This window comes from Rousettus aegyptiacus, unplaced genomic scaffold (assembly GCF_014176215.1).
Source record: "Rousettus aegyptiacus isolate mRouAeg1 unplaced genomic scaffold, mRouAeg1.p scaffold_m13_p_1, whole genome shotgun sequence".
In the NCBI taxonomy this organism is placed as follows: domain Eukaryota; kingdom Metazoa; phylum Chordata; class Mammalia; order Chiroptera; family Pteropodidae; genus Rousettus; species Rousettus aegyptiacus.
The window spans coordinates 14,317,655-14,442,528 of NW_023416284.1; the positions used below are offsets into that span (position 1 = coordinate 14,317,655).

Below are 124,874 nucleotides of genomic sequence, written 5' to 3' on the forward strand. Positions count from 1 at the left end.
CTATGCTCAGGTCATGTAGTCAGGGGGAAGGGGCAGGACTGTCCCCCAACTCCAATGGGTGAGCTCGGGATCCTGGATGAGACAGTAAGAGTGACAGTGACTGATTCAGAGTGGCATACGACTCAGGCCAGTCCATCCAGCATCAGGCCCAAGACCCGGAAACGGAAGCTCCCTTCCCAGTGGGGTTGCTGAGCTGGGATCACGAAAGCTGCTTTGCCACCAGGAGGAGGGAGCCCACCTGGGAACGGTCAGCACAGTGAGAGATGGAGAGCCGTAACGTGAGCTGCCACGTCCAGCTTTGCCCGCAATCTCCATGCCTTCCCCCTGGACTTGTCACTGAGTTACCCTCTTCTCCCCTCACTTAAGCCAGTTGAATTTGTCTTTCTGTCACTTGTAACCATGTGTTCTGATACTCGGCCTTCCCACCTGTCTCTTCTCTACCAAATACCTGCAGCTTAAGCCCCGACTGACTACACACACGCCGTTCCAGCATGCACCCAGGTCTCTAGGCCTGCGCTCATGCAGCGGCCCCTGCCTACACCCCAACTTCACCTGGCAAAAATATTCTCCAGTAATATTGAGGTAAGTTTGCACAGTGAGAGATGATTACTAGACTTAGTGTGGTGATCACATTGTAAGGTATTTAATTATTGAATCGTTATAGTGTACACCTGAAACTAATATAAGATTGTATATACCAACTAAACTTAAATAATAAAAAATTTAAAAATTAAAGACTTAATTGCAAAAAAAAAAAGAAAAAAATTCTATTCATTCTTTAGGACCCAGTTTAATGGTTACCACCTGTGCATTCTTCCTCTACCTCTCCTTTCTCTGGGTCCTCAAAGTACATTTTCAGTTTATAGATCACAGCATCACTGCTTGCCTGAGCTCCTCCAAGGTGGGGGCAGGGCCTTATTTATCTTAATGTTCTTCCATTAAATAAATTTCTTGAGCCCTTATCAGGCTCTGGGCTGCGGTTACCGCACGGGTGGAATGTACTTTTGTGGAGTTTACACTCAAACAGATGAAGCGGAACCTAAATAAGTACCAAGAGGTCCTGGCGAACAGAGGTTAAGCGTGGTGGAAACGCACAGGGGGCTGTGCAGTCCAGGGGTGATCAGGAAAGGCTTCCTTGAGGAAGCCATGTTTGCATGGAGACCTGTAGGACGAATCGCAGTAGACCAAGCTGAGAGAGAGGGGGAAGCGCATTTCGGCTGGAGGGAAGAGCAGTGTGGTCTTACACTGAGACACCTCGGTGTGGTGGGGAACCCGCAGGCAGGTCGGTGTGGCTGAAGCAAAGACAGGCGACGGGGGCAGCATGCGGGAAGAGGCTGGCAAGGGGAGAGCACAGAGGGCCTTGTCGGGAGCATTAAAGATTTCGCTTTTTAAACTAGGAGAGCACGGTTAGCATGAAAAGATTATTGTGCGTACTAACACCGCTGGGTGTGGGCACACGTGTGCCTCTGTGCAGGAATGCAGGGACTGGTGGGACGTAGAAAGAAACCAGGAACAGAGGTTTTCTCAGGCCAGAACTTATTGCCCTTTCCAGCTTCTGCCATTTCTGCCCCAGCTCGGAGACCACTGATCTTGCTGTGGGTACCAGCATAGGGCTGGGGAGCTTGGGGCTGAGCAGAGCTGCCCGGGACCCTCCTAACCCTGTTCTCCACCAAACGCTTCCCCTCTCACCTCGCTGCTGTCGGGCACTTCCAGTCTTGTCTGTGGAGGGGCCTTGACAGCGATCACCGTCTGCTCCTTAAAGTTGCTGACGGCACGGATGTCCTGGTAAGTCACATAGGCCAGTGTAGGGGCAGGAGAGTCAAGAGAAGTGACTGGTCAAAATTCACACCCCCAGCCAGCCGGGCAGGGATCCAACCCTCCTCGCCTAGGCCTCTAAACATCTTTTACTCTCTCCTTATATAGCTTAGAAATAACCAAAATCTGTAACCCATTCTTTCATATAAGCTTGCTTGGATCCCTTTAGAAAGCAAATGGGGGTATAAATCATTTTTTAAAATGCTGCCTTTTATCAGTTTTTTACATAAAGGCTTTCTCTCTCAACTAGATTATTAGTTTTGAGAAGACAGGAAGACGTTTCTTATTTCTCTAAATTTCTCACAATGCCTAACATCCTTCCAAAAATACAAGGGTATATCCAAAAAACGATCAGACATTACTAACTGATCAGTGCACTTAGGAAAAATGTATGAAAAGCCTTAGCAAAGTCTATGTTCTGTGACTTCGCTGTTTCTATTCTAGGAATCTGACCTAGAGAAATAAGTAAAAAAAAAAAAAAAAAAAGGAAAATATCCTATATGCAAAGGCATTCATCATTTTGTTGTTTTATAAAAGCAGAAATCTAGAAATCCATCTCCATGTCAATTCTAGGCCTTATCAGCAAACCAGAGGGTAGTCTGAGTAGGATATTCTCAAACTATTTTAAATATTAAATTAAACCATGATATTGCAGATGAAAAGCGGTCCAATATCAATAATTTCATGTGAATCAACCATATAGTTAGGAATGACATAACATAAAAAATGTCTATGATAATACGCTGACTAGAGAAAAGCAGGATATAAAATGTTATGCACGGCAGTTACACACTATGTTTAAGTGATACACACCCTGTGCATAAAGGACGATGGCTTTGTTAAGGTGGCAGCTATTTCTTTTCTCCATTTTCAAGATTTAAACAAACGTACTTGTCTTACTTTTATAATGAGAAAGTAACTTTGATAGACTCAAGTAGAAAAGCCGAGAAAGTAAAAAATAGACATGCCAGACTCAGAGGGGGAGTTAGTCCCTGTGCGGAGGTACTGCATGGGCTCTGGGTAGATATGAGTATGTAACAGGCCCCTGCTCCCTGACCCCTTCTCCCAACCAAAGAGGATATCTCTTGTTGGCCTTGTCCTCGGTCAGTTGTGTGAAGTTCAGAGAGCAGCTCTGGATGAGCTCGTCCAAGGCCTGCTCCATGCTCATCAGCTCCTTCAGCTCCTGCCCCAGCTGCTGCTGCTTCCCAGGCCGGGTGGGGTCTTCAAACATTCCCCTGCTTCTGGGAACAGAGCAGCCCCCCAGTGTCGGTCTCAGTCCACACCTAGGCACTCCACCCCCAGGGCTGCTGTGCAGAATGGCACAGATGGTGCAAAACCCCAGGAAGAGGCCACTTGCATGGTCTATGTGGTCCTCCTGGGTTGTGCAAATCAGAGGTTCCTGTCTAGCTCCCACGGAGCTGCCAGGGGCTGGGACTTGAGGTTTGGGGGTTACTAGAAAAAAGAAACAAGTCAGGCCATGACCTCACTTTGGGAGGCTTTCGGCTCTTTCCGCACTATGCCCGAGCCTCCCCCACGCGGCAGAGCTGAGGTGACCTCAGTCCTGACCCCTGCCTGGGTTCTCTTAAGAGTTCATGCCTGGGGCTCAAGGTCTGCTCTTTAAGACCTTGTAGTAGTGAGGAGAGGAGTCTGAAGTACTCATATCTCAGAGCTGGATGGAGTCTGGGTTATTACCACTCAACTTTCAGGGGACTTTCCTAAACTATAAGAGGGGAATCTTTGGACCCTGGCTCAAGAGGATGGAGTCCTTCTAGGACTTTACACATCCTAGAAATCATTCTCCGCCTTGCTGGGGGCCACGCTCTCCTAATGTTACCCAAACATATACACCTGCTCTTCCGCCCTGCTCTTAAATACATTGGCTCCGCCCCCAGCGTGTAAGCCTATTAGATGTTGCTCTTGGTCCACCGCCAGCACTTGTGCCCATTGGATGTTGCTCTCGGCTCCACCCCTGACATTCACATCCACTAGATACTGTTCCAGGGTCTGGCCCCCAGCACTTGCACCCATTGGTGCCATCCGCCCCAGCCCAGGCACTTACACCCACTGGATGTTGTTCTTGGCCTTCTTCCGGATGAGCTGGATGCCCTCCAGCACATTGGTGATGTCATAGATGCGCCGCTTCTGCACATCCAGCACTTCGGCAGCCCAGTTCAGGTCCAGGACCCCATCCTTGGACTCTCTCAGGAGGTAAATGAACTTCTTGGTGAGCAGTCCCAGTGACGTATCATACCGAGTCTTCTCCCCAGGGGATTTGGGGGCTGAGGAGGAAAGGGGCCCCGTTCACTGGTCAGAGAGGGCCAGCCTGGGGAGCCTCCTCCACTGACCTGGACCCATTAAGTACCACCCTGCACCTGAGCACCCGCTTTCCAGTTACAGAGCACTGTGAGGCAGGGGTCATTCACCACCACTGTCCAAACAGGAATGTGACTTGCTTAAGGTCTCATAGTCAAAGGCCAGTGTCAGGACTGAAAACCAAGTGTCCTGACTCCTGGTTTAGAGCACCTTTCCACCACAGCTTAGGGCAGCCGTATCACCACCACCAATAATAAAAGCTTCCTGTGTGTACGTCACTGTTCTAAACACTTTTCCATATACAACAAAACTAATCTTTACAATACCCTGTAAGTTTGGTATATAACCATCCTCACTTTATAGATGAGAATACTGAGGCACAGACAGGTTCATTTGCTCAGCTCACTTGGCTAGAAAGTGGCAAATCTGGGATTTAAACCAAGACAGTCTGGTTCCAGAGTCTTCTTTCTTAACCATTACCCCGTCCTACCAGTTATGTCAGGAATCTGGAGTTGAGGCTGGGAGGGAATGAAGAGCTTGGATTTAAGAACATTTTTATAGACTTGCCTTTTCTTTCCATCTGTAGCCCAATGGTTATCAGAGAGGAATCAGTTCTACAATATCAAATAAGGCAGGTTCATGAAAACAGCCCCTTTCTTAATGAAGCTGATGTCACAAGACCACATCTCAGCTGCAACATCTTAAACCACAAGTGGACTTTTGCAATCAAGTGACTTGCAAGTCCTATAGCATGTTGTGGCCAAACTAGTTCAGAAAACTTAAGTTTTAGAGAGCCTCAGATTTCTCTAGAACGGGGACTTTAAAATCCACTAACATGTGGATGACAAGTACTTGGCACACAGACTGATTTTTCAACTCTTGCACCCACGGCACACATTACTAACTGATCAGTGCACTTAGGATCCTTCGATAAAGAGCTCTGGGCAGTCTCTCTCAAACAACTGGAAAGGAAATTTTCTTGCTATTCCCGACCTAGTTCTACCCCGTTTTGAAGATGAGATAAGTAAGGTTCAAAGAAGAATGAGTCAGGTCAAGGTACAGCCCTGCCTGGACCCCCAAATTCCTGATTGTCATGCTTCCAACCCAGTCACATACCTTCTTCATTAGGTCTCTGATCCCCAGAATTAGCTTTTCTCCCTAACACAGGTGCTGAAACTCCCACTCTAACCAGAATATTGACTGAAAATATCAAGAAGCAGAAATTTCCTCCAACTTAGCTTTAGAAAGTCACCACGTGGGCAGCCTCTGGATCTTAAAGAACTCTGAGGTGGCATGGGTTGGATGAATCTAAGCTTCACTTCTCTTTGTATCTTTTATTTAACCTTCTGTCTGCATGTAGGAGAAAGACCCTGCTTCTCTCTGAGCTGGATTCTCTCTTTTAGAAAAGGTTATACTGAACTCAATATAAAAACTTTTTTCAAATAGTACGCTCCCAAATAAATTGTTGGTCATCACACCTAGATCACAAGAGTGGTGTATGGTGTAAGAAAAGCAGGACAAGACTAGATTCTGGTCCTGACTCTGCTTACTAGCAGTGTGATCCTGGGCAAGCCACTCAAGCTGAGTCTTAAGTTGCCTCATCAGTAAAAGATGGGCAATCCTACCTACCTGGCGGGATCCAGTGAGAGAACACACAGGAAACTGTTCTATAAACCAGGAAGTGTACTACAAATATTACTCCTGATAATTTGGGCAGGGCTGCTGCCCTCTGCCCCTGCCTACCCCACCCTCAGTTTCCTGAGCCCTCCCCAGATGTCCCATCAGCACGGCTTACTTTGGGGGCTGGGGAGGCCATCCACTCTAATGCACTTCCCCTTGGGAGTCCGAAATTCCAGGACCGCAGGCCTCCCGATCCCCTCCAGGTCCAGCTTCCTTTTGGCCTTAGAGAGAGAGGGAAGAGAGGCAGAGTTTGAGAATCATTCCTCCTCCAGCCTTTCTGCAACCTGGGGCCAAAGCACTGAAGCCACCAGCAGCTACCTCCTGCCTCAGTTTATCACCAGTCCTGGCAAAACATCATTATACTTGGTAAGGAAATATCAATAACCTGAAAAGTGAGCTTTCAGGGAAAGGAAGTCCTATTTTCTGAGGGGCACACAACACTTCCATCCTGAGGCACAGGCACTTGAGACCCTACCAAAGCCAGTCGAGCTAAAAGCTCAGGATTCCTTAATAACAGGCCCCAAGGTCACTTCTACATCTGCACCGCCCCCCCTCACTCCCATGCAGAGGATGATGCAGGCAGGAAGGATTGGGTGGGGCCTAAACCACATCAGGCTGGGGAGAGCTGCCCCCCCCCCAGAAGCAGCTGGCCCAGCCAGACTGGGTGCCCATCACAACTCCACAGCTGGCCCTTATCAGGGTGGGTCTGGGCATCCGCCCAGGCCCAGGGGACTTCCTGGATCGGTGCCACACCCCAGGGAGGTGCCCACATCGGGAAGCAATACAAACATCCCCCATCCCCCGTATTCGGGTTCCAGCTCAAGGGCCCCAGGGCCTCCCGAACAGACTCCATTTGCCATTCTTTCTTTGCTGAGAGGGGCAAACAATGAATCCTTCCCCTGTGTCTTAAGGACAAGCAGCTGAGGTCCCCCTGCTCCCCCTCCTCGTTCCCGCCAAGCTTGGGAAACACCTGCTGGGGAAATCAAACCACAGACCCATCTGTTCCTCTCCACCCCATTGCCACCCGGCCCCAATTAGGCCCAGAAGCTGTACTAGCCCGGAAGGGGCCTCTCTCCTGGTTAGGGCTGGGCAGGGCTGGGGCACTGGGGCACTGGGGTCAGAGACCCGGGCCTGCGTCTCCCAGCTCCTTCACAGGCTCACTGTGTGACTTGGCGAAATGCTCCACATCTAGGAGCCTTAGTTTCCTCTTCTGTAAAATGGGGCAGAAAATATCTCCATCAAGGATTCAAGGAGGTAACTTCTGTAAAAAGCTCAGCACACAGTGGTATTCAGGAAGTGCAGAGTCCCTTCCCTAGAATCCAATCTCAGCCTCTTCTTTGACGCACCATTCTGGGGGGCACTGAGCCCATTTTCTTCCTTTCCCCTTCCCCCAGTCACCCCAGCATGGTCGTGACAGAGAGACCTATTTTAACCTTTGGTGGTGAGGTCATGCTCGGCAGGGCTGAGACTTCTAACCGCTGCTGAGCACAGCTGGGCTGACAGGTGTAGGAGGTGATGACAGTTCTTCCTGCTGTCAGCTCTCCTGTGCACTGTCCCCCCAACCTCCTCCAGGAAGTCTTCCTGGACTGATTTGAGGGGCCCTGCTCCTTGGTTTAAGGAGCCTGGATATGATATGTCTCTCCACACCTACCCAGACCTGGATGTGATCCAAACAACTCCCTGCTCATTCCTCTTGAAGTCGCTCTGGAATATTTCTTCTCTAACCTCCCAACAGAATCTAGGTGACTTTCTAGATTCTAGGGAAGGTGACCTGCTCTAGCCCCGTCTTATCGTTAGAGAAAGACCCAATCATTTGCTGAGACTTTCCACATGCCCTGGGACAAGCCCTAATATTCATCACTTCACTGAATCATCCCAATACTACTAAGCCCCATTTTACAGCCGAATTAATGGAGGCTTAGTGAGCTCCAAGGCCTTTATCAAGCCTGATTGAGGTTACTGATCCCAGAATCCTTCATTCCTCAAAAGGACTGCCAAGGGCAGGGAGAAGGGGAGTCAGGCTAAGGCAGCCCAGAATTTCCCCAGTCCCATTTACCTCCCCCACCCCATAGAAGCCAGCCCCTGCTGAGTTCACAGAACACACCAGGAAGAACCTCACTACCTGAAGAATGGGGAGGAGGGTAGGACCTTGAACCGAGCACCTGTGCTGGGCCTCTCGTGCTCATCAGACCTGGAATACCAGTACTGGCACTCTCTCTTGGCAAATGAGAAGTAGAGCCTCAGAGAAGTTAAGCCATGTGCCCAAGGTCACACAGACAAATAGCAGAGCCATAATTTGAACTTGGGTCTGTCTGATTCCCAAGCCACATACAAGGCTTACTCAGCTCCGTCCCACACACATTCCCCCAGGATTTACTAGAATTCGGGCCAAGGCCTGGCTACACCTACCTGCCCCCATCACTTCAGGCACACGTACCAGCCCCCTCCCTTCTCTCACTCTCCCTCACCTTCATCCTGCACTCTCAGAGGCCCTAAGCAGCCAAGTGCCGCCATCCCCCATCAAGAACATCTGACACCTTTGGGCACTGCCCAGAGAAAGGTCAGCTTGTGGATGGGCCTGAGCCTGCTGAACAGAAGCGACAAAGGACAAGCACAGGAGGATGAAGACCAAAGAGAGGCTGAGCACAGGCCTTGGAATCAGACCCATCTGGGTTCCTCTAGCCTTCCCACCCCACTTCTTAGCTGGGTGAGCTGGGCAAGTCAGTTGACCTCTTGAGCCCTACCTGTAAAATGGGGGTAGTCTGCTAAACTTCTGCTGAAGATTCGGTGAGACAGTAAGGCAAAGGACTTTGATCATGCAAGGAAGCTGCTATCACTAAAGTGCCAGGGGCACCAGCAAGGGGGAAGCTCAGAGGCAAGCAGAAAAGATGGGGATGTGTCAGAGCAAAGGTCTGGGACCACACCCAGAGGCCAGCTTGGCTCTAACCTGGACCATCTTACACAGCCCCTTTGGCTGTTTCTTAAAGACCTGGTTAAAATTTGAGGCCACCCAGCCAATCCTGAGGTAGAAGAGCTTAGCCCAGGGCATATGGAAGGTCTAAGCAAATGATCGGGCCCTTCTTATTTCCTCAGGCAGCCCCAGAAGGGAGAGGGCCAGAGCCCACCAGACACAATCCCTCCATGGGCAACAAGGTGAGGAAGAAGGGGAAGTGACTTGCCCAAGGTCGCACAGGGAGTGGAGCCAGGCCTCCTAAGCCCCAAGTCCTAAATTAAGTGGTGGAACAAGTGTCAGGTGCTAAGAGCCTCGCTTCCAGACCCTCGCTGTGCCACTGGGTCACCTGGGATTCGCTGCCTTGCCTCTCTGAGTCTACATTTCCTTATCCGACCCACCTTGTTGAGTTGTTCATTAAAATGTTCATTTTCTTTCATGGTTCTCAGAGGAAATTTGGAAAATAAAGATAAATTAAAAGGAAAGGAGAACTGTGCAGAATCTCACCCTTTTTACAGGCTCCTGCAGGGATGAAAGACAATGATGCAGTGTGCCTGGCTGGAGTAGAAACTCAAAAAAGAGTGCCCAAGCCTTCTCCAGAGAGTGGTAGAAACAGTACTAGACAAGGGGTGAGGAGAACTGGGCTCTGGCCTTCATTCTACCATTGAACTTAGTTGCCATCCCCGGGCAGTGCCTGAGGTCCCTTTAAACAGCAGTATGTTGACAAATCCTGCTCACTCTGCACTTTGCAGCCTGGCCACAAAGTGAGCGGCCACACCCAGGGTTGGGTTTGGAACTGCTCCAGGTCACACCCTGGTAAAATGAGTAAGCAGGGGGCCAAGGCCTGCCCATGGGGATGGGAGACTGGGCATCTGGGGACTGACAGGAGAAGGGGCTCTGGGCTTGCTAGGCCTTTATGGTGATCTGATGCAGGGAGACTCTTCCACCTTTTGGGTTGTGACTTGGACAAGTGACTTCACGTCTCTGCTCAGTTACCTCATCTGTAAGATGCATCATCCCAGGCTTTTTGACCAAGATAACGAATGTGAAGCATGCCAAGCAGTGCCTGGCACATGAGAGGCGTTTAGTAAAAAAAGAGCCATTCTTGCTGTGAGCACTGAGCCCCTCTGGGAAGGAGGTCCAAACAGATGCACTTGGGCTCCTCTGGGAGGGAAGCAGTTCAAAGCCACAGCTGTTACTGAAACTCCGCCTGGGTGCCTGAAAGCAGCTGGCCAGAGGAGACGGGCCAGCCACTGAGCCCCTTCTAGAGGGGCGGGAGGGGCACCCAGCTCCTAAGTCAGGCAGTTCGGGGGAAAGTCAAAGTTGCAGAGAAGAGACTAAGAATCATATGCCTATGGGTCATACATCTCCCTGTATGACCTTGGACAGGTCATGGTCCATCTCTGAGCCTCAGTTTCCCCCTGCAACACGGAGCTACTAATGCCATCTACTTCACAGGGTTCAAACAGTTTTAGGCTGTAAAATGCTGACCACAAGATGGATGGATACTCAGTCTGTTATCCTTGGCTGCTTGACCTGTAAAATGGGACTAGCTCTCCTGCATCCTTCCTCCTAGCTAGAAATAACATGCAGAAAAGGGCTCTGGGAAGGTTAAAGCCTTGGACATGGGCAAACATGATTCCAGGAGCAGGGAGTTGGGGCTCTGCCCGCATCCAGAAATGGCTGGTGGTCTGTACCTGTTGACTGACACAGGTCTGACCAGATACCTCTAGTGGGGTAGTCTTATCCCTGTACCTGAATTTATTCACCACTCATGACTACACAAACCTCAAACACCTCTGTCACCTGTCCCTGGAGCTGGAAGTGATCTGAAATAAGTTAGCCCCACAAATACTCCACGCACACATGCAGACAGCTAAAAGCAGGAAAATGAAGAAAATGAAACTGAAGCCCAGACTGGGGCCAAGACTTGTCCAAGGACACAGTGAATTAGTGGCAGTTTAGACCAGAAACCAGGCTCTCCAGCCACCCCCCCCCCACAACCCCCTAGGGCTTTTCCCACTCCAGCCCCACAGAACGGTTATTTAGATTCTCATGGGCTCCATCCAGGAATTCCACTCCCACGAAACATACCCACTAGTGCCACTACACTTGAGGAGGGACTTGAGGAGGAAAACAGTCAATCTGAACAGGAACTCCAGGGAGCTGCCCCCAACTTACACCTGCTACTGGCTGTCTGGGAGGGATGACTGGGCCTGGGGGAGGACCCAGGGAAGAGAATTGGGAAGGAGCTGGCTGGATAGAAAATTTGGAGTCTGTCCAAGCCAGACCGGACCTGAGACCCTCTTCCATTTTAAAGTCCCCACACTATCTCTGTGCCAGCACAATAGCAGGTCCCAGTAGCTGGGCCAAACAATGAATGAAGAATGAATGAATGACAGCAAAGTTGGCTCCCTGGACTTCCCCAAGGTCACAGGGTGCACTGGGGGTAGGGAGTTGGATCTCCATACTCCCAATCCAGTGCTCATTCCACTCCATTCCAATGGCTGAGGTTATTTCATCCCAAGTCTGAAAATGAAGGGCTTTTCTACTCAGATATTGGGGCAGTGGGTTGTTCTGGAAGCTGAAAGCTTCCCTTTTTCTTCCCCAAACTCGACCTGCTTCACTCACACTGGGTCCAAGGCACCCCTCCCTCCTTTCTCACACTCAGAAAGCACAGGGGGAAGCAGTGGGCGGGGGGGGGGGGGTCCCCAGAATTACCGGCAGCCGGCCAGCCGGCACGCATCGCACAGCTTGGCCCTCCGGTCCGTGGGGGGTGGCGTCCAGGCAGGTGCCAGGCGCTGCAGCGGGAGGCACAATCTGCGGGTACAGCGGGGTGTAGTAGGTAGTGGTGACCGGGTAGAGCTGGGGGCTGCCGAGGCCAGGAGACCACAGCTCGGTGGGGCTCATCGCAGGTAGCCCCTTCAGGGGTGGTCCAGCGGCCGGAGCCAGGGCTCGGGGCCCTCGCAGCATGGCGAATGCTGAGCCCCCTCCCCTAGAGCGCCCGCTGGCACCTGCGCGCTCCGGAGCCCGCGGCGGCTCACACGGCGGGCGGCATGGCGCGGAGGCCTGGGGAAGCCGCCAATGGACGCCTGCGGGAAAAGGCCGGACCCTCCCCTCCTGGCCTGCCGCCGAGCGGAGCAGCGCTTGAAGATTCTCGCTTTGAGATCGCACGGCAGCGGCGGCGGCAGTGCCAGGGGCTGCCCCGCCCCAAGGGCGGCCGCGACCCGGGAGGACCCCACGCCCCTGAAGGCCTCTGAGCTTGGGGTCCGGCCCGCTCCGGGCAGGGGGGTCTCTGGGGGTGACCGCAGGCTCGACGGAGAAGCGATGCGCTCGGACGAGGGTGAGGGGCCGATTGCACCGACTGCCTCTCGCCTTGCTCTTTAGTTCCTGAGCCTTTCTCTGCCTCTTTTTTTTTTTTACCTTTTTTTTTTTTTTAGCGCCAAACTGCGTGCCGCGAAATTCGGATCTCCCGCGGAAAATGCTGCGCATCCGTTGGTCGCTGCAACATGCATAGGCTCCACCCCACGGAAAGGACACCTCCCCCTGGCGGCGATTGCAACACAAGCTTTGAGCTTTGCCGCTTAAAGGGGCCGCCACACCCGCTGTCACCCGCCACCCGCGAAACGGATTGATAGGGTGGTTCCCGTACAGAGCAGAGGCAGCCGCGTAGTGCGGAGCGCTCTGGGGAATGGGTCCGAATTCCTTAGGGGTGAGGGGAAACATTTTGGCGCAGAGTCCTGACCTGAGTCCGCATCCAGCAGTACATTATCCAGGCTTCGGGGTCTTTTGTTAGTTGGCATGGTTGCTTAGGTAACATATATGCATATCTATCCCTTTTCCCACAAAAATGAAAGCCAGAAACCTATTCTATTCCTTGGCAGGTGGGCGAAGGGTGGAGCCTACCATTTATACCTCTTACTAGAGGGATCCTAATATCTATTGAGTGCCGATAATATGCCAAGCACCATGCTAGATGATTACTTGTGTTGTTTTATTTAATTTAATCCAACAATCTTAGGAAGAGGAATGAAGATCGTCGTGGTGAAGATAGAGAGTCAGAGAAGCTAGGTAACCTGCTCCAGGTCACACAGAGAGATCTGCTGATTCGAGAACTGGCAATCCAACCTGGGACAGGCCAGCTCCTGAGCCCTTGTTTGTTCCAGTAAAAGGTTCCTCCCCAATTCTCCCAAGCTGTGCCCTACCCATTGCAGGCATGGGTGGGTAATGGGTGGGGGTCCAGAGTGCAGAGCTCTGTCTTGTTCACAGTTGTATTCCCAGAGCCCAACACTCAGTAAATATTTAAATATCTCCAGGTTTGTCCTAAACAATCCTTTTGTCATAAGAGTCTCCCTCCTGTATTCAAAATCTTCATCATCATTGACATTGACATTCTTCTTTCCAGTTTACAGATGCCAAGGCTCAGAGAAGTGACCTTGGCTAGTGAATGGCAGAACTGCTAGAAGCCGCTGCTAAATTCTGAGTCTGCTGATTCCTGCCTGGTGCTGTGTGATTTTTTGCATGTCTGAGCCTGTCATTTAAAGCCCTGCAAAGCCAGTCTCCAGCTTAATATCTGGTCCTCATCCTCAGATAGTGAGGCTGAGGTGGCAATAATATGTGGTGATTAAAAGCCTAGGTTTTGTAACAGACAGCCTTGGGTTTAAACCCAGGCCCTATCACTTTACTAGCTGTGTGACCCCAGGCAAGTTTTGTAAACTCTCTGAGCCCAGGTTTTCTCATCCCTAATAACACCTACCTCATAGGATTCTGGGGAAATCTCAGGAGGTAATACACGTAAAGCTCTCAGCATAGAGCCTGGTTCATGAGGAACCTCAAGAAATGGCAGCCATGGTTACATTTCTGGCCTTATCATCAGTATACAGACCTATTCATCATTCCAATCGTCATATTTCACTGGTCCTTCATGGCCCAGCTTAAATCTCACCTCCTCCGTGAAGTCTTCCAAGCCTGCCTTCCCTTTACCAAAGTGCCTCTTACATTCTTTGGACCCTTAGTGTGTTCTGCTTCAATAAACAAGGCTTTATTTTCATGCCTTGTTTATCAGTTAGGTTCTAAGCTCCCCCAAAGGATTGGGTGGTATCTCTTTCTGAATGCCCCTTAGCATCTAGGACCTGGCTTTGCATGCAAAAGGTGGGTAATAAATATTCATTGTATAATTCACTCATCTTTCCAGCCAAGAGTGGCAAGGAAGCCCCGATTCAAGTCCCACTCTCCAGTTCCTAGTTGAGTGATCCTGGAGGAACTGCTCCTCCACCTCTCAATCAAATAAGGATAATGCTTCCACTCAGCCTATTTCACAGGACTTCATAGACATTATTGAAATGGTGGTGGTGATAAGGATAGTTAACATATATGAGAACCTTCTGTGTACTGGGCTCCGATCTCTTGGGCATCTCCCCTGATCTTCACAGCACCCCCTTGAGACAGACACTCTTTTCATCCCCATTTTACAGAAGTGGGAACCTGGAAGGAGCTGTGGCAGAGCAGGTTTGGGTAAGGAGCAGGGCCCCAGGGCCAGGAAGGGAAATGGGGGTGGCAGGGTGGGGCTGAGAGGAAAGAAGGGAGCCAGCAAGGGGGTGGGAGCCAGCTCTCTGTGGTTGAGTTTCGGGCAGCTGTGGCTGGCTTTAGAGTTTCACTGCCTGGGAACTAATTCCTATAAAAGGTGTGGGGCACAGATCTGCAGTCTGTCTTCTTGAACTTGAATTCCTGCCTCATCCACCCTTAGCACTGTACTCTTGATCAGGCCACCGGACCTACTGGAGCCTCAATTTCCTCGCCTTTGAAATGGGAATGGCAAAAGTGGCCTTTCCATTTACTGTGTGGATCAATAAGGTGTTGGATATAAAATCTTATAAGGAGCATGCATAATGGGTACTTAGGCTGAAGTCTGTGAGATGAACCAGATGGGGCTCTCACATAGAACCAAACTGAAATACTTGCAGTTTTTCATTCATGCCTGTGGATTGAAAAAAAGGAGTAACCTCACAGGGTGATCTGATCATAGATTCCTACTGGGCAGGTCATAGTGGAAGCCACGCCCCAGGCATACAACTTCTTTAGTGAAGGGTTTTAAGCCAGCCTTGTCTATTGTCCTTGTGTATTTAAGTTAATATACCTTTGAAATACCAGAAGCAGGACCCAGGCTCTCTCTTCATCTTTGTGCCCTCCTCCTTGAGAGTGCCAGGCACATAGTAGGGCTGTAGTCAGTGAAGATGGTGATAACAGCTCATATTTCCCAAGCACTTTCTCGGTGTAAAGCACCTAGCCAGGCACTTTACATGCATTATTATGTTGAAACCTCCAACTACCCTATAACATAAGTATGATTTGGACAAATGTGGAAACCGAGGTTCAAACATATAAAGGGACTTAGATAAGAGTTGATTAAAAATGAAACCAGGATCAGAACTCAGCTGTCTGTCTCCCAAGGCACCGAGCCATTTTGAACAAAGAACTAAGCCCCAGTACCCCATGTAAAGGAGAGTATGTCCTGCCAATGAACCAGGGCCCTAGTGTTGCAGGAAGTGACACCCAATGGAGGAAAATGGATACTCAGACAACTTTGTTAGAGGAAGGAGAATTTAATGCTGGTGGAGAGTGTGGGGCTTTCAACAGACCCAAAGCATGATCTCTCCTTGGTTAGATTTCTTACAGCTTATATACCTTTGCAGCGTCCATGTAAGGGGCGCATAATTCCTTTGTGTGAGGTTTCACGTTTGCTTCATGACTCCGGATGGGAAGGGGAGCTTCGGGTGGGGGGCTGTAAGAAGGGAGGAATTTCCAGGCCACTGGTCTTACAGGTCATTTGTTTTGCAACCTTGGCATTATCAGTACTGTTATAGGATTCTCAAACAGAGAGACGGGACATTTGAGGCTATAAGTAGGAAGCAACACTTATTAATGCCAGCACCTGCTCAGCGAATTCCCGTCAAAAGGCTGAGCCCTGATTGTAACATAACAAGCAGTGTCAAACAGTCTTGTTATTCCTACACAGCTACAGAGATAAAGAAGGATAGTAGTTGGTTGGCGAGCCATGAATCAACAGATGAGAGCTGGAGAGTCCTGGAAGGAGGAGAGAGGGCAGTTAGGAATGGGCTTTAACTGGCTGAGTTGGTCATTTCCGCAAGCCCTTTTCCCTGCATCCTATCAGACGCCTCCTCTCCTCTCTCAGTAGTGCTGCAGGCATTGTTGGGCATGGAAAGAGTGCGCCCCACAACTAGATAAGCTATGAAGACATAGTCCCATATCCCAGATGAGGGAGTGAGGCATGGGGGACATTAAGCGACTTGCCTGAGGTTGCACATCTGGTAAAGGAAGAAGCCCCTGTTCCAGCAAGACCTAAAAGCCCTGGAAAAGCACCCCAAAGCAAACTTCCATTCCAGAGCGAGACTTCTCCAAAGAAGACATAGAGAGATCAGATAAGCACATTAAAAGATGCTCAATGTCATTAGTCATTAAGAAAATGAAAATCAAAACCACAAGATTCACACCCACCGGGATGGCTAGAATCAAAAAGTGCTGGCCAGGGTGTGGAGAAATTGAAACCCTCACGTATCGCGAGTGGGAATGTAAACTGGTGCAGCTGCTTTGGAAAACAGTTTGGCAGTTCCTCTAACGTTACACACAGAGTTACTGTATGATCCAGGAACTGCACTCCTAGATAGAGACCCAAGAAAACTGACAACAAACGTTCACACGAAAACACGTACGCGAATGTTCCTAGTAGCACTATTCATAAAAACCAAAAAGTAGAAATAACCCAAATGTCCATTAGCGGATGAATGGGTAAACATGTGGTGTAACCATACGGTGGGATATTATTCAACCATAAAAAGAAATGAAGCACTGATACATGCTACGACATGGATGAACCCTGAAAACACTACGCTGAGTGAAAGGAACCAGACACAAAATGTCACTTGTATGATTACATTTATGAGAAATGTCCAGAATAGGCAAATTTATAGAGATGGAAAGCAGATTAATGTTGCGAGGGGTGGGTCAGTTTCATTTCACAGATAAGGAAACTGAGGTCAGAGAAGCGGAGTTCCACTGTGCCTGCCTATCTATGTGACTTTGGACAGGTGGCTTCACCCTTCAGAGACTCAGGTTTCTCAACCGGAAAATAGAGATAAAGAGGCTCACCTGAGAGAGTGCGGATGCATCCTTATTATTTCCTTTTCCCTTCTCTCTGGCCTTTTGATGGAAGCTGATGGAGTTTAAGGGTTAAGGCTGCCCTCTAGAGGTGAACTCCGGCACCTGCCAAAAGCCAGCCAGGCTGTCTATTTTAGTCAACAAGTTAACCCCCTATAAGGTTGGGGAGGAGAAAAAGGATGTGAAAGATGCAGCCCTGCTGGGAAGGCCAGGGCTACTAGATTGACCAGATTCTTCCCAGATGTTTCCAGAACCTGGAGATGTTTTTCACAGATGTTGGTCCTGTAGTGGTGGCCTCATATTGCAGGAGGGCAATCGGTCGGATTCAAGTTCCAACAGAGGTGCCCAAAGTAGCTTGGGGAAGCACCAGCTACAATTCCTGTGACTATTGATGTATTCCTTCTTTTGCCAGCTGGAACTCTTTAAAACCCACATCTGACCTGTTAATCTCTAGCTTAAGGTCTGGCAAGTAGTTCCCCACTGTGGCCTGGCCGCCCCGCCCCCAGCCCCTCTGACCTGCAGCCCTCTTCACATGGGGACCCTAGGGTCTGATTACACACACAGTTTTTCTGGCCTCTCTGCTCTCCTTGTTTGCCATGCTATTCTCTCTGCCTGGGGTGATTCTCTCCACTTCTTCCACCAGGAAAAAAAAGGCCTGCCCTCAAACACAAGTTTCTCAGATACCCAAGTCACTGACAATGCTGTGCACTACACCCCCCTCCCCCCAACATACACACACACACGATCTCAAACGACATCAATAAGAATGACTATAGTTTAACTCTTCAGACTAACAGAATTGAAACCTGGGGCAGTGAAATCAAGAATCCAGATCAAGTTCTAATGTTGAAAAGTAAGACTCAGACTTCTTTTGACATAAACAAGACACTCAGCCTTTGAAGTCCAGGTGGTGTAGACGGCTCATACCAGCCATTGCTCAGAAGCCGATTCTGACCCTGCTCCCTACTTCCTGTTAGGAATTTCAATCTGTCGTCGTCATTTCTCATTATAATAACTGTGTTGTTTTTCTGTTCTATCCTCTGTGCCAGATTTAAGATGCTCCTTTTTCTTCTTTATCTTCACACCCAACACCCATAGCAGAGTAGAAGCACAAGAATTGATTATTGAATTGGAAAGGTTTTCAGAATAGTTAAAAGACTACTTCCAATCTCTCTCTTTCCAGGAAAGTTTCTGGCCACTGTCAGTCTTTGTGATTCTGCATGGGGGAGAACGGGGAGGAGTGGGGCTGAATTCCCAGGTCCCTCCTCCTGGCCTGTGGAGAATAATTTTTCACTTTCTAACCTCATCCATCTCCCTGCCCCATATTTCTACCCGCAAAGGCAAATCCAAAAAATGATGTTAATAGTAGCAAAGCAAGCACATTCACACCCCAAATCCACTTAAATTATCACCACGGTCCTTTGAGGAAGTCATAATTAGCCCCATTTTACAGGCAAAAGAATGGAGGCCAGGAGTAGTTCAATGATATGCCTGAAGGCACACAGCTTGAATGTCAGGATCTGGACTTTTATTTATTTACTATGCCAGTCTCAGTTTTGAAGGCTTCTAAATCTTACCTCATAATCCCTATAACATCCCTATGAGGTCTGTATTGTTATCATTTCCACTTTACAGATGAAGAAACTGAGACTCAGAGAGTTTAGGTAATTTGCTCAAGGTCACGGGGCTAGTGATGGTGGAGCAGGTTCTGAGCCAGGGCAGTCTGAGTTTTCACCCTCTTGATCCCTCTGCTCTTTATCCTTCCTTCTGGATATCTTCTGAAAGCCTTGGCTTCAGCATGTCTGAGCAGGATAAGAACACTCAACCTCACAGGTGGTTGTAATGCTTAGATCTGATATGCATGAGCATCTGGAACACAGTAGATGCTCAGGAAGAAGAGGTAATAATTTTTGTTCCTCTCCGGAGCCTCAGCTGGCAATTGCAACAATTGGCCACCAGAGGGAAGTCACGCACTAAAGACCTCAGCCCTTCCCAGGAGCCTGGTAAAAGGTTCAATGGTTAAGAATTCTGCCTAGCCCTTTTTTTTACCCCCCCCCCCCCTGTGCAAAGCCCTGCAATCAAGGGCGTATCTCACTAGTACAGAACCTCTTGGAACTGATCTTCTTGCAAAAGAAATAAGGTTTAGGCCTTAACGCATCCAAGGCCACTTTACCAACACCAGTTCTGGGACTGGGTGGTGGTGGTGGGAGGATGTATGTAGAAGAAAGCCCAGCTGTATCCCATTTGGTGGTGGTAATGGTGGGGGGTGGCAATTATCAGCCATGCCCCTTCTGCTGGAGGCTGGGTTCCTGGAGCCACAGCTGCAGGGTGGAGGGTGGCAGGGAGGGCTTTGGAATTGTCTCCCTAGGGGTTTCCATGGTTACAGATTGATGCAGGCAGCCCACTAGGCTGGGTCCTTTATCTGTATTGTCTCCTGAAGAGACAATGGGCTCTGAGGGGGGGGGGGAGGGGCACTTCATGCAGATCACTGCTGCAGCAGGGGTCTTGTGTGCCCTGCTATGTGAATCACCTGACCCCTGCTGCTGGGGCTGAGGCTGAGGCATGGGGGTCACTTCTTGCATTGGAGTACACACTACTGCAGCAGACACTCGGGAGAGGCCATCTTTCAGAGGCTCCAAAACAGCAAAGCTGCACATTTCGGAGTCAGCCCTGATGAAATCATGATGCTGTCTCTTACTGCTGTCTGACTTGGGCAAGTTATTTTACCTGTTCAAGTCTCAGTCTCCTCATCTGGAAAGTGTGGATACCTGCTTTATAAAATTGTGGTGAGGAACCCAAAGCAAAAAGCCTGGTACTTGGAGAGTAATTGGGCTCAGATAGGCTCATGGCATGATTTGGGTCACAGGATTGGTTCTGTCACTCACTCTGTGGCCTTAACAAGGCCCTCTTCTCTCTGTGCCTTACCTGCCTCATCTGTGACTTGGGGACTTTGAAAAGTGAAAAGAAATGATGATAAGCAAATGCTTGGAAGCAAACACAACTCTGCCTTCTTAGAACACGTAATACATGATCACAGGGGACAGGCATGTGGTATTTGGGTGAATTGAATCTTTGGTGCTATGGAAGACAAAGGAGATTTTCTGCAGGAAGTAGGACTTGAGGGTCTCAAAATCAGGGAATTGTTCCACCCTGTGCCAAAAAATAAACAAAAGCCCAGAGAGGTGAAGGGACTCAGTTCTCTGCTGCCCAGGTTAATTATCTTGCTCTGTCACCACATTTTTTCCAAGTGAAGGGTGAGGGAAGGAATGAGTAAGGGGAAGTTATTGTCATTTATGGGACACCTTTATATGAGGCAAGTTGATCATTAGCCCCATTTTACAGATAAGAAAACTAAAGATTGCCGTTGCTGTTATTCGACTTGATTGGCCAAACAATGTATAAGACCCAAGAAAAAATTAACTTGTCTACAGTATGGAAGACAGAACTTACCCCAAGAGAAAAAAATCCCTTCTTTTTTAAATAATCAGCAGAGGAAACCAAAAACTTTTAAATGTCTATCATTTATCCTTCCATTACAATGCACTTAGCGCAGAGCCCCACACAGTAAGAGTTCAAGAAATGAAAGTTCCTATCATCATCACCATTATTAAATTTATTACTTCGCATTCAATGTCGGAGATACAAGGGTAAATAAAACTCCTTTATGTCTTTGAGGAATTTAACCTAGTAAGAGGGAAGGGTCACTGCAAAAAAAAATTCTCTTGTACTTGTTCAACTTTTTAATTTACAAAGCGCTTTTACATATATCATCTCATTGAATTCTCAAAACAACCTTGTGAGGAAGGTATTTTCCCCATTTTAGAGATAAGGAAACTGAGGCTCAGTGGCCTTGTAAAATATGAATAAGATATGAAATAAAATAATTTTAGGAGAACGAACACCTTTCTCGGATTAACAGATGTGTTACAAAGCAATCAAGTAAGGCCCATAGACCATAACCTGTTTTACTAAAGAATATATAAAAGATAGCTTTTACAGAATTAATTACATTAATTAATTATGTAAGGCCCATAGACCATAACCTTACATTACATTAATTACATTAATTATGTAAGGCCCATAGACCATAACCTGTTTTACTAAAGAATATATAAAAGATAGCTTTTACAGAATTAAAAAAAGTCAGGCTTTTAAGAGCTCTCATATATGGAGCCATGACTACATGCCAGGTACTTTTTGTGCATTTCTCTAGTTCTCGCAACAACCCTGAAAGGTAGAAGTGGTCAGCTGCCTTTCACAGATGAGAAGCTGAGGCTCAGAGGGGTGAAGCTGTGTATCCAGGGTTGCACAGCAGGGAGGGGACAGAGCCAGGACTGGGATCCAGGTTCTGACATTCAGTTTAAATGCTAGAGCTGGGACTTCCTCCTCTCCCAGGTCGGTTTTGCCAAGGACTGTGCTTCTACTGAGAGGTGAGCACCCTTTCTTGCCTACTCCCCAGAGCATGATGAGAGGGAGGGAGAGTACAGGCCGTTCTCCATGGTAAGAGGGCTTGTTTCGGCCCATTTGGGAAGCAGCACAGCATAGCATGACCTTCTCGAAGCATGTGTGTATACGTGCACATATGGACTCACACGCACATGTGTGGCTGTGTCAGAAATTGGCTGAATATCAGGTCTCATAAAGCCATGTGATAAAAATCTGTACATCTTCCCAAAATGTCAATTTTACTAAAAGAAAATTGAGACGTTATGATTTTATATTAAAGCACAGATGGCTATAGAATGTATGAGAACACAGACTTCATGTGGTATGCTAAGATAATGAATGACAACTAGCGTTTGGAGGGTCCTATTATGTACCAAGCACTAGTCTAAGAGTTTTATATGTTAACTAATTTAATCCTCACGACAACTGTCTGTGGCAGGGGACTTTATTATCCCCATTTTATAGATGAGATATCGAAGACAAGAGAAGTTAACTAAGTTTTCCAAGTTTACACAGCTAATAAGTGGAGGAGTGTGGGCACACGTAGGCATTTCAATAGGCAAATATTAAAACATCTGTATGATCCATTGTTTGTTCAATTGAAAGTTTACAAAAAGTTGAGGATGATGTTGAGGAAGAAGCCGGCTCTCACTGGACTTCCTCTTGATAAAATTATGAGGGCTGCCAATTGCTAGCAACTCACCTGTGCCAGGTTCTCCACATCTTATTTATCTCATTTAATTCCTACAATGACTCTATGAAAGAAGTATTATTAGAAGTTTTGCAGATGAAAAACTGAGGCTCAGAGAGGTGGTGTCACTTAGCTGGTCACAAAGCTCAGAAGTGACAGAGACAGGATTTGAGCTCAGGTCCATCTGATCACAAAGCTGCTGCTTATGTCCATGATCACATCACCTCTGGTCTCCATGTCCTCTGCTGGGTCATGTCCTTCCTATCCCCACCCGAGCCTACATTCTCTTCTAAAGAGGGGTGATTTCATGAGTACGCTGGTTCTGTACCTGGGCAGGCTCGCAGGGTCTTAAGCTGTGTCCTTCCACCAGCTAATAACACATTTGCCATGAAATAATCACGAACCCCAACAATGAGAAAGTAGCAGCTGGGCCCTGACAGGGAGCATGAAGATCTGGCTTTTAATCCCCAGGTCTGTGAAGGGATCTTTTCACATGACATTGGATGAGTCACTTCTTCACTCTGTACTCAGGTTCTCCATCTGTGAAATAGGGATAATGCTTGCTGTGACTTAACTGAATGCCTGCCACGTGCTGCTGGCAAGCTTCTAGGTGCTTTATATCAGTTCCTCACTAAATCCTCACCATGAGTCTGTGGCTCCAGGGTCCCAGCACAAGGGGAGACTGAGGCTCAGAGAGGTGAAGAGCTTGCCCATGGTGCCAGAGCCTAGGAGTGGTGGCACTGGGCTGGAGCCCTCCTTTTAGTTCCTGAGCTATCCCTCAAGGCACCGGGCTGTCCTGGATGTGAGTGAAAGGGCTCTGAGGGGCACAGGTGCTGGACAGACAACGCTGAGGTGCCGTGACTGGATTATGCCAACACCGATGAAGGAATTATGTTAGGAATCTGACAATCATGCCCAGCTAGCTCCACGGTTGGGGTCATACAGTATCTCCTAAGTGCCAGGTGCTTTACACATGCCATCCGATTTAATTACATAGCAATCATGTGAGGCTCTGAAAGGACAAATAACTTACCTGTGATGATACAGCCGATACACGACAAAGGTAGGATTTCAATCGGCATCTCTTGGATTCTTAGATCCACAGAAAGTACTGGGCGGGCTGCGGTGGTTGGGAGAAACCCATTCTGTGTGACCCATTGGTTTGTACAAAGTTTTAAAAGAGCTACAGACATCAGCAGCACTGGATGTTCAGGCTATGTTGGAGACCTAGGCTCTGACACTTACTCCAGGGTGACCTTTGGTAGGTCCCTTAATATCTGTGAATCTTGTAGGGGTGAAATGGAGGCAGCCCCCGTCCCTGCCCCTGTCCCCCTATTACCATGGAGACTAAAATGCTGTGTACTAGTAAATGGACTCTTTTGAACACTTTCTGCCACTCTCTTTGTATATGGAGTCAAATCTGCAGTGAAAAATGCAATTGACAGAATGCAGGACTAACATCGAGGCCTTTGGGGGCCATATGGATGAACCCTTGATGGAAGCTGGGATCAATCCTTCATAAATCTGGAGCCACTGCAAGATCTGCCACCTTCTCCTGGTGTAAGTCAGGGTGTGTGTGTGTGTGTTGGGGGGAGAAGTTGTCTGTCCTGATGATCCCCGAGTCCTCATCTCCTCCCTGCATAATCTATAGTGTGACCCCATATCCCATATCCCGGTGTGTCTTGAAATCCTTTTTTTTCCTGAGGCTAGAAGTGGAATAGGCTGAAACAAAACTTAGTTTAGGAAGAACCTGGATCAGTGAGTGGGCAGGTTATTCTGGGCAGTCTGCCGTGCCGTGAGTACCCACACTGCCACACAAAACACAGTTTTAGCCCCAAACCAACCAACTGCCAGCTGGCCAGCGACCACCTCGACTTAGGGTAATGAGTTCCATATGCTTCCATAAGAACCCAGCTAAGCTTTTCCCCAGCAGTTCTTAAAAGTGTTTTCTCCCCCTCCCTGGCTTCCAACTCATGCTTGGCCACCCTTGTTTCATTTGCTCCTAATGAGGGTGGGAGGGAGAGGGCTGAGTGGCAATGACAAGGAGACAATGCTTTAGAGAATCAACAATCTCTGACTTCACATTTTCAGATCCTCAGGGTGAGGGGCTGTGCGGTCCACCAGCCCCTTGCAGCCCCTTGCAGCCCCTTGCAGCCCCTCTGTGAGACCTATAGGTGAGGCCTCGGCTGCCCCATTTCTAAAGTGGGAGTAACAATCTCTGCTCAGGGTAAACACAGTATCACAAAAAGAGGAATCTAGGAGGCTTAGGTTTGAGTCCTCTGCTAACTTGCTGTGTGTCCCTGAGCAGGCTCCTTCCCCATTCTGGGCCACACTTGTGACCTCTCTAAGAGCCCTTCTGTCCCTGACAGGCTTTTAGATTTATGAACAAATGACAGAAGGCACCGAAAAGAACATCAACTTAACCGTTAAATATGGATGGCACCAGGCTTGGGGCCCCAGGAGCCTAAGACCACCCTATACGGCCTGTGTTACTGCCAATCTGGGTTCCCCCTGACCACAATCTGGCCTGGTGAGGGCTTCTCCCTCCAGCTTCTGGCACAAAGTAAGAGCAAAGTGGTGTCCCCAGATGGCAAGTCAGCTTCACCACTTGGGTGGTGAAGAGGGAAGCTGTGGTCAGCCCTCAGACATGGAGGGAGGTGAATCTGAGCTCAGAGGGCTATAGGGCCCCCTCCTCTTATCCGGCTTGTCAAAGGCAGCCCAAAAATCCTGGTCTCAGGGTGACCCACTGCCCTGATCCCAACTGTCCACTGAACCTACCCAAAGACTGACTCACTCCCCTTGGCCACTGATGCTATTCAGACTAAGCCTCATACCCTATTAACCCAGACCACAGATTGCTGCCAGCATCTACCCACACTTCTCCCCAAACACTGCCACAGTCTGGATGAACCCCAACTCTGGCCACACTCTGACCCCTTACCCTATTTTCACACTTACTCCTGATTTGGGTCACAAAGCGACCCCCTGACCCTGCCACTGACTGACCTTTAACAGGAAAAATAATCCGAGAACAATTAAATGCTAAACTCAGTACGTGAAATAAGACATCAGAGAGGAGAGACTGAGGCGGGGTGGGGAGGTAGGCTGGCGTGGAGGGCAGAGGCTTGCCGGTGGGCCCGGGGCCACACTCATGAGGTCGGAGAGGCCTTGTGTGGGGCATGTCCCAGGCGCTCGAGGAATGTGAGTTGCCTGAAAGAATGAAGGAAGGAAGGAACCGGGTGCGATTTAGGGCGGCCGCCTGGCCAGGGCAAAGCTGCTGAGGCAGGAAGCGGGGTGGGGGCGCGCCGAGGCTGCAGCGGCGTGAGCGCAGCTGGGGGCAGCCGGAGAGCAGTCGGGTCAGCGACTCCGCTGGGTGGGGGGCCCCCCAGGCCGGGAGGCTGGGAACCAGGAGGCCACGCTGCTGGCAGAGCGGCGGGGGCGCCGCGAGACTCCGGATGGGCTGGGAGCCCCGCCCGCAGGCTGCGGAGGGAGCCGGAGCCAGAGTGGAGCCAGAGCTCAGACATCCGGGCGCCAGCGAACACCTGCGAGCGGCCCCCAGGGCCCGCGGGGGGAGTGCGGGTCGCCCGGCCGGGGCGGGACGGGGGGCGGGGCCGACCGGCTCCGCCCAGCTGGGCTCCGGGCCACGTGGGCGGAGGCTCCGCCCCTGCCCGGGCGCCAAGAAGCCGCCGGTGGGGAGCGTCTCTTTTCTTGTAGGGCCGGGAGCGGGCAGAGGGGGCCCCAAGAAGCAGCTCTGGAGAAAAAAGAGCGAAAAGAGGTTTCTAGGGTACAGCCTTGTGAAGGGAGAAGAGCGGAGGCATGAGAGGTGATCAGGCTGGGAAGACAAGTAGTTGAAGGTCGTCCGGAGCATCCATAGCAAGGGAGAGCTATAACTGGCCTTCCCGATAGGGCACCACCACCTCTGTTGCTTAGGAGCTATATGACCACAGGCAAGTTACTTGGCCTGTTTTGAACCTTAAAAGAAAAAGAAAAAGGAAAAATCCCTTTTAAATATTCCTATTTCAGAGTTGATGCAATAATGAACGTTAACCCACGCAGTTAATAGTGAATCTTGTGTTTCATAGAGCCTGGTAGATACTTTAGGCACGTTATCTTTAATCTCAACCACAAACCTGCAAGGGAAGTACTATCATCCTTTTACAAATGAAAGGGAGACCTCGAGTGGCCTTAGGTCTTTCGTTCAGCAAGCACCCGCTGGGGACCAAATATGTGCCAGGCGCAGGGAAGGGCGAGGGGAAAGAGCTGGCCTAGAGTAAAGGTGAGAATATGGACTTTGAAGCTAGATGGAGCTGGGTTTACTAATCCTTGCTGGGCTACTTTCTTGCCATGTGACCTGGATCAAGTTATTCAGCCTCTCTAGATATACATCCTCTGTAAAATGGGAATGATACTTTGCTGGGTTGTGGTGAGGATTAGAAAAAAAGATAAACTAGAGCCTAGCACTTGGTAGACACTCAATAAGTGATGACGACAAAAGACACTATCCTCTCTGAGAGTTTTCTGACCAAGGGCCAAATTGCTTTCACTCTCTAATGACTAATGAATTGGTGTGCTGCTTTCAGCTTTTGTCTCAGCCACCTGAGCAGCTCAGACTCCGCAGACCTAACAGGCAATCTCCTTGGAATTAGCTTAATAATACCTTGTAGGTGTGTGATGCATTTCAAAGAACTTTCCCATCATTATCTCTATCCAGGGAGGCAGCAACACAAGAGCCACCAGCTGCTGGGCGAAGGGGGGAGAGGTGAAGTGGCTTGCTTGCTCTTTTGAGTCTTCCACAGCCCCACAACTTCTGACTGAGCAAGCAGGAAGCAGCATGCTGTGGCAGAAAGGGTATATTGAGTTCAGTGCTTGGCTCTACTGTAATTAATGGTGTAATATGAGGCCAGGTGCCTCAGAACTGTACCTTAAAGATCAGCAGCTTTATACAGATGTGAAAACTGAGGTTCAGTTATATATATAGCTAGTATGTGGCAGAGCAAGGATTGGCACCCTTGTGTGGCTGTCTCTGGAGCCACACAACACACCTACCTAACTAATGATCCAAGGTAGACTCAGCCTGGGTCTTGTACTTATTTGGTTTGAGGCAAATGTTCCTCACATGGAGACTGAGTTTCCCAGGGGGTTAGAGGTCCGCTATTGCTCTGCAAAGATTGTGCGTGCGTGCGTGCGTGCGTGTGTGTGTGTGTGTATTTCCATCAGATCATCAGAGCAGACCAGGAAACAGGTTAAGAACCACTGGTCGGCTAGGAGGATGGTTGGCAAAGACATGCCCCTGTTCACTCCTGAAAGCTCACCGGGGTTAAGGTGTGAAGGGTGATGACATGAGCTGTTTGTTATGAAATACTGAAGTAACTCATGCCAAGGACCAACACAGATGAGATCATACCATAAACAGGAACCTAGTGAGGCCAGGAGCCTATAGAGCCCACCTGGGGAGCTGCCAGGTGGGGGGTAAAGTGGCATGGGTCCGGAGCCTAGCCGCATGAAACGGCCTGTCTCAGGCTCTCCTCCTGTACATTACAATGTTAGTCACTGTAGTTAAGGTTAAAATTCTATCTCTGCTTTTCAAGGGGTTGTGAGAACCTGGTTCATGCCCGTTATTCACCGAGCCTTAGTTTCTTCATTTCTGAAATAGGGATATAGATGCTTACAGAGTAGGCTCCCAGTAGAGATTTTTGGGAAGGAAATACAAGGAATGAGGCTGCAGGGCCTCTTCCTCAAATTCCCAGTCCAGGGAATATTTCCCAACCATCACCCAAATCCTTCTGATTATAGAGTGACTGAGGCTATGAGGAAGGAGACCCCTCTCCTGTTTCCTTCTCCAAACCAGAGTGTGAGGAAGGAAATGAAACCAGACCCAGTGATCTGTTTATTCATCTCTAAAATGGGTCTATGAACCACCACCCTTTTCTGGGCACCAGATGAGGCTCCTCTTCCACATCCGAGACACCATGAATAATTAATGGTTGAGGAAGACAGCCATCTGCTAGTACAGCACAAAAGCTCTCATGGGACTTAAGAACTGGGACTGAGACCTGATGTCTATCCTGAGTTCCGAACTTGCTGGGTGAGCTTCTGCCAGTCACTTCCGCCACCCAGCCCTCCCTCATCTGTAAAATGAGGGGACAGCGCCAGGATTTTTTCTGCACCCAACCCTCAGAAAGTAGGGCTCTCATCATGAGCCCTTTCCACTCCCTCTTCCCCCCACCAAGTCTTAGCTGGGCCTTTTCCCATCTCCTTTTTAAGGGAATATGCAAGTTTTCTTTTCCCCAAGCTCCAAGACATTTCCCCTAAATTCAGTCTTATGAGAATGTTAGTACTTAATCAAATTATATACACGAGTGTTTAAAAACTGTTTATTATGCAAAATGTTAACTTTTATAAAAAGTTTAATAACATACATCGCATGGTTACAGAAAGTCACCTTCCTGCAAAAAGGTACAAAAGCTATATACTCTATTATAGAGTTCATAATCAGGGCAACAGAGCCTTTTTCCGAGGAGACCAGAAGACCAGCTCTACCGCTGCCTTGGCAGAGTTTGGAGAGCAGCCACTCCCCCTCACACTCTAAAAGACAGTCTTTAAAACTTGGGGGTAGGGTAGGACTGGGTGACGTTGCCCAGCTGGTGCCCAGAGAGCTAGCTCTGGTTCTTTAGGCCACCCAAGTTCACAGTCCTTCGCTCCCGGGCACCAGGTCCAGCCTCGAGGCAGGGGCTTGGGGAAGTCAAGTGGTCAGGGAGAGGTTGGGGCCCATCCATGCCCTCGGGCTTCCGGGTGTAGAGGATCCTGGGGTCCCAGGCGGAACGGGCGCCAGCACCTGCGTTCTGGGCGGGGGAGGAAAGACCAGGGAGCAGTCAGTTTCCGCGGAACGGCGCCGAGGCGGAGGCCGTCCGCAGACTGGCCGGCGCCAGGGAGGAAACTTGGTCTCTACCTCCAGCTGATAACTCCGCGCCCCACGCTGCCCCCACCCAGTTGGCGCCAAAGGACCACGGGCGGGGCTTGCATCACCCCTCCCTCTTGGAATTGACACTAGTTGGGAGAGGGCTGAGGCATACACAGCTCCCTTTACGACTCCAAAACTACAAACAGAACAGCCTTTTTATTTAGTCAGACCAGCGCTTACTTTCTTGGATCTTTGGCCACTGGGGAAGGGAGGGGCAGCGTGCGTTTAAGGTTCAAACGCACATTATAGAAACTGGTTCCGTCATTCATTTGATATGACTACGGGTAAGTTACTTGCTCCTCTCTCTAGCCTTGCTTTCCCTAAACAAAGGGGGTGGTATTCCCTTAAAAGGTCTACCAACTCCAAGATTTACTGTTTAAGCACCACCGCGCCCCAACCCTCACCCCCCCAAGAAGGCGGAGATACTCACCTGGAGGCGCCAAGACCGCCAGGTCAGTGGCAGAAACTCCTCTTATCATTGGAGATCACAAGTTCCGGAGAAAGTTCGGCTGTCTAAGAGAGAAGGAAAAGAGGAGAGAGTTACGCATGGCACTTGGAAATTGAAGGGGTCCAGCAGCATCCCCGCCCTGGGGCTCAACCCCGCCCCAGCTCCCGCGCACTCCCACGCGTACCTGGATGGGAAGATGCGGGCCGTCTGGAGGTCCAGGGGCGGGCTCGGCCAGGACCACCTGCAGGTCGAGGATGTAGTCGATGACGCGCTGCAGGATTTCCACCTGGCTAAGCTGAGTGCCTCGCGGGACTCCGGGTACCAGTTCCCGCAGACGCGAGTAGCAGTGGTTCATGTCGTCGAGTAGGCTCAGCGGCTCCTCGGCTGCCGGGCCCTTGCCGCGGCCCCGTGCGATGGCCAGGCTGCGTTCCGACAAACAGCACACCGCCTCGTAGCAGCCGCGCACCGGGCTTAGAGCCTTCATGTTGAGGAATGAAGTTAAAGGTGCCGAAAGGGCGAAAAAAAGCCGAAAGAGACCCTAGAGAAGCTTGCAACGCGCGCACGCTCGCGGAGACCGGTACTTATAGAGCCCGCCTTGAAGACACGCCCCTTTATGCAAAACAGTCCTCCTTGGCCCGCCTCCGCCAACCCTGGGCGTTCACAACCCAGTAAAATTGCAAACAGGCTTTCTCCGGCCGGTCTGACGCCGAATACCGCGGAGTCGTGGATTCAAAGAATGAGGAAGCGCTGATAGTGGGGAGAGGCGGGCCTCTTTGCCAGCAAGGATTTTAAAAATCACTTAAAACCACTAACTTTAAGAATTTGCCTTTTCCTGGCAGTGCCTCAGATCTTTGAGCTCCCCTGCCCCCCCTGCCAGTCCATCCACAGTCCAACACTAGTTCGAACCCACAGCTCCTCCGAGGTCATAAATCCCTGAACAGCAAAGAAGTTTTTTTTTTTTTTTTTTTTTAAAGCAAAAGGTTTTTCAAGGGAAACTTGTAAGGAATTAGTGCCGCCTTGTTCCCCAATTTGCTGTTCGTCTGACCTCCAGACTCACTGGCGTCAGGAATTATCTTGTGACCAGAGGGGAAAAAAATTAATTGCGGTGAAGCTGAGGTTACAATGAAGAAAACAGATTTGGGCTAGGCGCTGAGATTGCAGAAGGAGGAGGGGAAGGGGGGTTTGAGCAAAGAACACTATTTGAGCAACAGAAGAAAATTAAAAAAAAAAAAAAGCCTGAATCTCTGCTTTTTGCACGAGGAAGGAAAAGGGCTCTCACCCTGTAGCCCCATGTGCTCCATAAGGAGCCAAATATATGGCCACTTATGTTTTGGAAGTGAGTTTGATTAGAATTTTGGACACGGTTTTGAATATGGAGGGGTGGTAAAAGAAGGGATGATTTCCATATAACCTTTTAAGGAGGACCCCATGGGGTCAGCAAATCTCTTAACTCTTCCTCCTTTCCCCCTACTCTCCACACACCTCTGTGCAGAAAACAATAGTTTGGTAATTCCATTGCTCTATTGTCTGTCCCTTTCTGCTGTGGAAGGGCAGGCCACCTGAATTTGATTATTCTTAGCCTTGCTTAAATAGCTCCAGCTCCATCTGAGAGCCCAGAAAAGGGACAAGAGGGCAGGCAAGTTAAGCCCTCTATTGCACTCAATATTCTTTGCTTGTCTTCTTATCACTTTCCAGAACTTTTCGGAATTTGCAGCCTTAAAATGCTGGTTTCCATCTTGAAACTGACCAAGTGGGATTTCCCAATAGTTGCTTCCTTAATCAATCAGTTGGTAAATATTTATGCAGTCGCTTCGCATAAAGCAGCAGCTTCTGTTCTCAAGAATCTCACAATTTGGGGAGACAAGATTAACACAGGAAACAATTAAGAGTTCTATATTATGCGGCACTGATTAACAAAACAATGGGATCTCAGAGCTAGGAGAGTCTCAAGACAGTCATAGTACAAAGGACTTAGGACTGGAAATCAGGAGCCCTAGGTTCAACATCTCAGGCCTGCCAATAATTTGTCATGTGATCTTGAACAAATCCAGCTACACTGGCTTTATTTGCCTTGTGAGTAAAATGCAAGAGATGGTGCTAAGTAATTATTTAAAATCTTTCCAACTCTGGAAGTCTAAGACTTTATGAAATTTGGACAGGCAGCTGCGAGATGGTAAAGGGAGCAAAGAGGGGCTATGTCATACCACAGGTAATGGCAGAGCCAGGCCCAAAGTCTTGTTTTTGCTGTCATACCACAGGGCTCTGTGTCCCAAATAACTTCTTTAAAAGACATGAATCTTTTCAAGGACAGCCTCCTTAGTATAAGAAACAGGAAGCGTGGACAAGTCAGTCTATATATACTACAGATGTCAAGTGAAGAGAGTGCTAGCTATTTGGTCATGGGAAGGGAAAATGGTGGCTATGGGGACTCCTGGATGATCAAATAGAAAGACCTTTCCTTTTCTATCATGCGGACTTCCATGATTTGTGCAAAATGTGAAACCCAGGAAGTTCTGGAAAAATCATGGCTTTCAGGGCCAGGCAGATTTATGTTCAAATACCCATTCTCTTTTACTAATGATGTGATCTTTGGGTTAGTCATCTCTCTGCCTCAATTTCTGAATTTATAAAATGGACCTTATTAGACCAACTTCATTCCTTCCACAAATAATTACTGAGTGTCTCTTCTCTGCAAGGCATTTGATATGCTGTCTCCATCGTATCTGTTAGTCTCTTTGGTGCCTGGGGATCTAGCATAGGCCAGGTGTGTGTGCAATCCACAGGTTTTCCTCTCTCCTTGCCCTCTGTTTCTACCACTGATGCCGCAGGCTTGTACAGCCACTTGCAAAGCGCCTTCATATTTATTATTTCCCAAAATGTTTTCAGACCGAAATGCGTTTGGGCTGTAAGACATATAGCAGGAGAGGGATGCAGGGGGATTAGCAAACAGAATGACCACACCAATAACTTGCAATGCGGCCCTGGATGAATTTTCTTCCTTCCTGTGCCTCATTTTCTGTAAATTGCGGGCGGGGGAAGCAAGTGACCTCTAAGAGTCCTATCCAATCTAAGATTCTAATTCTGAAAGAAGCAGGTTAAGGCTAGAACACTGAATGAAGTTTGAACCCAAAAGACTTCTTTCTCCCAGCAGTGGACTAGCTCAGGCCTTCTGCAACTTGTTTAGCGGTGGCGGGGCCTCAGCCTCTTATTCCAAATGCCTCTGAACTTTCTGTTCCCAGTTCTGCTCCTTTTACCAGCTTTTTCCCCCCTCTTGCATTTTTTATTTTTATGAAAGGATGTCATTAAGGCTTTTGTCTGCGCTGTTTTTGTTTCAGAACTTTTCTCACAATCCTATTTTTTGTTGAGGAATCCGCTCCTTTGCCCAGCTGTGGGTCCCGGTCCCACAGCTGTGTTGATCTAAGACTCAGCCCCAGACAGCCTGGCGCCAGGGTGGGACGTCATGCGTTCACACAGGGATGCGTGTCCCAGGCAACCTTTCCTCGGGCAGTCACCGGCCGGCGACGGCCGCCCCTACCAATGAGCGCCCGACACCCGAGAAAGGGGCGGAGTCTACACCGCCCCGACCCGCGAGTGGCTTGTGAATTGCAGATGCTGAGAACTTGATAACGTTCCTTGAATTGGGGCTTTTTAAAGTCTTTTTTTCGCCCCCTCTTTCTTTTCTTTCTTTTGTTAATTCTCTTTCTTTCCACCGTCTTCCTTTATCTATACGTGTATGTAGTTTCTCCTCGCTGTCTTCTTCCTTTTTTAAACTATCTCCTCCCAGTGTCAGGAATTATTTTGTAAGCATTTCCAGGAACTGAATCTTTCTTTGCCAAAATTAAAGAGAGAGAGAGAAAGAAAAGAAAAAACTCAGTGTTGTGCTCTCTGATTTTTTTGAAGAGTTGGCAGAACCATTAAGTTATACTGTTTTGTCTTTTAAAAAAATTTTTTAAGTGGTGGGGGGTCTCTGAGCTGTCGATTTCAAAGCCAAAGTAATGCTGATGAGAACTGCAGATGTCTTTTTGCCTAAATTGAGCTTCTATCTATCCACCTTTTTTTGTGTGTGTGTGTGCCATTTATGTTGAAAGTGGGGATCGAGGAAACTTCAGAAACTTGCCCAAGGTTAGTTGGGATGTCAGCTGGTGGTGTGTGGCCAGGACCCAGACTTCTCCCTCATTTGGCTCCCTGTCCACTCTGCTGCCTAACTCTAATTAGCATTGGGGTAGTCTGCTGTGGTCTCAGAACCCCTCCCCACCCCCATCCCCAGATACTGCATTTCCTACTATGTACCTGTTTGCTAACAAATTGCCTGTAAAGGTGTGCCGAGAACTTCTCAGCTATATACATAAAACATAGCCCTTCTCCTTCCCTCAGCAAGGCTAGACCTCAAAGTACTGCTTGAGACTTGCTTGATACAAGGAAAGCACAGGGAATTCAGAGGCAAGGCTGAGCTCAAATCCTTGCATGGACTACCTACCCTCACTTGGCCTCAGTTGTCTTTATAAAGTAGGAAGGAAAATAAAATTCACCTATCTCACGGCTGGGAGAGTCAAAGGGGACAAGGGATGAAAAGTGCTGTGGGATTCAATTAATGTGGTTCTTTTTATGTGCTGTGATGTAAAGTAGCCCCTGGTGAGTGGGATAGGTGGTGCCAGGTGAATTTAATGGTTCCTGCTGAGATGGTTTTCAGGAATAGGGGCAATGTTGAAAAGAGTAGTGTGAGGAGCATCTGGAGCTAATGCATGAGTCCTTGTAGGGGTGGGGATTTCAGGGACCCCCAAGATAGGCTCCTCTACAGTTCAGAAGTAATTAGAGCCAGCATCATCATGGTCATCCTTCAGTGAATCTTAACTATTTGCCAAGCCCTGTTTGCCTTTTCACAGGTTATCTCACTGACCCATTTCATAAACAAGGAGACTGAGGTTCCAAGAGGTTAATATGCTCGCCCATAGTCATATAGCTAGTAAGCAGCAGATCCAAGATTTGCAACCAGGCCTTTCTCAAAGCATGTGTCCTTCTATGCCTATGCTTTTTGTGCTCTTCCTTCAAGGGACCTGCTGGTAGCTTGGACTTAAAAGAATTTTATTCTGTTGGATACCAGAAAGCAAGGTGGGGAATGCGTTAGGTAGGAAGACAGACACTAAGGTACTGGGGATATTAGGGGAAAATGTTAATTTCTAAGGCAAGAGACTCAGAGAGCATTGAAGTTAACTAACCCCTTACTTCAGCCGGTAGGCAATGACCACGGGACATCCAGGAGCTAGCCTGACTTCTAGGAGTGGAGCGGGGGAGGGTAGACACAGAGAAGTAGGAAGGGAGTTTATTTCCTGAGAACCTATTCTGCACCGGTGCTTTATACATTATATCTTGTATAATCTTCTCTAGAGTCTTTTGGGGGTAGGTTTTATTATGACAAAGATACTGAAGTTCAAAGAGGTTTGTCCACACGGCTGGTAGGAAAAAGCTCCAACAATCAAGATTTGAACCCAGGCCAGTGGGTCAGACATTGACACACACAAGAATAGAGACATTCAAACTGCACACAGTGTCCAGGCACACAAAAGACTAGTTCCCTCAGCTTAGCATTTCTAGGCTAATAAGGACAGATAGGAACAACCTCGTTTCTCTGTTAGGGGAAACGTTTGGAACTCAGACTCTGGAAAGCATAAGTAGGTAATATGGGAGTTTAACTCCGACTTAACAAATAAAAGGAAAAGAGTATATTACAGTGGTTTTACCATTTCCAAAACACTTTCATTTATGATTTCACTGAGCACTACCAAGCACCATGTGGGGGGCGCATAGAGCTCACTTGCTTTGTAGTCAAGTCCTATTTGTCTCCCTGGTCTCAGTATCCCTCACAGTGTCTGAAACAGAATGGGCACTCAGTAAAGATGTACTGAATTAAGTTCCACTCTAGGAATTACTTTGGGGAGACTACTGAGAGGAGAATTTAAAACTCAAATGCAAGTTGTGCTGGATGACTCTGATTTTGTGACTCTCAGACATAATGTCATTTGCCGTAGACAGATGCTGACAGTTAGATTTGGGCTCCCACTAACAGGAGTTCAGGAAACCCTTTAGAAAGATTATAGAGTCCAAGGCAAGAAGAGATGAAGTTCCCGCCAAAAAAAAAAAAGCAGACTTTACCCTGCCTAAGTATTGTCTTCTGTCGGCCTAGGGCCCAGCAGCCCTTCAAAGGCTGTGAGGGTTGGTAGGAAGGTAGGGAGGGGAGGGATCCAGCCTGGGGACAGAGCTGACTCTGCTAGAGAGGAAAGGGCTTCTCCATCCCTAATCCGGGCAGAGCTCTGCAGTGAGCTGGAAATGCAGGGGTGCCAGAGAGCAGAGGCAGCTCGGAAAGAGTCTCCTGCCAGTCAAAGCTGCCCCCAAGTGTCACCATTTACAGTGGCCCAAGCATTAGCAGGCTTATAAAGGATAACTTTTGCTAAGTGCCAACAATGAGCCAGGCGTCTCCCTGTATTATTAATGTATTACATGTATTATCTCCCTCAATCCTCATATGAACTGAAGCTCAGAGGGGTGAGGTGACTTGCCCAAGGTCACACAGCTGTTGGGAGGCAGAACAGGGCTTCCTGAGTCCAGAACTTGTGCTTTTGAAGTATGAGCCAGGCTACCAACTGAGGGAGAAAGGAAGCAAATGCTGGAGAATGAGGCGCTGCTGTCTTAAGAACAAATTGCGGAACTCTTGTAAGGAGACATTGAGAATAGAAGAAGTAAATTCATATTTGAAATCCATTTTGCTCAACAGACCCGTATGGCATCAGGCAGAGTGTGTGTGTGTGTGTGTGTGTGTGTGTGTGTGTGTCTGAGTAAGTGGGTTCTTCCCTGAGTGTATGTGTTCCTCTGCCAGTGTTACTGGCCCCTCTCTGGGTGTGGGACCCTTATGAGGGTTGGATGTCTAGGCTTCTGGCGAGAGTGTGTCTCCCCCTGAGTGTTGCAGCCTGTCTTACATGTGCGGTGTGTCTCCCAGAGTGCCGTCGCGCCCTGCCTGCGCATGACCTCCTCTGGGTGTGCAGCCTCTCCCCCAGTGCCCGCTTCAGTATGTGTCCATCTTCCCCCAATTTCCCGGCCAGGTGCACAACAGGGCCAAGAGGACAATGGGCTTGTGCGCGCGGGTGGCCTTTTCTTCCACTCCCTCACCCCCCAAGGCCCTCCCCGCCGCACTCCACGCCCCGGCGGCCCCCACCGCGGCCTGTGTGACCCTCCCGGCCTTCCCCGCCCGTGCCCCACGCCCCACGCCCCGGGGGCCCCCACTCCGGCCCTGCCCGACCCTCCAGGCCCTCCCCGCCCGCGCCCCGCTCCCCGCGCCCCGCGCCCGGGCGACCCCCACCCCCGGCGGCCTCAGGCGCGCAGCTGCGGGACACACAATCGCCGGCGCCCCCTCCCCGCCCCCCGCGCAGCCCCTCGCCCAACAAAAGCTGCTTTCTTTCCGCACAACAGATTAAAGACCAGGAGGGGGTGAAAAATAGCTTCTCCAGCCCTGGCGGGGGAGGGGCGCGGGAAAAGCTGGGGCTTTGGGGACTCTTTGATGGAGAGTGTGTGGGAAACCCGGAGGAATGTGGCTGCCGGGACCGCCGCTGCCGGGCGAGGCGCCGGGAGGAGGGTCCGCCCCAGGGACCCCGCGTCCCCCGCGGCCCCGGCGCCGCCCGCCCCGGCTCTCCGAGCGTGTCCTCGCGCTCTCTCGGTCTCCGTCGGTCTCCCACCTCGCGCCCCCGCTCAATTCTAATTTCTCCAATTCTAATTTCTCTATTTTCTTCCTATTTCTCTTCTAACGTTCCTTTTTGCGAGGCCCCTTTCTTCCTCCCCCTTTTCTCGTTTCTATTCTCTTTGTCTCTCGCTCCTTGTCTTTATCTTAATCTAAACGTCCATCCTTTATCTTCTCTCTTTGTCTAGGACACACTCTGTGCCTCTTTGTGTCTGTTTCTCAGTGGCTCCTTCTCTGTGCCTGTGGCGATGGTTCTCGGTTGGCTCATAGAAATGCGGCTGGATTTAGCGCGGTCTCTGAGGCCTGGGAGGAGGGAACCTGGGATATGGACAGTTTGTTTAAACGTCCATCGCTCTGCACACGTGTGAGTGCAGATGAGAGCTGGCAGGGGAGGTCTGGGAGAGCCCAGAAAGCTTCAGGGAGGACACTTGGGGAGGCCTGGTCCTCCAGGCCAGGGTTGGGTATGAACTGGGGGACTTGGAGGCCTCCAAGGGTTCAGAATTATTTTTGGCTCAGTTTAATTCAGTCTCTGGAAGGAATTCCTGGCCCAGGACCGGATGGTGGCCTTGGGACCCTGATGGGAAATGGGTTGGGTCTCCTGGCCCCCTCCTCTCTAGTCCTTGGGACGAGCTTGGGAGAGGAAGGGGGCTGGTTCAAGACAAAGGGCTTCCAGGTGGATGGGGGCAGGGACCTTTCATGCAAAGACCGTGAGGTATATGCTGGGAAACTCAGCCTGGGATCTTGGAAACCCATCATTTATTTGCACTTGGCTCTGCCACTCACTGACAACCTTGGATACATCCTTTCTCCTCTTTGGACATCAATGTCCCTACCTGTAAAACGGGGTATTTGTTTAGATCAGTGGTCCTCAAGCTTTTATTCCATCCACAGATTCCAAGATCTGATTTATTCTACATGGCTCGCTTATATTAATTAATGTGCCTTCTCATTTTGTATTTATGAAAGACAAGCATTCAGTCAGACTTTCTGATTAGCATGATTTATTACTATGTGGAACCGTTCTAATTCCAGTCAAAGACACCCTAGGGAGACGCCCAAAGCCCTTGGTGCTTCAGTAGTCTGTGCGGCAAAATCCCATGGAAAACTATGGGCTTTAGAATCAGATGACTTGGGTTCGAATCCTGAATCCGCTAGTGTCCAGCTGTGTGACCTTACGAAGATCACCCCCTCCCTCTGTTTCTAATCTGTAAAAAAAAAAAAAAAAAAAGATATTTATAATATCTACCCCAAGAATTATGCTGAGCATTACATCAGATAATAGATATAAAAATGTAAGAAATGGGTGCTCAATAAATAACAACCTTTAGAACGTTGATGGTCTACACCAATGCTGGCCAATAGAACTCCAATAGAACTATAATGCAGGCACAAATGTGAGCTACATATGTGATTTCAAATTGTCTAGCAGCCACATTTTTCAAAAGAAATTAATTTCGGTAATGTATTTTACCTCACCCAACATACCCAAAATATTATGTGAGCACTCCTCCTTTAACGTAAAATTAAAACTATTAATTTTACATTGTGTTCATGCTAAGTCATCACAATCTCGTGTGTATTTTACAGTTCAGCACACCTCACTCAATTCAGACTGGCCACATTTCAAGTGCTCAGTTCAGCTTGGCCACATTTCAAGTGGTTACCAGTTGGGCAGTGCTCATCTACTTAGTCAGAAAGTCAAGATAGACCTTAGAGAGGAAAGGACATTTGAACCGAGTCTTGAGGGCTGGGTGGGATTTTGATACACAAAGAGAAGGGAGGAGGAAGACAGGAGGGAGAGGACAGAGGATGGTGTGAACAAAGGTGCTGATCAGCTCCATTGAGCAGAAGCTAGAGGATGGGGTGGATGCTAGCCAAGACTGGATAGACAAGTAGATGCAGGTAGGGTATTTGGAGAGCATTGAATGTCAGGCCAGGAGTATAAAGAATGTGGGCATTAATATTTCAGAATGACTGTCTCTGAGGTTCACTTTCTCTTCAGGGAAGGAGGCAGCATCCTTGTGGGTACTGTAACTACAGCTGATTCTTTAGTGCTAACGATCACTTATTGAAGATACACTATGACCAGGCGCTATGCTAAGCACTTTATATTATCGCATCTACTTTTCTCTAGAAGCCCTCATACACTGCTGAAGGGAATGTGAAACTTTGGAAAGCAGTTTGGCAGTTTCCTGAAAAGTTAAACATAAATTGATTATATGACCTAGCAATTCTTCTTCTAGGTAGCTACCCTAGATAAATGGAAACATGTCTCTCCAAAGATTTGTAGAGAGATATTCATTGCAGCATAATTCATTACAGCCAAAAAGTGAAAACGACCCAAAGATCAATCAATTGATGAATAGGTAAACAAAATGTGGTATGTTCATTCATACAATGGAATATGATTCAGCAACAAAAAGGAATGAACTGCTTATATATGCAACACATAGATGGACCTCAAAAATTATGCTAAGTGAAGAGAGAAAGAAACAAAGGAGCACATATTGTATCATTCCATTTATGTGAAATTTCCAGAAAAGGTAAATCTATAGAGACAGAAAGTAGGTTACTGGTTGCCTAAGGCTGGGAAGAAGAAGGGGAGTGATGGCTAATATGTAAAGAGTATTTTTTTGGGGGGGGAGGGGAATGGGGAATAAAAATATTCCAAAATTGATGTGACGATTGCATAACTCTAAATATGCTGAAAATCATTGAATTGTATACTTAAAAGAGGTGAATTTTATGATATGTAAATTATACCTCAATAAAGCTCTTTAAAAAGGGAAGAGAATTCTCCCAACAACTTTTATGATAGATACTATTATTATCCCACTTCACAGCTGCAGAAACCTCAGAAAGGTAAAGCCCAAAGCTACTGAACTAGAAGTGAAGAAGCCAGGTTTCAAACCTGCAAAACCGTGGTCTTTCTCTCTGGGCTCTCCAGCTCCCTTGAGGATGCTTGAGCAGTGACCTCTTTCTGGAGCGTTTAACTCACAAGTTTGATGCCAGACATATTTTCATGCTGCAACAACTGCTTCTTAGATGACAAGGGTCAGGGGGAGGCGGCAGAGAGCGTGGGGTAGATTCGGGATACTGGGAGAGGAGCCTCCTTCGTGAGAATGCTCAGGCAGCAGCTTGGCTGGGGTCATCCTCAGCTACCCTTGTGCACTGACACCCCCTCCCCAACCCTGTCTCCCTCCCAAGGGACAAAGGAACTTGGCTCTAAAGCTGAGGGCAGAATATGAGCCAGAGACCTGACCTGACCCCCACCTTGGAATCTACTGGATCTGGGGCCATGATGGGGGGAGGGACTGTCCCCAAACCAAACTAACAAACCAAAAAACACTGTCCCACTCAGCCCTGTTGTTTTATAATCACACTGTAGGACAAACTTGAGTTGAAAGTCATGAGAACTAGAACCTTGAAAACCTAGTTCAAGCCCCCGTCTTATCTTTAAACTCAGTGTGCTTGAGCAACTCGCTCACCTTCTCCAAGCCTCAGTTTCCTCATCTATGAAATGGAGACAATAATACGCCTCTCAGAGAGTGGTTGTAAGGATTTGGGTGACATCAGGCTAAATTCACTTCATTTTATACCATCTACCTTACATGTCTTAAGTTGTTAATGGTTTTAGTAATTCCCCACTCGAAAGAAACAAAGTTAAACAAGAATGGTAAAAATAGTTAATAATAAGAATCAGCATTTATGAACACTGATTTTGTGCCAGTTCAAGTGCTTTATATACATTAACTCATTAATCTTCATAACAACCCATAAAGTTGGTATTATCATTACCCTACTTTACAGGTATGAAAACTGAGGCTCAAAGAGTTTAAGTAAGTTGCTCAAGGTCACCCAGTGTGGAAAGGACAAGAGGATTGACTCTAGAACCTTAACTTTTTGCCATTAAGAATGGAATAGAATAGAACTTAAGAAGATACCAGCCTGGCCTATTTATGTATATGAGGATAAGGAAAAGCAGCAGTCAGTTAAGATGATAGATCCATAATAATTGGCCAAATTTATGAACGTTTCACCATTTCTAAACCATCCTGCCATGAGGCCCCATATACCATCTTCATGGAAATGCAAGAGTCACCATGACAACCTTTAATGTAAACTATTGTATTTTAAAATATTTTTAAACAAATAAAAAGATTTCAACTTAATGTTTCAAATATGTAACACTTTCACTTGGTTCAAAATTGAATAAAAACAAAAAGCCATAAGGTGAAAATTCTTCCCACCCCCACCCCTATCTCCCTTAGCCCGCCAGTCTCCTTAAAGCCAGGCAATATTGCCAGTTTTCTTTTCAGGGGGAAGGGAAGATCTGATACTTTATGAAATTAGAAAGTGTGTGCTTGGTTTGTTCTGAAGCCACCAGGCATAAAGTCTACCCTACTCTGGTTGATTTCTTCAGGCTGGCCTCTGCCTGATTTCCTGTACCCTTTGATGCACCACTGCTTTCTGCAGGTGATGGTTGGTCCCTTAGGGAAATGGTTGGTCCCTTCTCCCTCTAAACTTTCCCCCAGGAATCCCCTCCAATACCTACTGTGCTCCTGATCACATTCCCTCCCACCTCTAGGTCCAGCTGGTTCCTCATCCCCCAAGGCCTGCAGAGCCTATAAATGCCAGAGAATGTTTCATCATTTCACCGAGGCTGATGGGGTAGAGGTGGATCCAGAGGTCACACCTGGGCGGCCTCAGGCCAAATCTAGAGATTGAGAATTGTTTTATTTGTCAGAGGGAGGGGTTTGCCCAGTAATTTCAAAATTGGAAAAGCTCACCTGAACTTTTCTGATTTTCCGGCTTCCTTTAAAATATTGGCAGATCCAGCCACACTGGTCTTGCATTCGTGCATGATTAAATCAGGGGGACTGAGTGGCAGTTGTCCCCTTTAGAAGGCGTATGTACTCTCTGGATTGTCATGGTCCCCATCACTCCTTGTCGGTTAATGCGGTAGGCAGATTAATGGCTTCACCAAAGATGTCTGCCGTCCTGGAACCTGAGAATGTGAGGTTACAATGCAAAGATGAGTTAAGGTTGAGGGTGGTGTTAAGGTTGCTCATGGGCTGATCTTAAAATAGGGAGATGATCCAGATTATTTCGTTAGGTCCAATGTAATCACAAGGGTCCTTAACTGGGAAAGAGGGAGGAGGAAGAAGAATGTCAGAGAAAGAGATGCGACTATAGAAACAAGGTCATGGAGGTGCCATGTTGCCGGCTCGGAAAATGGAGAAAGAGGCCATGAACCGAGGAATGTCAGCAGCCTTTACCAGGTGGGAAAGGCAAAGAAATGGGACATAGTCCTGTCGATACCTTGACATTTTAGCTTAGTGAGATCTGAGGGTCAGGGAGCGGGACACAGCCGGTGAGAACTGTTGTAAGCATGTGAGACACTTAGCTTAAAATGCTCCATAAAAGGCACCTATTGTTACAAGGAATGGGTTCGTGAGGTGGGTCCCAGGCAGAGGAGAGTCATGAGTGACTCTCGCTTTGGCTTTTCTCCCTCCGCTCTCATAATACCTCTCTGCCTGGTTTCCTTCCCAGAGCCCAGTACTCACTGAGATAGCTGGGCTGAGCAATTAATTAGGCCTTGGGGGCTGCACATGGTCATCACTCAGAGAGGTGGCAGGTGTCAGCAGTCAGTGGAGGAATTTGATCCCTGATTGAGAACAGGATTAGGGAGTGAAAAAGGAAAAGAAGGGACTAGGCCTCAGGCTGGATAAAAGGGCCATCAGAGCTACAGGTAGAAGAGTTCAGGAGCAGTTCCTGAAGTGAGGTGCAAGGTGGGGTGGGGCGGGGGGGTTGGTGCAGTCTGGAGGCTTGTTTTGGGCGATGCTGGCTGGTGTGGGCATGACTGATGGTTTAGGATCGCTGAGGGGAAGCAGCAGGCTGACTTGCGGGGAGGGAGCTGACAGACTAATTTATCTTGATCGATTATTGATGACCGATCGTGGCTTACTATGTCAGACTTACCAAAGATATTCATGTTTAACAGTGCATATCACTTTAACATAAAAAGATGAAGTTGCATTTAAGGTAGCAGTGTCTGAGAAGGAAAATCACATGGCCAGGAAGATGTAGGATGCCACGTGGACAGCCACACGCCACATGTAGGGCCCTACACCCCAGAAAGTCTCCCGTTTCCCAGCCCCATGTCCTTAAATGTTTTGGGCTTTTATTACAATTCTTCCACTCCTTTTCTGAGTATTCTGGGCAAGTTTGTTTGTTTGTTTGTTTGTTTGTTTATTAGCAAATACACATATTTAATATATGCCAGGCAGTGTTCTAAGTGCTTTACAAATATTAATTTATTTAATCATCATCGTAACAACCATTGATAGAGGTATTGTTATCTCCATTTTATAGATGAGGAAACTGAGGCACAGAGAGGTTGAGTAATTTGCCCAGGACCACATGGGTAGGGAGTAGGTGTATTTTCTGAGCCTCAGCCTTCTCAGCTGTTAAACTGGGATAGATATACAAATACCCTCCGCATAGCAGGATTTCTCAGCTTTGGTACTTTCAAGGCAGATAATTCTTTATCATCGGGGCTGTCTTGCACATCATAGAATGTTCAGCAGAATCCCTGGCCTCTGCCCATGAGATGCCAGTAGCAAGCCTCCCTCCTAAACTGTGGCAAACAAAAAAATGTCTCCAAACCTTGCCAAATGTCCCCTGGAGGCAAGTTAACCCTGGTTGAGAACCACTGCTGTAATAGGATTTGGGGAGGATTAAATGAGGAAACGCATATAAGATACCTCCGTTCATTCCTTTCCCCACCCTTCTATACCTATACTCGGCGAATTTTGACTCCTCAGAACCCCTTTTCTCTTTCTGTTTCTTTACTGATCTCGAAGATGTGCCCAGCTAAATGTAGACTAGGTGACTGAGAGCTTCTTGGAAACCGGAAGCCGGCTCCAGGAGTAGGACCTGCATTTTGGTCCCACCACACCCACTAACTTGTTGCATGGCCTTGGCAAAACCTCTTTCCCTGCCTGAGCCTCAGTTTCCCCATGTGTACAGTGAGGGGATTGACCTAAAAACTTTCCAAAAGATCTCACTGCAAATATCAGTAACCGGGTGATTCATACCAAGAACAAATTCCCCCTCAAAGTACAAATTCTTTCAGAGACTTAGTCATTCCAGGGTTTGAACTTTCTCGCCAATCCACTTGAAAAATTCTTCCAGCTTAAAAAAAAAAAAAAAAGCTATTCGAAAGCTTTAAAAAAAAAACTATTAGAAGAAAGTAAAAGTTTCAAAACCAGATCCTAAGCAAACACCCCTGAAAACAATACACACAGGCGCGCGCGCTCACACACACGCGCGCGCAGCACCCAAGGTAACCCTGAGAACAGGATATGAAACCTTGCAGGCTGCCACTAAGAAATGATTCACAGGCCTTTTGAGATGCTTCTATTTCAAGGCATGATATGCCCACTGGATCTAGTGGCTCCAAAATCAAAATAAACCTTAAAGAAGCTGCCATTTCTTATCTCAACACGGAGTTAGCCCAGCCAACATCCTCAGGTCTGAAGATCTTCAGCCAGAAGACAAAGTTGAGTCCTGTGAATTCCCTTTCAGTTCTATTTCCAGTCGCAAGCTGCTGGCTTGTTTAAAGAAAGTCTTTTGCATCCACCTTTGGTTGGCTGACCCGAGTTTAAAGCAACAGAGCCTAATGGGTTTACAACACAGCCTGCGAGTTCATAAGTTTCATTTTGCAAGGCCCCTGTATGGTTCTGTCCTGCTGGGTCCTGGGCTGGTCATTCCCATAGCTGTCTCCAACTAAACAATCATACCTGGCTTGAGTATTGTGCATATCAATATTATACTTGCCCCAGGCCAGGAAACATAAATTTTAGCACATCGTTCAAAATTTCATGCTCTTATGTAACATAGAAATATAAAAGTAATTTATTCATTCAATGAAATGCTTATTGAACACTTACTATATGCCAACCATTGAGCTTGGCGCCAGGGATGTACTGGTGCTAAGATACTGCGCCCGCCTTCCAGGAAATAGGAACAAAAATTGAATAGGAAAAACAGACATGTTAAATATCATAGAAACATATGGACCAATTCCCTATAAGAAATGTCCTATATAAAAAGTGATAACAAAGTTGGAGCAAAATTTAAAGAAATGCAAGTGCTTATGATATGGTTAAGTATGTTCTCATCTGTGCTTACCCTTGATTTTTTGCTTTAGATTTAGAAAACTTCTAACTTTTACTGATGCTTTAGTTGCTCCCAAGAATCCTACAGAAAGGGTCATCATTTGGCCCAAACCTACTTTTCTTACCAACTAATTTCCTCAGCCCAATCTTATGTTTACACCACCACCGATTGCTACATGGAGTCTTCACTCCTCTCCTTCTTATCTTCCTTCAGGGTTTGCTCATTTTCCGCAGGAAGCATTTGCAGACCAGTCTGGCCACGTCCTCACTATTCCTAAACACACAGAACCCATGCTCCTTACTTGGCTTTTAGCCTGTTCCGACTTGTGACCTCTCTTATATTTCTGTCCTAAACTTTTGCCTAACTTGTGAATTAGGGGAAAGAGGATAAGAACTGGCATTTATTAAGTTTTTCTTGGTGCCAGGCATTTTGCTAGCCCCTTACTGTACCTTATGTACCTGGCACATAGAAAATGTTCAATAAATATTTGCTGACCGAATGCGTGGGTGATCTCACGTAAACCTAATAATGACTCTTTGAGGCAAATGCCATTACTATTCCCATTTTAGATATGAGGAAACTGAGGTACAGACAGGTTAAAGCCTGAATATGAGCTCTGTCTGCCTCCAAAGCTAAAGTTTAGGCTTTTTCTTCTACTCTGGGTTGCTTTGTTCGTAATTATTTATATACATGTATCCCTAAAGAGTCTTGCACATAGCAAGTGTTTAATAGCCATTGCTCGATAGGACATAGACCATGTTCCCTGCTTTACCCCATCCTAGACATTATTATTTGCTCTCTTCTGTGGGTTCATTTTCTTTATTTCTACACTTAGTTTAAAAACCACTCCACTGTTACCTGTGCCCTCTGCCCCTTCCACTAGACTGTGGGCAGCATTAATGCAATGTACCTACTGTGTCCCTGGCTGGCACATTGTTCATGCTCAATGAAGATTTGCTGAACAGGTTGTTGTTGGTGACATAGTGGTTTGAATTATGTCCCTAAAAAGACATGTTCAAGTTCGAACGTACCCCCAGTACCTGTGCGTGTGACCTAATTTGGAGATAGAGTATTTACAGATGTAATTAAGTTAAGGATCTCAGAATGAGCCCTAAATCCAAGAACTAGTGTTCTTATAAGAGAAAGGGAAGTGAGATTTGAGACACAGAGATAAGGCCAAATGAAGATGGAGGCAGAGATTGGAGGAGTCATGAAGCCTCAAGCCAAGGATCACTGGCAGCCACCACGAAGCCGAAGAGAGGCGTGGTACTGATTTCCTCTCAGAGCCTCCAGAGAGAACCAGTCCCTCGGACACTTTGATTTTGGACTGCTGGATTCCAGACCTGTGAGAGAATAAATTTCTGTTGTTTTAATTCACCGAGTTTGTTACAGCAGCCATAGGAGACTGATATGGGGATAGAGCCAGAGGACAATCCTGGCTAAGAAATTCAGGACTTAAAGACAATCAGCTTTGACTTTGGGGCCTCACCGACCTGGCTTTGGCATCTACCTGTTCTATGGTCTTGATTAATTGACTTTGCTCCTCTGAGCCTGGTTTCCTTCTTTGCAAAATGAGGAAAGTATTAGTAATAGCTAATATTTGTAGAGTGCCAGGCAGTGTACTAAGCCTTTCCCATGCATCCTAAGACTCAGCCTGGATAAGAGGCCAGGAATAACCATTAATAAAAAACAAACAAACAAAACAAAACAACAAACAAACAAACAAACTGGGTTTGGAATTTACAATACTACCTTGCCACGTTTGAAGAAATCTCCACCTGGCATGGTTTTGCTTTGAATCAGACAATGGGCTAATTCATGAAAAGAACACAGATGGAGTCAGTACCAGGGTCAAATCCCAGCTCTGGCATTTACCAGTTGGGTGAACTTGTGCAATCTGCCTTGCCCCTCTGAGCCTCAGTTTCATTGCCTGTAAAATGGGGGTGATACAGTTCCCACTTTGTAATGTCGACGTTATGAATTAATTAACTTATACAAAGGATTGCATGTAATTATGAGCTGTTCCGTAAAGAATAGTGGCGTTCTGGCACATAGTAGGTTGTTAATGAGAGAAAGTGTCTGCTGCTGCTGAAGATGGTGGCTTAGGAGGGGACAATCCAGAACAGCAAGCGAGTGAGAAGAAGACTACAACAGCTGGTGGCTGATTTTCCCAGAGAAGGACTGAGGGATAGCGAGGGCCTCTCGGGCAGCTGCTTCCTGGGGTTGTGATGTCACTGGTCCATCCAGGAGGCCACAGTACCAGCCCCTGTCACTGCCTCCCAGCTGGCCGGCTCCACTTCCTGCGCTCTGAGCCTGCCCTTGCCTTCTTTCTCATGACCCTTGGGAGGCAGCTGGACTACAGGTCAAGAAACAACTCCCATCTGGCAATTGGGAGAGCAGGGATCCCCCACTACTCCCCAGGACTCTTGCACCTTGGGAGGGACCCTAAAGAGTGACTCTTGTCCAGTGGTTTTCAAACTGGTTTCCTTTAAGCTCTGGGATTCTGTGGAAGGGCCTCAGGCACCACCGAGGGTGGGAATGGGAGAGCTTGGTTGAAGCAAGGGGTACACTAAGCAGGCCAGGTTCTTAAGCCACCCCCTCCACTCTCCAGAACAGTCCCACTTTTATCTGGTTTATGTACTGGATCTTCATATAAAATTTTAAAAAGGATTCTGTGACAAAAGAAAACCTTTGGTCTTTTATGGTATATGAATTATATCTCAATTAAACACAAACAAACGAACAAACAAACAAACAAACCTCCGATCTGTTCTAGCCCTTTCATTCTGTAGGCGAGAGACTGAGGCCAGGTAAGAAGGAGCAACCCATTGAAGGTCACCCAATGCATCAGTGATAATACTGGGAAGCAGGCCTCCTGCTCTGTAAGCGAGATGCTGTTTCTACACCACGTGGTACCAGGACTGTGGCGGGGGACAGACAGCTCTGACTGCCTCATGCCCTCGCTCTCTTGGGCACAGCTCAAATGCAAAGTAGAGCCAACTCAGTGACTAAAACAGGCAAGTTTAAGGCTCAACATCCAATCACCTTGCCTCTCTGAGCCTTAGTCACCTTCCTCTGCACAAGGAAGTACTGGTACCAAAAGAGGGAAGATTGAATGTATTAGTTGTTCTTTGAACAAAAATTTTTTTAAGCACCTACTGTATGCCAGGCATTGTACTTGGCTTTGAGAATTGAGGAGGGACCTGGATGTTAGTCTCCTGCTGTCATGGAAACTTACACTTTTATGGGAGAGGCCGATAATAAACAGGTGAACAAAGAAGGAGGGAAAATGTCAGAGAATGATCAATTCTATCACGAAAATAAAAAGGATGGTAAGGTGGAGACAGAGAGCACTTCCGATTAGATTGGGATTTGGAGAGGATCCTCTAAAGAGATATTTGAAGTGAGACCTTAAAGAGGTGAGGACCTAGCAAATTAATGCTAATGAGCAAAATGCGAAGGATAAAACTGATTACCACGGGTATCCATCTGTGTTACAACTGAATTATTATTATAAATACACAAATGCCATGTACTCATGTCACATGTTTGTTTCTCTGCTTGCATTTGATAATGGTAACTGTTTACATTTTTTCGTACATTCACAGTGTGCTGTATTCTCTTCTAACCATTTAGATATGTTGCTTTATTTAATCTTCATAGTAACCCTTTCAAGTAGGCACTATTATTTCCACTATCTTACAAATAAGGAAACTCATGCTCAGAGAAATTAATTGTCTGAAGCCACACAGCCAGAGAGTGGTAGAGCTGAAACTTGAATCCAGTCAATCCAGGGTCTATGAATTGCCTAATTGCCAGTTTCCTAGTCCACTGTCTACACATAGTAGGTGCTCAGCAAAATGGATGTCTGCATTTGTTTTGGGGGAGAGGGAGCTCTGGCCAGCTGTTCAGCCATTCCAGACCCTGGGCATAACAGATGACTACCCCTTGAGTGGAGCATGGGGTCCTTCTGCCTTGCCCCCACCAACCTTCCAATATAGATCCAAATCGGGGGGTAGGAATGACTATTAAGAATGTGCTGGCAGGAGACACAAGAGTGTCTGCAATCATCTATGTGGATTGTGAAACCTAGACAAGTTCTGAGACTGTGACTCACAAATTTTACGTCAAGAAGGAAATTACAAAAAAGTAACAACTAAGAGCATCACTTCACAGAGCATCTTTCCCTGGGCACCTGACCTTCTATTTTAGTCACTGCAGGCATCTGGAATACAGATGGGAGCCTTTTACATCCTCCTCCAAGCTCAGGGCATACTCCCCTCAGGTTTTCTTTCTCTGGAGAGCTGGGTTTAGCTCTTCCAAAGCCCCCTGATCTTCAAGTAGCTTTCTAAGATGATGGTCCCTGCTGGAAAGCCTAGGTTTGAATTCTGGCTCAGCCGCTTACCAGCTGAGTGCCCTTGGCAAGTTTCTGGACCTTGATATCTTTGTTCAGGGCTAACCAGGGCTACAGTTGCCCATCTTCTTGAGCTCTAACAGGGCAGACCCTTATCTGTGTGTTCATTTCTGTATCCCCAGGGTCTAAAATGGTGACCAACATAGTATACCTCTAGCAAATTTTTTGCTGAGTAAATGAAAGTTCTAGCACCTAGACACATAGTGGGTGCTCAGTGTCTGGTCACTGTTGTTATTACTACCAATTCCTGAAAGAGAATCTCCTGACCAGCTGACCTCAGGGTCCTGCTGCTTTAGCCTGTATCTCCTTCAGGGTCAAGGGTTGGCACAGCATAGATGATTGCAGACACTGTTGTGTCTCCACTGGTTTCAGTCGGTCCTGGATGGCTTTACTAGTGTGAGTCAGGGTCTCCCAGAGACTGGGCACTTGGGCTGGTGGCAGGAGGTTGGGCAGAGAAGACTCTGAGTTTGCAAAGTTCAGGAAGAAGTTTGGGGCGTCAAGGTGTCATTCGTGAGGCTCAGCTGGGCCTGCCAGCTCTGTAGATGCTCCTCTCCCAGGCCTCTCCTCTCAACTGAAATCTCATTCCACGCCTCTGGAGACTTCCCCAAGAATGGTCTATCCTTTGGGATATAGGGACCTTCCTTCTGCAGCCGGGGTGAGGGACAAACAGAAAGAACACCTTGATAAAAATAGGGAAATTGGCTGCTTGCTTTTGGTCAAAGTTCCAGCAGGAACCAGATGGCTCACTGGAAGGGCCAACTAGAGAGAGTTTAATGAAGGGTCTCTGTCTCTCAAGGGATTGGCAGAGTCAAGGAAGGGGTGGAGGGGCACCCAGGGACTAGCAAGGCAGGAAGCCCTGGCCACTGCTGGCCTGACAGGGTGAGGGGAAGGAGTGGTGAGAGCTGTGTGGTCGCAGGAAGGGGGCTGTGGCCTTGGGTAGAACTGCACATGGTCACCCTACCCCAGAGGGAAGGAGGGAGGCAGGGCAGCAGAGACCTGTCCCCTCTCTCTTCCTTTAGACATCGGTCTTTTGCCAATGTTTCCACTGAACAAACCCAAGTGGAAGCCAGAGAGCAGAGGAGCCCAGGTGCTTCCCTGGGCGGAGAAGGAGGGCCAGCCTGGAGGGCAAACGATAATGCACAGCAGGCTCTGTTTTTGTTTTCAGCACCTGTTTGTGTGAAGGGCTTTACGTACATTATCATATCATTATATGTATCGCATATATTCCGACAGTCGCTCTGGGAGGCGAGGAAACCAAGTCTCTCAGAGAGATGAAAGTGCTCGCCCCACGTCACACAGACAGGTCTTCTGACCCGCAGATCCATGCTCTTTCCCTGTAGCGTGACTCCGATGGAGCTCATGCTGACTTCCTGGCTGATATGTTCTAGTTTCCAGGGAAATCCCTCTTGACTGGGTGATACTGTCTTAACTGGGAGGAAATTCAAGGGACAGTGTGGACTGAGGACAGGGAAGATGTTGTGCACTATGGAGCCTTTCTGGTGCTTACCAAATTGTTCCATGGCCATCTCTGAGGATGAGTCTCAGTCATTCTGTCATTCAATTGCTGTGAAAATGGCAAAGCAAGGGGAGCATCGCCTGGGCTTGGGAGGAGCATCACCCATGGAGATCAATGAGTAACTAGGTACTTACCACCTGGCAGTTCTACCTCCTAGAGGAATACGTGCGCGCGCACACACACACACACACACACACACACACACACACACACACACACATACAAAGAGGCATATATGAAGATCATCACTGCAACTTTTTCTGTAACAGTGAAAAATGGAAAACTTCTAAATGTCCGTTGTTCAGTGTTTTGACTGGACCTAGAATTTGAATTACACAAGTGAGTGAGTAATGACACAGTGAGGTCGATGCCATTAAAAGTTTCATTACTTACAGTTCCCAAGAGGAGGGGTACATGAGCTACACAAGGTCACATGGGGAAGCACCGGGGTCCTTCAGGAAGCAGTAGGAGATGGGTGAGGTGGGGTAGGCAAGGTCGAATAAACTTAGAGTTGGATACTTTGAATAATGTCCGCAGGCTCTGGGCTCTAGGGGTGGTCTCTAGCCATCCAGTACCTGGCCGGGATGATTTAGGGCAGGGGTTATATTGACTTGGTGTGAGAGTTAGATAGAGGAGGTGGTTGGGGATAGGGCTTCGAATTGGTTGCTTTGCATATGAAAGGCAAGTTGTGGCCTCTAATTCTCTAGGAATTAGCTAGCCCTGAGAAGGACAGTCTTTCCAGGATTAGCAAGACCCTAGGATGTGAAAGCAACAGAAAATACAGAAAATTAAACCCGCGATTAATACATTTGGGGAATGACAAACGACAACAATAACAGTACATTCATACTTTGGAATATAATACAGCGGTCACAAATAGTAAGGTAAGTCTCCACGTTCCGGCACAGATGACCCCCAAGACATTGTTAAGTCAAGAAAATAAATTGTGAAACAATAATTACCTATATGAGTCCATTCACATGTGAAAAAAATAAACACGAAATGAATCTTAAACTTCTATGTACCTAAACGTATGTGTGCAATGCACCAAAAAAAATGTATGAATGGACACCAAATGAGCATCAATAAGAAGAAAGTCTTTTACTGTATCTGTTGTCTTGAAAAATTTATTGTGAGTATATATTCATGTATTACCTGTGTAATTAAATAGAAAAGAAATAATTTAAAAAACAGCCCAGGGGGAAAAGAAATTGGGTATAGGTGGTTAAAAGGTACAAACTTCCATTTGTAAGACAAATAAGTCTTGGGAATGTAATGTACAGCATGGTGACTATAGTTAATAATACTGTATTATATATTTGAAAACTGCTAAGAGAGTAGATCTTAGAAGTTCTCATCACAAGAAAAAGTAAATTTGTAACTATGTGAGGCTATGAATGTTTACAAAACTTATTGTGGTAATGACTTTGCAATATATACATATGTCAAATTGTTATGTTGTATACTTTACACAATGTTATATGTCAATTTCGATAAAACTACAAAAAAATAAAAATAAAAATATAAGAATAACCCTCCTTTCCCCTAGATAATGTCAAACCTATGTGATGAACAATGTGATGGGGAAGCTTTGGGGCTGGCTGGTGTGGAAGTAGAGAGGGGGGGTCTCTTACCCTGATTAGGCAATCAGGGAGGGCTTCCCCAAGGAGGTGAGTTCCGAGTTGTATTTTGAAGAAAGGATGAAAATTAGCCAAGTGAAGAAGTGGAGAAAGAGGATTCTAGACAGAGGACACAGTACGTCTGGAGGATTGGGGGAATAGCTTGCGTTTAGGAGTGTAAGATTTGAGAGGGAAAAGGGCGAGGAATGAAGCAGGAGAGGTGGGTGGGACCAGACCTTGAAGGGCCTCCTCAGCCCAGCCGAGAGGTTTGGATCTCACCCTGAAGGCAATGAGGAGCCTTGGAAGGGCTTTCAGCCTTGCCTTAAGTGGGCCAAGATGATGAGGCCAGGAAGGGGCAAGGCAGTGAGTGGGATGGGCTAGAATGAGCCTAAGGATTAGCGGTCAACCTCTCCCCCTCCCCACACTCCACCTGGGAGGCTTTGGTCCTGGGCTCTAACACAGTGACCCAAACTTTAAAGTGCTTCAGAATCACCTGGAGGACTTGTCGAAAACCTAGTTTGCTGGGTCCCCCTCTAGTAGGTCTGAGGTGAGTCCTGAGAATGTACGTTTCTAACCAGTTCCCAGATGCTGCTGCTGGTTGGGAGACCCCACTTTGAGACCCCTATTCTGACAGGCTTTTCCCTTCCCACCCCAATGCCTTTGCACTTGCTGTGTACCCTCTCCTTGGAATATTCTTCCCCAAATCTTTGTCAGCTCCTTAGAGGAGTCTTCCTTGACAACTGACTCTAAAATAGCTGCTCAGGCGCTACTGCCTCACCCTTTTTAATTTCCTTTAGAGTGTTGGTCACCGTTGGAAATGCCCTTGTTTCTGTATATGTTGACTTGTTTATTCATTGTCTATCTGCCTGTATTAAAATGCGAGCTCCAGGAAGGCAGAGTCTATCCCTGGGGGCCTAGGATGGTGCTTGGCAGGTAGCAGATGCTCATTCATCAAACTGAAAGTGGCCGCGGTGCGTTCCTGCAACCCGGGGGAGTCTGCGGGGCTAGGAGTTCTGGTGGTGGGGACACTGGTGGTGGCACCAGAAGAGAAAGCTGTGTGGATCCTGAACCGAGCTGTTGACACAGGGCAGTGGGGTGGGACAGGGTGGAGTGAGAACAAGTTTAAAATAGGCGACCTTTTCAAGCAGATGTGGGAGGAAGGAAGGGCCCCGACATCACAGCTGAGAGGCCTAGAGCTCGGTTGTGGCCCAGGGGCCAGGGTCACCAGGGCAAGCCCCCAGCCTGAGTCACTCCCACCTGTAAGTCAAGTGACCAGGCCAAGCCTGTGGGTGGGGGTGCGGTCCTGGGAGGGGTGGGTTGGGTGGGAAGACGGAGCAGCTGCTGTTCAACTGGCATCTTGTTGCTTCCCTCAGCCTTACTCCAGCCACCCGCCAGCCCACTGCATTGTAAAGGCCTGTCATCGGCACAGGTCCTCAGTTTCCCCACCCGGAAAGTGGGGGGAAGGGAGGAAGGCTAAAGTCCAGGCTTCACTGCTTGTCATGGATGACCTCACCCCAGCTCTTCACCTCTTGCTCATTGCACCCACATTTGCCTCAGGATCCAAAACCAGCCCTGCCTTAGGCCTCCATGCAAGCTCTTCGTCCTCTGTTCCCCCATCCAGTACCGCAGCCCCCCAAACCAGTGTCCTCCCTCCTCCAGGTTCGGGCGCCCTCGTTGTAAGCACGGAGAGAGCGTGGGCTTTGGAGCCTGACAGAGCTGGTCCCAGATCCGGCTCTCTCTTTGACACCCTAGTGAATCTTTACCCTTCTGACCTCAGTTTTCCTTTCTCTCCAGTGGGCCGATCTACCTTCTAGGTTGTGGTGAAGGTAAACATGAACCTATTATGAAAGTTGGTTTCCTTTGCCTTTTTTTTTTTTTTTTTCAGAATGTTTTCTATTGTGGTAAAACACACAAACATAAAATTTGCTGTCTTAACCATTTTTAGTTACGCGTACAGTTCGGTGGTAATAGATGCATTCGCAATGCATTTATTACTCTCACCTCCATCCATCGCCACAGCTCTTGTCATCTTGTAAAACTGAAACCGTGTACCCATAAACAATAACTCCTCATTGCCCCCTCCCCACCCCTAGCAACCACCATGCTACTTTCTGTCCCTATGAATCTAACTCCTCTAGGTGCCCCATGTAAGTGGAGTCATACGGCATTTGTCTTTTGGTGACGGGCTTATCTCACTTAGCATAATGTCCTGGGCTTATCTCACTTAGCATAATGTCCTCAGGGGTAAGCGTGCTGTAGCATGCATCAGAATTTCCTTCCTTTTTGAGGCTGAATAATATTCCATGATGTGGACATACCATACCATGTTTTATTTGTCAATCCGTTTGTCAGTGAACATTTGGGGGTGGTTCCACGTGTAGCTATTGTGAATAATGCTGCTATGAACGTGGGTGTACAAATATCTCTTTGAGACCCTGCTGTCAATTATTCTGGGTAAATACCCAGAAGTAGCACTGCCGGATCGTCTGGCGATTACATGTTTTTTTAAGTTTTCGAAGAATCGCCGTACTGTTTTCCATAGTGGTTGACCATTTCACGTTTTCGTCAGTGGTTCCTTTGCTTTTTTTTTTTTACCCCTTCAGTTCCAATTACTGCTTCCCTGAAGCCTTTCAGAATTTCTCAAAAAGATGAATTCTAATAGCACTGATCACCTCTGAGCTGGCCCGCCAGAAAGAAAGCCTTTGACCAGCCTGGCTGAAAGCAGAGACCATTTCACACATCACTGACTCTGCCCCAGCCTCTGGCTCGGAGCTGGTAGTGGGGCAGAAAGGTTTACTAAACGCCAACCATGCACAACGTACCCTCCTAGGTACTTCGCATGCATCACCCCCTTCATCCACATCACTGTACGGAGGTGTTATCATGCCTACGAGGAGAGCGAGCCTTGGGAGGTGTCCTGACTTGCCCAAGCAAATATTGCTGAGCCATGAGGCTGGAGAAGTGGGCAGAATCCAGCGTACCAAGGGCCTTGAGTATTCTTTATCTTGAGGGCAATGGGGTGCTACTGCCAGTTTTCGACAGGGAGGCAACATGATCAGACTTGGGCTGAAAAGCTGAGCAGGGTTGAGATAGGTAGGGAGGAAAGAAGAAGGATCATAGTTTGATTTCTGCTTCCCATAGTGGTAAGAAGGGAGGCCTTACCTTGGCACAGTGGGAAGGTGATATAAGCAGGGCAGGTGGGAAAAGAGCTGGCGTGTGCGGCCTGGAAGGAGCCATCTGAGCTGGGATTGGGCGGGGAGCTTGAGGTGGGCCCACGTTGCCTAGGCTGTGTGATCTCATGCAAGTTACTCTGTTTCTCTGAGTCTCAAGTTCCTCATCTGTAAAAGAGACTTAATCACATTACAATCTCCTGGGGAGCTGTGAGCATTCGATGTGATCATCAAGACATGCAAAGCACTTACTCAGGCCAGTCCCTGAAACACAGCAAGTGTTCGATAACCACTGAGCATTGTGGGAAGTGAGGCATCATCCTTATTTTTATTATAATAATCACGGCTCCTGGGACAGCCTTCCAGGTGGGCTGGGGTGTTCAACTCCCAGGAGCAGCCCCGAAGCCTAGCTGTTCTGCGTGGGCTCTGTTGGATGGCATTTCTCTGCTTCCTGGCTGGGAGGATGGGAAGGGCAGCCACCCGTGCAGGTGCCACCTCCGTGCCCTCCCCAGCTCCTGCTCTCTCCGCCTCCGGTCTATTTCCAGCAGCGGGGCTGCCTGAGGCCAGCACCAGGTGTGGGGTGGTGAGTCAGAGTCAAGCTGAGCGGACATGGTGGCCCTGGGGGCATGAAGCTGTCACAACCTCCCTCCTCAGCATTTCCCAGCAGCCCTATGGGCACTTTGATGGGTGGGGGGGAAGGCTGGACCAAAGCCAGAGGGTCCTCCATTAGTGGAAACAAGAAAACATGGGGACAGAGTCCCCGAATGCCCCAAATCTACCTCTTCGCTGGCTGGAAGTAGGGTCGGGGTCCACATCCTCTTCATCTCCACTCCCAATGTACCTAGGACCTGGCTTGGCACATGGAAGAATGTATGTAATAATGTTCACTGACTGAAGGAGACAACACTCGCACAGGCCTTTGGAGAACAGGCTTTGCTGTGTGGAGGGTGCTTGCGAGGAGAGCTTGGGTTCTGGAGACAGACAACGGTTACATGACCCCATGCAGGCGAATTTGCCGCTCTGTGCCTCAGTTTGCTCATCAGTGACCTGGGCATAACAATGTGAACCTTATACCATTGTATGATATAAACGAGGCCACCTCAGAGAACTGTCTCCTGTGCCACAGACAGCTTATCTCCAATAAGATCGATGACATTTTGTTGTGAGTATAGTACCATACCTGTTCCTCCCCTGACGGTGAGCAGCTCCTGGGGTGGGTCCGGGTCTCATTCATTGTTGCCGCCCCATGGGCTCTGAACCTGGCCCAGAGCCAGTGCTCTGTACGTGTCTGTCGCATGCCTGACTGACTCCATCCAAGACTGCAGCTTGCGAGAGTGAACGGGTGGGTGGTCACTGCGACAGCGAGCCTCGGGCTGTTTGAGCACACACCATTCCTCTCTAAAAGAGAGGCCAGCTTTTGGCTTAGCATTTTTTAAGCCAAGGACTTTGTAGCTTATTTCATCAAATTGTCCCAGCACCACATGAGCAGGTAACTGCTATTATCCCCATTTTACAGAGGAGGGAACCGAGGTTCAGAGGCGTTAAGCCACTTGCTTGCAGTCACATGTTGACCTAGAGGTGAAGCTGAGGCCAGACCCAGGTCTGTCCGGCCTCCTGCTGCTCTTAATGGTCCCTGAGACCCTGGTGCAGATGGAAGGGGAGTCGGGAAGGCACTGGCGGCAGATTTCCTTGCTGAGGTGCTGCCTGGAGGTGGCCAGGATCTCGGGACTGTAGAGTGCACCCCCCACCCCACCCAGTACTGAGGACTTTTAGGAATGGAACTAGGTCTCCTTTCCCGGGTAACTCCAGGGCTCAGCGCAGGCTCTGGCAGGGAGCCTGCGATTAATATGAGTTTCCTGAGTGAATGAGTGGCCTTCGGTGCTCTCTGTTGACTGAGTCCCACACTGTTGAGATGGCACAAATTACTCCTCTTGAAGGCATGGAATTTCTGGGCTCCCATCCAACCCCGGCTGGCAACAGCAGGCGCTTAAGCGGGGTGACTACCCCCAGCTAAGCTGGTTTCTCAGTCATGGTCAGCACTTTCCTCCATTTCAGATTCTGTCTGTCCAGCCCCAGATCAACTCTCCTCTCTGTCTCCTGAGACTCTTGGAGTTCTTCCTACCCCATGTCCAGCTCTCACACCTGTCCAAGTGGAGACTTGCTACTGAGGTCACTGAAGTCGCTTCGTGTCAGGTGGGTTAGGCCTTTTAGTCTCTGAGCCTTTAGTTACTGCTATATCCCCAGCTCCTAGCATAGTGCCAGATGCACAATAGGCACTCAGTAAATATTTGTTAATGAATGAAAGAATCTCAGGGCTCAGCAAAAGGGCATCTCCACTGAGCTCTCTGCTGGCAAAGCTCTGGATTGATGTGTGTGTGACCTTGGCTCTTCTGGGCCTTAGTCTTCCCATCTTAGAAATGGACCATTTGATGGAACCACCCCAGTGTCTACTGCAGCATACCGGACAGGCGGTGGACCTTCTCATGTACAGGCTTCCCCCCACCCCACCCCATGCACACCAGGATTTTGATGAACCTCAACAATTGTCGGGGAAGCAAAACCCTAAAAGAATTTGCAATTGTCACAATTATTGACCTGGGAACTAACCACTCACTGCAGGCTGGGGTTTTACAATCCTCTCTGAGAGCAAGGCTCCCTTTTGTTCTCTTCACGGAAGCAGATTGCAGAGCATCTGGTATGAAGGACATTATTACAGGGACTCATTCGTTCATTTCGTTCTCCCTTTCACAGCTATTTACACAGCATCTTCTAAGTACTGGCCCTGGGGATACAACAATGAGCCAGAAGCCCTTTTGGAGTTAACATTCTGGTAAGAGAGACAGGATACAAAAAAAAAAAAAAAAAAATAAGAATACACATTAAGCTAGAGGATTTCTGATTACAAAAAGTGCTGTGAAGGAAATCATCAGGGCGCTGGGCTAGAGAGGGATGAGAAGGTGCTGAGCTGGCAAACGGCAGAGGGAAGAGCATGACAGACAGAAGGAACAGTGTCTGCAGAAGGAGCTAGCTCTGAGGGAGGGAAGGGATCACTGTCCACGCTTTGTATTTTTTTAAAAAAACACAATTGATACAAAACTGTAATTCTTTAGTTATTGGCAGTGCCAGATTAATTGCTTCCTTCAACAAGCAAGCCCCTAGTGTGTAGCCAGCCCTGTGCTAGGCCCTGGGGACAAACAGTGATGTATGAAAGCGACATTCTTGTCACACACATCCTGGACCTGGCACCCCATGGAGATGAGCCCATCTGATGTTTGTGAAGGGCTCCCAGCTTGGATCCTTGGGGAATCCAAATAAACCCCGCAGGTTCTGGCATCCCAGGCCTCCGGCCTGCAGCTCCTGGCCTCTCTGGGAGGAGGCTTCTGTTTCCTGCCTCTCCCTCCCCCACCCACCTGGGCACAGAGGGTCTTTCATCCATTGTTACTGCTTCCTGCCGATCCATCTCCAGCTGCTGGTCTGAACCCAGCAAATTTACACTGACAAGCGGATGCTTTTACCAGGACCCTCGAGGAGGATAAGGAGGGGAGTGGCCTGGGGTGGAGAGCGGAGGGGGCTGGGAGGCCTACAGCTCCGTGACAAGGAATAGTTTCCTGCCCTGAAGAGGTGTCAGACCCTAAGGGCTGAGAGGACAGGAAGTAGGTCTCGGTCCCCAGACTCCCCGGCTCTGGGGGAGGGAGAGGTTAATGACCCCTGACACAGCAGGGCCCCCGTGCCCCTTAGCTGGGGTTTGGGTTCAGCAAGAAACCACCAGACCTGATAACTGGGAATATTCCCGGAAGTTAAAAGGGAAACTATCATATGAAAAAAGGTTCTTATTATTATAGGTACTGATGAAGTCAACATGAGTTGGGGGGAGCCTAAGGGCCCCCTAGCAAGCCAGTATTAGAGTCAAGAAAGACTGAAGAGCTGAGCTTTAAAAGGTAAGTTTGAATGAACCAGCAGCAGGAAGGGCAATCCTGGCTGCGTGAGCAAAGGCCTGGACCTGAGAACTGGCACTGGGTGCTCCAGGGAGGTGCAAGGTGAAGAGTCACATGAGGCCCCGTGGGAGATGAGGCAGAGCTGGAACTCAGGAACCTGTCAGCCAAGTTAAGGTGCTGGGTCACCGTCCTGTAGATAATAAGAGGGCTTTAAGTGGAGGAGGGCGAATCAGATGCTGATTTTTCTCAGACCACTCTGGCGCGTGTGTGGAGGACGGGTTGCAAGGGTGGACCCCAAAGGCAGTGAGATCACACGGAAGGCTGGTGCAGTGGTGCTGTGGGTAGTAAGGGGGTGGCTCCCCTGCCCCCTTGTGTTGTTTTGAAGGTTAAATGAGAAGACAGCTCATAAAGGGCCTACCACGGTGCCTGGCACATAGTAGGTTCTCAGTGAAAGGTCACAGTTAATAGAGTTAAATGCCAAGGGTCTGCCTTAGGGCAGTGGTAGCAGAGGTGGAGTCGGAGACTGATTTGAGAAACACTGCGAAAGTTGAATGTACAGGAGCCGCGGACTGCCTGGATGTGGGGGTGAGAGGGGAGGAATCAGAGAAGTCCTTAAATATGTATTAAGCACCCACCTTGTCTCTCAGGTAATGTATTCAACTAGTGGTCCAGTTTCATTCATCTATCAATTTTTTGTTGAGTACTGACTATGTGCAAGGCACCTTCCCAGGCACTGAACCTACAAAACAAAGCAGAGCTGGTCCCTGGTGTCCTGGAGCTCACTGTTCGGACTTGGTTAATGATGGAGGGACCAACCGTGTGCTTTGGTCAGACGGCCTGCGACTACTAGGGCCTTCGGAGCAGATTCTCTGGTGATCTGCAGACTTATCAAATCTGGCAGGCCTCAGACTGAATTCCCACACCTGACCCTCCTGCCTGAAGGTCTCCCCACTTCAGGTAGCGGTACCACGTGCTCAGGTCAGAAACTTGCGAATCCCCAGCAGGGCCTTCCTCTCCACCCTCCACCTCACCCTCGATCCAGTCCATCTACAGTTCCTATGAAGTTAATTTCCAAAACATAGTTTGAATCCATCCAGTCCTCTCCGTTTTCCCCTTCCAGTCTTAGTCCAGGCCACTGGCCCTCATACCTGGATACTATGTTCTCTGCCTAACTGGTCTTCTTGTGCCTTGACCTCATTATAAGCCCCATCATTATCCCACACAACTGGCAAGAGCAAGCTTCCTAAAAGGCAAACAAGCCTCTTACTCAAGGCCTTGCTTCCATATCTTCCCATTGACCTGGAATCAAATCCATAAGGCTAGGCAGGTCCTCAGAGCCAGCACAGGCCCTGCCCCTGCCCTTCCAGCCTCCTCCTGCAATTCTACAGCTCCTCCCTCTTTCCTCCTGCACTGGCCTTTCTCGAACCACGAAGCTCCTTTATTCCCACCTTCTGGAGATGCCCTGCCCTCTATTGCTGGGCTGGCTCCTTCTCACTCTCCAGGTCTCGGCTTCAATGTCCCTCCCTCTAAGGCCTCCCTGCTCAGCCTGGTCTTCCTGGTTAGTCTTTGTCTCTGCACTCAGCACGGCTCAGTTCCCTCACAGCACTTATCCCGGTTTGTAATGGTTTTGTCAACTTTTGTTATCTGTCTCCAACTCCCCAACCCCCCTTAGACTAAAATCTCTTCAAGGCAGCACCCAGGTCTGTCTCACTCTCTCCGTTCCCATTGGCCAAATACTAAGACTGAGGGGTCCGGCCAACTCGTGAATTCCCTGCGGCATCTCCCAACTCCCGTTTTGTTCAAATAGAATCACCCTCTCTTCTCTCCCCAGCCTCGGTGGAACAGCGTGTGGGTTACCTTGTCATCTATCAATCTCTAATAAACCGGGTTATTTTTAGAACAGGTGAAAGCAACGATCTAACATCTCTGAGAGGATTTTCCACTCCCATCTGCCTTTCTACTACTATTTGGTTTCCTGTAGTGGTTGCGGAGGCTGGCAAGCCAGCAGGCTTTGTTATTCTGGGGTGCAAGAAAGGGCCTCGTGAGAAAACTAAGCCGCCCCCCTGCCCTTACACCTTCTTCCACCCTGCACAGAGAGAGAAGCGGGTGCCTAGCGCAATCCCCTGGCAGACAGTGGGAAGCTTGGGAGGAAGCCTGATACTTCTCACTGGCCGTGTGACCCTGGGCCGTCTCATCACTTTCCCTCTCTGAGCCTCAGTTACTCATCTCTAAAAAGAGGGGGTTAGAGTGTTGATTACTAAAGGCCTCTCTGACTGCTAAGATTTAAATGGAACCATGGTAACATCCCTGGACATCGATTAGATGACAGTCTCATTTCTTTCTATGAATGAAATGCAGTCAAGTGCCTCTTATAGCACCTATGCAAATACATGCAAATTGATGCAAAAATAAAGGGCCCCAGAAGTTCTAGTTCACAGGACCAAAGTCTGGCCAGACCTGGGGCGAAGGGAAAAACTTGGGTCATGCTTTCACCCCGCTTAGATGCCTTTCCTCACGTACTACTCTACAGAGAGGAAACTGAGACCCTGAGAAGGAACTTGGCTTGCCCAAGGTCACACAGCAAGACACTGGCAAGGTGTATTAGCAGCTAGGTCTCCAACCGGCACTTTCCTCACCTGCTCTTCTTGCCATTCTGATGCGGCTGGGGAAGAAGACGCATCCCCTAATCAACGCCAGGTGGACTGGCGTAAGCTTCTTTAGGAAGTTCGAGCAAAATATTCTGTATTTGGAGGAGGGAGAGGTCTTTTTGGGTACATGATCAGGAAGAAGTGTTGTTTGAGTCAGATGTCGAAAAACGGAGACGTGGAGAGAGCGTTCCATGTAGAGGGAACAGCATATGCCGAGGAGCAGATGCAGAAAAGAGAAAAGCAAAGCCAAGTCAGGTGTTCCTGCTTAGAGAGACAACTTCAAGACAACTGCCCCGCTGTGCCCCCTTCCAACCAGAATACACCTTCCCAGTCTTTTTTAAATGGAAATTCTGGAGCCCCCACTGCCTGTAGGATAGAACACATATGAGAAATAGGGAAAAACAAGTCTGCATAGCTGCCTGGGGAGCAATTTATACACGGCTCGAAATGGTAGGCTAAGGAATCTGGACCTTTTACTGAGAGCGATAGGGAGCTATTGAAGGTTTTATGGCAGAAAGAGAAGTCATCGGATGCATGTTTACAGTGACCCAATTGGCCACTGGTAGCAGGGAAAAATCAGTTTAGCGACTGGAGCAATAGTCCCAGGGGGGTAAAGACAAAGGCTTGAACGAGGTCAGGGAGTCGGGGGCAGAGCATGGACATTTGTCTGGATGGAGCAGTCTGAGCCTGTTTGGATAGAGAAGCAAGGGAGGATTGAGAACGGCGGATTCTGCTCAGTCCAGGGAGGAAGGGAGCTGAGGCCTCTCCTCTCTATCTTTCTCATGACTGGCTATGCCCCTGGCTGGTGCCCAGGCAGGAGGGGAGGGAGGTACCCAGGTCAGTGGAGCAGCTGCCTGCCAGGAATCCAGGACAGAGGGCAGCTTGACTTTGTTCTCTGGGGACTTTTATTCCATTTCTTTAACTTGTTAAGGAAAGACCTGAGGGCCTTAGGGGACCACAAGTCAAGTATTTCTCAAACATTTATTTTGCACTCACTAGGGCAAAGTATGTTAGTGTGGGAGACAGAAATCCCGAGGCCATATTTTCTGACTCTCCAACTGGGACATGCGATCTGCATAGGATTTTTTCAGATTCCAGATTTATCTATATGACAAGCACTCTAATGATGTCTGCTGTGGGTTTGTGTCCCCAAAAAAAGATGTGTTGAAATCCTAACCCCCAGTATTCAGACTGTGACCTTATTTGGGAATAAGGTTGTTGCAGATATAATTAGTTAAGATGAGGTCACCCTGGAGTAGGGTGGGCCCTCAATCCAACATGACTGGTGTCCTCATAAGAGGAGAGAGACCCACAGGGACAACGCCAGGCGATGACAGGGGCCGAGCCAAGAGTGATGCAGCTGAAGTCCAAGGACTGACGGCCATCACCGAAAGCCAGGAAGAAGCAAGAAAGGTTTCTACCCAGAGTCTCAGACAACATGGCTCTGACAGCCCCTTGATTTCAATCCTCTAACCTCCAGGACGGTGCGAGAATAAACTTCCTGTCTTAAGCCGCCCTGTTTGTGGTTACGGTAGTCCCAGGAAACTAATCAAACATTGAAATAAATCACATTTAACTTTTGTCCATTTAGGTCCCCACTGATCACCACCTCAGAAAGGAGGGTACCGTTCTAGGACAAACGTGTCCATGTCACTCTTGCTCACCATTGGTTCGTAGCCCCTCAGTGCCCAAAGCAATGCTCTGCAGGACTTCTTGCCTGGGCCCCAGCTGCTCCCAGCCTCGCCACTCAGCACCGTGCCCTCCCCTCTCGGCGCCAACACTCCAGCTCCTCTTTGGGCCTTTCCTCTGGTTGCTCATTTCACATCCTGCCACCAACACCTGTTCCTTCTTCCCTTTCCTCGGTGGAGCAGGTAAGGGCTGGCCGGCTGGCTGGTTTTGAGTCCTGGCTCTCCCATTTCCTAGCATGTAGCAGTGAGACCTCGGGGCAAGTTCTTGCTGCGAGGCTTCAGTTTCCTCACCTGTAAAATGGGGATACTGGCCGTTCCCATCTATCTCACAGGGTTGTTTGAGGATGGAAAGGTATGAAAGCCTTGGAAGCTTAGCCTGGCTCGTGGTAACCACGTGGCACAGCGGTCGTTACCCTTCCCTCATGCTTGGTGTGCTGTCCTCCAGAAAGCCTCCCTGACCTGCCACCTTGGCCTCCTGCCCACTGCGTCACCCAGGTCTGTAGCTGTCTCGTCATGTTTCTGTCTCTTCTTATTGTGTACTTCTCTGGGTAGGAAAGAGGCCATCCCGCATCCCTGTGTCTGAGCACACAAGGCTCGTCAGATGAACTATTGAGCAGAGAATAGGCAGTGGCCGAGGAGATCTGGGAGGCAGAGCTTGAGGACAGCTTTCGTAGGACAGCCTGCCCATCCTCCTGGAAGTGAAAGTCTTACCGTTAGTTATGAAAGCATGAAAAAGAAAGTGAGAACCAGAGAGAAACAGGCAGAACCTGAACCCTGCTCCAGCACCTCTGACCTTGACCCCCAACCCCAGCACATCCTGCCCCCCCATGGTGCCCCTCCACATGCTGTCACCCACGCACACCTAGCCCATCTCCTGCCAGTGGCTTCCTCTGACACACATTTTCCATTGCTGGGTGGGGCAGAGCAGGTTACAGGTGAAAACAATCTCCAAGGTTTTCTTTCCAGGGTCTTTACTCACCTCCCAGCTCCCCACCCCAGTTTGGTTCCTGTCCCTGTGGGACCTACCTGTCCACAGCCCCTAACTTCAATGGCACGGGGTCTGTGGGGGGCCAGAATATTTCAAGCTACATGAGGTGTCGCCAGGTGTCTCAGATCCAGTACAGGTGGGGGTCAGGATGCTGGCTCCGGATTTGAGCTGTGTGACTCTGGGCGAGCCCCTTCCCCTCTCTGAGCCTCCTTTCCCCTGTCTGTAAAAAGCAGCAGTAATTCCAGTCCGCTGGGATTGCTCTGGGAATTAAATGGGACAGTGGAGAGAGCATGAATGAGCTCTACCAATCTGATTATGTGTGTAGACAAGGCAGGAGCCCAGTGGCAATAAAGAAGGTCCCCTTCTCCAGGCCCAGCGCTGTGCCAGGCTCTGAGGGGCTGCCAGAGTTTAAACTCCACTATTGTGGAATGGGGGCGAGGGGAGTTGGGGCCTAGACTCTAGTGGAAAGACTACTAGAATGCATTGGAGTTAGAGACGCCCCTAACTCTATATGTGCCTTTGGCATGTCCTTTCTCCTCTCTAGGCCTCAGTTTCTCTGACTTATAAAAAGAGGACTAATCGAATGCATTCGAGATCTTCCAGAGCTGACATCTTGGACCCCGCGCTGTGCTAAGAGAAGGCGGGGCCAGGCCAGGCCAGGCCCGGCTGGTGCGGACTTCTGAGTGGTCACCATTTTTAAGCTGCTCCCGAGAAGCTGGGGTGAAATCTTGGCTTACGGCCAGTCCTGCTGCATTTCCTCCCTCCAGCTTCTGTTGCACGTTCTTGTGTGTCGCTGGCCAGGCCGCATCACTGCCTGTCTCACCAGCCGGCTTCCTCCTTCTGGCTTCACAGGCCCCTGTTCCTCTTTCAAGAACAGCTCAGGTGTCTCTTCCTCAGGCAGCCTTCCCCGGCTCTCTAGCTGGGCATGGCTTCCTTGGAGCTCCCACCGCACACCCGGGAACCCTCCATCGCCACACTTACCTCCCTCTGCCTCCCCGGGTTTGGAGGAAGATTTGAGTCTTACTTATCTGTGCACACCGAGCAGAGGATTAGGTACAGAGTCGATAGTGATAGATGGGTAGATGACAGGATGGGGAGAAAACGAATCAATGGCTGGATGAAGGACTGAAGGAGTTGAGAGGTGGATGCGTGGATGGGCGTACAGGGGCGTGAGGGGACGGTTGGAGGGTTGATTGCTATGCGTGGACAGATAACTGATGAATAGTAAATAGGTCGGGAATACTCGGCTACTGAGCCATTATTTTCAGCATCACACAACATTTCTGGAGTCACCAAGCACACGCCCTGGGCTTGCCGGAGCACTCCCCTTGCTTCCCTTATTCTGCGGCTCTGGTTCTCCTCCAAAGCGTGGGCGTGGGTCTGAGAATCCTCCCACAGGGGCTCTCTCCACTGGAGAGCTGGGGGTAGGCTGCCCATCAGAATGCCTTACCCTTACCATTGCATGTTTTAATTTCCCAAGCTTCAGTGTGAAATGATGGTGACTAATTCACTGTGACCTCTATGAACTCCACTAGCTCGGGTGGTGGGCGTTTCTGGATAATCCAGTATCGGGGCTGGGAAGGAATTGCTGACTGTGGCCTTGGCAAAGATGTCAAGATGACTTCTCGGCGTGCCTAAGCTAGCTGCCACCTTTACCTTCCCCATCCAGTGCAGACTGACCCTTCACCCATTACAACCCCTCCGCTCCCCGAAGGGAATTTAACAACTTACCAGCCATCCCCAGTTCCCTTCTGCCGCCCCCCACACCATCTCTGCCGTGGTCAGAACCCATTTTGGAGGGTTGTCGCCCTCCCCTAATCTGTCCCCTAGAATCAGCTGAGGTAGAAACATTACGGTATTGGGGATCGGAGGACCTCAGTTAAATTTTTCACTTTTCAGCCCTGTTCGGCTGCTTCGCTGTGGGGAGGAAGGGCTGGCCCCGAGACAGAGCAGAGCAGCAGGAAGAGACAGGCTTTGGAGCTACACAGATGCAGGTTCAAATTCTGCCCCACCAGGGAGTAATCGTGACCTTGGAGGAGTGAATTAACCCCTCTGAGTCTCTGCTTCCTCATCTGTAAAATGGGAGAAACAGCACCATTTACCTCCCAGACCTGTTGTGAGGCTCAAATAAGATGCTTCTTCGACCAGTGACTCCTGAGCAAACGTGTGGCCAGGCCGAACGGGGATGGCCATAAGAGTAAAACACACACCAGGATTTGAAGACTTAGAAAAGTATGTAGAAGAGCCACGAACTTCAGTATCAATTTGAATCGATATTACATGTTGATAATAGTATGGAATATTGGTTAAATAAAATGTTATTAAAATTTTTGAAAAGATGCCGATCCAAAGTCCTCTGCTGTGCAGCCTTCCCAGCCTGCCCCGGAGTTTGATGCTTTCTCTTCCGCCACGCCGAAGGTTCTGCACACACCTCTGTTATGGTTTTGAGCAGACGGTATGGTTATCTGTTTAGGTGTCTGTCTCTCCGACCAGCTCTGTCCCTGCACAGAGCCTGGCACACAGAAAATTCTCAGCAAGAGTGAATCAAATAGATAAATCTATGTATGTGAAAGCAGTGTGAATTTTTATTGTTCTACTATACCTGGAGTCCTAGATGAATATACCAGAATACAACGTGATCAGGGCCCTGGCAGGAAACAGATGGTTCATGCAAACTGAGTGACTTGAAGAGAATTTCATCAAGGGGTGATTAACAAAGGCATGGGCCAGATTTAGGGAAACTGGAGGGATGGTGCAGTGTCCCAGGGCTGGCAACAGTGGGGAGCTGTTACCACGCAAGGCCTGAGGGTGGGGAGGAAGAGGCTGCCTGGATCCAGGGCCCAAGATGTAGGCACAGGGCGACCTACAGGAGCTGCAGCCTGTGGGTGAAGGAAACAGCCAACTCGCTGCAGGTAACCCTGCAAGTAGGGGCTGGGGAAACAAGTATGGGACCCCATTCTCTACCTGCCCTCTGCCCTCCTGCCCCACCTAACCAGGAGCCAGAGGGCAAAAGAGGTCTTTGATATCACAAAGCTCGCCAACCAAGGCATAGAGCAGGATGCAGAAGGGCAGAGAGGCATTCTGGAGGGACAAACAGAGAAATCAATGCTAGAAAGAACTTGCCCCCCGAGAATCTTTGAGGGCCTCCGGGCATCCTTACAAAGTAAGGATGGTCACAGCCAACCACAAATATTAGTTAAATAACTACCGTGTGTTGGGTGCCATGCTAATCTCTTTTCCAGGCTCAGAGAATCTAAGTAACTTGCCCAACAGGGAATGGTATAGCCAGGTCTAGGACACAGGTTGGCCCCAAAACTCAGGTTCCCCTCATCTTTTTGAGGCTGCATGCCAGGTACAATGCTAAGCACTTTCTCTACATTATCTCTAATCCAACAAAATTCTGTAAGGTTGTATTCTTTTCCTGTCTCAGAGAGGTCAATGATTTCTCCAGAGCCACACAGCTCATGGGGTTCAGGGATGGGGCAGGCAAGCAGAGTTGGAGAGTTTGCCATTAAATGGGGCAGGTAACAGGCAGATTGCATGGTGGCAGCCTCTGGGATTTTTTTAGCCCCAACGGGTGGAGTCACCTCTCACCAGGTGCCTCCTAGAGTCACTCCCCAGCTGCAACCACACGAGTTAGGTTTTCTGAGCTGGGCAGGGCCCTCAGCATCCTCTAGGCTGGCAGTCGCCTGTGACTCTAAAACTAATAATAATTATGGCAATGACAACCACGGCTTCCTGAGCTCCTTGTATATTCATTCACTGTCTTTCTCTATACTGTCACTAAGTCTAACCACGACTCGCCCTTAGGCTTATATAACATCTATAGGCAGGTATTCTGGGCTGTTCACTCTGCGAGCTGAGAAGGCAAATGACTTGTCCACAGTCACACAGCAAATCAGACCCTACACAGCCAGACCTGGTCCTAGGGCAGCGTGTGTAACTAAGAGCACCGATTCTGGACCCAGACAGGCTGAGTTCACCCGGGTCCTGCACCTCCCAGGCATGCTGACCTTGGGCACGTCACTCTTCTGTGTCTTCGTTTTCTTATTTGTAAAATAAGGATGGCTATAGCATCTACTTTGTGTAGTTGTGGTAAGGATGAGTTATTATCCATAAAGCGTTTAAAATCGCATTCCTGCATGATCCTGGCCTTCACAGCAACCGACCGAGTAGCAGCCACTGGGCCCTGCACAGCGCTTTACCTCCTTGTGCTCTCCTCAACCAGCCCTCACCAGCACCCCATCCCCATTTCACAGACAAGGAAACTGAGGCCCAGAGAGGAGCAATGATGACCCGGCCAGGCCTTCACGCCTCAGAAATTGCAGAGCCAGGATAGCCACTCCCAAATTGAAGTTGGTCACTCCCCCTCTCCCAACTGCAGGAAACCCAGATTGTTATGATTATTGGTATTGTTGTCCAAAACAATACTGGAGACAATAACAATACAACAATCACGGAGGGTACTTATTTCCACTGGCTCCACAATCATCCCGCTGCCCATCAGGAGGGGGCTGGGGCTGTAAGAGGCTCCTCGAGGCAGGATGAACAAACAAGCAGTGAAAACCTCACAGCTGGGCCCCAGGTGCTGGGAGAGAGAGTAGGGCAGGAAGCGGGCAGGCCATTTCTTTCTTTCCTCTTCTTTCTTATTTGTTTGAGAAGCAACTTTACTTTCTAAATCGGTCATTGTCACCCGTTGGCCCCCGCCCCACCTGGGCCAAGGCCTCTGGTGATGGGGGCTCAAGAGAAAGCTCTAGGGAGCAGGAGGGAAGAGAGCGCTTACTAGGTGTGGCAGGGCTCAGGCCCAGCTAGACTTGGGGGACCTCCAGCCCTCAGGGGCCTCATGGGCCACCTTCGGGTGACCAGGGCCTGGCAGACAGTGCCTGCCTGAGGTGTGACCTGAGTCATCCAGGCTCACCGACCAGGGGCAGGGACCCCTCATAAACAAGGAAGTAGGGGGGCAGTAGTTAGGGGCGTGGCTCTGGAATCAGACCTATTTGGCTTCTAAGCTTTGTGACCTCACCTCTCTGAGCCTCTGTTTTCTCACCTGTAAAATGGGATGAGCGGTTGTGAAGATTAAATGTAATTAAATAATAAGATGAATAGAAGGTTTGTAGCATATGTATAATACTTAGCATATTTACTAGCTGGAGATTTACTTAAGAAGCCAACAATTAATTGGGTATTTACTATGTGCCAGGCACCTTTAAAGCATTCTACACTTTCTAATTCACTTCATCAGTAAATAACACTCTCCCCACTTCCACAGATGAGGAAACTGAGGCACATGGAGAGCCCAAGTGCACCTTTTACAGGGGTGGATCTAGCCTTTGCACTGTGCAGTAGAGCTTATACAATATTGAGAGACCCCTTTAAGAAAAATATAAAATGAGGTACAAGGCCATGCGATGAGGGACCCAAGGCTTAAACTTCATGAGCCTCACCTTCAGTCTCTCTCTAAACTCTAAACCAGGGCTCCCCAACCCCCTGGCCATGGACTGGTACCAGTCAGTGGCCTGTTAGGAACCAGGCTGCATGGCAGGAGGTGAGTAAGTGGTGAGTGAAGCTTCATCTGTATTTGCGGCCGCTCCCCAGCGCTAGCATCACCGCCTCAGCTCCACCTCAGGTCATCACTTTCCTAGCGAGGGCCAGAGCCCAGGTAGCCAGCTCCAGAACCCACAGTATTATAACAGCAGAACTGATGGGCCATGAAGTGGTCACTGCAAAGTGCCATACGAGGTGCCAGTGAGTAAGAGGCCACACTCCCATTGTGCTGGCCACGTGCCACACTCTTCTAATTTAACAACTCGAGAACCCATTATCACCATCCCCATTTTAAAGATGAGGAAATTGAAGCTCAGAGAGGACCAGTGACTTGCCTGAAGGCACAGAGCTTAAGAAGTGGCAGAGCAGGATTCAAAGCCAGGCAGCCTGACTTCGGGGGCTGAATGTTTAGCCACTACGCTAGCTGGTATGTCCCTCATCAGCGCCTCCTGCCATCGCCCTTCACCTCCCGTTGCGGGTCCTTCCATCTCTTACCTGACAGCAGTGTGGTTGGTTCAGGGACAAGATACCTGAGCTTTAGAATCATAGGTGTCTGGATGCTAAGCCTCACCCTGTTGCTTCCTAGCTGTGAGTCCCTGAGGCAAACTTACCACGGCTCTGAACCTCAGTTTTCTCATCTATAAAATAGGATTGTATAATTTATAGGGTGGCCATAAAGTCTGGATGCACTGATTATTATTATTGTATATGTTTTGTAATGTGCTATCAACAAACCGTTTATTATGTATGTGTATGTGCCTGTGTTACGAGACCTTATAGCTGCCCCTTCATAGGGCGGTTTGGAGGACCAGACATAAAGAAAGGTGAACGGCCTGGTTCATAATAACTGTTCCAGATGCATCAGGCTGCTCTCACGGAGGCACTGTGGAAGGTCATCTGTGAGGAGTAGATTTTGGGATGGAGGAAGAGCACAGGACCAGGCGTCAGGAGACCTGCATTCTGTGTAGAGCTCTACCATCAGCTCGTCGTGTGACCTTGAACGAATCACTCCATCTTTCCTGGGTTCAGTCTCCCTCCTTCCAAGTTGTATGCATCACTCCTACCATGCGTGAACAAAATTGTCTCCAAGGTTTTGAAGAGATGAAATTTTTGCATAAGAGCACAGGAGTGTTTTCTGGGACCCTCCGAAGGCTGCTCTTGTGGAGGCTTCCCCCTTCTCTTGGGGTGCCCTTCGTGGCTACCACCCTTGAGACAGAGAGGGGGTTTTGCAGCAAACTCTCACATCTCATCTGCTCTGGCAGAGCCACGGTGTTGTGGCTCAGCATGTGGGCTCTGCAGCCCGAGGGCCTCGATCTCATCTCTGCTTCCTCATCTGTAAAACAGGGATGGAGATAATGGACATCCTTATCTCCACTGAACAGATAAGGAGACTGAGGTTCTAGGAGGTCATGGCTCCCATCTTTTCCTTGTCCTACTGTCCCTGACCCATCCTCCCACAAGTGTGGGCTTTGCCAGTGTGGGAATCCTGGTTCCTTCTAAGCATCCCAGAGGGCGGTCACATTGTCCTTTGCTGTCCACCCAACTTCCTGTCTCTCCAGTCTTCTTCACCTGGTAAATTCATCCAGCAGGGTCAGGCTCCTGGGCCAATCTGGTGTCCCTACTTACAAGCGTGGCAACTCTGAGTAAGCTGCCTACCCTCTCTGGGCCCCCCTTCCCTCATCCATGTAATGGGGACAACAGGCCCTACCTCACATGCACAAATGCTCAGCACACCCAGTACCCACCCCATTGAGAGTGTTCACAACTGTCAGCTTTTTTTTTGCCTTCGCCATTGTTTTTTAGACCCACCTCAAATATTGCCTTCTTAGGGGGCTACCCTGGTGCCTCTGTATGGACCGAGTTTCTGTGGGCTCCCACAGCCTGGTCTCTATGGCACTTTTAGTCTCGTATCATAACTATCCACCATGGTGTCCGTATCCCACACTACCACAAACGCCTGTGTTCTAGTTCCCTTGGCATCTGCTGTGTCTGGCATAGGGACTGATGTACAGCAGTCCATGAATGAATGAATGAATGGTGCTAAATTTATTAGCTCTATTTTCTGCCCTATCAGGGCAGAGCCGCAGGATTCTACTACCACTGTTATTTCTTCCGCCAGCACCATTACTGAGCATTTACTATGTGCCAGGCATCGGGGTAAGTAAGCATTTCTCAGTTCCATCTTACATCTCTCTGTCATCCTATGGGGCGGGTGTTCTATTAATATCCTCATTTCGCAGAGAAGGAAACAGGCTCTGCTGGGGGTGATGGCAGAATCTGCAGTGGCCCAGCCAGGGCTCACAGCCTCTCCGGTCCAGGTGAGGGTGGGTGGTGGGAACCCAGAACAATGGGAACCTGTCACTCCTTCTAGAATTTGCCTTTGACTATTCTCTCCTTGTAGAACTGCTCTCTTCTCTCAAAGACCTTGCTTCTCCCAGACTTCCCTCATACCCCTCATTCTCCTTCTCAAGTTCTGTGCAACCCTTAAATGTTGGTGTTCTCCGGGTTCTACCCTCAAACCTTGTAGCAAACGGAGACAGGGATGTATTTTTGTCTGTCTGGCACGTTTCCCATCCCTTCCCATTTCTTGTCCATGTGGGAAGGCAGGGTGTGCATCAGAGGGCCCCATCCACTGGGAAGGGCAAGTGGGCCACTATAGGGCCCCCTTCTCCTTGATACAATGAGTGGATTGGGCCTGGGCATGTGATGTAGGCTCAGTCAATCAGGGCCCTTCCTGGGATTGTGATGGAGCCACTGGGGACCATTGGTTTTCTCCTTCTGAAGTGTTGGCTGATGGAATGTAAATGCGTGAGCTTCTTTCCTGGGACTGGAGAGGGCCTGCTGCCATGGGACAGAAGGAGGCCTGCTCTTGAAGAAAGGCAGAAGCAAACAGAACTGACTGATGGGGGTGGTGGGGAGATGACCCAAAGGCATTAACTGGGAACCCTGGATCCATCCTGAAACTCATTCACCCTTAATACTCCAAGATAAAGGAACCATTCAAATTCTTAATTTTTCTTTTTTCTTTTTAATTTTTGTCCTTAACCTAGTTTGAATTGAGTTTCTGTCACAACCAAAAATTCCTGACTAATACAATATTCTCTCTCTCTAGCTTCTACTGGGATGCTGTTGAGTCTCATCTACTCCCACTTCTGGGTGCCTAGAGCAGACAGCTCCTGAGGAATGAACGTCTGACAGGTACCTCAAAGATGACCTCACCCTGCTCCCTTCCTGGGTTCCCCAACCCCATTAATGTTGTCACCTCAGGCTCCAGTGACAGAAAATTCAGTATCTTTACACTCTCTCCCTCAAACTGTCCTACTGTCAGTACTGCCATGCTGTTCTGGAACGTTCCCTCTCATCTGTCCCTTTTCCTGCCCCTTGCCATTGCCTTGGTTCAGGCCACCTTCGACTCATGATGACAACTTCACTCTGTCCCCTTTCTTCTTCCTTCCCTTCACCCATCCTCCGTATCTGTGACCACACTGATCTTCCTAGAACCCAAAGCTGACCATGTCGCTCCCCTGCTTCAAACATTGCCTGGTTCCCCATCAGCGCCAGGACCCCTGCCCAACCTGTCGTCATCGTGAACCCTAATTCTTCTTCCCGCCCTGAGTTTCAGCCACCTGTCACGCCCTTTCCCTGAACACACTACACACTTTCTCAACCCGGGACTTTTCTGCTGGAATTTGTCCCTGTCTGGATGGACTGTGTCTCCTCTTCTCCTCATGTGAAGTACAACCTCAAAAGTCTTCTGCAGGCTGACTCCTCCAGGAAGTCCTCCTCCCTGTAACCCCTGCCCAACCCCTAGGGAGGCCGCTTCCTACCTCATCTGTGCCCCCAGGACACCTCTGCCTCTTGGGCTAACCAGACCATGAAGATCCTGAGGTTCAATCTCTCTCCACCCTGTGCCAGTGAGGTATGATGTCGTTGGCTCTCCGAGAAGGCAAACACTAAATGGCCCTTTTCACGGAGATGCTCTGAAACTCACTGGCTAAATCTAGTTAGGTTCTCGACTAATCTTGGATGTCTTAGGACAAAGAGGCACCTGGAAGAAATCATAATCACAGTTCTTTGCATGTGGACAGCACTTTACAGTTTACAAAATGTTTCCAGGTTTATTTTCTCATGGGGTCTTTACATTTCAGTGGATAATCAGGGAATGTGTTATCAAAAACAAACAAACAAACCCCAAAACCTACTTTACAGAAAGAAAAATTGGTTCAGAGAGCTAAGAATGGGACCAATCCCCAGTTTAGGGCAAGCCCTTACCTCTCTCAGACCCTCAGACTTTTCTGATCCAAGCCTTGCCCAACCTCCCCGTTTCCCAGATGGGAGCTGAGAACCAAGGGAAACCAGAGAACCTGGGTAAGAAGAGAGAGTGCTGGCTTCCAGATTGGGCTACGAGTAACCGTAAGGGTCCCCAAAAGGACAGCTACTGCCCTTATTGTGTACAGTGTTCTAGGCACCTCCGGGGCATTATCTGCTTTTGAGGAAGGGTTCATCATTCCCATTCTACAAACGGGGAAACTTAGGCACAGAGCAGTTAACAGACTTGCCTCTTGTAGACAGGTTCTTCCTGACGCCTCGGTATTGATACAGCACGTTAGAGTTTATAACATTCGCATCTCTTCCCCATCGCCAGCCTGACTCTGGGAGGTGGATATTCTCCTATTTTACAGAGGCGGCACCTGAGGCTCGGAAGTCAACTGTGGAGCGGAGAGACGGCACTGGGCTTTCTGATCCCGCTGAACATGTCCTGAGCCGGGGGGCTCGGCTCCCGCGAAGGGTGGGCAGGGCGTGGAGTGGGTGCCCCGTCATCTCCACCGCCCCTCCTGGCCGCGAGCGCCGCAGGTGCACGGCCGGTGGCTCTGGCACTGCGGGTGTGTGGCGGGTGTGCCGCGTGGGCGTGGGCGAGGGACCCAGACAGGCGGAGCCCCACGCCCATCCTCCCTCCCACCTGCCCTTTCTCCCGTGGCTGGTGGCAGGTGAGTGGGTGTCGAGGAACCGCCAGACAGCGGAGAAAACAGGACGCCGCAGAAATCAGATTACTCACCTGCAGCTGCGAGTACCCAGGGCTAATAAAAGCTGAGCTTCCTGTTGTTTCTTTATTACCACCCTCTGCCTCCCCCAGCCCCAGCCCGCTCCCAGCTGCAGCCAGAGCCCTAACTGATCGCCAGAAACCAGTAGCTTCAGGGTCCAGGACCACTCCACCGCCTCCAATTCCAAGTGTGCAGCACGGGACTGGGTTAATGCCGTCTCGAGGGTGGCCCTCCATCACCTGCACAGAGTCACCTGGGGTGCCGGTTGACAAAACAGGTCCCCAGACACTGCTTGGCACCTGCTGAATCGAATCTCTGCAGTGTGGGGCCTAAGAGCCTGTGAATTCATACCAGTCTCCGGGGTTTTATGTGCAGGCTAAAGTTTGAGAATCTCCAGGTTCAGGTATTGCTAAGTTCAGATGATGTGAGTTTGTTTTTCCTAACTGCCATCCACAAATTAGAGATGGAACTTATCCCCAATATTAGCCAAGTTAAGGCCCTATCCTCAGAGCCTCCATTTTCTCGTCTGTTGAGTGGGGATGAGGACAGTACTTCTTGGGACTGAAGTATTACTGAGAAAAGCCCTTCACCATGGAGCTTCTCCAAAATTCAGTCCCCACCGTCCCAGAAAAATGTTCCTGCCCAGGGCATTGACGACCCCAGATGGCCAGATCTGGCGGCCTTTTCTTAGCCTCTCTGGGACATCCGATTCTGGGATGATTCTCCTCCTTCAAGCACTCACCTCCCTCAGCTTCTGGGAGGCCTCATCTTCCCATTTTCCGCCTTTGCAGCCCCTCCCCTCTCCTCTTCCCCTTTCCTCTGGGATCACAGGCGCCTTAGCCCCTGCGCACCTCCATACGCTTCCTGGACAACCTCACCTACTCTGTTACCCTCCCCAAGCTGAGCCCCACCCTGAACGTGTAAATACAGTACCTCTGCGACCCCCGAGCACCACATCTCAACTTGGTCGACTCTGAACCCATCATCTTGATCGCCCCTCCCGCATGCCTCTCCTCTGGGTTCCCCGTCTCAGCGTGTCACACCTGGGTATTGTCCCAGGTGATTTCTGCTCCCTTGCCCCCACATAGTCTTTCGGTCCAATCAGTTTTATCTCCCCAGTTACTCTAGAATCTGTCCCCTTCTCTCCAGTGCTCCTGTCCCTGTGCCCTCTAGACCCACTAGTTCAGGATTCCGTAATCTCTCACCTCGATTATTTTAACAGCCTCTTAAACAGCCTTCCTGGCTCTAGTTTTACCCCTCACTTTAGCCAAGGGGATCTTTCCGGGACACAAATCTCATCTCTGCCTGTTTCAAACAAACCTTCGGTGAGCCCTCAGAGTCTTCAGCAGCCAGTCCAAATCCCTCCTCCTCCCACTGAGCTCTCATCTGGGCACAGGGGACCCCTTCATCCCACCTCTTCGGCACTTTGCATGAACAGTGACATTTGCTGAGCTCGTCCTGAATGCTCAGTACCTTGGCAAGCCAATTATCTTCATAGCATTAGCTCAGCCTCATAGCTTTCTCATGATTGTTATTCTTGATTTACAGATGAGAAAACTGAGGAAGAGAGACGCTGGGTCACTCGCCCAAGGTCACACAGCTGGTAAGTAGCAGAGCTGGGATTCGTACCCAGGTCCTCTAGCTCCAAGGCTGGTGTTCCTCACTGCTCTGATCTTGAGCCCCTTCTCCCAGGTCGATCAGGTTCTCTTTCTCTTCTGTCTTCCCTGGTGACTGAGAGGAGGCCTTGCATGTGGTAGACGCTTGTTGAATAAACAAGCGACTCTATCCACACTCTCATTGGAATCTTATCACATCCCTGGCAACTACGGAAGTTAAAAATTTTTTTTATTATGTAATATTTGATTAATACAAAATTATGATGAATGTGCACCCATTTCCCCAACTTAGGAACTGGAACTTCAGCAGCGCTGTTGAAGCCCCTGTGCGCCTCCCCAATTCTGTTCTTTGCCTCACTCCAGAGGCCAACACAGTCTTGAATTTTGTGGTCACCGATCATTGCTTTGGAAAAAAAGTAGTGTCTTCATATGGGGATGAATCCTATACTATGCATTGTTTTATTTGCATTTCGACCTTTATATAAATAGTATGACGCGTATACATTTTTCTTTGGCTTGATTTTTTTTTCTGCATCATTATGTTTCTAAAACACAGACGTTTTGGCTGCCATTCATTCATTCATTCATTTTTTCCATCTGTCTAGTATCCCACTGTCTAAATAGACCTCAGTTATTTCATCTGTTCTCCAGTCAATGGGCGTGTAAGTTGTTTCTAGCGTTTTGCTATAACTAATAGGGCTGCCACGATCATCCTGACGTATGTTTCTTGGTGCACATATGCAGGAGTTTCTCTGAGGTACAGACCTAGGATTGCAATTGGGGCTCATCAAGCTCACACACGTGCAGCTTTACAAGTGCTGCCAAATTGTTCTCCAAAGCACTTGTACGGATGAACACTCTGCACTTCCTCTGCCACAGTGGAGGAGAGTCCAGTTGCCGACACTTAGTGTGAGCAGACTTCTTCATATTCCCTAATATGTCAGTCCTCGTTATTTGCATTTCCCTAATGAGATGAAGCATCTTTTCATTTATTTTGCATTCTGGTTTCTTTTTCAGTGAATTTCCTGTTCAAGCCTTTTGCCCACTTTTTTAATTAGGTCGTTTAGTTCTTATTGCTTTGAGGCATCCTCAGTGAAGTTTTTTGTTTCTGTTTCTTAATAGAGTGAGAATCTGAGATCCAAGTTCACAAGAGACAGAGCTGGGTCCCAAACCCACATCTATCTGATTCTAGGCCCCTTTGTACCAAACGCTTTGCCTTTCATTCATTCATTCATTCATTCATTCATTCATATGTCTCAAATGTCAACTGATGACCTTCTCAATAAATACTGGAGAAGGAATAGAGAGTTGTGGTTAAGAGTGTAGACTCTGGAGCCCCTCTGCCTGGATCTTAATCCCTTCCCTGTCACTCACTAGCTATGACCATGGGTAAATTTCTAGCAAATCTGTACTTTGGTCTCCTTATCTATAAGAAGGATGATATGAGCATTACCTCTGTTACAGGGTTGATATGTGGAGACTGAATGTGTTAGTTCATATAATAAGGTTTAGGACTGTATCCAGCATAGTTGGTGCTGAATAAATAACTAGCACATAACAGCATAGTACTGCTTCTGGGGACGTGGGGATGAAAAGACAGACAAGGACACTGCCCTTGTGGAGCTCACTGTCCAAGGAAGGTGATGGACACAAAACAAGTAAATAAATACATAAAATAATGTGGCTCGTGGTAGGGCAAGGAAGAAAACCACAAGGCAACAACACAGAGTGACCAGGCGCTACCTTAGTTGGGTGGTCATGCAGGGAAAGCCCCCTGAAGGAGGTGACATTTAGGCTGAGGTGTGGAGGATGAGAATGAACCACCAGGGCAAAGAGCAGAGAGAGGAGCCTCGCGGAGTAAGGGGTACGCACGCAGGCCCCGAGGCAGGAAGAGCGTGGCATATCCAGGAGACCGTCAGGAGGGCAGCGTGGCTGGAGCCAAGTGAGCAAGGAGGTGAGGGGCAGGAGAGGAGGCTGGGGAAGCCATCAGGGTGAAGAGTCTGGATTTTATTCCAAGTGCAGTGGAAAGTTTTGGACAGCAGAGTGTTGTATGTGTGTTTTTAGAAGATCACTCTAACTGCTGCATGAAGATCAACTGTCTATGAATTCATCTAAATATTTCTTGTAGCCACTAGTATTTTTAGCCTGTACCCCTTCTGTGCAAAGCAAAACTTCCCTTTATTGATCTTAAGTTTACTGCTTTCAGGTTTCAAGGGGAGCCCCACTTCTGCTTCATATCTGAGGGTTATCAGCCCAATGTGAGATCTCCACTCAAGATTTTTACAGAGATGGTGAGAGGAAGGTCTCCCAAGTGGTACCTTATCTGCTCTGTGATGTTTCCCCACCTGTAAAATGAAAATAATGAGAGGGGCTACCTCAGAGAGGTTTTCAGGATGAAAGATGCAGCTTGGCAGCAGAGAGTGACCACACGGGCTAGCTGCCATGAAGATGACAATGACGGTGATGACAATGTTGAGGATGGCGGGGATGATGAGGATCTTGGGCAAGTGACTGAACCTCTCCAGCCTGAGCTGAGAAATAAAGTAAAATAAGGATGTTGTAAAATAAACCTGTAAAATAAGGGTGTTGGATTGTTGGACCAGATGATCTGTGGGGACCTGCCCAGCTCTGATGTCCTAGAATTCTCTGAGTTAGACCCTCTCTCTTCCTCCTCTCAGCCTATGCAGGTCAATCTCTTTCCTGCAGTTTTGTTGTTCCCTGCTGACGTGCGGTGAGAGAGGGAGTCGCGTGGTAGAGAGGAAACTGGCCTGGAGTCAGGAGGCCTGAGGTTCCAGCTGTGACATTTACAGTGGGGTCCTCATCGTGGTGCATTTAACGTACACACATGGAAACACACATGTAGGAGAGAAGAAAGAGAGGGACATGCATGAATCACTGCCGTGGAGTGACATTCCCGTTCCATCCCGTGAGCGCTCACATCCTGATGAGGGACATGACCTAATGTGACCTGCCACAGTCCCCCAGTTGGTCCCACTTCCCCCACGCCCAGCAGAGTATGGGCTCTCACCATATGGAGCGTGATTCAGGCATTCAAAGGCTTTTTATACTGTGCGGCCCTACATAAAAGCCAACCACTTCATCTAATGGTCAGCGGAAGCCACGGCGATCTGTAACAACACCAGAGAAAGAACCTGCCATATTCCCTGTCAGCTGATGGATGACCCCGCTTCCTGTTTCACTGGGAAAACAGAAGGAATCGAAGGAAACTTCCCCAGACTCTCGCCTCGCCCTCAGCTCACCTGATGGCATCTGTGCCCATTGCTCCGCCTCTCCCCTGGTACCCAGATGCCTTGTGTTTACTTCTAAGACCATGCCCCCCACTTGGCGCTGGACTAAGGTCCCTCTTGTCTAGTCCAGGACATCATCCAGCAATCCCTCCTGTCTCTCCTGCAGCCTCGGGTTTCCACCCATTCTACCAGTTCATTCCCATCAACACAATCAGGCAGCAGTTCTCATCTTAAACAAACTCACCCCTGCAAGGATGCACGTGGCCACAGGCACTTTTCTTTACTTCCCTTTACAGCGAAACGTCTCCAAGAAGTTTCCGGATTGACAATCGTAATTGTTCTTTTCCCTTTCCCTTTCTGTCTTCAACTCACTCTAGTTGGGCTTTCACCCTCAATGCTTCACTGAAACTGTTCTTGTCAAGGTCATCAATGACCTCATGCTGCCTAACGCAAGTCATTTCTCAGTCCTCATCATCAGCTTCTGACCAGGTGATTCAGGCCTCCTCCAGGTACACATTCTTCCTGTATCTTCCCGAATCTCACTCTCTGGGTTCCCCTCCAACCACACAGGACCCCGGTTCAGTTTCCCTCTCCCTCATCTCCCTGATGTCCTCATGCTGGAACTCCCTGCAGGTTGGCCCTTGGACCTCTCCACTTGCTTAGCTCACTCCCCAGATGCTCGCATCCATCCCAAGGCTATACATATATCTAATAAACTGATGACTAGATTTGCTTCTCTAGCCCAGACCTTCCCACTCCACTCCAGAATCATGCGCCTCTACTCAAGATGTCCAAACATGAAATAGCCACGACCAAATTATTAATTTTTACCCCCAAACCTGACCCTCTTTTGGTTTTCCCATCTCAGCAAACGGCAACTCCATCTTTTCTGTTGCTCAGGCTACGAGTTGGTTCGTCCTTGACTCCTCTCTCCTATCCACATCTGACCCAGCAAAAAAACCACCTTTAAAAGATGTGCAGAATCTGACCCTCACCACCACCACAGCTACTACCTGTGTCAGAGGGACCATCGTTTCTTGGCTGGATTTGTACAACAGCCTCTGATCCCTCCCCTCATGTTCTATACTCCACATCCCAGCCAGCACCATCTTTTAAAATCGAGTAAAGCCAAAATCTATTCGTTCCTCTTTTCGGTCCCTCTGGAGACTGCCCTTTCCCTCGAAGAAAAACTTAATGCCTTTCCACTTCGAGAAGGTCTCACACGAGCTGTGTACATCCTCCTCACCTTGTCTCCTCTTGCTTTCCCGTTCCTCACTTCGGCTATTCTGGCATTCGTGCTATTTTTTTTTTGAGCCGCCAAGCACATTCGCACCTCAGGACCTTTGCACTTGCTGTCACCACTGCCTGGAGCGGACCATCTGGCCCCTTTAACTATCCACAGGGCTCACTTCTGCTCATCATTGACGACGCGTTCCCCGCCACCCCATGGAAAACAGCGCCGCATCCTCCTTCCCTCCTACTGCTTTGTAGCCCCCTCTACTACTTTACTTTTCTTCGCAGCATTCATCGCCACCGAATGCACGTGCTAAGCATTTTGTTGTTGATTTTTTATCGTATGTCTCCCCCGTACCCCGTAGCATGTCAGCTCCACAAAGGCAGAGGCTTTGTTACATCCTCTACTGTATTATCGAGAACAGTGCCTGGCTCATAGTAGATGCCGAATAAATATATGTTAAATGAATGAAAATGTTCGAGTAACCAGGAAGCTATTTGTTGGTTTCCACTGTGGCATCTTCCTACAGGATCTTCACGCACCTACTCACTCAACAAACATTTTATGGAGTATTTTATTTACATACTAACTTTAAAACCTAACACACACACACACACATCTTGCCAAGTAAGGTGAATTTCCACTGTATTCTTTGTCCTGCCCCTCCCGAGGCTAAGTCTGGGATGCATCGACTTCAAATTCAGTATTCCTTTATTGAGCATCTCTCATGTGCCAACTATTATGCAAGGTCTGAAATTCAAAAAAGAGCAATCAATATAAGATCATCTCTGGACAGAGAGGCAAAGACGAAAACATATAATTTTTTTTTTCCATTTAAAAAATAGGCTTTGTTTCTAGAGCCATTTTCAAAGCAAAATGAAGCAGAACGTACAGAGGGTTCCCATATATCCTTGACCCCACCCCCCACAGTCTCCACCATTATCAGTGATCACACCACCATGGTACAATTGTTACAACTGATGAACTTACATTTTACACATCATTATCACCCAAAGTCCATAGTTTACGTTGCAGTTGACTCTTGGTGTTGTGAAAATATATAATGTAAATACGCGATCGATCGCCTTCAGGGTGAAAGCACTGATGAGGATGTGGGCGACTGGAGAGTCTTAAGCATCATCAGAGGAAGTGCAAATTGGCACACCCTTTGTGGAAGGCATGTCCTTCTGCTCCTGAATCTCCAGTCTGGGACTTACCCTCAAGGGAGTGTCACCTAAAGGCAAAAAGACACAAGGATGTTCACTGAGCTTCTATTTTCATTGTCCTGAAAACTTGGAAACACCCCAATGTTCAACCACAGGGGGCCGTGAAAACTGCGATGGATCCATGCGATGGATCCATACGATGGATACTAAGGGGCTATTAAACATGACTGACACTGTGGAAGGAGACACTTGAGAAGATATTTGCAATGTGTTATTTAAAATGAAAATATAAAAAAAACAGATTGCGGAACAACGTGTAACATATAATGTTATCTTTCTACTTACGTATCTGTCAGTATAGATCCGGGAGGATGTTTAGGAAGAGGGTCGTAACATGCTTAAAATGTGGTGGTTTCTATTGTTGAATCAAGGCGGTGGGTATATGGGTTTATTGTGCTGCTCTTTTTAACGTTATGTTTGAAAAAAAAAATCTTACGATAAAAAGTTGAAAGAAAATGTGGTTATTTCAGGGTAGAATGGTTTGGGGAGTTTTTTTTCTTCTTTATACTTTATGTATTTCATTTAATTCTCTCTAATGAACATCTACCACTTGTGCAAAAACGATAAAATGATTTAAAAATAAAATATAGCTCTTGTCACACAAAATGTTTAAATAAATTTTAAGAAAGAATAGTTGCCCTGATAGTTATAAAAAAAACAAACAAACATGTGACTAGAGGATTGGGTAAATTAATTAGTCATACAAATTCTGTGATACTGTTAAAAAAGGTGTTTTAGAAAAGACATGTATAGTTCTTTAATAAGTGAAAAAAAAACCAGGCTATAAAACAGTTAGTACAGTATTAACCTATTTTTTGGAAAAAACAAAAACAAAAACAAAACAGTACATCATACCCGCCCATAGGAAAAACTGGAAACATCCATGCCAAAATGTTAGCTTTCGTTTTCTTTGGGAAATGGAATTACAGGCATTTTTCCCCTTTCCTTTTGCTTGTCACTTATATGTCATAAGTCGGTTTTGTCCAACAGAATTTTCTGCAGTGATGGGAATGTTCTGTGTCTGCGCCGTGAGAGCCACTAGCCACGTGTGACTACTGAGCACTTCAGTGGTGGCTGGTGAGACTGAGGAGATGAATTTTTTATTGCATTTCATTTTAATTCATTTGAATTTAAACGACCATGTGTAGTAAGGGGCTACATCATTGGGCAGCACAGCACTAAACTGTTAACAAAGAACACACATTGGCTTTGCAAAGAGGAAAAAAAGAACTTTCCCCCTTTTTTCTTGTCTGTTCATTCGTTCTGTTACTTGCAGAGCTCCTTTTGAGACCTCAGGAAGAGGTAGTGAGTGTGAAGGCTTTGCAAACTGTCAAGTGCTGTACTCAGGAGGTGCTGTTGGATGTGACTCTTCTTCCTCTCGCCCCAGGTCCCTTTTTCCTCCTCCTCTCCTGGGCTCTGCCTAGAGAAAGCATTTCTGGGAGGTTTCTGGAAGGGGATGGATGACCTGGGGTCTGGCCCCTGCAGCTAAGAGGCATTCGTTCACTCATGCATTCATTCAACAGCTCTCGTGAGCCATCCCCTCCTGACCAGGCACTGCACTAGCCCTGGGGTACAGTGGGGTGACAATGTGTGCTATTTGCTCACGTGGAGCTCAATGTCCAGACTTGGGAGGTATGGAGGAAGAAGTCGCCCAGAGGGGACCCAAAGGCTTGGGTTTGAGCCTTGGCTCAGCCTCCTCTGGTCATGCCCCTTAATCTTCCTTTACCTCCATTTTCTCTTTCGTAAAAACAGGGAAATAGTGCCACTGCCCTCCCAACCCCACAGAGCTGATTAGGGCCGGGAACATGGATTGCAAAGCCTGTAGACATGTTCATGGTCAAAGAACGTGCCCTTCTGGAAGAATAATTGGATTGTGGCCACCAGTTCCAGTGCCTATCATAGATACTATTAATATTTTCTCACAACACATCATTGTTGTTTTTTTTTTTTTAAGCATGGTTAACATATCAACCTTAGGAGAACTGGAAAAAGATGTAATCATTCATCCATATGACATCTGTTGATCCCCTACTGTGCTCCAGGCCAAGGTGGGGTAGGGTGTCTGTCTGGAAATACAGACATGGATTATGGCCCTTCCCTTGAGGACCTGACAAGGGAGCAGAGGGGACACATAGGAAATATCCAAACTCCATTCAGCCATTCCACTGGTATATGCCAGGCCACTGGGGACATAATGGAACAAGACAGCCTCTGATCTCAGGAAGCTTTTAAAGACAGTGAGGGAAGCAGATATTTATCAAATAGCCACTCAAATATATAATTACAAGCTGTGATAATGTTTAAGAGGAGGAAGCACAGAGTGTTATGAAAACATATCACGGGAGATCTTGATTTAGTGGTGGTGGGAGGGTCATAGACGATGTCTCCTAGGAGATCGGGATCTGAAGGAGTTTCATAAGAGGTGAAGGGGTGGGGAAATGAGTCCAGATGGAAGAAACGGTGTGTGCAAAGGCCCTGAGGTGGGAGGGGAAAGGGCACTCCTGAAGCCAGAATGGCTGGAACCCAGTGGGTAGAAAGGATGGGGTACGATACGTGGCTGGGGAGGGTATGGTGGGCCATGCCTGGAAGCCGGTGCAGTGGTGCAGGGCGGGGTGGTGAGAGTAGTTGTTTATTCTGGAAGGAACACTGAAGGGGCAGAGCGGGCACGACGGTGCCTGGTGTAAGGGAGGTGGCGGTGGGGATGCGGAACAGGGGAGAGATTTGAGAGCTGTATGGGAGGTAGATGGCTTGTTCTATTCGCTCCGGGGGGAGGTGGCTAGCCGGGTCCTAGTGTGATCAACTCTGTGAACTAGGAAGGTCTGCTTAGGGCTGACTTGAGGGGCCTGGGGGCAGGCCTCCCGGATGGAGCTGATCTCGCCTGAGCTGTAGAATAGATTGCAGCACCCCTGGTGGAGAGACGTAGGAAAGACAGTCTCTGAAGATGAACCCCCAAGGAGGAAAAAAAAGACTTCTGTGCTTAGGGAGCCAGCGGTGAAATGAAACGGACGGTTGTTGAGTACTGGCCTCGTGCCAGGACTTTTCCAAGTGTTTTACTTCGTCATCTCATGTGATCCCTACAGCAACTTCACAAGGTCGGTGCTATTATCACTCTTACGTTACAGATGAGGAAACAGGCTCAAAGAAGTGCTGCTGCCAGGATGTGAACGCCAGCCAGTCTGGCTCTAGACCTCCCTTTTAGCTATGGTGAAATACTGCTCTTGTAGTTTGGGGTGACAGGCGCCTGGAAGAGTTGGAGGGGGAGAGGGATGAGGCGGAGGCTGGAGGAGGTGGGCTGGGACCAAGTCCCGGAGGGCTGCCCGCCTCAGGCTACAGGATCTGGACTTCATTGTAGCAGAACGGGGAGCATATTCTTAGGGTGAGAATGATGAGGTCGTATCGGCTTGTTTGAGAAGTCACTCTGTGCCCAGATCGAGGGAGAACAAACCGGAGGGCGGGTGAGGCAGGGCATCATGGGTAAGTGTAGAAAATGGGCCACTGCGATGCCAGAGGGCAGAAGTGTGAGGCTGGAGCATCGGGGCTGCAGGCAGGGCTGGACTCCGGACACACGGTTCCAAGACAGAGTCAGCCGGGTGGTTGGCGGGCGGAATGTGAGGGACAAACAATCACACTTGGGTAACAGGATGATGCTGTCCGTTGTATTCACGAAGAGAGTAAATTTTTATTGAGCATCTATGAAGTGCCAGGTCTTGAGCAAAGTGCTGAGAACACCGAGAAGAAAGATGGAATTGCCGGCCCGAAGGAGCCAAGGAGGGAGGTAACACTGGAAGGGAGGACGGGAGGGCAAGACAGTGATGTGCCCGGCTGGGGATGTACTGAATTAGAGGGGCTTGGGGATAACCGAGTGGCAATGTCCAAGGGGCATTGACGAAGGCTCTGGACTCTGGAGAGAGGTCATATTTAAGATACAGGATTTTGAAAATCAAGTCTTGAGCACAACTTGGTAGCCTTGCTGAATAATACACTCAAAATGAGCAAAGTGTTATGAGATATAAATTCTATCTCAATTAGGTTTAAAAATACAATTAGGAAAAAACCCCAACAAGTCTCAAATTTTCTAGGAAGTCATAAAACAGGGATGGGGAGAATATTTCAGACAGAGGACAGAGGGCAGGAGTAAAAGCCTGGTGACAGGAGTGGACGTGGGTAACACGGTTTGGCTTGATTTGGGGCAGCTTGGGAGAGATTGGAAGGAAATGGTGCCTGGCTCAGGCCAGGTGTGCTAGCCGCATTACTGAGCACCGACCCCCTGCGGGTGCGTCTGCATCCTCCATCAAATCAGTTCTGTTGCAGTCTCAGAAGGGGAGATGCCTTCCTCATTTTGCAAATAACAACGGAACTTCAGTAACTGGAGTTCAGAGAGGTTAAGCAAGTTCACACTGCCTTTATTTAAAAAGGTAGAATCAGTCCAGTCGGGTGTTCGATGCAAAGTTTTGGCTCCTAGTTAACACTCTAGACCGAGTTTTGCCACATACAGCAGATGTCCCTTATCCAGTCACAGGCAGGCAGTTGCTGGGTTGGGACCTGGAGCCCCACTGTAGGGAGACCTTGGGTTGAGACTCTGGCGCTACGATGGCGCCATCTGCTGGTCAAGATGCGGAGCCCAGCTGGTGATGGAAAGGCTCTGGTTTCTGAGCGTGGCGCAATTCTCTTTTTCTGCCTCTTTCCTCAACATTATTTCCTCCTGACAGCCCTGAGAAGCTCGTAGTCAGGGACTGTTGTCTACCCCAATTTACCAATGAGGAGAACAAGGCTCAGAGAGGAGGAGTGACTTCTCCAAGATGACTCAGAGAAGTAGGGGAGGACTCAGGATTCAAATCCTGTGTTGGGATGTTTGCCACATCCTGCCTGTCCCCAGAGTGGACTCAGCCCCCAGAGTATCCCTCAAGGGTGTCTTAGGGGCATCTAAGGCAAACCCCTCCCTTCTTGTTCACAGATGGGGAAATAGCTTCAGGTAGTGGCCTAACCTACCCAGGTGTGTCTCTCTGTGGGGCCTTGACTTGCAGAGGCTCCTCCAGGATCTGCACAGGGTTATGCTGGGTTCTCAGGCTGGGCAGAAGCCCCTCCCCGCTAGAAAACCTCAGCCAGGCAGCATTTTCCTTGGGATGCTCTTTCTTCTCCAGCCCCTCAGGTATCTTGGGTCTCAGGTTCAGGAAGGAGGGAAGTTTTGAAAAAAAGAAAAGAGACCCAGGTAGAAGAGGGGACAGTGATCTGGGAGAGGCAGAGGCGGGGACCCAGAGCAAGGCCCCCGGGGAATGTGAATGGTAACTACAGCAAGGCTCCTAAGCCAAGTTCCCGCTATTGAGGTAGGTAGATGCTATGTGGATCGCACGCTTAACCCTCTTGATGACCCTCAGAAATGGCAAGGATTATTACACTCATTTCCAGTGGGGAGCAGTATCAGAGTTGGAGTAATGTGCGCCAGGTCAAATAAATAGGAAGCTGGAATCTGAACCCAGGAAGGGTGACTCCCAGGGGAAAGGGATTGACGGAAAGTAGAGAGAAAGGAGCAACGGGATATTGGGGCAGACATCGGGCTGCGAAAGGGGAGCAAGAGAGTCCTGGTGCCTGAAGGTCACGTGTCTGTCATTGTGTGTGAACGTGTATGTGTGGCAGAGTGGGGGAGCTTCTGAGTGTCTTGGTGACAGCCTTGGGGCATGAGTTATCCGACTGTGGCTGAGAAAGCTGGGGTTGGTGAGCGGCTGGGTTACTGGCAGGACGTCGCCAAGGGCTCTCCAACCCTTCCACATTCCAGGTACCTGTTACCACCGGAGCTCAGACACATGTAGCCTTCCGCTTAGCACTTCCTATGGCAACCTCATCGTCCAGATCCCTCACGGCTACCTCACAGGCACCTTCAGCTAGAAGCGAGAGCTGGACACAGGGCTGTTGGTCTCCTCCCTGCTCAGCCTCTGGGTGGCCGCGCCACTGCACTGGGCCTCGGCTGCCTCGTCTGTCTCCTGCATCCCCTGTGGGACTCACACGAGTGGAGCACGGCCCTGGGGACCTGTGCTCCACCGGAAGGGCTGGAACCAGCTCCCAGCTCCAACCTTAGGAAGAAGCAGTGGCAACTACTAAAACACTCTTTCTAGTTTTTAAAACTGGTATTAAAAATGAGCATCATAGCGGTACCAGTTGGGAAACTGTGCAACTGTTTCTCCTCTGGTTGCTAAATGGCAGCTGCCCCCAACCTTGCGAGTGCCACCCTGTCCTGCTTCTGACTGTAGAAAGGTTACCCTGTTCTTCTGTAGCCAGAATAACTGAATCACGCCCTGTGACAGGGTGTACTCTTTCCAGCTCGCTACAAGCTCCCTGGGCCACGCGGGTCCCCACCCAGGAAACCTCCTCGTTCTTGGGCCGTGCTGACACAGGTAAGACCCAGCTTCCAGTCTGTCACCTTGCCAAGCCCTGATTCACATCGTCTCTGCGGCTCACCAGCTGTGTGTCCTTGCACAGGTCCCTCAACCTCTCTGTGCCTCAGTTCCCTTGTCTCTGAAATGGGGAAAACAAGGGCTTTTGTGAAACTTCGGTGAGGTAATGTGTATAAGGCACTGTGTAGGTGTTCAAGAAACATCTGTCAAATTAATAACCGATGGCCGATTCCTTTCAGTGTGTTCTTGTTGCTGTGTGTGTGCATGTGTGTGTCCTTGTTTAGCTTCTCTTTTTTTCAACGGAAAAGTGATTTGACGTTTCAGAAAAATAATAAGCCAAATCTCTGCACTTCAACCTATAAGGGTTAAGAAACTGGAGATATGGAACAGAAATTAACTGGAGCTTAATAGAAAAGAAGGAAGTGGGAAGAATTCATTACAAAGACTCAGGACTGTCTCACAGATTCCAAGAGTTCGTGATGGGGGATCTTCTCTGCTTCTCCCTGTAGGTCTGCTGCATTCCCCTCCATTTTTTTTTCTCTCTCCCTCCCTCCGGACTGCCTTTGTGGTCACCAACTCCTGCTTCTCCCACTTACGGTATCAGCCACATGCAGAGACTCACTAACTGACCCTAAGTCCCCAAACCAGGTTCTTGCTAGAGAAAATTGTGATTTGCTCAGACTTGGCCAGGTCCGATTGGATGTTGTCCCTTAAGTCACTGCTGGAGAGTAACTGAGCTAATGGAAGCTCCTCTCACTAGGGAGGGAAAGATGGGCCCAGCCGAGAAGCTTGCATTCTCTGCGAGACTGGGGTGGAGGTGACTAGAAATTAAATTCAGAGCTCACAGAATTGATCCCAGAAGGTCAGAGGATGAAAGAGATTCACACGTTACCTTGTCTAACCTCTGCCCACATTTTATGAAAAAAAGAAACGAGGTCCAGAGGTTCATAGTTTATCCAAGGCCACCCAGCCCAGCAGTGACAGAGCTGGAACCAGGACTCAGGTCTCTTGTCACCCTGGCTCAGTCTCAAGTTTTCAGAGGGCCAGACTTGATTTGTCAGGGAGCAGCGCTGTCAGGTAGAATGTTAAGCGATGATGGAAGTGTCTAGCTCCATGCTGTTCAACATGGTCGTAACCAGTCACATGTGACTCTTGGGCACTTGAAATGTAGCTATTGTGGCCGAGGAACTGCATTCTAAATTTTACTTAAATTCAAATGACCACATGTGGCTAGTGGATATTATATTAGAAAAGACAGGCCTAGAGCATGAAACTTTCTGTTCTCTCAGAAAAGTAGTAGACAGCAAATCCCCACTGGATAAAGAATCAAACGATAAGAACAGAGCATTCGTGCAAAAATATAGCGAAAACTGTCACAGTAAGTCCTCACTTAATGTCATCGATAGGTTCTATAACTTTAGGAGAAACAATGCAGAATGAAACCAATTTTACCACAGGCTAATTTATATAAACAGGGTTAAGTTTCTAAGTCATCTCATCAGCATTGTAAATGAAATAGTGTTATCCGAGGACCTGCTTTTTTTGTAAAAGCATTTGGTACTTGCTGGTAATTATGGAAATGTAGAACAAAATCTTTTCAACTCTCCATTTTGCCTATTAAATTGGGGAAAATATGTAACAGATGTGAATTATACCACTAATTTCCCAATGAGCTTATGAAACAGATCAGTAGGAGTGTTCTCAGAATGCCTTGGCAAACCATGCTTGCGTCCTTTATGATCTGTACATTTTTGGACAAATCACTTATCTTTGCCTCAGTTTCCTTATCTGGTAAGTGGGGTTAATATTATTAACTGCCTCGTGGTGTGTTTTGATGGCATAACACATGTAAAGGGCTCAACAAAGGACCTGGCACTGGAAACACAGTCACATCTCGTTCTGTTGTTTTATTGTGCATCACGGGTGTTGTATTTTTTGCAAACTGAGGGCGAGACCCTCCGTCAGCAAAAAGATTATGACTTGCTTTATTACGATACTCGCTTTGTTGCGGTGGTCTGGAACTGAGCTTGCAATATCTCTGAGGTATGCCTGCGTATGAGCTGGGACTATTATCAGAGAAGGCAACTACCTTGCTCCAAATTGCCCAGCCATTAAAAGCTGGAGCCAGGATTTATACTCCGTTCTCTCTGGCTCCAAAGCCTCTCCCAAGCCGCTGCCCTGTATGCAGGGCTCAGGGTCCCCTAGCACCCTTCCCTCCACCCCACTCACCCCTTTCTTACACCCCTGCCTCTAGAACGCTGTGACTCGGGTTCCCTAGGCTCTGGGTTGTTCCTTAGACTAGCTCCCGAACGCCCCTCCACACACGGTGAACTGCCTGGGCTACACTGTGGTGTTGCTGCTGAGTGACCTGCTGGTGTCACAGCACTTCCTGCGGCTGACCACGGGGAGGCAGCGCTCCTCCGCCTGGGACAAAGACGGCCCTTGAAGGAGGTGAGGGAGAGCAAGGCCAGGCCGATGAAACCGAAGAGTAGGGGGAAGAGGGAGCAAGACAGACAATGAGGACAATGGGAGAGGGAAGAGAAACGGGGTAAGGGGAGGAAGGGCTGGGGGCAAAGCAGGAATGATGAAGGAGGGCGGACGCGAGAGAGCGGAGGCAGAGCTAAGGGAGAAAACAGAACATTTACCGAACCCTTACTCTGGGTTCTGCGTGTGCTAAGCACTTTCCATTCATCTTTTCAGTCAATGAGGTAGGGTCTGTTATGATGCCCATTCTCTCAGCGGGCAATCTGAGGCAGAGAGCAGGCAGGTGGTTTGCCCAAGTTCTCGCAGCTGGGCAGTGCCACAGCTGCAGTCTGAGCCTGGGCTCCGGTTCTTCCCCTGAACCCCCGCAGATGAGGGAAGGTGGAGTGGAGAATGAGAGAGGAAGATGGGAAAGGGGAGAAGGGCAGGAGGAGGGGTCAGGACAGTGGGAGAGCAGCCTTGAGGTGGTCCCGCCCACTACTCCCCCTGGCGGTGACAGGCCCCTCTCTGTGCTGGTGGTGGCTGTGAGTCCATCACCTCACTCATCTTGTTCTCTCTCTCCAGGGCCTTGCCTTTGGGAGAAAGGCAGGGAGAAAAAAGGGAAAGTAGTTGGTGATATTTTAAAAGAGGAACCCAAAGTCGCAAATCGCTGGCTGTGATAGAAAATTCCTCCAAAATTCATAGGTCGAAATCTGAATGCCCAATGGTATTAGGAGGTGATTAATCGCCTTTGGGGGGTGATTAGGTCATGAGGGCTCCACTCTCCTGAGTGAGTTATGCCCCTATAAAAAAAGGTCACGAGAACTCCCTCGTCCCCTCCACCATGTACAGATACAACAGGAAGTCAGTCGCCCGGAAGTGGTACCCTAACCTGACCATGCTGGCACCCCGATCTCAGTTTTCCAGCCTCCAGAACTGTGAGAAATAAATTTCCGTTGTTTATAAGCCACCTAGTCTGTGATATTTTGTTATAGCAGCCCAAACTAAGACATTGCTAATGGTGGAATTTCTAGAACTATGACGAGCTGGTGCAGAGAAGAACTTTCGAGGACAATCAGGTCACTATCAACTTCATGTTGGCAAAAAGCCCAGTCCAGTGTTTCTAAAAACTCAGATATCAGAAAACATCTCGAGAGGCAAAATGAAATTTCTAACCCGCTGGGGAGATGGGTCAGGAAATAGTAAGCATCTTACAAACCATTTATTAGACACTAAGTGATGTATTTTTATAGGTCAAGGCTATACGACAGTAGATATTCCTACAGGAAAACCCTTTAACGGTTCCGTTTGCTTTTCACAATAATCCTATGAGAGCGGCTATCACCATTCTTCTCTCACTGATAAGATAATGAGGCTCAAAGAGGTAAAGTGACCTGCCCAAGGTCACACGGCCAGGAAGTGGTAGACCAGGGTCTTGAGACCTGGCTGTTGGATCCCAAAACCAGTTTCCTTTTGAACCCTCTATAAGATACTCTCAGAAACATGAGCTGAAAGACCAGGGATGGATGAGAAGTACAGCCACGCCCAGGGCCTCACTTTACTTTTTGTGAAATCATGAAAGTTACAGCCAAGAAATTCTGTTAACACACCAAGATACAAAATAATTAGTGAAGAACAGCGCTTAGGTGAAGGTGACATTAACTACATGAGCCACCACCCACTCACAAACCACTTCTGTACCACTGCCTGTATCATGAGAGGAACGACCAGAACCGATCAGTGCAATCAGCAAAGTGTTGTTACACCGGCCTCCAAGCTGTCTGCCTCACTCCCAATTGCCTGGGCTCTAAGAGCACGTTCACCTGTGGTTTGCGCTTAGAGCGCCCCCGTGTGTTTCTACTTTGTCTTAAGTCTCTTAAGGTTCTATTATCAGCATGGTCAGGATTTATAACGGGGAGGCGGGCGACTTCTCTCTTTGAATCCTAGCAGCACGGGAAGGCCGATGGAAGCCCAGGCTCAGAGGGGATAAGGGGCCCACAGCCAGGATTCTAATCCAATTAGGTTCGCTGGCCTCAGGAGCCTGTTCTTTCTGCCATCTTTCCCTGTATCCGACCTGGTCTCCCGGCACAGAGCCTGGTCCTCAGGAGCTGATGTGTGGATTGTTCCGGAACCCTGGGGAAAGCCAGCATTGTACTGGCCTCAGACTCCGGTCCAATAGCTCTGACCCTCAACCCCAGGGAAGACATACCCCCTCCAGCTCTCTAACTCCTGCCCTTCCTCCCCGCCACATCCAATCCTAAATATTCATTCAGCAACCCAGTGCTTGGACCTGGGGCCACAGAGATGAATGGGGCTGGGGTTGGAGTGGCACCCCTTCCTTCTTTCATTTCTTCAGACGTTAATTCACTGGGAGGCCGAGCTGGGCTCTGGCTAAGATTCCGCGGTCAGACAACTTGAGTTCCAATCCTAGTCCTGCTCCTGAGCCTCAGTTTCCTCATTTTCCAGACAGGGTTAGTAGTAGCATAAAGGAGATGGTACATACAGAGGTCTGGGCTCATGGCCCAGAAGGTGGTAAGTGGTCATTCTGCACTTGCTGGACAAAGTCAAGGTTTGCCTCGGGTCAAGCTCTGTGCTGGCTGCTGGAGACAGGGATGAATCCATCTGGTCCATGATGCTCAGGCCGACCCTGGAGGCAAATATGTAAAAAGCTAGCCGTCCCACCTCTCCATCTCTCCCTTCTTTTCCCTCCACCCTTTCCTACACACACACACACACACACACACACACACACACACACCCTCTAACAGCCCAGGGACCACGAGGCTGGGGACCGCCTCCTGACACCCAAGATTCTGCTTTCATTTCCCACCCCCAGGCCTGCCTTTGACCTTTGGGCCGCCTCTTAGTGCCTCGCCTGTACCTTGGGGTAGTAGGGAGGGTTGTCAATCAGCATCTCAAAGCCCAGAGGTACCTCCTTCTGGCAGGCAGCAAGCTCATCCCCTTTCTCACCTGGAACAGAAGAGCCCACCCGCTGCGAACTGGGCCTCCGGGTTTTTTTCCCACGAGGTCGAAGGGCCAGCGGGAGCCAATAGGACGGAGGGATGCCAGAGGCGGGCCTGGGAAGTCGGCTGTGAAAGGGGGTGGGGCCAGGGTCTCGGTAGGTCTGTTCTAGGCGTAAGGAGGCGCTAGGGGCTCCTGGCTCTGGAGGTAGGCACGTCCTCCTTGGAGCTGGGGGAGAGGCCAGAGCATCTTCCCCAGGTGCGAGGTGTTGGGGGAAATCCTACCACCTGCCTTCCTGGCCAACTGTTTTCTTCTATCTCACCCTCTGCACGCTGAGCTGGCCCAGTCCCAAGGAAGATGGGTTGGGGGCAGGGAGGAGTCGATTTGCGCGGTGAACACACCTGTCCTCTCTCCGAGCAGCACCCAGCATGGGCAGAGAGAAGACCCACATCAACGTGGTGGCCATCAGCCATGTGGACTCAGGTAAGTCCACCACGACTGGGCACCTCATCTACAAATGCAGGAGCGTGGACAAGAGGACTATCGAAAAATTCGAGAAGGAGGCCGCTGAGGTGAGGTCGCTCTGCCTGAGCTACCCCCCACCCCGCCCCCCATTTCCAGCTTGGGTTACCCTGGGAGGGCGGCTGCTTCCTGGTGGGGGAGGGGAGGACAGCCCACTGCAGCCGAGCACCTGCTAGGTTGGTAGGTATTTTCCTTCCCCATCATGCCAGGCAGGTGGCGTGGCTGTGGTTTTCCAGATGAGGCAAATGAGGCTCAGAAAAGTTAAATAGCTTGCCCAAGGATGGCACCAAGGTTTAAATTTTAATGTGACACAGATGCCACCCTGTGTGGCAGGTTAAGCTGGCAACATGCCCAGTTAATGGGGGGGGGGAGAGATTTATTTGCCACGCATCTACCACAACCTTTGGGAATACAATGGTGAACATAACAAGCCGGCCCCTGAGGAACTCCTGATCACTCACCCTCATGTCCCACGACAAGCTCCATAATAGTGTGGGGTGCTGTAGGAGCCCAGGGCAGGTAAGCCTCGAATGCTGTGCTGGGGAGGCTGGCCACTTTCCCTGTAGCCACTGAAAGATCTCAAGTGTGGGAGCGATGGGCTCAGACAAGTCTTTTCAGAAGAGCACCCCGGCTGCAGCGTAGGAAGAACAGACCAAAGGGCCCAAAGCTGGAGGGCCGGGAAGGAGGCTGATGCAGCTGACCAGGTGAGCCAGGATGGTGGCCGCAGTGGGCAGGGGGAATAACGGTTGGAGTCCAGGGACATGGAGATGGGGAGTCCACAGCACTTAGGGGTTAGCTGTAGGGAAGGGGTAAGGGAAGGAGAGGAGTTTTTGGGTTGGGAAATTGGATCGCCGGTAGATACCGATGGCAGAGTCGATCTGGTATCCAAGGAAACCTGCTCTAGATGTGTGACATCTGAGGCCTCCACAGGGCCTTCTGGGCTAAGGTCTAGGTGCCAGCTGACTTTGGAAGTCTGGAGTTCAGGATAGAAACCCAGGTTGAAGAGTGGGTCATGGGAGGGAGCTGGGAACATGCTGTGGGAAAGGCGAGGGACAGAGCCCTTGGATGGGTGGAGAAAGAGCCCACGTAGGAGAATGAGGACGGAGCGCCGCGGAGGTGGTGGGAAATTCTGGGGAGCGTTGAAGAAGCCTCTGGACAAGATGCAACTGGTCTGTGGAACCCGCTGCTGCAGCAACAGGTCGTAAGTCTGTGCCTTCAGCTGCACCGATCCCATTTTCCTAATCTTGGCTTCCCGAGGCGCAGTCAGAAGTGTGGGGGTGCTTACATGGCAGAGGCTATTAAGGATGAGTAAAGACTGGTTGGTCCATAGCCAGTATAGTGGAAGCATAACCGAGAAGGCTATGGAAGAACAAATGATTCGATGTGACGGTTCGCAAACTTTCTGGTCTCAAGAATCCTTCACCCTCTTGAAGGGTCCACAAGGAGTTTTGCTTATGTAAGTTAGACCTATCTGTATTTCTGATATTCACAATTAAAACTGGATTTTAAAAACATTTAATTCATTTAACACAACAGTAGTAAACTCCTTACATTTTAACACAAGTATCACGTTTTTTGTGTGTTTGAAAAATAACTATTTTCCAAAACAAAAAATCTTCAAAAGGTGGCATTGTTTTATATTTTTGCAGACATCTTTAATTTCTGGCTTAATAGCAGGCAGCCGGGTTTTCATATCTGATTCTGCACTCAGTCATTTGCACTGTCACATCATGTAGCTCTTAGAAAATACTACCCTACCCACGTGAGAGAATGAGAGGGGAAAAGGCAAATAATATCTTAGTAGTATTATGAAAGTTCTTTTGACCTTGCAAACTCTAAAGGGTCTCAGGAACCACCAGGGGTCCCCAGACCACTCTTTGAGAACTGTTTATCTCATGTATATTCTAAACTATGATGGACTTTATGGAAGTTTCTGTAGTAGCCAAAGTCGGGATACCTGGGTTCTAGTCCTATGTCTTAGTGACCTAATGCATTTCCTTGAGGAAGCCACCTGGTCTCTGGTCTGTCCTGTTCTCCCTTCTGCCTTCAAGGCCTAACACAGTGCTCTGATTGGAGATGAAATAAAAAAATGGCCAGTATCCTTCAGCTGGCAAGTGGGTACAGTAGACCCTAGGTCAAAGTGGTAATCTGTACATGCTACAAATGTGTTCAATGGCCTCATTTTTACCAGTGCTGAAAGAAGTTCAACTTACCCAGGGGCCCAGGGGTCATTATCAGTCATAGCTGATAATGGGATAGTGGTTAAGAGCTTGAACTTCAGGGTCCTAGGCCTTGAGTTCAAATCTTACCTCTGCTACTTATTAGCCATGTTATCTTGGGCTAGTCAGTTAATTTCACTGTTACTTCATCTGTAGAATGGATATAATAGAACTTCACTGAGTTGTGAGAATTAAATGAAAAAATCCATGTTAAGTGCTTAAAACATCATTGGGTACGTGATCAGCATTACTTACATGTTTGCTGCCGTTACTAACTTGAAGGCTTGCTGACCTGACCATGTGCCAGGCTAAAACTTTATCATGTGGCCTGGGTCATTCTGACTCTACAACTTATTCTAATAGAAAAACTTAATTCTACACATAATATATTCTATAATTTAAAAAATTCAAAAACATCTCCGTACGCTGCCCTGTTGCTATCCTTCTGACTCTCAACCTCCATCTTGGCTGATGGGCAGCTTTGGAAGTAGGGGTGACCCTGGGGTTTCTCCTCCCACTCCTGGCCCAGATGGGCAAAGGCTCCTTCAAGTATTCCTGGGTGCTGGACAAGCTGAAGGCAGAGCGGGAACGAGGCGTCACCATCGACACCTCCCTGTGGAAGTTCCAGACCAAGAAGAACTATGTCACCATCATAGACGCCCCTGGTCACTGCGGCTTCATCAAGAACATGATCACAGGCACCTCGCAGGTGCCACCGGAGTGGCCTTGGCCCTGCCCTGGGGGTGGGCAGTGGGCAACCCAGGCCAGATCTAAGCTAGGCCTTCCTCTCTCTGTCCCTCGGGCCAGGCCGACTGTGCTGGGCTGATTGTGGCAAGTGGTGTAGAGACTTAGAGGCCGGCATCTCCAAGAATGGGCAGAGCCATGAGCAGTACTGCTGGCCTACATGCTAGGCGTGAAGCAGCTCATCGTGGTGGTCAACAAGTTGGACATCACAGAGCCACCCTACGGTTGCACCCGCTTTGAGGAGATCAGCAAGGAGGTGAAGGCCTATATCAAGAAGATCGGTTACAACTCTGAGGCTGTCACCTTCGTGCCCATCTCAGGCTGGCATGGGGACAACATGATAGAACCCAGTACCAAGACGAGGGCTGACTGGGGCAGGGCCCATTAGATGGGACTTTCCCATTCAAATCAATCTTTGGGCTTCTCCTAGAACATAAGCCCCAAGATTTACAGCATGCTTATGGGCCAGTCACTGTGAATGATCCCCATTCCCAAGGAAACATGATTTGATTCCCATTTCACAGAGGAACAAACAGAGAGGTAACTCAGGACTACACAACGAGTAAGCATAGAGCTGCACTGTCCAATGTGACAGCCAGGGTGTGGCGATTTAAATTATTAAAGTCCAATCAAATCATTTCAATTCCTTAGTTGTATTAGCTACATTTCAAATGCCCAACAACCATACATGGCTATCATACCGGACAGCGCCATTATGGAATATTTCCACCATTGCAGAAAGTTCTAGGCAGTGCTGGCAGAGTCCAGAATTCCAGCCCATGCTCACCTCATCTAAGCTGTCCTACCTCTCGCGATGGGTGAAGCAGTGTGGGGGCAGTATAAATGTGTTTCAGACATAGTCACTGTGCTCACAGATCCCACAACATAGTAGGGCTTAAAATTCCTACGTGAGTATCTCCCAACTAAAGAAGTCTAGCTCTGGCATCAGACCTGGTTTCAAGCCCCAGCTCCATCCCTTGCCCACAGGAAAGAGAGAAGTGAGATATTAATGCTCTGAGCCTTAGGACTCCCTTCGTGGGGTTGTGAGGATTACATGAGAGACTCCACATGGCCATCCATTCATATAGGCAGCTGGTGCTCAAATGCTACCTGCTGTCATGTTACATTTGCGTAAAACCTGCCTTTTCCATAACTGACTTGAGGATTCTTAGCCTTTTCCTTCACAGGTACACAGCTATCTTTTTCTGGTTATAAAAGTAATGTCTAACATTTTTACAATGAGCATTTCGTGCAGATATAAAGCATAGACTGCAATCTCATGGCAAATAGATAACCTAATTTTCATGCTGTCCTTTCTAGGTAATCATGGCAAGACTCGAACTATATATAACATTCTATAACACTTTGTTTTATAAAAACTCCCTTGCCATTAAACACATAGAACACTTAATGGGTGTTTAGGATTGCATCTCACAGAGGTGCCACAGTTTGTTAAGCCATATCTATTATTAAATGAAAATAGTGATTAATGATTTGAGAAATTATCTGCCAGGCACCAGACTAAGCACTTTACATATACACAGCCCCACGAACAAGGCATTTTACTCCCACGTAATATAAGAAAACTGAGACACAGTGTAGTTAAGTAACAGTCCATGGTCACCTCCTTCTAAGAATATTGTTTCCAATTTTATTAAAAATTGCCATAAAAGCATCTTGGTAAATAAATCTTTGCATGTGTCCTCAATTTAATTTAGAATAAATTCCTGATGAAACAAAGGGGAGGCATTATTTTGGAGTCTTCTGACACATACCGCCCAATTGTCTTTGATTAGAAAGATTAGAATTTCCATTGGCTGTGTATTTATTTGAATGATATTTGAACGTTTGCGCACTAGGTACTGTCCTTGGTGCTGAGGGCACAGCCGTGAACAAGATGCAGCTCTGCTCGTGGCACTTAGTCTTTTGAGGGACCAAGGTATATATAACATAGTGGATGAGGACAAGTGCTAAGAAAGGCATGGTACTTTATATGTGTATGACGTAAGAGCACAAACTTAAATCTCTGCTGCCTATTAGTCCAGTGGTATATATTTCAGCTAGTGAGATAGAGCTTTTATTCTCATGACCTTTTGAGAACTTTTTAAGCACCTACTGTGTCCTAGATGCTAAAAAGAAACAGAGCATAGATCCATATATAGTGGACTAGATTTAGAATTTAGACTTAGCTCTCAAGAAAAAATGCCTGTGGCATTGGAGGCCTCAGGTTCCCCATCTTTTAAATGGAGATGATGCTGACTTCATAGGCTTATTCAGGCCTCTGAGCTGGCATAAAGCCAACAAGTTGCTAAATTCATCAAATTAATGGATGAGTTCATCTTTGATGATACAGTTGGTATTTGAGTGGGGAGCTGGCCTCATTATCAATTTCTGGCTTGGGCCTTGGGCAACCTACCTCTAGCCCTGAATTATTCCCTCTGTTAAAAGAGAGGATACTCTTTTTTTTTTCTTATAATCTCGAATTGTTTACATAACAACAATTATATGTTTTTATATAAGAAAAACAATTATACCTCCTTCCCACCCCCATACCCTTCTGAGAGTTGAGTAGTAATAGAATTGGTAGCTTTCTTCTCTGGGCCACCAGTTCTTTGGGTTATTTTTTAGGTTTTAAAACTTTTTATATGCATATAAAAAATTGTGCATTCCAATAATTAAAATCATTTGAACAACAACAAAAAAATGGCACTCTGATTAAACTGCGTTTTACACCCTGCAGGACACCTTGGGCCAGCTTGGTTTTTATTCTGGATTTCTCTATTGTCCCACCCAGCTTCTGCCTTCACTGACATGCAGGTGCTTTCCTCCCCTGCCAGCCAGACAGGCAGGTGGGAGAGGCAGGTGTGGCCTTCGTTGTCAGTAGTCCTTGGATGTGGAAAGGGGGCAGCACGATTGTTCAAACTTGATCCAACCTCTTTGCATCTTACAAGGTTAAACAGCTAAAAGAAGTTAAATCAGAAGGCAGTGCTTGTGGACTGTACAGTCCTCACTGGCGGTGCGTGCCTGATCACGATTTGCCTGTTTGCTTCTCCTGTTCGATCGTTTCTTTTGATGGCAGTGGGTTTTTCTTTTGCGTTTCTGTCTTCTTCAATTTTGACTTATCAAACTTCTCAATTTCAGACATGGTTGCAGAGGAAGTGGAGTGAGGTGGTGAGAAGGAGCGAGTTTGATCTGCTTGGCGGCGGTGGCTGCAGAGTGCCTGGGCCAGCAGTTTTTGACTCCATGAGGAAAGATGTGTTCTATGTGGCTTCTGTACTGCGTGGCCCTGCTACTCTCCCGTGGAAGAAGGCTGGGCGGAAACTCGCTTCCTCAAGCCAGGCATGGCGGTAACCTCTGCCCCCTGCAACATCACCACGGAGGTCAAGTCTGTGGCGATGCACCATGAGGCCTCGGCTGAGGTCCTGCCTGGCGACAGCGTGGGCTTCAACATGAAGAATGTGTCAGTGAAGGACATCAGGAGGGGCAATGTGGCAGGGGACAGCAAGAATGATCTGCCCTCCGAGGTGGGGAGCTTCATCTCTCAGGTGAGGCGGCCCACCTAGGGGCATCCTCCTTGGGTGGCCGCACTAACCTGTGAGTAGGATGGGTCATTAGGTCGTTCAGGAGGTATCTCAGAGCACGTGCCAGGCTCTTGACGGCAGTGTAGGTAGAGTCAGACAGTCTGGGGTAGAGTCCTGACTGCAGCTTATTTTCTATTTGTCCTTGAACAAAACAATGCACCTTGCTGACCTTGTCAGTTTTTACAATATGGTCCTGATGCTTTAAAGCAATAGTTCTCAAATTTAGAATCACCTGGGAAGTGTTTCAAAAATTCAGATTCCTAGGCCTTTCCATAGTGGTTCCGATTCCACAGACATGAGTGGAACCTGGGAATCTGTACTGAAGCTCTCAGGTGTTTCCTTGGGCCAGAGTTAGAACATGAAGCCCTTTCTTAACACATTGTCTGGCACATTCTTGTGCTGTGGAGGCTTATAGCAATCTCGGGAGTAGTAAATGAGGCAGAGATATGTAAACAGCTGACCTGGAACCACCTAAAAAGTTAGGTAGCGTCTCCTGTTATAATGCATTTTTCTAAATGGTGGGAAGAAGTAGTACATACAATAACATCTATGCCTCTTCCCAGCTATAAAATCTTGAGTAGGTTACTCAGCCTTCCAGCTGTGAAAGTGAAGCTTAGCACGGAGCTTCGTATACCCTTGAAACGTTCAAACATTCACTGTAATTTAAAGTATGTCCAACATGCCTGACCCCTTAGCTGATTAGGGCCACCTCCTTTGGAGGACGCTTAGCTAATGCCCTCCCCCTCCCCTGTCCCACCCTGGGTTCCAGGTGATCATTCTCAACCATCCTGGCAGCATTGCAGCTGGCTACTCACCAGTTCTGGACTGCCACACGGCCCATGTGTCTTGCAAGTTTGCAGAGCTGAGGGAAAAGATCGACCGGCGTTCAGGCAAGAAGCTGGAAGACAACCCCAAAGCCCTGAAATCCGGGGATTCCGCCATTATCCAGGTGATTCCGGTCAAGCCTATGTGTGTGGAGAGCTTCTCAGAATACTCACCCCTTGGTAAGGCACCCGGCTGCTGGGGCTGCCCCTTCCCCCTCCTGGAAGAGCCCCCAGGAAAAGGAACTGCCAGAATCATATTTAAATGTAAATGAGATCCACCTCATGGGTTGTGATGGGCACAGAGAAGGTGTGACTTGCTTGGAGGCTACGAGCATTAGTATGGTAGGGTGGTGGGTGCCCCCAAAGCAGAGCTTTCCTGTGTCTTTTACTTATGGGTGCAGAATAGTTAAGTAGCTAAGAATTTAAATGCTGGTGAGACTTCCAGGTTTTCAGCCATTATAGCTAAGTGACCTTCAGCTTTTTTTGCTTCAGTTCTTCATCTATGAAATAGATATCACTTATAGATCGATATCTAAGTACCACGACGTAGATACCAAAGTATCACTTGGCTCATTTGACATCCTCTGCAACTGTCCTAGCTCATGCCCTGGCGGTGTTTCCCACTTGTTTCTCCACATTCTGTGTCCTAGGTCGCTTTGCTGTGCGTGACATGAGGCAGACGGTGGCTGTCGGGGTCCTCAAGGCTGTGGACAAAAAAAGCAGTGACTAGTGGCAGGGTCACTAAGTTGGCCATGAAAGCAGCCAGGAAGTGAGTGGTGACAGTGACTTCAGGCCCTTCCAGGCCACGGACAGCCCAGGCTGAGCCACAACTGGGAAAGAGGCCCTTAACGAGAAGCCTTGGAGTTGCTCGTCTTGCCTGAACTGCCCTAAACTTGTCCCGGCTACCGAGGTTTTCTTTTTGCTGATGAGTTCGAGGCACAACAGTAAAGCACAGCAAGTCTTTTTGCTTCTGCCTCTACGGACCTGGATGTCTCAGGCAGGGTATCTCAAGCAAGAAGAAGCGGGGAGGTGGACGCTGGGGCTAATTCTGTCCCTTTGGCTTCTTTTTGAGGGTCTGACCAGTGCAAGAACCAGAGAGCTGGGCTCAGGGAGGAGGAGGTATAAATGGGGAACCCTTGGGAAGCTTTTGGCCATGGCCTAGTTCATCAGCTCCTAGAATGGGACTGGACTCTGGCTGACTTACACAGTGTCTATGAAAGTTACTAAACATCTGTGTGCTTCGTTTGTTCATCTGTAAAGTAGGAAAATGATCGTACCTGCCTCCACAGGAATGTTAAAGGTCAAGTGAGCTGGTACCTGCTAGCCATGGTTAATTGGCTATCAGCTATGCTCATCAACATGGTGTGGATCCTGGAGTCAGTATTCATGAAGAGTGATTACGGAAAAGTTCAGTGGAGAAAAGTTGGGCGGGGGGAGGTGTAGACAATGAGACTAGCTTTGGAGGATGAGCTGTTTTATCTTTCTAGGGGGCACATTTTCCTCAAGTTATTTTCTCAACTTTGACAATTTCAGAGTGACAGAAGTTTCAAAAATCCCATGTGTCCTTCACCCAGATTTCCTTGAATCTTAAATTTACCATATTTGTTTTAGCTTTTTTCCTCTGAGTATACATTTTTTTTTCCTTTTAAGATGTGATGCCCCTCTACCCCAAATACTGAATATGTATCTCTTAAACCCAAGGACATTCTCTTATAGAACCAAGGTCAAGTAATCAGAATGAAGACATTAAAGTAATGGGTACATTTCTGAAGTCTACAGACCTTATTCGGATTTTGCAAATTATACCAATAACATGCTTTATAGCAAAAGAAAATCGAGGGTTGTGTGTTGCATTTCGTTGTCTCTTTATTCCAAGTTTTGAAACAGCCCCTCCCTGGGCTCGGCCCCTCGTAGAGGTCTGTCTGGCTGAGGCCCCAGCTCTGGGGGAGCCAGCGGGTGCTTGAAGAAGGAGCCTCAAAGGAAAGGCCTTTTCTCTTTGCCCTCCTCCATCAGTCCGGCTTCCCAGAAGTGTCCTTTTGTCCCCACGGATGAAACAAAGCCCTGGAGGCCTCCAGCTCCCTCCACTAGGGCGATGAGAGAAAAGAATTGTGGCCGCAGAAGGAAGTGGCTTAGCTCCTTTCCCATCAAAGTCCTATATGTTCCCCTCTTCCCATTGGTTCCTGTTAAAGGAACAGGCTGACTCATGATAGCTTCTGCCTGGGATGTGGATCCTGGCACTCCCTTGGTCCTGCTGCTAAGGACTCAGAGTAAACCAGGGAACCCTCCTACCATCTGGGATTGGATTTCTTGTCTGTCAGACTAACCTGCAAGCCCTCTTTGTACCTGCAGGATGATCCTCTCTTGATTGTATACGTTCTAACACTTTTTTTTCTGAGGAGGAAGGGAGGTTGCTTGATTACAGTAGGTTTCTATTAATAACAAGAATAACCACTTATCGTGAACTTACTATATGCTCTAAGTAATTGCCTCATTTAATTTTCACAATCTCATGGGAGTACCTATTTTAAAGATGAGAAAAATTGAAGTTGAAAGAAGTCTGATTAGGAACCTACCCAAGATCACATAACTATTAGCCAAAGCCAGATCACACTGGCCTGTCTTCATGACTCAGAACTCAAGCCACCCACTCTGTTCTAATTGTATAAATTCCATTTGTTTACACTGTTACAAAATAATTTTTTTGCTTCATAATTTGAACAATTTATTTAATATAGTTCTGGCAGACTCATCTGCGTGATGAGTCCGCCAGGTCTTAAGACTGTGGGGTCCGGAAGCTCAAGTAAAACCCAGTTCAGGGAGCTTGAAAAACTATTTTTGGAAAACCCAGGTCCGGCTGGACAGCCAGAATCGCTTGCAGTTGCTGGCGGCGTCCACGAGGGGGAAGCCGATGTTACGCCGCACCATACGCGCCTCTCTTTCTCTTCCTCATCTCTCTGGTTAGTTTGGGATGAGAACCCGCCTCTTGACCCATAAGGCCCTGAGCCGGAAACTTCACTCTCTCTTCCTGTCTCATGATGGCGGTGAGTAGCTGAAGCTCGGTTTGCTTCTTTACATCCGCCTCCATCCACGGCCAGCGAAGCCCGCGGGGGCCTCCTCGCCCGCGGCCCGAGGAGCACGGAGCTCTCGATGCTGGCCGTGCGGAAACTGGCAGAGCCATGCGGGCTGAGGGCGCAGAGCTGGACACTGTCGCCTCCTCTCCCGCTCTTCTACGAGCGGGCTCGGGGCAGCCACCGGCAGGGCACAGAAGCATGGGCCCGTAGGCAGCCTCGAGGGCGAGTGGATCGGACGAAAGAGTGTGGGACACGGAGTCTGGCCCAGTTTCCGAGCCCGGGGACTTGAGACTTGCCTGGTGCTAGGGAACCTCAGCCGAGACCTCCGCTTAGGGAAGGGGCCAGCCTTCTGCCGCAGCCGCGGAGCTGCTTCGAAATGTGATGGGGAAACATGGCACAACCACGTGCTTCCTGTTTCCTCAATAGTTAAATTCTATTTTCTCTCCCCTCTAACCTGCACGGAACTTATAATGGGGCCCTCCCTGTCACCCTACACGTTGAGCCCCTTGGGGCTCATCCTCAGTGTCTAACCTTGATACTCGGTACCTACCCTAAGTTTCTGTTCACCCATTCCGTGTTTTCTTTCTTGATGCCTCCCAGACAAACAGTGACACTTATTAAACTCAGGGCTTTCAGTACGGTTTGGGATGAGCAGAAATGAATATGCAATGTATAAATATAGTGGGCTCTACTGGGCTCGCAGCTGTGGCGGGTTGAGTGTGTTGACCGCTGCCCTTCCCTGTTACAGCAGGATCAAGGTGAAAAGGAGAACCCCATGCGGGAGCTTCGCATCCGCAAGCTCTGCCTCAACATCTGTGTGGGGGAGAGTGGAGACAGACTGACCCGGGCAGCCAAGGTCCTGGAGCAGCTCACAGGCCAGACCCCTGTGTTCTCCAAAGGTGAGTAAGTGCCAGGAGGCCTGGTGGCTCCGTATGCCTGGATGTTTCTTAACTCTCCTGCTGTCAGGTCTGTTGAGTGCCCCTTTTGAAAGTGACAGTTGCCTTCCTGAGCTACTCAAAAAATATCTTCCTTTTAAGATTGGGTGTGGTGTTGGAAAACCAGGCGTTACATGAGCAGAGATTGAGGCTAGCCCAAATAAAGATTTTCCAAGTAAGGCTTGCTGTAGAGTGGAAAGGTTGAGAGTGCACTAAATGGTATTAGGCCTGATTAGCAGTCAGGTTACATTGAGAACAGGGTGGTGTACCTAGACCAACTGAGTTTAGAATCTGGCCCTGCCACTTGCGAGCTTGACTTGGCCTCTCTCAACCTCAGCTTCCTTATTTACATAAAGGAGGTAATACTTTATAGCATGGAGGGTAGAATGAGTTAGTGTGTATGAAATACTGCGTACCAAGCATAATGCATTACTATTGTTACATTTTGTTTTAAAGTTATGTTGCTGTAGGATAGAAATGTGGCGAGTCCTTGGGTTCATATCCTGCCCGTTATTACCAATTGCGGTCTTGGACAAATTAATCTGTCTGAACCTCATCTATAAAATGGGGATAAGAGTACAATAGGTTTTAGCAAATATTAGCTGCTATTCTAATGTTTTCTGAAGAACACAATGATTACCTTCTTTCTAAGGGCCTATTCTGATTGTGAACTTCCCCTTCCTGAGACTGACATGACTTCTAGCTCTTACTTGCTTAAGGATGGCTGAGTAACTTGGAAGTTGAGAAATCTGTTTTCTTTATAATGGATGAAACTGATTAATGGATGTAGGTGACACTGGTTAGAACACCACCACTTAGAGTATGGATAGATACTTAATGTCCCTTTGGGGTCCTGAAGATGTTCCGGGGATAGGCCAGTGCAGTGTGAGTATGACAAGACCTGACTCTTTATTACCCCCTGCCTGCAGCTAGATACACCGTCAGATCCTTTGGCATCAGGAGAAATGAAAAGATTGCCGTCCACTGCACAGTCCGTGGGGCCAAGGCAGAAGAAATCTTGGAGAAAGGTTTAAAGGTAAGGCTGATACCATCATGAGGTGATGCTAAGGAGCACCAGCTTAACACATGTGGGTGGTTATAGTGGCAGTAGTTAAACTTACTGTGCTGTTCTCGGTGCCCTGATTTTTTGGAGGGCATCATTAACATACTGTATTAGTTTCTGGTGTATAACATAATGATACTTGTATACAGGAAATGGAAACGGTCATCACAATAAGTCTAGTTACCATTTGACACTGTATAAAGTTACAAAAAAGTTTTCTTGCAATGAGAACTTTCAAGGTTTACTCTCAGCAGCTTTCACATATGCAATACAAATTATCAATTATAGTCACCACAACTTCTTTATTTTATAACTGGAAGTTTGTAACTCTCGACCCCCTTTACCCATTTCGCCTAACCCTGCTCCTCTCTGGCATCCACCAATCTGTTCTCTGTATTGGTAAGTTTTGTTTCTTAAAGTCCACATATAAGTGAAATCAAACAGTATTTTGTTTGTCTTTCGCTGACTTATTTCAGTTAGCATAATGCCCTCAAGGTCCATGCCATTGTTGGCACAAATGGTAACGTTTTATTTTCCATGGCTGAGTAGTATTCCATGCATACACCAGATCATCTTTATCAGTGGACACAGGTGGTTTCCATTTCTTAACTATTGTAGGCAATGCAGTGAACGTAAGGGTGCATATGTCTTTTTGAATTAGTATTTTTGTTTTCTTTGGATAAATGGAAGTAGCATTGCCAGATCATATTTTTTTATTTTTTTAATTATTTTTAAATTTTTTCGAGGAATCTTCATCTCGTTTTCTATAGTAGGTGCACCAATTTACATTACCATCAGTAGTGCATGAAGGTTCCCTTTTCTCCATATCCTGACATCATTTATTTCTTTTTGATGACAGCCATTATAACATGTGTGAGGTGTTCTCGTGGTTTGGGTTTGCTTTTCTATGATGATTAGTGATGTCAAGATTCTTTTCATGTGTTTGATGGCCATCTATATATAGTCTGAACTTCTGAAGGACTTCCCTTGCTCTTTGAAAGTTGGGGAATTTCTATGAAATCCATAGTTGGGATGTGATTTGGAGTAGCAGGGAAATGGAATTTTGTTCCTGGCCAAATTGCATGGAATTGTATTCCTGGGGTGCTGAGTGGTGCAAGCTAAGCTAGTTATTTTGAGGGGTGTTGAGTTGACAAGGCGTGTGATTGCTACATTTTTCTCCTCAGGTGCGAGAGTACGAGTTACGAAAAAATAACTTCTCAGATACTGGAAACTTTGGTTTTGGGATCCAGGAACACATCGATTTGGGGATCAAATACGACCCAAGCATTGGAATCTACGGCCTGGACTTCTATGTGGTACGGATCAATCTTTTCCAGTCTTGGTCTGTGAGGAGAGTGGAATTTGTTACTCTCTTATTTCATGTCCTATTTTGATGTTCAGATGTTGGATTGAAGCTTTGAATGTTGTCTGCCTTTGTGATCTCCCCCATGGGAAGGAAGATGTGCCTCGTTTGTGGCATGTGTAGAGATACAGCACTGAACTAGATAGACAAGATCATTGCTATTGTGAAGCTTAATCTAGGATCTAGCAACCACCAATATGGTTTAAAGGTGGATGAAGGAAACTGTTCCAGCCACTGAAGTGAAAATTAGAGAGATACTGTTGTGCCTCATTGGGCATGCGGGTTGGCTGCATTGAGGCTGTTCTTTCCCAGCTCCATGTGGCTTCCATCCAGAGGACACAGAAGCAGGTTGGTCGATGTGGCTAGTTTGCTCAGGATGGGGATTTTTCAGTGCAGAAATGACTTTTTGCATTACCACTATGTTTTGGTACTGCTCTGAAACTAAATAGCAAAAACCAGGATGATTGGTATGAGGCCCGAATGATGGCAGCACCCTCATTAGATCCCAATATCCAAACAGTAATGAGAATTGAAAAGTTTTCTACAATGCGGTAGTGTTGTAGTAAGATTTTTCTTAATATTTTAAAAAATAAAAGTGCTTTGAAGATTGGGGAGCAATGCTGGAGAATCCTTAGCTGCCATTGGAAGTTACGTGCTGGAGGCGGGGGGGTGGGTAAGGGGGAGGTGCTACAAGTTCCAGCCCCTAAAGTTAGCCTATAATATGGTGATGTGTTGTCCAGGGTGCTGGTAATGTTTTCATCACTGAGATCATGGATCTTTTGCTCCAGAATTCACTGGGCCACCAGGTCACTCTTGAAGATTTGATCTCTGCATTGTGTGAGTCTTGTCCGTCTGCTCTTGACTCTGAGCTGGCTAGGTGACTGTTGGTTATTCCTGGGACAGGTGCTGGGTAGGCCAGGTTTCAGCATCGCAGACAAGAAACGCAGGACAGGCTGCATTGGGGCCAAACACAGAATCAGCAAAGAGGAGGCCATGCGCTGGTTCCAGCAGAAGGTAAAGCTGATTTATCTCAGGTGAAATGGTGGAATGTGGTGTTTGGTGAATGGAGCTGGGATTTGGGGGATGTAGAATCTAGCATCGTTTGATGGGTAGCTTCTTTAAAGAAAGAATATTTGAGCAACTTGGCAAGTAGGGCCTTCCAGGGTTGGGGGTTTAAAAGAACAGCAAGAACCAGGCCTTTTCCCTACCTCATGAATGCTGATAGCTATAAGGGGAGGAATATGGCTGTAATAGAGGCCCCCTTTTTATAGTTCAGTTGAGCTCAGTATAGCAGTTGTTAAAACCAGTTTCCTGTTTAGTCTGTAAGGGATATGGGATTTAGCCAAATTCATGTATCAGATTTGAATTCTCGAACATTAGCCATTGCTGCGATCTTTGCTGTTGCCTCCTGTTCTGAAAAAATAAAATCTCTTCTCTTTTCAGTATGATGGCATCATCCTTCCTGGCAAATAAATTCCCGTTTCTATACAAAAGGCCAATAAAATGTTTTCAGTGAAATTTACATTACTGTGTGTGTTCTGTGAAAGGAGCCTGGCCATATTCAAGTTCTTGGACCTCAAGCCACTTAAAGCTTCGATGGGAATAGCTGGTAACAACCTTGTCTTCCTCTGGTTGGAGGCCAGTGTTTGCTGGCTGGTCCAAGCCTGAGCTTCGCAGCGATGCCTGTGCTCACCACACCCTTGTCGATAGGCTGTGGTGCAGGAATCATGAGGAAACTGATTTTAGAGGGGAAGGTATGATTTGGGTTGGGTTTTGAATTTAGAGCCTTGATTAAAGGTGGGGTGCAGTTGCTCCCTTGTTGCAGTTGCTCCCCTTTATTCAGTGACTGTTCTTCACTAGAGATTTCTACCAGCACTGATGTCTGGTGAACGGATCACAGGCTTTGGTGTGATGCTTGGGATTAAATTTTGGTTTAACTGTTCAGACTCCATTTTTCTATAAAAATGAGACTATGAGGCTCTTGAGTAGCAGTGTTTAGAGGAAAGAGTGATCTGAGGCAAATTGCCCTTTCTCTAACTATTAAGACATAGTACTTTGCCATTGGTTTATAGTTTTCAGTCTTGGGTTTAAATTTTTAGTGCATGTTAATTCAATTTAGTAACTAAATAGCAAGTTAATATCTGCCCAGCTTCCTCTTCTGTATCATAGAGGCAGTAATAATAGTCATATCTCAAAAGTTTAAATCGGTTGATACTGTAGAATGCTTAGACTTGTACCCACACATGGTGTTCGAAAAAGCTTAATTTTGTGTTTTGGTGTATGAGAAATGTGACTTACTGGTTTTCTTCCCTCTGGTATGAAAGTGGAACTTTCTTGCCTGTGCATTTCCAAGTCACTGAAGCAGCGACATTCAAAAGCCACCATTTCTCTGACCATTAGACACAATAGTTGGCCAGTAGTTCAAAGTTTTCAGTCTTGGGTTTCAATTTTGAGCACATGTTAATCAATAACTTACTCACTTGTGACTAATGAGTTCAGTTGTCTTTAGGCCACCTTTTCATTGCTATTAATGGTCCTCTAATTTGTTGGCTGCCTTTATAGGTATTAAACCCAGAGATTATTTGGTGTGTCTAATTTTTTACATAAATCTGATTTATTTTGTCTTCCCGATAATGAAATCTTACCCAATTAGATTAGATGCAGTTGGTTAAAGGGGGAAATCATGGAATGTGTTACCAAATACTTTTTATTTCACTTAAAACATCAATGTGCATTCACTTCTCAATCTTTTACTATAGGGCCAGGGCTGCTGCCTTGTAAATGGAGTGAAAATTTGTGATTGAATCTTGATGCTTGTGATTCGTCTTCACCTTTACAGGGGTAACCTCACTTGTTTTAACTTCTGTAATAACAGTAACAGTTAACAACTGGAATAAACGTCTTTGAGAAAAACTAACTCTCGGTGACTATCTAGCTGTAACCAGTGCTGGGTGTTAGCTGCTGTGGGAGGCCGCTATATTGTACAGAGGAGATGGAGAGCATATGCTCATTTCACCTAAAAGCATTTTAAAGTCAAACTACCTGGGCTCCTGGCCCAGTGGAAAAAGGACTCTTGGGAGTTCAGATGTAACAATTTTAGCCCTAGCTCCCGCAATGTTATTTTAGGTGAGTCATAAAATGTCTTGGGGACCGGAGGAAGTGGGGATACTTCCTAACCAGCTTAGAGCAGCCAGTGCCAGGAAGGAAAGCTTACCCCCTCTGTTCTGGTCGAAGTTTGGCTTCCAAACAGATACCACACGGGTCAAAAGCATTGACGTTTTGGGTTGAGCATATTAGTCAGTGGATGGATACATCTGAGGGGTTTTTGAAACTCTTGGGCCCTACCTCACACCTAGTGAATTGGACTCTGCCTTTTAACAAGATCTGTAGGTGACTCGTATGCACACACAAGTGTAGAAGCACTACCCACATCCTAGTGCCAGAACAAAGGACATAATACCCCAGGAGAGTTCTTGAATAAATAGTTTAATGAAGTTCTTGATGTGTGGTTATTTTTCACATTTCTTCAGCTGCTATGCATGAAAACTTGGATAAGTGTTAGGTGACCCTCTGTCCCCATGGTGCATTGTGCTTGTCTTCAGAATAAGGTAGTGCCCCTAGTGGGCATCTGTATCCCAGTACCAGGCCCAGAAATACTGGATGCCACTTTGCTGCTTGATTGTTCTAATCCTGCAGGTACCCTCTAGTGCACAGGGCTCAAGCTGGGGCAATAATCTGGATCCCCATCGTTGGGTATTTGAAAATTTGTGGGGGTGGCCTGGTTATCACTGTAACTAGGAATGCTATTGGTATTAGTGCCCGGAGGTCAGGGATGTCAAACATTCTGCCTCTCGGGGTAATCATACAAATGTGTGAAGTGCCGTTGAGATAGGTCATGATACGTAAGCAGGTACATCATGGCTCCAGCCAGCTGTGTGAATGCCAGGAGGTCCCAGTCTTTTGAGAAACATCTGAGAGACCCCGTAACTAGAGCGAGGGTGGAGGAAAGTCTTAGATCAGATCGGGTTAGGGAAGGGCCAGATCCCAGAATGCACCAATGGAACCTCTAGCAGTGGCAGCCAGAAAGACTAGAAAGGGGACTTCAGGCAGAAATGGGGAAACAGCTCAGGCGATTCAGAGTGCTTGGCATTTTCATCCACAGAGGGTGGCTAATGGGGAGAGGTCAAACCCTAGGCAAGAGTCTAGAGTTCTTTTTAAAGATGTAATCAGAACTTCAAAAAAATTGTGTATACGCGTGTTATCGTTTTGAGCTATTAGAAAATACAGTCCACAGGGACTGTCTTGAAGCCAAATAACTAATAAAAAATCATATATGATAGTCACATGACTAAGGGCAGTAGGTTCTCCATTGACAACACTAGCAAATATGGCTAATGTTACCTTCTAGGCTTCCTTTTTAAAACAATTGAGAAAGCTATAATTTTAAATTGTCTTTTTTTCCCCTCAAGTATGTTCTCGTGTCATTACAGTGGCTTTGTAACATGTCATTTTTTGGATGTGTAGAACGTATTGCCTTATCTGTGCAGTCAGCACTGAATGTCAGGAACGTCATCCACAGAACTGTCCCCAGAGAGGCTCTCTTTTTGTCCTGTTGTCTTGGCCCTCTGTCCAGTGAGTATAAGGTCTTTGCATAGTATCTTCAAGCTGTTAGATGGTGTGGTGTAGCTGAAAGAATGCTAAGCTAGAGAAAGGTTACTTCTAATTTCTGTTCTTCCTCTGCTAGCATCGTGCCATAAGCAGGCACCAAGGCAAATTGCAGCCTCTCTGGCCCTCGAGCCAACTGACCTATTGGATTTTGTGTATAACCCTTTATCTTCTGAACCTTGTGCTTTTTCCTTTTTTTGCAGCTTACCCTCCTGCTAGTCCCATCGTTAAACTGCATGTGTTGGCTCAGATGCTCCAATGAGTGGAGCAAGCACAATGACTAGGCTGTCAGAGGCCTAAGTCCTAAAGGGTTAAGGTCAGGGCCCAGAAACTACCCACAAATAGTTTAAATTGCCAGCCACTGGAGACCTAGCTGGTGCCTGGGGGGGGGGGGGTACGGAACCACTTTCAGAGCAGCTTGTTATGGAAACCACAGTTTGCCGTTGTCCAAGGGGAGTACAGCCTAAGGCACCCAGGGGCACCAGGGAGACTGAACTTGACTCTGTTAAAGGTGCAGGAACGCTTAGGAAACAAATACAGATGGTTTGTGTTTTCAAACAAATCTGAACAAAAATGAGTTGTGAGTGTACCAGTTGAGAACCTTATGTAACTTGATTTTAGGATATTATGTAATTATATTTATCGCTGTTGATTTAATTTGCTATGTGGTAACTTAGAGAAACAGTAGTTTCTCTGTGTGACATGCAGTAGTCTGTGTGGTCTAGGGCTGTTTGCATCAGTCAGCTGTTAATGCCAATTCTTGAACTCCACAGAGACCAGGTATCTGGAGTCTGAAAGTAGCTTAAAAAGCAAAGGCATTCAACAATTTAAGCAGAAATGATGTTCTAGAGTCCCTCAGTTACCCTGCCAAACATATTGCTTTGATAATAAAGACTTTTAATCCTTTTAACACCCTGGCGACTGGAAGTATTTCTCTATAATGTATCTTTGTCTTTTGTTTTTAAAGATTCGTTTTGCTCCGACATTACATGGTATGTCATAATGGATGAGAACACAGAATTTGGAATTTAAGCATCTTAAATCTCCCGCAGGTCCCTGGCAGACAGGATGGGCTTGTTTTGTGTGAAGAGTTCACTAGCTGTCATCTGTCCCTCTTCCAACTCTAATTTTAGGAAATAGTTGTATGGTGGTTGTTACTCTACTCTCGGGGTGGTCGTCTAAGCAAACTCCAGGGGAGGGGGGATGCTTTCCTGGATGTTGGTTGGAATTCTTTCCTGACCTGTATATATTATCTTATTTAGTCTTCATGACTCTACAAGGTATTAGAATCATGAGGACATAGAGGGGGTGTAGAGAAGGAAACGAATTGCCCAAAGTCACAAGTGCTAATGGTGGAGCCAAGTCTTCAAACCAAGGCAGGCAGACTGCAAAACCTCCAGACCTGCTATCTTTTTGTACATGTTTATGATCTTAAGTAAAGGGCTGAACCACACATCTGCTCTTTGAAATATACTTCCAGCATATTTTTCCTGAAATTAACTTTACCAGCCTATAAAATGCAGTTTTAACATGTTAGCTTGTATTCCTCAGGTTCCCAAGGAGGGTCCGCAGTCATAGACATGGAGTTGGCCTTAACATCAGCAGTTGAATCTATAGGGACAAATACCCAAGTAGCCCCTAAATTCTAATTAAAGGAAGACTGTTCCTCAAAAAGGTGTGTGCACTTTGGTAGCTGAGGTCCTGTAATCCCGGTCGCAAGTCTGTGTCTCACGTATGTCCCCAGCGTCTGACCTTCAGGACCAGCTCGTCGCTCAGATTGGGCGCAGACAGCAACACTGACACTTGCTGCTTAGGTGAGACCTGAGGCAGGTCAGCCGGCCTCCCTGGGCCTCAGGTCTTGTGTGAAATAGATCCACACACCTACTCTGCAAGGTTATTTTCAAGAATTAAAGGTAATACAGGTAAATCACTTGGCACATAGTAGGAGCTGTTATCAGCATGTTCTGTGGCAAGCTTGAATGTAAGGGGGTTTATTCTATGGCTTGAGTGTTACTCTTTCCTGGGAACAAAAAGAAGGCGAGGCTGGGGGTTATTCGCTGTAAAGATACTAAGTAAGCTTGGGTTTAGGGGGTCGTTTGCTGGGCTTCTCCTTTCAAGGAATCCCTAAAATCTATGAAGAAGTAGGCTTTCGGAGTGACAACAGCTTGTAGAGGAAGCAGGTACAGCTTCCTGTTCTCTGTGCAGCAGTTCTCCTTTTTTTTTATTCCACAAATACTTACTTGAGAACTTATCTACATGAAGCATGGCGTTGAACCAAACAGGTACAGTCCCTGCTGCTGAGTGGACAAAAAGTACACATCCCTTCTTTCCCCACTTTTCAGGCAGAAAAAAATCCAGTGTTCTTTAATGTTACAAATAGCAAAATAGGATTCCTGCCCAATATAACAGCACAGTGATAACCGTGCTTTTCCAGATCATCACTGCCACCACAAAGGTGGGGGATTGGGACCTGCTCCCCCTGAGAGCATTTTGCCACCCTACCACCTACCCCCAGTATGGAAAAACTCTGGGTGAGTTGGGTCCTAGGGACAAGTCTGAGTTCACTAAAGTGCAATAGTCTGTGTGGGTTAGGGTAGTCTGCATCAGTCAGTTGTGAGTAATAAACAGATTCTTGAACTCTACTCAGCGACTTCAGCTTTGTGGGGCTCAGAAACTCGCATTCTTACACTGAAGGTTGAGATTGATTATTCTCTTGACAGCACTAGCTTTCAAAGTTGTTTTACCATAGCCAACAGTAAAATACAAATGTATTTTATATCACCACTTACCCATATACTCACCTCTGAAAAACATCTCATGAAACAATACCCTTATTACAGGCAGTTCATTCTCATTTTATAGTCTTAGGTTTAATTTTTTTTTCTTTAATGCTGGTATTAATGCATTGAATGTGCAGTTTGGAAAACCCTGCTGTACAGTGTAGTTAATCATGTATCAATTACAAAGGCAGAACCTCTTAGCTAGAAGAGACCTCAGAAATCATCTGCCCTAGCAGTCCCTGAGTTCAAATCCTTGCCCAGTACCGGACTGGTTCCCGGAAACTCACCTGAGACATTAAAATAGAATCCAGGCTCCAACTCCGGAGAGCTTAGAGCAGAACACAGGAATCCATATTTTCTTTTGTTCATTGAAATAATCTTTATTTGCCCATGGTAGCTCTTATGTGCAGACCGATATTTCTTTAAAAGTCATGAAGAATGTGTCACGACTGAATTTACAGTTTTGACATTTACTATATTTCTAATAAACTAAAATAAATATGTAACTTTAAAAATGTGTCCTGCTAAAGTCATTTACTCCATAAATAACTTCTGCGTGCCCATGAGATGATCGGCACTGCTTAAGTTTCTTAGAATACATTAGTGAACACAAAGATCCCTGCTTTTGTGGGACTCACATTCTAGTGGAGGCAGACGGACAAAAAACACACAAATTATAAAGTAGGTTGTAAGATGATGAGTGATGTGGAGAAAAGAAAGTGTAGGGAGAGGGTCAGGAGGATGGGGCCGGCTGGTCAGGGTAGGCCTCACGGAGGGAGTGAGATTCTAGAAGAGATGAGGTGAGAGTTGGCCAAACAGATCTGTGAGGAAGAGCTGCTCAGAGAGGGAACAGCTGGACCAAAGGCCCTGTGACAGGATCATGGAGCACAGACTGAACTAAGCAGCCTGAGCGGGAAAAGTAGGCGGGGTTGAGGTCAGAGAGGGAAGGGGGTGGGGAAGCAGCTTTGTAGGGCTTTGTAGGCCATCATAAAGACTTTGGCCTTTACTGTGAGCAGAATGAATCACTGCAAAACTGAGCAGAGGCATCATATGACCTGACTTCCATTTTAAAACCAACTATGTTACGTTGAGACTGGATTTGGGGGGCATGAGTGGGAACATGGAAACACATTGGCTCTGACATGGTGGTAGCACTGGAGGTGGTGAGAAATGGTCAGATAATAGATATATTTTGAAGGCAAACCCTTAGGATTTCTTCGAATGAACTGGATGAGGGATATGAGAGAAAAGTCAAGAATAACCAAAATTCTGGCCTAAGCAAAAGGAAATAAGAAGTTGCTGTTGATGCAGATGGGGAAGGTAGTGTGTAAAGCAGATTTGATGGGAAACTAGGAATTCCGCAGTGAACATGTTTAAGGCGTCCAGTAATCATCCAGTAGGGCTGCTGAGTAGGCAGCCCGGAGTCTGGAGCTTGGGCTGCAGCTGTGTGTGTGGGGTCTTTGCATAGAGATATCCATATTTAGTCTAGAGACTAGATGAAATCAAAGGAGAGTGAGGGTGATAAAGAGAAAAGAAGTCCCGGAACTGAACCTTGGGGAATATCAGCATTAACAGGTCTGGGAAAAGAAAAGGAATTGGCAAAGGGGACTGAGGAGGGACCAGTAAGTCTGGGAAAAGCAGAAGAGTTTGTTATCCCGGAAGTCATGTGAGTGCGTGAAGAAGGAGGGCACTTCGAACGGGGAGTGCTGTTGATGAGTAAAATGAAGGCTGAGAATTGGCCACTGGATCTCACAGCATGCTGGCAGGGGGGCTTAGGAGAGAACGGGAGAACGACTGGCGACAGCCGGTATAGACAACTCTTAGGAGAAATTTTGCTGCCAAGGAGAGCAAAGACGGGAGAAATAACTTCCTGGTGATTGCAAAAATCTAGTAGAGAGAATGATTGATGGGGGAGAGGGGAGACTTGCTATAGCAGTATCCCTGAATAGTGAGAGGGTCGGCTCTCAGCACAAGTGGAGGGGTTGTATTTGGATAGAAGCATGGTTGGGGTGTGGTAGTACGTTGGGCGGCTGGGTGTGTGTGTGCAGAGTTGGCGGGTGATAGATGTGGGATGGAGATCTGGGGATGTTCTGATTTTCTCAGTAGAGTAGAGTAAGGATGGGGGAAGAGGTGTTAGGCATTGGAGTAGAAGGGTCATCTGGGAGGGTCCTGTTCCAAATGGACACTACTGAAGGGCAGGCCTGTTTCAGTGGAGCACCTGTGGGTGAAGAAACAGGTTTGAGAGGTAAAGGGTTGTGTTCAAGATCACACCTGGTTAATGGCAGAGTCAGACCTAACCCAAATCACCTACTTTCCTGGTCTGGTGCGTGATAGATCCACATGGAACTAATATTTTCTGAGATAGAATCCTCTTGGCTCCTCCCGACATTGTCTCAACCTTCAGATCTGTTCTGACAGAGAGTTGTCTGGTGAGCGGCTTTCTCTCAGCTCCCCTCTTGCTCTCTGGATTCCATCTGTATCTTTGTCCTATGGATCAAAGATGATCAAACTTAAGAGCGAATTAGAATTAGAATCTCCTGTAACACTTAGAAAAACTAGAAGGCTGGAACCCCACCCTTAAGGTTTCTGATTCAATAGATCTGGGGTGGTGTGTGAAATTTACACTTCTAACACGTTCTCAGGTGATGCTGAAGCTATTGATTCCAGAACCATGCTTTGACAACCACGAAGTTAGACTCTATATACTGTCTGTTGCATTTAAGCTCGTGAACTTGGGAGGCATCTGCCCTCACTCATTCTGGAGGCTGTGGAGCCACAGATTTGGGGTGGAATCCCAGCTCTGGCTCCTAATAACCTCCTGATCTTGGTGAATTTCTCAATTCTTCTAAATGCAGTTTCTCCTTTGTAAATAGGGGTAGATATTCCTATCCGACTTGGTTATTATGAGGAGTAAAAATAATAAATGACGTTTTTATGACACTAGTGGTCACTGTTATCTGTTACCTTTGTATTCAGAAAGCTCATCATAGCAGCAGTGTACAGGGGCAGAGGCAGAACATTTGCCATATTCCTGATTGAGAAAATGTGGCCAGAATTGAGGCAGTTGGAGAGGGGATGGCAAGTAGGGATAGCTGAGTGATATCTGGTGTTTGCAAATTTTAGTCAAAATTACTGCTGTTTGCAAGCAACCCTGAAAGTCTGTAGCAAATTCTAATTTGTAATTTTGCCAAGGCACCCTAACTGGTGTCTACTGTGGAAATAATGTCCTCGTGAGGGTAATGCAGGTGAGGAGAAAATGATGTGGACTAAGGAAAATGGTTTCTGAGACAGAAACCAATTTCAGCTAAAGAGTGGAGGTCAGATTCAGCTGTCTTGGACCCGTGATGTGGGGCGGCTTCTGTATAGGCGGAGTACTTTGTACTCTGTGGCAAAGAGGAAAAGCCATTTGTTTTCATCGTTTACATCCACTGTAATAATTACTCATCCAAGGAGAAGGAAAAGGCCAGACAAAAATTGAAAAGAGTGTATAATAGCTCTATAAAGCACTGTAGTCCTGGACTTATGATCAGTGGTATTTAAGGGTCTTCCTCCCCAACCCCATTATACTTTATTTCATATTTTGAAGGCAATTATATGGAAGTATAATTCTCAAAAAATCTCCTGTCTGTCTAGAACATCAAGTGTTCTCTGTAGAATTGATTGTATCCTCAATGTTAGTATCCTGGTTGTGATATTATACTACAATTGTACAAAATATTACCATTGGGGAAAACTGGGCAAAAGTGTACAGTTTATTATTTTTTACAACTGCATGTGAATCTATTTCAATAAAATTTTCAAATAAAAAAACAGTAGAGAGCTTTTCTATACCCTTCACCCAGTTTCCCCTGATATTAACATCTTATATACAGTGATCAAAACTAAAGAAGTTAATATTGATGCAACGCTACAGACTTTATTTGGATTTCACCCATTTTTCTACTAATGGTTTTTTTCTGTTCCAGGATGGGATTTGGATCCCATGTTGCATTTAGTTGTTATCTATCCTTAGCCTCATCTAATCTGTGGTAGTTTTTAGTCTTTCCTGGTTTTTCGTGACATTGATACTTTTGAAGAGTACTGATCAGTTGCTTTGTAGAATGTCTCTCAGTTTGGGATGAGATTGAGGTTAGGTACATTCTGGGGGAAGAATACCACTGAGTGCCCTCCTCAGTGCATCATTGCTGATATTTTACTGAAGGGGTAGTAGGGAAGGAAAGGATCTGACCTCAGTAACTCTGAAAAATAATGTTCGATTGGAAACAGTAAGGCTAAAGACAAAAAGAACTACATGAACACTTCTAGTGGGTAGATTTGTTTATGACAGTCGGGGGAGGGGAAGAGAGAGGAGGAGGAATCTGAATTAGCAATTCTGAAATTATATTTATCCTTGGATTGAACAATAAGTAAATATATCATAGATAATGAGAACTAGGTTTCTCAGTGTTGGAAAAGAAGTAACCAAAAGAATTCCCAGTGAGCAAAGAGGAAATGCTAGGCTGAACCCTGTGGTGCTGGATCGTTGGAAGCATGTATTTTCTAGCTCTTTCTGAGAAGGCCCAGTAAGGCCACCAGACACCCGAGATCAGCACTCTAACCCAAACACTGATCGAGATTAACATCATCAGTGATAAGACATTCTGACATGACGTATGTTTTCAAAAGATTAGTTGTGAGGCGAGCAGGCTGTAGGGCCAAGAAGGAGTGAGGAGGCTCTCGCAATGAGAGTGAGTGACTTGGACGAGGCTGGTGTCAGTGAAAACATGGTAAGCAGGGTGAGATTCTAGATATTTGATTCTCCAATTTGAAGAGTGGATTGGCAGGATTTGTTGATGAGTTGGATTGGATAAGGGGCCTGAGAGAGAATGGCGTCCAGATTGCCAGTTGGCTTGAACATCTGGGCGAATGCCCGCCCATGCTCGTTCCCAATGGGGAAAGACTGCAAAAGGAGCAGGTTCAAAAATCAAAAGTTCATGTTATGTATATTTTCCCACCATTTAAAAACAAATGATACATTTGGGACTCAGTCTTGAAGAAGAAAATGAAATGGAAAGTTATAAAAATATGTTTATCTTATATTTAACCAAAATAAAGGTCATGCAAATAGTCTCATGATAGCCATCATGGCAGGCGCAACGGAGAGTGCTCCCTGGTGCTGGAAGAGAAGCTGCAGGTGAACTTGCTGCGGTTAGTGGGGTTAGGGAACCAGGAAGGGCTTCAAGAGCATGGCTTTTAAACTGAGCCCTAAGGAATTAACTTGGTGAAAGCGGGGTGGGTACTTGTGGAGGACAGAACATCACAGACAAGGAACTGCAAGAGAAAGCCGTGAACAGGACAGGCCCTTGGTGCCCTTGAGGAACCACAGGCTGGTGCTAGGAGCTCGGAGGCGGAGGCGGAGTGGGGGAGGGAAGGTTAGGCCTGCAGGGCCTCATAAGGGATTTTAGGCTCCTCCAGGAGCAAATGGAATGCAGCAAAAAGTTTGAGCAAGGGATTTTTGTTTCTGATTTGCAAGCCCATTGACCGAGTTGAGAGTAAGTAGAAAGAGAAGGAAATTTAAAGTTTAGATGGATTACTCTGGCAAAGGGGCAGCTGTTTGTGGGAGTGCAACTTTGGATTTGCGATAGATGTCGCCCCACAGGTGCAAGGCAAAGCCCAGGCAGTTAACTAGTTTCCTATTGCTGCTGTAAAAAAATGATCGCCAACTTATTCTCTTACATTTTGGAGGTCGGAAGTCTGAAATGGCTCTCAGTGGTCTATAATCCATGATCCGGGTGTCACAGGCTCTCCTTGCTGGAGGCTTTGGAGGAGAATGCATTTTCTTGCTTTTTTTAGCTTCTAGAGGCCACCCACGTCCCTTGGCTCCCGCCCCGCCCCCCCCCCCCGCCGTCCTCCACCTTTGAAGCCAGTGGTCATGGCACTCCGACCTCTGCTTCTGTTGTCTTATCTCTGACCCAGGTTCTTCAGCCGGCCCCCTCTTTCACTTGTAGGGACCCTTGTGGTTACTTTAGGCCCACTGGGATAATCCAGGATAATCCCTTTATTTCAAGGACAGGTAATTAGCAATTTTAATTCCCCTTTGTCATGCAGAACAACAATCACAGGCTCTAGGGATTAGGCTATGGCTGTCTTGGGGAAAAGGGGCCTTATTCCACCTTCCACCGGCGGGGAAGAAAAGTGGGTGGGTCATAGGCCTACCCTCCTGTGCTGCCATATTTCCAAGGACTCAGAATTCTAAATTCAAACTTGGCCTTCCAGGTCATTATGAAGGTGTATGTATCAAGGTAGGAGAGTAGAATAGAAACTATATTTAATGTTTTGTCAGTTTAATTTATAACTTGTAGATATATAGACACATGGGCCTCCATTTGCTCTCCTGTCACCAGATCTGCAAATGTTAGGGGAAAGCCTAACCCAAAGTCACATAACAAGCACGTGTCCAAATTAGAACGTGGATCCTCTGTTTCCAGCACTCGAGGCCGCCTCTTCAATGAGAAGTAAGACAGCAGGCCTGCACCACTGCTTCCCTCAGTGTCAGTACTGTAGCTATCCATCTGCCTCCCTGGTGGCTGCAGAACTAAGTGTTTTTAAACCTCTGATCCAGAACCTGGCTTTGTGAAGCTTCTGGAGCTGCGATTCTCCTGTAGCTAGTTTCCAATTGGCTTGTGCCTTGCCCACACTGTATATTGCCCTGTGTGAATACTTCTTATACAGACCTGTTGGGTCATTCAGGTTCACTCCTATATGGATTCACCAAACAATCAGTGCCTCTGCCAGCCTTACAGAAATGGTGTAGTCACTCTGCCTACCTTGAAGGAGCTCACACAGTCTAGTGAAGACGCCAGGCGATGTAATGAACAGTAACGATATCTAACCATGTGGTATGATGATCTGGGCATATCCGGGAGTGGGGTTGGTAGAGACTTTTCAGAGGAAGCGGTTCTCAAGTTGAGTCTAAACTAGCCCAGGAGGCTGAGGGCTGGAATTTTGGGTTGAGAGAGTGGCATATTCATAGTCCCTGAGGCTGCAGTGGTACAAGTTTGGGGAATCCCAAACAGGTGGTGATGACTACAATGAAGAGTGGGAGGTGGGAGAAGACAGAAATAAGACTTAAAATACTCAGAGCCAGATCGACCCTGATAAATCATAGGTTTCACGAGAGGCCTAAATGTTATTCTTTGCCTAGCTGCACGCCAGCAAGGTGGTACATAGCAGGCACTCAGTAAATATTTGCTGGAAGATTGAATGATACGGAGTTCCTGAATGCCATACAGAGAGAGGAACCTGCACTCTAAATCGTGGAAGCCAGTGGTTCTCGACCCTGGCTGCACGATATAATTACTTGAGGAAGCTTTAAAAACTAACAATCTAGGCTACACCTTAAATCAGTTTAGCCTAAATCTCAGGCTATGAGGACTTGGTGCATTGGGGTCATCTTAAAAACTCCCTGGGCAATTCTAATTTGCAGTCAAGGCCATGGGAGAGTTTTTACCCCAAATCATATTTGCATGTTAGAAGCAATCTGAGTACAGAGCTTTGCAGGAAATCATTGGGCAGGGTGCAGAGGGTGTGGTGGTTTTAGCCATCCAGGTGAGAGAAGGAGAGCCCCAGCTACGGAGATGCTAGAAGCAAGTGGATTTTGAGAGAGTTTAGGAAGTTATGATCAATAGGATCTGGTGACTGAAGCTGGATGGGCAGGAGTCTAGGGTGGCCGGCTGACTTCAGGCCTGGGCAACTCAGGTGAATAATTGTGTCGTTTCATGGAATTGACAATACTGGGCAAAGACAGCTTAGAGAGGGTTTCCTGGCCTTGGAAACCTAATAGGGCCTCTCGAAACAGCTGTCTGCTCTTACTAGCCTTGTCACTGCTAAGCCCCAGGCTTTCCCTAATCTTCGCCTTGCCTGAGGCCCCGAGTCCTTCCAGCTACTTTCTGTTCTTCTTTTCCAGCCTCACTATCCACTTTGGGGCAGGGCACTTCTCTTGCAAAATCTGACTGAGGACAGGTAACAGTCAGTCTCCCTC

The 124,874-nt window shown here is 47.9% G+C and overlaps 4 protein-coding genes and 3 long non-coding RNA genes across 12 annotated transcripts in view; 4 read left to right on the forward strand and 3 right to left on the reverse strand.

Moving 5' to 3' along the window:
- The window catches only part of E2F2 (E2F transcription factor 2), a 20,699-nt gene extending 8,424 nt beyond the window's left edge, over positions 1 to 12,275 (reverse strand). The window contains exons 1-5 of one of the 4 annotated variants that reach the window (XM_036229993.1): positions 12,182 to 12,275; positions 5,924 to 6,029; positions 3,875 to 4,094; positions 2,898 to 3,056; positions 1,690 to 1,804 (exon numbers count right to left, since the gene is read on the reverse strand). In XM_036229993.1, the coding sequence (XP_036085886.1) occupies positions 1,690 to 1,804; positions 2,898 to 3,056; positions 3,875 to 4,094; positions 5,924 to 6,029; positions 12,182 to 12,250 (669 nt within the window). In that variant the 5' untranslated portion in view covers positions 12,251 to 12,275. The other 3 variants (XM_016126790.2, XM_016126791.2, XM_016126788.2) reach the window with 3 other exon arrangements.
- A 16,153-nt stretch (positions 12,276 to 28,428) lies between these two features.
- ID3 (inhibitor of DNA binding 3, HLH protein) lies at positions 28,429 to 30,324 on the reverse strand. The gene is made up of 3 exons (XM_016126799.2): positions 29,664 to 30,324; positions 29,462 to 29,544; positions 28,429 to 28,912 (listed from the first exon to the last, which is right to left on the reverse strand). Exons 1-2 carry the CDS (start codon positions 29,961 to 29,963, stop codon positions 29,485 to 29,487), a joined length of 360 nt encoding a protein of 119 aa, XP_015982285.1. The 5' UTR covers positions 29,964 to 30,324; the 3' UTR covers positions 28,429 to 28,912; positions 29,462 to 29,484.
- Positions 30,325 to 38,205: 7,881 nt separating this feature from the next.
- On the reverse strand, positions 38,206 to 56,453 carry LOC107501043. The gene is made up of 4 exons (XR_004953712.1): positions 56,361 to 56,453; positions 56,101 to 56,276; positions 41,996 to 42,213; positions 38,206 to 38,410 (listed from the first exon to the last, which is right to left on the reverse strand). It is a non-coding gene; the product is annotated as an uncharacterized LOC107501043 (long non-coding RNA).
- A 606-nt stretch (positions 56,454 to 57,059) lies between these two features.
- LOC118610037 lies at positions 57,060 to 67,704 on the forward strand. 3 transcript variants are annotated; one of them, XR_004953717.1, is made up of 5 exons: positions 57,060 to 57,270; positions 58,164 to 58,301; positions 58,860 to 58,938; positions 59,951 to 60,046; positions 65,912 to 67,704. It is a non-coding gene; the product is annotated as an uncharacterized LOC118610037 (long non-coding RNA). The 3 variants fall into 3 exon arrangements; XR_004953715.1 differs by having other exon boundaries at positions 67,267 to 67,704; XR_004953718.1 differs by lacking the exon at positions 65,912 to 67,704 and adding an exon at positions 64,283 to 64,606.
- Positions 67,705 to 73,725: 6,021 nt separating this feature from the next.
- LOC118610039 lies at positions 73,726 to 75,703 on the forward strand. The gene is made up of 2 exons (XR_004953719.1): positions 73,726 to 74,109; positions 75,594 to 75,703. It is a non-coding gene; the product is annotated as an uncharacterized LOC118610039 (long non-coding RNA).
- A 10,407-nt stretch (positions 75,704 to 86,110) lies between these two features.
- LOC107501007 (elongation factor 1-alpha, somatic form-like) lies at positions 86,111 to 105,819 on the forward strand. Its single transcript, XM_036230772.1, is given in 11 exon segments — positions 86,111 to 95,570; positions 96,228 to 96,313; positions 98,358 to 98,537; positions 98,636 to 98,669; positions 98,672 to 98,713; positions 98,716 to 98,958; positions 101,367 to 101,421; positions 101,826 to 102,117; positions 102,923 to 103,157; positions 103,628 to 103,704; positions 103,706 to 105,819. Coding segments are annotated over 11 exon segments (1,344 nt in total). The 5' UTR covers positions 86,111 to 95,515; the 3' UTR covers positions 103,751 to 105,819.
- Positions 105,820 to 105,984: 165 nt separating this feature from the next.
- RPL11 (ribosomal protein L11) lies at positions 105,985 to 110,931 on the forward strand. The gene is made up of 6 exons (XM_016126766.2): positions 105,985 to 106,018; positions 106,797 to 106,947; positions 107,913 to 108,019; positions 109,231 to 109,362; positions 110,313 to 110,423; positions 110,853 to 110,931. Exons 1-6 carry the CDS (start codon positions 106,010 to 106,012, stop codon positions 110,880 to 110,882), a joined length of 540 nt encoding a protein of 179 aa, XP_015982252.1. The 5' UTR covers positions 105,985 to 106,009; the 3' UTR covers positions 110,883 to 110,931.
- Positions 110,932 to 124,874: the final 13,943 nt, after the last annotated feature.

Bases quoted from the DNA above. Each gene is read 5' to 3' on its own strand.
- ID3 (XM_016126799.2), bottom strand. From the start codon at position 29,963: ATGAAGGCTCTAAGCCCGGTGCGCGGCTGCTACGAGGCGGTGTGCTGT. The intron at 29,545-29,663 runs GTACGCGTGGGA...CTTCTCTCTTAG, and splicing joins GCCCGCATCTTCCCATCCAG to ACAGCCGAACTTTCTCCGGA.
- RPL11 (XM_016126766.2), top strand. The intron at 106,948-107,912 runs GTGAGTAAGTGC...CCCTGCCTGCAG, and splicing joins GACCCCTGTGTTCTCCAAAG to CTAGATACACCGTCAGATCC. The intron at 109,363-110,312 runs GTACGGATCAAT...TTCCTGGGACAG, and splicing joins ACGGCCTGGACTTCTATGTG to GTGCTGGGTAGGCCAGGTTT.